The sequence below is a fragment of the Numenius arquata genome, chromosome 12, assembly GCF_964106895.1.
Source record: "Numenius arquata chromosome 12, bNumArq3.hap1.1, whole genome shotgun sequence".
NCBI classification, from domain to species: domain Eukaryota; kingdom Metazoa; phylum Chordata; class Aves; order Charadriiformes; family Scolopacidae; genus Numenius; species Numenius arquata.
Window position 1 is genome coordinate 30717014 of NC_133587.1, and position 136145 is coordinate 30853158.

The 136145-nt window shown below is 39.9% G+C and overlaps 2 protein-coding genes across 13 annotated transcripts in view; both read right to left on the reverse strand.

Moving 5' to 3' along the window:
- The window catches only part of PARD3 (par-3 family cell polarity regulator), a 458715-nt gene extending 434963 nt beyond the window's left edge, over window positions 1–23752 (reverse strand). For all 10 annotated transcript variants that reach the window (XM_074156981.1, XM_074156982.1, XM_074156980.1 and 7 more), the window contains exon 1: window positions 23568–23752. In XM_074156981.1, coding sequence (XP_074013082.1) covers window positions 23568–23687 — 120 coding nt within the window. In that variant the 5' untranslated portion in view covers window positions 23688–23752. The remainder of the gene's footprint in view (window positions 1–23567) is intronic.
- A 46328-nt stretch (window positions 23753–70080) lies between these two features.
- On the reverse strand, window positions 70081–121666 carry CUL2 (cullin 2). 3 transcript variants are annotated; one of them, XM_074157736.1, is made up of 22 exons: window positions 121336–121463; window positions 118162–118300; window positions 111808–111910; window positions 109743–109837; window positions 105342–105447; window positions 100504–100586; window positions 97957–98043; window positions 94115–94211; window positions 93912–94022; window positions 92519–92681; window positions 91226–91350; window positions 89578–89685; window positions 87299–87358; window positions 86777–86905; window positions 86586–86672; window positions 85940–86092; window positions 85479–85556; window positions 82385–82451; window positions 81022–81224; window positions 78445–78546; window positions 77598–77714; window positions 70081–72424 (listed from the first exon to the last, which is right to left on the reverse strand). In XM_074157736.1, the coding sequence occupies exons 2-22, from the start codon at window positions 118278–118280 to the stop codon at window positions 72293–72295; spliced, it is 2325 nt and encodes a 774-aa protein (XP_074013837.1). In that variant the 5' UTR covers window positions 118281–118300; window positions 121336–121463; the 3' UTR covers window positions 70081–72292. The 3 variants fall into 3 exon arrangements, with proteins under 3 accessions (XP_074013837.1, XP_074013839.1, XP_074013838.1); XM_074157738.1 differs by lacking the exons at window positions 97957–98043; window positions 121336–121463 and adding an exon at window positions 121548–121666; XM_074157737.1 differs by lacking the exon at window positions 97957–98043.
- Between the last annotated feature and the right edge of the window lie 14479 nt (window positions 121667–136145).

Below are 136145 nucleotides of genomic sequence, written 5' to 3' on the forward strand. Positions count from 1 at the left end.
GTAAGTATTAAACTCAAAATTTTAGAATTTACCTGGTGTGAACTTTCACGCTAGCAAGGCCTGACCAGGCAAGTTTTGTGCATGGGCAAGGCGCTTCGTTTTTAGCCCAAATACCCAGTGTGCCACCCAGACTGCTCCACAGGTCACTGAAGATGGCAAAGCATCTTTCACCCTTCACCAGTGTTTCGCCATACCAATGGGTTCTCTGGCACTCGACCACTACCTACATCCAAATTTACTGTTTCACTGCAATTGCCATTCCTAGTACTTTGTATTTGTTCACAGTACCCAGAGGAAAAACACTGTAAATTCAGATTTGTCACCTTTACTTTGGCACTTTTATTCAATGGATCCACAGAAACAAGATCTCACAGCTACAAAACATCCTTTTTAAGGACACAAACAGCTCCAAGTTCAAAAACCCATGCTGTCAGCATCACATAAGCAGCTCCTCTGGCTTCACAATGACACCACCATACATGAGATTCAGTAATTCATGTATATATTCACTGATTATAGTAACAGTACCTGCCACTATAAACCACTATAAACATCAGTGTTCCAGAACAGAGTAGAATTACAAAGCCAAATGGAAATTGAGGAAGAAAGGTAAAGATCACAGGGACTGTTTGCGCTGAGGAGCAGAATTGCTTTAAAATACCGGCTGTGTTCCCAAGTGCCCAGTGCCCGCCAGCATACACGCTTCATCTGCTAACTCAAACACACACTTAGATCCCATGGAGAAAAACACTGGGGAAGACCCACACTGCGAAAAATAATAATAATCATCATCATCATCCAGTGATACACAGGGGGGGATTACAAAGGATTATGGTGAGCACCATCGCAGAACCAAAGAGAAAGCTCCCTGATAGACATACCAGTACCCAGTCTTGAGAAAGGAGGTGGAGTTTGTGGGGGGTTCCTTTACTGGGGGAAAAAAAAAAAAAAAAAAAAAACCAAATAGGTTGCAGCAGGGTTTTTCATTGCTCACATAAATGAAGACATGCCTTGCAAAGCAACAAACAGAAATGTATTTTCATCTTCCAGACTCTGTAGCTTCAACACAATACAGCTCTGGCAGTTGAAATTTTGTTTCAGTTGTAAACTGCAGGCTTGGAAAGGGCTAGGTTCACAGCCCTGAAACAATTCTCAGTATTTTGCTGAGCAATGGCAACCAATAAACATAACAATATGGATTACAAAAATCTCAGCTCAAGAATAACACTAGCAGTGGTACAAAACTCCCAACGCCTGTCCATCCTGAACTGGAAACTTCAGGACTGCAAATGAGGATTTCACCTCCCAGTACTTTTGAATTTAACGTAAGGTGACGACTTGACTGTGTGTGAGAGCATATATGCCCAGTCATAACAGATATAATGAAAGATTTCCTTCTTAAACTCTTATAAAGAACTGTAAAAAGTTTTACTACCAAATTTACGAAGCTGTTAGTTTCAACTTTACTCCCAAACAGTGCAAGTAACAGCCTGCAACTTTACAGACCTGCTTTTCTATGCAACGGGTTATCTGTAGATGAGGGTTACCTGACACTGGCTACATCCATAAGGGTATACAGAATACAACAACTGTATTTTTTAAATTACATTATATAAATTGCAAAACAATACAGTTTGTTTCCCCCATCACACTATATAACAACTCCCTACTTGCAAGAGCAACTGTTTTCTTCTTATGCCTTTTAATTAGAGTTACAAAATGTTTACATTAGAAGGAACAATTGCCCTGATTTCTTTTCAAACAGCTTCTAGATCTGCTTCAACATGCCTACGGATCTGATTGACACCATTTTTCACTACACAGTAGCAGTTATACAACCCTCGTACTTCTCTTGCACTTTTTCCAGGGCTCTCAATATGTATTTATCACGTCACATGTAAGAGTAAGGCATGTGTAAAACCTATTCGCCTCTATCCCATCACCACTTAGCTGTCTGGTTTCAAAGTTGTGGAAAGAGCAGGGATGCAGATCTCAAAACACACTTCAGTTCAGTCCATTATTTGGTTGAAATAAGAAATTTCAAATTATTTCCTCTACTATCTGTAACAAAGACATTGTCAAGTTTTATCCATCTTGGAAGCAGCAACAAAAAAAAAAAAATCAGATGGTAGATATGAGCTGGTTATTATGCTTCCTTTTTAAGCCTGAACTAATACCTGTTGGTTTATCCAAGCTTATTTGGAAAAATGTATGTGTGATTTTTCTAGACATTTTGATTCACAAATGGTTGACCTTAAAAGAAGAAACACATCAAATTATTGATGAAATATGAGTAAATGTCTCAGGTGGGAGGAGCTGGGGAGTCCTCATCCCTTCTCCCAAGAACAGATGGAAAGAAGCGTTTCTCAACATGGTTCAGCTCCATGGAGTTGAGTACTCCCCGGAGCACAGAGAAGTCCGTACTTCAGCAACAAGTTGAGAAATACAATCTCATACAGTCGTCGTCCAGACCTCACACCATCCTGCAAGGCACAAACACTTTTATACAAAGTAAAGAGTAAGTGCAACCTGCCTATGGCCACACAATGAGCTGGCAACAGAGATCTTGGGGGAGCTTGGGTTTTTTCCATGCATATGCTTAACTTTTACACATAGCAAGCAGCCACTTGGCAAGATCACACGCTGGTGTAAAAGGGGACCTGTGACAAGAGGACACACGTAATGGATGGGATCCACTGGAGCAACCCGGACAGTCTGCACTGGAAGTGTGTGCGCCTAAGTAACTGCGGCCATGCTGCAGCCAGCTCCCAAACTCTAAAAGCTGAGCTATTTCACACGGCTACTTCAGGACAAGGTGAATCCCATCTTAAAATGATGTATTTCTCTGCACCACCTCTAAACAGAGACTGCAGTGCCCAGACCAGCTGTAGACACCAATCTGGCAGACAAACAGTTAGGCTACCTGAACTCTGCTCTACACATCAAACTCAGCTGGGGTGAGGGAGGTGAAGATAACCTACCTCAGCATGAGGATATCGATTTGTTAACATCAAGAAAAAAAGGGCTGCAATTAGAGCTTTGTGCAGAGTCCCTGTGTACAGCAACTGCATTTAATATAAGAAACTGCTACAGAAGTATCTTAAGCTACCCAAGAGAAGCTGACAGTTGCACAGACCAACCCAGGTAACTCTTTCTTCCAAACTCTTCCACACTGGGTTTTAATTCTCAGTATGGAATATAAAATACAAGGGTAAGGATTTTGGCACTGGCAGCGTGTGCATCTAATGATGTGCAACAGCTCTCACACACTCTGACTTTAGACTTAATAGTGGCAAACACTCTCAGTGGTTAAAACCTGACAAGTACGAGCCTTTTCAATGAAAAAAATCAGTATCTTTATTCTCCCTGTTGGAGGCAATGTGACCTTTTTTCTTCCTTCTCAGGGATACCTTGGTACACACTCCCACCTCAGTGTGAGCGTGTAAGTTCAACCTGCTCTCTCAACACACGCCTGCAGCTTCAACACAGCCCTGTTGTGCCCAGAGTCCACACACACACACACACACACACTTACTCCCTCACCCGAACAGAGCTGGCTGCCTGACTCAGTTATTGTGCTAGCTGATTCCCTATTTAATTTATCGTTGGCTTCCGATTGCAGAGATACACCTTTAACCAGCAGGGCATTTACCCTCCGCAATGATGCTGGGTTTGGTTTCTTTCACAATGATTCACATTTTGTATTACGTAAGTTCAGAGCACTCAGCTCTGAACATCATTTCATTAAACAAAAGGAGATACTAGCATCACAAGATAGTAAAGTTTTGGGGTTTTATATTATTAAGATTATTAAAAATACTGATGGGGGAGAATATTAATTCTGTGAAATAGCAATAGCAGGAGGAGTCTGGATGTTCTCTAACAAGATTGAGTCCAGGAAACACAAGATGTCCCATGTTGCAATGAACATTTTGCTTGGTTTTCAGAACCACATTTACAGCTGCAAATGGACAAATTTTAACCTAAATCATATGGGAGGGGAGAGAGGGAGATATACCCAGTAAAGAGCATGAAATATGCCAGTACCTGATTACAATCAAATATCTCAAAGCCTGTTCCATTACAATTACTAGCATTTCTGTGCAGCAAATGAATGAGGGCAACTTGTGTCTCTGAGGTGGCTTCCAGGCAATGAGAGAGCATGTGTTTCTAGAGACTGTCACTACTGAAGGACAGCTGTCAATACACAAGGCTATGGGAACGCAAATCCCAAGAACTCACTGCTCATGATCCTCAAATCTAAAATAAAAAACTGATAAATGTGCTAAAGTAACCATTGCATTGACACTTCAGCGTGTGGAGTTACGAGACCTGTGATTTCTTAGATCTCTCATCCCGAACTCGGGGCCAGCTGGCTCCATTCCCTGTCCCACTTGCGCAAGAGCCGTGTATTGCTAAAGCAGCAAGTGTTGCACATTTGTGAGCGCCTGGAGACACCAATGCTTGTGAATGCTAAAAAAGCTTCATCCCTTGTGTGAAAGCTGATTGGCAAACTCCACAAAACCGTGCTCAGATTTTCTGGTTTTTCTTTTGCCCTTGCAAGCAGCTATGTGAAACTCTGGCTCCATTCACCAGTGAACGGGCTTCCCTCAAAGAGAAAGGGTTTTAACATTTGTGGGCACAAAGCTACAAAGGCAGAGATGCTGCAGAAAACATCTGAATTGCTCATGAGCATGAACAGCAATTCAGCAGAACTGCAGAAAATAAAATTTAGAAGAAAATTTACTGGTTTACATCGCTGTAGATTTCTTTCTCTAGAAAGGAGAGAGGCGTCCTGCGGATCCTTACGCTCACGAGATTACTCAGCAGCTGGAGCAGCCCTCTCACTAGGAGCATGTCAGTTGGACCAGCAGGAAGGCTGAAATCCCAACCCTCACCCAGGAGGGGAGGCAGGCCATCTACAGCAGCTGATGCCAGTAGCACCAACTCACCCCAAAACCAAACTTCACGCTCAACCCAACCTGGTACAGTGCAGCAGCCAGATTTCTGAATAACCGAGCATTTCCATGCACCACCACTCCTCCACTCTGACGAGACATGGCACTCCTCTGGAAGCTCTCCATCACAGGAAAGCATTCATGCATGTTTCAGTGGGCCATTCCAAACACATTCTAGAAACTTCGGGGATTTTTGAGAACAAAACCCAAATTGGTCCTGGATAAGACAGCAAGAAAACTCTACTTCAGTAGGGCCTTTGTTTACGTGTGCAAGTGCAAGAGTGGCCATGCCACTAAAAAATAAATTAATAGAAGCCCATAAAAGGTCAGCCCTTAAACAACAATTAAGCGGAGTCACTGTAGTCACTCCTCAAAACATCAGTAACCTGACCCTCAGAACCGTTTACTTTACTCCTTAATTATGGACCCTGTTCCTGTAACTGAAATCCAATGAAATTCAACCCTGTGATTATCCAGAGCCCAAATAAAGATAGTGAGACTGTATCTGAAGAGAAGCCACTGCAAGATCAAGTGTAGTCTCTTACCGCATTACCTTTTTTCTCTTCAGTTTTCCATATTGATGATACTTGGTTTAAACTATTTACCCAGAAGCGGAAAGCTGAATATAGTCACAGAACCTGCAAGTATCCACAGGCACAGAAGAATTTGATTCATGGGGACCTCCAGTGCCACCAGGAAAGTTCAAATAGAATGTGTTCCTGAAAGCCAAATACCCACCATGCTGGTTTCAACAAACGACCAAATACAAGGCTGAAAACAGACTGGGAATACTCTGCACATTCTCAATAACAAGAAAATCGCTCACCAGGGCATTTACCTAGAAATGCATTGGCTTCAACTTCAGTAGAGGTCCTTCAAACCACAGCAGAGCCATCCCTAGGGAACTTTGGACAAGCTATCAGGGGTGCCTGTCACTCACTCAGGCACATCACTCCACAGAGACTCCAGGAAGGGTAATGACACAGGGTCAGGTTAACAAAGCATAAGGTCCCCTCTGACCTTGGATGTCACAACCACACATGTAGCACCTCCCTCCACAGGTATTACTGCAGAGTGACCCAAGCAAGTGACATCAGTGACATTCACCACCTCCAAAGAGCAGGCTTACAGACACGGACAGTCCACACAACAGCTTAGTATAAATACATCCTTCTGTCTCTCCTGCTCACCCCCATTGCCTGCTGCCTCTGCACACCAGTAATCCCCAGCGATCCAGACATACCCAAAGCACCAGCCCTGCTCAGAGCTGGGAACCGCACAGGGTCACCTTTGGGATCAAGGCCACCTCTGCTCATGGCGGGGAGTTGCACGGCACAGATTTCAAGACATGACGTGAATCCAGCTGCAGGGCTGCCTGAAGAAATTGCAAGTCATACAATGCTAAATAAGAGTTTAGTTCCAGAATTTGACAGCTTGACTGGCAGATGCCTCTGCCCAGACACAATTCTTCTAATTTCAGGGTGTTTCTACCAAGCTTCTAACCAAATGTGACCCTGATCACATAACACGCTACAACAAAGCAATCATTCTCCTGTAGGGGACTGGTCCCATATATGCTCATCCCGAGACTCAAAAGTGGTTTTGTTTTCTCTTTCAGATGCCCTACCTTTCAGATTCAATATGTAAATATCAAATTCCAGACACGTAGCAGACTAATTTCTCAATTCAAAATCTCATACAGCACAAACTGTAGGATGTTTGCAAAGTTTTTATTCTTGGCAGATGAGTTATGAATTGGCTTTTTAAAACAGAAAAGCAGATAAGGTATTTCAATGGTTGACAGAGCTGGGATGACTCCTATTTATGTTTTTGTATGCAGTCCAGCTGAATGTTAAGAACCAAGCCCGTGCTCTGTACAAGTGTAATAAAAAGGAGGTGCTGTAAAAAAATAGATTGAACAGTTTGCCCTGGACTGATAAAGCAGCAAGCAAATAACACAATTGTACGGAAGTGTGCTTGGTTTGTGAAAGCAGGCAGTCCACCCTTGTTAGCTCTACAGCTACAATCAATTCCAGGGGGAGAGAGGAGGGAGAGGAAGAAAAATGTGGCATTTCCATTTCCATCTGGAAACACAGGATTCAAAACAAGGAGTGTCCTTCAGTGTTTCTGATCCTCAGGATATGCTGCTTTCTCTTATGAAAGAAGTTCAGTCGACTCAGATCGCAGTCATGTTTGAGCAACCTGTAAATCAGTGAACATACCTGATTTTATAGGCTCTGGACTTCAGTGAAGAGTATATAGTTGTATAATACAGACAATTATCTACTTACATTTTTAACTAAATCATTTTCCCTCCCTCACACTGATTGTTTGTCGGTTTTTTCCTAACATTGATTTCAATATTCGGCTTGCTTGGCAATAAACTCATCCAATGCATTTTCTGTCTGTTGTTGCTGAAATGCTGACTGTGCATCCTCTTAACGTTAGTAAAAGTGTTTACATGAAAAAAAGTTCACTAGCTGTTAAAAAACAGACACATGAGTTTACAGTTACTTAACGGTGTACAAATTCAATATAAATATATCATGGGATAGAACAGACACAGAAATATCCTTTTTAAATCATTATCAGAACAATGTCCATTTGGAAACATATCCCACTTGCAAACTACAGGGCAGAGAAAAGAAGCAGCATTTGAACTGGCAAAGTGCTACCACCACGTATTCACTCATCTCCATCCATTGCAGTTCAATTTCTTTCAATAAAACTCAACTTTTTGTTAAAACTCATGACTCTAGCATTTGCACTGACATTCCCATGATGGTACTGCTGGTAGCTGAAAAATCCGTCCGGCTGCAATCTCCTCACACGGCTAGTTCAGGCGTATGAGAACAGCACAGCACGTAAGAGCATGACGAAGCCTGGGCAGAAAGCACGCTGCTGTAATCATTCCCGCACACCAGCCACCCCTTCTGTTTTGTTATTGCATGCCTTAAGGAAGAGCTCATGTAATCAGGATGCAGGATTAACAGGGCAACACAGAATTCCTTGATTACTATTCTGGTATAGGGAATAGCCTGAGTTTAAGACAGCAAAAAAGAAGGCCAAAGACAATCTAAAAGACAGCCAGAGACAGCCTAAAAAAAATAAAATATATATGTATGGCAGAGTAAAGGAAGAGAAGTTTATACACCATCTATAAGCACTTGCAGACCATCTCCTCCTTTCCTCTAAAGCAGGACACAGTAGATGAAGCAACGACCACAAGGGAAGTACTACTTTCTCTATGATTTCTTTCCATAGCATCACTGTGTAACTCAGTAATGCACAAGGACCAGGAAACCTTCTAAACCAGAGCCTTTGATGTGCATATAGTGCATACAAGGGAAAGGGACATTGTTGTGCAACAATCAATTTCAAGAATCGGAAACTGCACCAGAAAAAATAGCTAGGAACTAGTAGAACAGAACTAGTTTTGATGAAAAAGCCAGGAACAGCAATGCCATTGAACAGGTCAGAAATAGTTCTGTTTCCAGAGGCAGCAAAGGAAACAAAGCATCATCGCTGTTAACTCCAGGATGGTTAAATCTAAATACAAGCAGCTTTTATTTTCTCAGGCGCTTTCTAATGAAGGGAGATGTCCAGAGTAAGAGGGATATGCCACAACAAGGAAGAAACACAAAATAACACATGTAAATCATTGTAACTAGATTTCGTTGAAATCTCTCAGGCTACCCAGTTGCAAGAAATTAGTCGGCATTGTATGTCCTCATGCCTAATAACAGCGTGCTTGTCAAAGCCGTACAGAGTTCCTTGAAAATACAAAATCTAACGGCAAAAGATGAACAATGGTTATAATGTCATCTAAAATTATTTAGTAAATGCTTCCATTTGCATAGTCCACCAGCTGCATTTTTGCAAAATGCTGGAGATAACATGACGACTGACAGCTGTTAACAGAACCTGAAGGTTTCAACAAAAGCGGTGATAATAATCTGCAGTTGTGCTGTAGGATGTTTTTTAAAACACAAAAGAATAAATCACCGCTTACTAAACTCAAACCAGTCATTTAAAAAGCTGGTTAGGGGTGGAATTATAATTTGAAATATCCCAATTTTCAGGGCTTGTTATTATTATTATTTAATATGTACTATAGCAAGCACTCCCCTGTTTGCTCTTTCCAGCCCTACTGCAGCTCTGCATGTTTTCTTATCCCTAATATAGAGATCCCGAATATGACATTATAATCAACGAAAGCTTACATCTACAAGGGGAAAACATGCTTTCTTCAACACTGCATGCAGAAGGGATTAAAAAGTTTTGGTAGATTGAGTTCCTTTTAAATCAGCATCAGGAGCACAGTAGTCTACAAGCAAAGTTGAGACCAAGGCAATTAACCCCATCAATCTAAAATGAATGTGTATGCATGCAGACAACTCTTTCTTACCAGCATCAGCTGAACACAATTAGAGCACTTACTGACTACCTCACATTTTTTTGCCCATAACCATCTTACTTACAACACTTCTATATTAGAAGAAAATTACAGCACTTTAATGGGGGGAGGGGACACAGATTTAAATTCCACTAGCATGGATCAATATTCTCCCTTCTCTAAATTTTTCACATTTGAGCCAAATACATCACTGATAGATCTCCTTCGGGCTTCAGTGTATCACTTAGCTTAAAAAAACCCAACACTAGTATAGCTATCTAAAGTGATTTATGAATAAAGTCAAACATCAGCATTTCCTTGCCTTCATTCTGTTATAAACATTTAAACAAGTATGCAATATTGGAATTAACATCCTTACTGCCAAGTACAGATTACTGTATAAAAGTTTCAACCACAGTATGAGTAAATTGCAAAAAATTACATAGGAAACAGAAATTATTAAGCACTTTAACATGATGGAGTCCACACTTTTCTAAGAGGAAGAGACTTTCTTTTCAACAGCCCATTACCACAAAATATTCCCTCTTCAGCTTGGCGAAGCGTGGCATGTCTTTTCATACAGAGGCTGAGCTACAGGAGAGCAGAAGGATTAAATACAGTGATATTTTACCACATCCTTACTAGAGGGGAAAGATAGTCTTGCGGTTAAGGAGTCAGCAGGTCGGCACTTTATTTCCAGCTCGTTGCCGAACTGCCTGTGTGGTCCTGGACCATGCAGCGACCTCCTGTGCCTCCCTTCTCCACGGGCTAATTATGTACTTGCCAAACTCACGCTATGACGTTTGTTTGTGGATTTGGTTTTTTAAGGGAGAGGGTGGTGAAGCAGAGAGGGAAATTACCAAATTAAGAGGAGAAGGCACTGGAGAGCCACCTCCTTGCTCCTAGTTGAGCTGTTGAGCTCCTAGCTCAACTCCCAGCTCCAGCAGCTCCTAGCTGTTATAACTGATGGGTGCATCACAGCTTTGCTGCGGCACAGACAACCGGTACAACAAAGTACTTTTCTCTTTCCTAAGGTAACGCAAAGATGCAGAGAAAAACCACAGAAGAACTTCATGCAGTACCCACTTGCTGCAATTAACATCATGCTGTTGTGAAACGCAGTTAACGAGGTCCTCGCAGAGAATGAGCCACAGAACAACGCTGCTCCCAGGTGAGCGCTCCCGTCCTCCATCATCTGTATTTCGAATAAACCTACAGGGCTTCCCAATTAATGCAGGGCTGCATTGGGAAAGCAGGGATTAAAAGGAGCCCACTCCTACTCTGTGCCCCATCTCACACCTGAAAAAGCAGGGCATTGACGAATACATTTCCCTTCTCAAATCACAGCATCAGTGAAGCAAAACTAACTAGATATTTCCTGCATCTTCACCACAGGATTCAGCCAACGGTTCCAAAAGGAACCGAAAGACACTGCAACCATTTTCTTAAATCCTAACCACAGCATTTCTAGTCTCCCCTGTTCATTTCTACATATAACTCTTCCCAAGCCTCAGGTTCCTGTGCACTTGGAGATTTGTTAAAACGGAGTAAGGAATAGTTGCCGTGAAAAAAAACTCTCTCTCATTAATTTTACAACATATTACTGAAGTCACATTAAACTTCTCTGAAGACACTCTGATTTCTGAATAACAGATGCATTAGTGAATCTTTTAACTGTGCAGGGACACAAAACATTGGGTCTTTACTAACAACTTGTACAATCTGTATGTATAATCTTACCTCCACGTTAAAAATAAAGGCAATTTCAAGTAGGTCATCCTATCATGAAAGCAAGCGGTAAAAAACATTAATCTACTAGAGAAGAGTATGCCGTGGCAGCCCAACCACGCTGCAGATCGGAGCCACCGCTCACCTTGCGGTAACAGAGCTGGTGCCTGTACGGCACACGGCAAGTACAGCTCGGCAGCAGCAAGCCTGGATACAGCTCTGGAAATTCAAGTCCAGTGACCAGGGCAACAGTGGAAGTAAAGACACAAAGAGAAAAAGTCTCCATGCTTTTGAACATTTGAATTTCAAGTGGATTTTATTAGCCTGAGTTCCAAAGGCTTCCCAAACAGACCGGTCCTACGCCTAGACCTAGTACACAGCTACAAACATTACTTGAAGCACTTGCTAAATAGTATCATCATCATTAAAGTGGCCAAAGAAGTAATAAAACACAGATCTAGTTTTAATTAGAAGAGTTCTCCTCTACTGAGCATAATATGCATTAAAATCCATGCTTTAAAAAAGAAATTGAAGTGGTAAATTTTATTAGTTCCACTTTTTCCTTCTGCATATTTAGTTTACATTTATTTCAAAATGACTCCGATATTTTGTTTCTCCCTTCTCCATTTAACAACGTTCCCAAGCCAGCAGAGCCGATCGAAGCTAAAAGCCTTGTCCTGCTGCTGGCGTATCACCAACAGATGTTGGGAGCACTTAATTGCAAGCTGCAACCTGCTCTCTGACAGAGGCTGGGAGCAGGTGTGATGATGCAGAACAAACTATATCTAAGGATGCAAGAGGTGTTGGGGGCGGGGGGGGGGGAAGACCCCACAACTTTGCTTTTATGTATCACGTTGGATTTGGAGGCCTGCTTACTCAGAAGGAGTGAAAGGGGAGCTACAGCATTAAAATAGATAAATCTTGGCACCTTCGAGCCCAGTGTTTGATTTTGCAGCTCCCCATGCACTGCAAAGTAGGCAGATGAGCAGCAGCGGGCTGACTCCCCGGGCTGTTGATGCCAAGATGCAATTGCAAAAAACAGACCCTCCTATTTATTGCACCTAGGCACAGTTTACAAATCCGAAGCCATGTGGTCTTCACCAAAGCCTGTCTTTGCGAGTAGTGCTCGGGTAAAAGGCAGGCTGCAAAGGGCTGCCTATTATAAACTGATTTCAGATCTCTGCTCCCTGTCTCAGCTTGTCACTTACACCCCAGAATAACACAAAACACAAAGTGAATTACTACACTCCGCACTGGAGTTCAGAATGGAACAACACACTTTTTTGAAAAAGCAACAGGAAAATTCTGGATTAATAACAGCATCCTTGTAAAACATTAATTAATTACAGAAAAACTTATTTTTTTCATTTCAGTATCGCACACAACTTCAATCTCCAAAAGTGATCAAGAAAAAATGTGTACTCGTTGTGTCTTAAAATAGGATTGCTATTCACAATGTCTTTGGCATCCACCAACCTTTGGAAACAAAGCCCTTCAGAAGGCACCAGAACACTGGCACACTGAATCAGAAGCAACTTGTGAAGGCAGCTAGAGTTAGAGCAGTCTTTGCACACTACCTCATCACAGACATAATACATGGTCTAATAAGGGGAAACACAGACAGCCATAAAACAGGACATATATTTTACAGAATTAGCTATTGCTATTTACAGATTCAAAATAGTCTAACAACTTTCACATAAAACAAAGGAAAAAAAATCCCCTTTTTTATTTTGTTCTGCTATGAGTCCAAGCAAGTACTGAATTAGGAAATGGAAGTAATTTAGGATGAAACAGACCATTTCCTAAAGGTTGGGCTCAAGTACAGTAGATGGCTACGGGAAATATTGAACAACATTTTTTTTTAAGTCAGAAGAGTAGCAACCATGCGTAAGCAATTACACAGCCACCTTGATAGCATTTTTAGAAAGGGGATTCCCACAGGGGTCTATCCGATCGCCCCATACGGCCCACAGGAAGACACCAGACCACCGCCCAAACCTCTCCTTAGCCACTTAGCTCAGCACTGCTCCCAGCAGTCACTGGCCACCAGTAAAATAACACCACAAAAAGTAGACAGTCCCAGTCTGAAACATACGATCTCAAAAAATATTTCAAAAGTAGATTTATGACACAGTTCTCTTCATCAGCTTGTTTAGACTCCTCCAAATCCTAAAAGGTAAACAGCAGTACATCCAAGCTAATTACTTCATATTCAAATATCAAAAGAATATTTAACTAGGCACAAATTAGCTTTTCGTAAAGCTAGCTCCCCTTCGCTGCTGCTTTCATTCCCCAGCTAGGGAATTCCACCAGCAAAGGAAACTTCATACCTCCACAGAGACAAGGTGAGGACCAGGAGCCTTTTCAGCTAAATATTTTATAAACCCTAAAAGATACAATCCGGGATGCTCATTATCTGTGGCTTAGCTCAAAGCCCCCCTGCTAAATGGTAACAATAGCTATTTTGTAACACCACCAAAGCAACAAAAGGGTCATCAGGAATTTACTTCAAACAACTACACTAATAAGGGAGAGATTTATAAAACACTGATTACAATAACATCTCAGGCATATTAACATCTGGTTTTAGTTTACCAAAGCATTATGTTCTTGAGTTCGAGTGCTGTGCACTGGGTGAGACTACTCCATTGCCTAATATAACCACAAGTTAAATACACTCTTTTACATACAGAGCATAACATTTTCTTTTTAGACCAGGTTAGCTAAGTCTAGAAAATATAGGGTTTCTCTTTAAACAAACGGTAGCACTTAAACATACAAACATTTTGCATACACACGGTTATAGACATTTAAAACCACATTCACTGGCTGTTTCACAACACAGAGCCCAGGCTAACAGACAATTTCAAATTTAAAAGCTTTTACTTCACTCAGTCCAGTTTTTCTTGCAATTTCTTAGTTCAGACTTCAAATTTTCCATAATTATTACAGACCACATTTATCTGTGCTATTTTTCATTTGAATAAAAACTGGAAAAAGCAATAAAAGCTGCTGTTGAAGAAACTCAGGGAGGGCAGAAAATATCAAACCTATCTTCTCAAATTAGTATTCTTAATGACAGAAAAAAATGTTCAATATAGGATTTGGAAATGATGCTCTTAACTTGCACCATGCCCAGAAGACAGGACTCTGACTGAAGTGAGGACAGTGGAGGAGTCTCTTGTGTTGAAGTCTTCCAGCAGCCTGGTACTGCCAAAAGACAGAGCCAAATTCAAGGGGGGGGGGGGGGGGGGGTGGGTGTGTAAAATCCTTTCCCTCCTCATCTTCACAGACTGAACGCAGCACCAAAGCCAGAGGCTCAATCACCAGAAATGGCTGGCCACCGCAGCCCAGCTGCCTAAACTCTTCTCCTGGTACTTGGTAGCTGGCGGCTCTCCCAGTGCTCGCAGCTGTGGGCAAGCCGTCTTCACAGGAAGGCAGAGGGGAAAAACTGACAGCACAAACAAATGCACACTTAAAAAAATGCAAATAAAGTTTGGTACAACAGGTTCTTGGAGAGATCAAATTAAATCAAGCCTTGTTATTCCACTTAGCGGTTTATTAAAGAAGCTAAAGGTTCTGAAGCTTCCAATTCATTCTTTTTCTTTTTTTTTTTTAAACTGTCATTTAAGTTGTTATAGCAACAAAACTTTCAAGCTACTTGGTCTTAGAGACACTCCAGCATCCCTAGAAGTATTTCTTTCCACATTTCATGAAATTCTGCTCCTGCTCCTTCCTGTTCAGAAGGACTTCGAGAACTTGGAACAAAGTCATTCTTCTCATTATATGCACAAAGAGGTGTATCTCTGCAAGTTTCTCACAAGTAGGATATTGCTTCTGACATTTAATAGGGAAGAAAAAAACATTATGTGGCCTTTGCCTAGGGGGAAGATAGAGTAACTCAACAACTTTGAAAGCACATGCAAAAAAGATGGGGTAAGGTGAAACTACTTTTTCATTTAGTAAGTGCTGCTACATTTCTTCAAACAAACGAAAACACCTAAGTGGGTGCGCACACAAATATACAGGCACTCCCAAAAGCTCTATCTCCATTTAAAACACTTCATACCCACATCACTTTTTTTTTTTTTTTATCCTATTAGTAATACAACATGAACACCAGAAACATTTTAAATTGCCATTCTGAGTCTGTAAAGACATGCATACCTGGAACAAAAATCCTATAAATGCGGCCACCTAAGAAGAAAACTGCTAACGATGTACCAGCTCGCTCCTCCTGCAAAGGATTCAAAATCTCGCTGCATCAGCAGCAGGCTGAGCGTGAGAGAATGTGGAAAGTATGTCCAAAAATGTGACATCACTTTTCCAAAATAGTGTCTATTTTCCCTACCAAATCAGAGATTCACTACTTTCATTAAGTTTATTGCTCAAAAAGGGAAGCTTCCTATAATAAATTCCATGGGTTTCTTTTTAAAAGAAAGCCTTTTAGGTGACATCTGTTGTACTACTGAGGTCAACTTTTGATCCTCTTCCTAAATTGACCACTTACCTCCAGGGCACCAAGTTAACCAGTTTCTTCCCATCTTCAGCTCTTTACATTTGTCAGTACTTAATTTACTCCGTTACTGTCTTGCTTCCATGCAAACTCCTGTTTCACTCTCATGTTAAAGAAAAGGCACCAGCAGTTACATCCATTTATCATTACCCCAAATGCATTTCCTTTCACCAGTCTCCAAGGACATCCCATACTTTTTTCCTCCCCTACGGAAAGTCACCCTTCTCTCCACAGTCATTTCCCTTCTGCCAGACCTCTCTCCATTCCCATGAAAGTCCTGACAAGCTGGAGACACTGAGCCAGAGCTCAGTGCCCAGCAGGACCACAGCAGCATCCCAGGGCCCAGCTCCATGGGATGCTCATCCCTACTCCTGGGCAGCAAGAGTCGCACCCCCTCGCACAGAAAAACACTTGGCCTTTATTGCTCTTCCTCTCCACCAGAGACCCCGGCCCTGAGATGCAGTGTGTGGGATGCAGCCCAAGAGCTTTTAGTAGGGGATACATTTCTCCTTTTGTTTGGTACTAAATAGGTTATTAATATGTACCACTTTACAATAAGAAACTGAAGTAGGAAATAACTTAGTCATGTACCTGCTACTAAAAAAGAGCAACAGCAAATACTGCAACAAGATAGTTATTAAAATTATTTCTGATTTAACAAATATCAGGAATCAATTTGAGAAGAGATCTAAGGCCACCAGTAGGAAAAAGTCTGACACTGCTAAAGTATTGTAACAAGTAAAATTCATGTGATTATCTCAAAAACAAAAAGGCCCTAATGTTCACTGTTACTTTAAAATTATTTTTTTGCCAATTTAGAATTTGACTTATTTCCCTTTCGCTGTCAATATTAGTCAACTTTGACAAGTATTAAGTACATCTGTGCTGCTGTGTTCTTTTTTCTTTCTCATTTTTTTTAAACAGCACCACCGGATTATGTAACTTAGCTCAAAGGCAGTTTGGTTTTTGGTGGGTTTTTATCTATCTTCCAGTACCAGACTTGCTGAGCATTACAGTAAAATGACCTCAAAGAAACAAAGAAAATATATAATGTATATCAAAAAGGAAGGGGGGAGAAAAAAAAAAGCACAGATGCCCTAAAGTATCTTGCAGAATTTTTTAATACTTTTTCCTCCACTTTTTATTTTCTTACTGCTCACAAAATATTTCTGAGTGAGAACATCTGTGCTATACTCTGGATTGATGTTAGAAGAATTCCACTTTATTTTCAATATACATAAGCATTGGTTCAGCATTGTTGCATGTTTTATCCATTCAATTTATATTTGGATGAAAAGGTTTGTTTTCCTTTGAAGAACCAGGAAATTGTTTTAAAGCTACATGAACCGTATTCTGTATAACTAACATCACCAGCGTTTCTCCCCCATTTACTCCATCTTATTTTACCAGATTAAATGTGCCTCAACCAAAAGATGTCATAGTCTGGTACAACTGAGAAAGTGTTACTTCCAGTGGTGTTTTTATAACAGAACTAAAGCATCTGTGACCGTTATAACCAAAGTTTAAGCGTAAAAAGCTATGAGAATCAGATGGCTTTCCACTGGTGGAAGGCTATCGCCCAGGAGAAAAGAGGCTGGCAACTCCCTAAACCCCAAATTGCCTCCAGGACCTGTTCTCCAGGAGCACCTTCACGGGCTCCTCCACAATCGTCCCCTCAGAGCTACAGGAATTGCTCACAGCAGCCAGGCACTGCGCTTGCTCAAAGAGAAATCACTCTCAAGCCACTCTTCCACAGACACACACTTCACTTCGATCGTCATTAAGTAATGCTGAAATACTGAGTAACCACATAATGCCACGCTGAAAGCAATGATGTACCCCATCCAGCTAAAGATAGGGACTGTGCGCATCGGCCAACCACAGCAGTACCACACATACCCTTCACTGAAAACACCTTCAAAGCTGAAGGACTTGAATGCTGTTCACTTCTTATGTCCCCCTTAATAAGCATTACAGAATTCAGTCTTCCTATGTATTAGCCTTGGATAATTTGAAAAGCATTTACCCTTCTTGATGAGATAACAAGGATACAGCCCCAGCGTGGCTCTCAGGCCTCCTGAAGAGAAGCCTCATGCTTCGTACCACGGATGGCTGAACACAGGCAAGACCTGGAGGCGAGAGGCTGCAGCAAAGCTTTTGCAGGTCCCCACCTCCCAAGCCACAGGTCCCCTCGGGCACAGTGCTGGTCAACAGCAAAGCCCCCACGCAGAAGACCTCTGCGGCCACTGCCACGCTCGATCCAAAGGTTCATTCCCACCTTCACCCTGCAACTTCTCCTGCAATGTGCGAGTCACCTGTACTCAGAGGCGAGCAACGACAGGAAAACACTCATTTGGCTGAAAACACAGAGGGAGATGGCGACAAGTGGTTAAAAGGAAGTTTTCTGTAATGAGCAGAGGGAATTAATTTGCTATATGCAAGATGTAGCCTTGTGTTTCCACCATCAACTCCCAAACCTGCAGCATCACACAACAGCTTTCTAAACATGAAGCGACTGTGACCCATTTCAGTACTTTCCTTCCTTAAATTAGCAGCTCCCCACTGCTGTTGGTGGCTTTCACTGAGCCGCAGCAGGGTGACATGGCCAGGCAGCTGGGTTTCAGTGCCGCTGCTGGGAGCTCAGCATCAGCAAAGAGGTCAAGAGCCGACTTGAAAAAAGTACCAGCAGCCCCGGGGAATCTGGGCTCCCCTGGCTGAGCTCGGTGAATCACTGAAATACTACCAGCCACTACTCAACACAGAACCCAGAGACTTCATCCTGGTGGTATCAGCTAGAACTAAACTGACAGTCAACTGAGCAGCAGGGGTGACAGGGATTTGGGGGTTTCTGGTTCCATTTTGGGGTGGAAAAGGTTCATGCACATTCTGAAAACAGTCTACAAGACTTCTTTTCACTGAAAACAGGCTCAAGAATTATGCAGATACCAAAATGAAATCTAATCCTAAAAAAAAAAAAAAATTAGATCATCTTTATGCTAAATTTAGGCACTATTGCCCATGAGCGTTTTTATTACAATTCCGTGGGGTCTCTGCATGGGCACTGTGGAGGAGCCAGCTAAGCCTGTGCCCAAAACCCAGCCACCAGGCTCAAGTGGGGACTGTGCCCAGACCAATACAAAACCCAAGTAAAATGGGCAGATTTTCATACCAACCCACTCCTGTGTATTAGGACCTATAAATGATGCCCCAGTGACACTCATGAGCAACTGTGAAATTGTTTGCTCTGCAGAATATAGAAAGCATCAAAGACGCCGTTGTGTACCTGGAAGACAACCTACTGTCTGGGAGCTGACTTTTAAGCAAATAATCTGGAAAATCCCAATTAGCTGGCACTGGGGGAACAAAAAACAAAAAACAAACAAACAAAAAAAAAGCTGCACACATTTACTGAGACTACAACCTTCCCCTCTCACGCTTCCCTGCCGATGAATGTCAGACCTACCAAAGTGTTGAAGCTTTAAGTTCTGGGTGGCCTGAGCTTCCTATGCACAAATTAAGTGAGAATATGGTCATTTGACACCTGTTACATTTGCTTACACAGCCAACTTCCCCCCTAGTTCTGCTCTCTTATCAGCAACCACCTTCAAACGCTATCAAAGAGCTGATTACAATTTCTTTTCACAAATATTAAGGTACAGCAGTTTTTAAATTAACAATTCAGGCATTGTTCCATATAACATCCCAACCCCCAAACACTTCATCTCCCACAGCATTTGGTGAGAGGAGGGGAAAAGTGTCTGAAGAGAGTCCTAAAATCTTTTTGATTCAGTGGGAAAACTGTTAATTTACTTATTTTAACTAGAAAAACCAGGGTTATATACAAGGTCAATGAACATCACTACAAGCTCGTGATACACAGGACATCAGACTAACTATCATAAAAAGCTGAACAATTCCTGTGGGGATTGAACATGACACTGAACAACTCCTGTAAATCTACTAATTCCTATTTCGTATTCTTCTTCACCATTCTTGTTTAGATGTAATGTATTTAGTATTACACAGTAATGCTAAAAATTGAAAAAAAAAATATACCTACCCATTACCTATGCATGTTTATTTATATTTGCATGAAAAAGAAGATAAAAGCTGAAATGCTCACAATATCTAAAAAAACCCAAAGCACACAAAGACTATGGTGATAGTCAAAAGTCACCAAAAAAAGTCAGAAAAGTCTCTGCCTACAACTAGATCAAACCAAAGCTACAGGATGTACAGTTATTTCTTTTTGATAAGGGGTTACTTGATACCTCATTTTTATAATATTTTTCCACATTTTAAAACCATTTGCTAAATAAGTTTCATCTCAGCTGCCTGTCTGTCTGCTCCCTTTGGCAAGCCACCATCTCTTACCAGTAACATTAAGCTGGTCAGGTGTGGCTGACTTCCCCTCCTCTTACCTTCTCACCAGCATTTTTCTATCATTAAATTAATTGCTAGGAAGCCATGAGCAGAACTACATCAACACAAAACCTGCAAAGCCCCTGACAAGCAGAGTTTAGAAAACACACCATTTCTCAGGCCGGTTGCCCCCTGCCCAAACTGTGCTCGTTTCACTCCGAATGGTGCCAGAGGCTGCGCTGGTTCAGCCGCCCAGACAGAGCACCATCAGTGTAACACCAGGCAAATGATGTTTCAATAAGCAGGATCAATTTTTCCCTGCTCCAGTTGCCCTGGACAAGGTGGACTTTTCAAACCTCTCATATCATTCGCTTGTCCGTTCACCACAAACACAGCCTGCAGAAAAAAACAGACTGCATTTCAGACCCAAAGCTTCTTTTGGAATAAAAGCAAAGGAACAGGAAGATTTCCTTTACACGCTACACAGACCAACCTTCAAGCACAGGCTGTCACAGTAATCGCTTATTCCACACTTAAAGATTTAGTACTGACAGCAGCGTTAATCCATAATGAATGTTTTCCAAATCCAAATCCAAAATGAATTTATGAATCCTAATCAAAGACAATTGCATCCAGAACTAACTGCCATAACTAGGGGTGTTATCCATAGCCTTTTTAACTCTTAAAATTTTACAGAGCAGAGAACCTTATTATTATCTGGATTATTTTCCATATGCATTTTTTTCATCCTCACCACATCTAATCAACTTAAATAACACCAAGTCAGAAAAATTCAAGCTGAGGTCCAAAATTTGCAGTTACTCGCTCCTGGCACCCCTCCGGCACGATGCCAGGCTGCCCCACCACGACTGCAGGGGTACAGCAGAAGCGCTGCCCGTGCAGATCGCTCATTGCTAATCACCACCTGGAAACCGTGACAAAGCGGGAGGGAATCTGAGAAGGGCTGGCAGCTCAGCGCTCAGCAGCTTCGAGCAGTTCTCCTGAAGGAACCGCTGCATACAGCAGACACATGCATTTTTGCAGGATGAGAAATGCTGTTTTTCCTGTAAGTATGAAAACCATAAACTTAAATCAAATATTTTGAATAAGCTTCCACCAGATACACTTTTTTCCACAACAGCACAGTGGTGGTGAAGTAGATTTCGGCGTCAGCTTGATAGCAGCTGCCAGGGCGTATGTTCGTATGTGCACATATACTTTAATCCTCTCAGTTTAGGAATCACTTTGTCCCCTCTCTTGTCTCTTTCTGAAGTGACAATTTGCTGATTTGCTATGCTAGCATAGAAAAAAAAAACGCCTAACTGCTATAAAAAGACAGTCATCTATGAAATTCTGCCATTGAAACCATAAAATTGCTATGTTACTCTCCAACAAGCACAGCAAACAACACTATACATTTACTTAGAGACACTGAGGATCCACCTCCTTACTACATAAACATTGCCACGATGTTCAGCAAATTTAAGCTCAAAGGTTTGACAGGGACTGTACAGAACACTCAGAGAAAGTCTGTGGACTCTGCCACTGTGTTTTCAACCACAGTATTTCCATATAATAGAAGCAATCTCAGTAATTACAGCTACCTCAAATCCATACCAGTGGCATACAGCATAACCACCATATAAGTACTAATAAATAAAACCACTGTGTCATTTTAAACCAAAGATTGGGATCTTTGGGGACCAGGAGCCTGTCAAAGCCTGGCTGCACCTCTGCAAACTGTCTTTTTAGTAAGTTTGAAGAAAAGTTACCTTTTGAATTTTTCATGTTTCCACAGGTGGGCCACTTCTTCCCTGAACAAACCCACACCACTTGCAACCACCCAACCTTCTCCTGGCGACTGGCATGCGTTTCTCCCGTGCTCACTACTGCAATCACTTCCAGGCTTAACATTATACTGCACAACATTAATTGCTACCCCTTAATGCAATTTTAACAGTCGGAAACCAGGACGCAGCCCAGTGCCACCCGAGTTACTCAGGGCCACAGTTTTGGAACACAACACATCAAAATAATTAATTTTATCAAGGTTGTAACACTGACGAACAAATTCTGCAAACACTTCTCACCTGAATGGCTAGATGAGGCACTCAGTGCCCCCCCCCAAGGGACGCTGGTTTACCTTAAACAGAAAGGCACTTTTCGCCACTGTCTCCTACATGCAGGTAAATTACCATATCCATTATATAAACATAAACATATAAATAACAGCTGGCAGGTAGCCAGGGCCATATCCTAGTGAATCCTTCTACTCTTTTTCCAGACAGAATGACAACTGTGTTACAAGAGGAATACTAAAAATACAGAGAGAATGTGTTTGTTCTCTGCAAAACCATGTCCTTCAGCAATCAAGTGGGAAGGTAATGGAAACCTCAAGTTACTTTTCCTCCTTGCAGAACTGGAACTCTGAGAAAACTGATCTTAAAAATCTTCCTGGGAATCACTTCAAACCAATCAATATGATGTTCACACTATTGCTTCCACCGCAGGTTTCAGAGAGCCCGGGAGTCAGCATTTGCCAAAACAAAACTTCCAGGTTCAGAAGTGGAAAGTGTGTCACAAGGGGCCGAGGGAAAAAAAGCGCACTGGGCTGCTGGGATGGATCAGGGAGAGCGAAGGGGAAGAGCGCTGCTCAAGTTCTCAGCCAACGACGGTCACACTGTCCCAGGGAACCAGACGATTAAAAAGAAGTTTGCGGCAACAAGAAGAAAGTACAGGGCGGAGGGGGGTACAAAAAGAAAGAGGGAAGGAAAAAAACAAAGCCCAACAAGTCGCCTATGGAGGGAAAGCCAAGTGTGCAACCGCCCGCACACCCACAGCCAGGGATTTCAACATGGGGCCGCGGGAGCCCGGGCGGCACCGGGGATCAGCCCCGCCGCGGGCCGGGCCGTCGCTCCCGGCGCCCCGCGGATGCCTCACGCCCAGGCGGAGCCTCCCCCCGCACCCCCGGCAGCGGGGCAGGCGCGGAGGCTGCGCGGGCGGGCGGGAGCGCCGCTGCGGGGCCCCCCGCACCCGGCTCCGGCGCTGGGGGGGCGGTCCGCGGGGCGCCGACGGACGCCCCTTCGGCGGGCTCCCCCCGCTCCCTCCCGCCGCCGGGCCTGGAGGGCCGGGAAGCCTGGGGCTGGATTTCCAGCCCTCCGCGGCGACTCCCGCCCGGCCCGCGGCGACTCGGCCCCGCCGCCCGCCCGCCCCGGGGCAGAGCCGGCACCGCCGGCCCCCGCGCCCCTTTCCCGGCCGGGCTCGGGCGCCCCCCCTCCCCGGCACCCCCCGGGGGCCGCCACCTCGCCGCCAGGCACCGGCGAACAAAGGGCCGAGGCCCGCCAGGCGCCCGCGGCCGCGGGGAGCCGCGCTGGCCGCCGCGGAGCGGCCACCCCCCGCCCCGGCCCACCGCCCCCCCCCCCCCCCCCCGGGCTCCCCTCGGCGGCGCCGGCCACACGCTCCCCGGAGGGCTCCGCCACCGCCGGCCGCCCCCGGCCCCACTCCCGCCGCCCCGGCGGAGCAGCCCGGACTTTTCCCCCTCGCTTCCCTCCCCGCTCCGGGAAGCGCCATATTGATCGCGGGCGCCGCTCCCCGCGCCCCTCACCTTGGCGATCGCCTTCTTGTACCGGGTCACGGCTTGCTGGATCAGGCTGAAAACTTTCATGTTCCCGTCCCCGCAGGGCACGACCACCCGCGTCCTCCCGAAGCACACGGTGACTTTCATCCTGGGCGGCCGGGGGGGCTCCCGCGTCCCTCCGGCCCCGTGCAGCCTTCCTCCTCCTCCTCCTCCTCCTCTCCGCCCTCCGCCACGGCCGCCCCCCCGGCGGGGCGCGGCGCTCAGCCCCCGGCCGCCGCCGGGCTGCCGCTGCGGGCGCCCTGCTTCCGCGGCCGGCCCGGGGAAGGGAGGGGAGGGCAGGGGAAGGGGAGGGCAGGGAGGGCCGGTGCTGCCTTCCCGGGGGAGCGCGGCCGAGCGGCGAGCCGGGGGCCGCTCACATGCCGCGGCGCTGCCCGCTGCCTGCGGCCACCTGCTCGGCGCCTGCCCCGGCGCGCAGCGGCGGCGGGCGGGGCGGCGGCGCTGCCTCCCCGCTCCGGAGGCTTGGGGCGGTGCAGCGGGGCGGGGGCAGCCGGCCGGCTCCGCGGGGCGCCGGGCAGCGCGGACGGGGCGGGAGGCGGGGGGGAGCCGGGGGTCCCCGCCGGAGGGCGGGCCAAGCGGACGGGGCTCGGCGGACGAGGACGGCACGACCCGCCCGGCAGTCCGGGGGTGGCCCGGACCGAACCCTCCCGGTGGGGGCCCGGACTGAGGCCCCGGGGGTTGCGGCGGCCTCCGCCTCGCTCTGCCCTGCTGGGGCCCCCTGGCCGCGGCCCCGGCGTCGAACCGGCACAAGGAGCCCCGCGAAACCCCGGGTCCCCGGTTGGTGGACTCCGGGGGTGAACGGGCAGCGCCTGCTGCCCTGCTCTTCCTCACATGCCTGAGTACGGGGAAAGCAAGGCATTGAACCGGGGGAACGGGCGCTGTTGGAAACAGCAGCTTTCTCCCGGTGTTCGGTGAGAGCAACCGCAGGCGCCCAAAATCATATGGTCTTCACGGTCCTTTGGGGTCCTGTTAACGCAAAAGAACCAACAGAGAGCGAAAACGGGGGCATCACCAGTGTAACATCGGCACCAGCGGAACTGCTGAGCAATCTCTGACTCAACGCCGTCAGAAGTCAAAGGATTTTACAGATACCACTCACGTTTTTTCATGGGTTTCACTGGGGACAATGGAGTTTGCACAGTTCAGTGAACGTTCAGTGTGGCCTGACAACATATTTCTTTTGGGTAGAAATGGTGAAACGATTCAAATTAACTGCAGAGTGAAGGCAGTTTGGAGGACAGGAAGGCAAGGGGGAAAAAGCAGCTTGCTTTTTTTCTTTTTCTGAGCTTATACACAGTACTGGAGACATGAAGTTCAAGTAAGCTTTGTAGCACATGACATCAACTCTTGTTCCCATAGTAATAGTATTAGTAACTTTAAGAACTTCAAACCTGGTAAAAACGGCAAATCTATCTGCAGTTCAGTAGGTACACAATTAAGAAGCAGAATTAATTATATTCTTAAACCATCAAAGGTGAAATTATTGCCCAGTTAAGTCAAGGGTAACGTGAGAATGGCATCCTGAACCCTTTGCATTCTAGTTAGCAGTTTCCGGTGAAGAAAATGGAGGAGGCAGTTTATATTAGTTTGGTCACGTGAGTATCTGATCCAATTTCACCAAAATCCATAGAACTTTTTCTACTAATTGCAGTTTTGGGAAGCTTTGGGACACTCACAAACTCAAACAGCCCATCCATTGACCTACAGATAATTCTAAGCTTAGATGAAAATTTCATTGTCGTTACCCACCTGAGTTATCTGAACTAATAATATAGATGAGGATCTGAATTCTAGATGAGAAACAGTACGTCTGCCTGTTAAGGCAGGAAAGAAGCACACTTACCATGTTATAATGTTTTATCATAACCCCAGTGTTCAGTCATGTGGAGTAAAGGCAGATTGCAGGAGTTCAGAAAGGCGGAAACGAAGTAAAACTGGAGTAAACAGTTTACAGCTCATAACTGAGACAACTGAGTGCATTCCATGTTTTTATGGCCATAGCTCATCAAATTTATCATTGGAAAATGTTGAAAATTTCCATTACTCTGCTGTTTCTGTACTTTCTAGGTGATCATAAGAGCTGCTAGGAACATATTGAGAGGATGAAAGAGGCATAAATCCTTGGTTTAATAGACATCACCTGAGAAACTTGCAGAAACAGCTGTAAAAATGTGAAGTCAATAGAGCCTCTTCTAAGACTGTCTGTAACAAGCCATTTTACGGTGGCACAGACTTTGTAATGTTCAACATTATACTTCAGTTGTCATTTGCATTTATCTGCTGAAACATAATGTTGCATATCAGGAACTTTACCACATTGCTATAAAACTTATTATTAGATACAGTTGCTGGTCGACGGTAATTATTTCACTGTTCAGACACTGCTACAGGTTTTTCATGTTTTTCTGAGATTTAGTTCCTGCTCTTACTGTCTTTAGCAAGTTTCTTGGCAGTCTTCCCAGCTGTTCTAGCAGTCTCCTGGAAAAAAACCCATCAAACAGTTTAGAAAGAAATATTGATAGTTTTTCTATTAAATATGTAAAACGGAAAACTTCAGTAGTGAAGTACAAAGAAAACAAGTTTATCCTGGGATCTGATTTAAGGCCAAAACTTAAAGACTCACGCATGAATAGCGATAGTACTAATAGGAACAAGGACCCCTGAGATTTGAGTTTCTTTCCCGCAAGTTACACACACACAAGTTATACATACGTTATTCTGAAAACATTTGGAATACAATTGACCAGGTATAGTGTTTGTTGATGTCTTAGAAGGAAACATGAGCTTTAACAAACAAAAGTAACAAGGCTGTGAGATTGTCCAAGGTCTAATTATGTAAGATAAATGAAGTATAAAACTTTATTATAAGAGATTATGAGAAAAGGATTATACTAATCGGGAGAAAAATTGGCAAGAGTTGCTAGTTTACAAAAATTACAACTACTTTCCATGTACTTAATGAGAGGACACCATGTTGCAATATGGGTGGCATATGTATAGTCCTGGATGTTGAGCTTTCCTGGGCTAATACACCGTAGACAATTCATTTATTAACCAATACATTGTTTGAAGATTTCCATGAAGAGGCACTTGGCTGCCTGGGAGGAAGAAGGAGGAGATGGAGCATGGGATGGAGAGAATCAGAATTCGCAATTACTAATGACTGATATTACTAATGATTAATATTCAAGTTCTGTTCAAAACGGCCACCAGGTTGAAATCCCCTGCGTAGACACCGCAAACATGCAAGGAGCGAGAATCTTGCAGCTCAATGCGGATTACCAAAAGTCAGCTTTATCTGAATGTTAAAACTATTCAGGCAATGGAACATTGCTGGTTTCCAGAGCTGTTTCACAGTTTATCCTGCATTTATATTCCATATCAAAGAATTTTTCTGGAATAATTCTGTATGTGGTCAGGAGTGTTTTAACGTGTAGTCTGTTCATGGCATACAGGTGCCTCCTGGTCTGACAAGAGAACACTGACTCGATGTACAGTATGTTTGAAGTTCACAAAGTTTAAATACAGAAGTTTCCTTAAGCAAGGTAGAGTTCATTCAGAACTGTGGAAAGACCAATGTCAAACTCAAGAGTAATAGTATTCCTCAAAGAATTAAAGTTTTTTTAAAAAGTTATCAAAACCGTAACGAAGTCAAAGTAAAAAAAAAAAATGGGGTAGCTAAGTTATATGAAACAGACAAAAAAAATTAAACTCTGGTACCTGATATGAGTTCAAAGTGCCATTTGTAAAAATTACTTAGGAAACATACCAAATACTACCAGGTTTTGATGATTTAAGATACCTACCTGCTCTAACTCTCCTCCTGCTCAATTATTAGGTAAAGCCCTAGTTTGTCTTTCATACCTTCAAAAATCTGACTTTTAAAGTTCTGAATCATTCACATTTTACCCTGAATCTCTAATCTTATTAAATTAAACATGCTTTGTTAAATTGAAAAGACTCTTCAAGATCTTTCTGTGGCTAACTTTTAGGAATGGGTTGACTTCGCCGCCATTATATTTTGTGATTTTCTCCTACATATTGATGGTACTTCCACAAAGGAGCAAGGCGATGGTTCCTAACGTCTTGTTTTATGAATGAGACAATCATTAAAGCTTATTAAGTAATTGTGGCTAGCTCTGGCCTGGAAAAAAAAATGAGGCTGAATAAAAAACTATTTTCTATAACTTCTGAAAGAGGCTGGGATTTGGGGAATGGAAAGTCCTCAAATCATTAAAAAGTAATTACAGAATCACTCAGGTGTTAATGCCAGGCTTAGGAGACAGATGCACAGAGTTTGAGAAGACAAGAAGAACTTTCTTTGTAGTAAAATACATGGAAGAAATTGTAGCAAAGAAGAATCCACATTTCTGAGGAAAAGCCACAGGACTGTTGACCTTTCCAGGGGCTCCAACCTGTGCCTCAAGGAATTTCAGGTACCAAAAAGGTGATTAGGGTCAAAGAATGAATATAGGTGAATATACTACTTTTTTGTCTGTATCTATACTGGTCTTATGCTATTTTTTAAAAGAATTATGTTAAAGGATTTTTAATATGATTCTTTGGTGGTTTTCAGCCATCATCAAACTGTTTAAAGGGGAGTGCTTTCTCTAAGATATATCAAGTAATGGCTTCATTGTGCTGAGAATTGGGACAGTCTGAGCTGGAATATCAAGGCACTTTTTGTGTGGGCAGTTGGAGATAATCTACAGGAAAGGAAGCAGAACCGTTAGAGGTCTAAAAAGCGAAAAAAAAATTACCTATATGGAAGGAGTGAAGACACTTAGGGTGTCCAGAGCACAGAAGGTGACACTTCCAGGAGATACCTGAACAGTCTTCATGTATGCTAAGAGTGCTACAGACCTATGCCCAGAGCTATGAATTGCTGTAAGGAAAACATGCACGCTTTACCCAGCTCTCATACCATAAACTGTGTTTATGCTACGGGCTGAATAGAATTATATTCACATAATGACATAGGTAAAAGTTCTGAATGGCTCATCATTGCAAAGCATGTGTCTAAGTCAGATGTGGGGGTTGGCTGTTCTTTATTCGCCTGTAGGGCTGTGGGGAGTTTGCAGCTCTGTGCCCGCAGTGACCGAGAGCCACCATGGGGATTGTGCCAGGAGGAGAATGAGCTGCCACCCTCTCCCATGCCCTTCCACTGAAGCTGCTCTGCAGACTCCAGCCACGCTAGCGTGAGCAATACCTTTGCTTTGGGGATGTGAACCCAGTTATTCCCAAAGTCTACAACCAGTTATAGCTTCAGCAAGCCGACAATGTTTTTCCAGAGGACAGTAAGAGGAGGAAGGGGCATAGCGAATGTCAGCAGCTGAGACCAGAAAATCCCAGTGAAATTTCACAGGACAAAGAAAAAACACTTTTACAGATTTGAAATTTTATCCCTGACCAATTTCATAGGACAACTCCAGACAGTCAGTCATCAGAGCTTCATAACAACAACTACCAAATTAAAAAATAATCACTGTATTTTTCAGGATGGAAAATACTAGAGAAACTAAGCAGAGGGACCATTGCTGGCTCTCCCTATAATATTAAACACAAACACATAAACATATCATTAGCAAAATTAAGCTTTTAGCAACTTTTCACTTACCAGCAATTATCATTAAAAACTGTAAAAACAAAGCTGTTAAAAACAGTAGAACTTGAGGGATTTATGACCACCACAAAAAATCAAGGTAAATGTGGTTAATTTACAGAAGACTGAACTACAAGGTACTTGTAGAATAGATGATTTTAAGACCCTAGGATGTTACTTTTGGTTTTGTCTTAAGGCTTTTAAAAACTTGGTGTTTTCCTAAAAATATCAGAAGTTACCTATCTTTTCAGTCTTCATCTACAAAAGCTATGTGGAGACATTTTGTCTCTGCTGAGAATTTATTGGATGTTTTCATTCTCCTTTCCTTATTTCTGATTGTCCAGAAGTTTGCTCTTTGCTTTTCTTCCAGCTTTTCAGTTATTGATGAAGTTCCTGGCACAGATTTCCAAACTCTGAAACACAGAATAGAGGATTCCAGCAACTAAAAAGGCTTGTGGAGTCTTTTCACTGACTTCTGTGGGCTTTGGATCAGGCCCTTAGGGCTCTATCTACCCTACTCAAATAATGAATAAACAATATCAACACAGAGCTACAGTACTGGGCTCTGTTTGTCAAGTACTTGCCAGAGCTGGAACTAATTCAGATACTGTCAGAGGAACCCGTTTGCTGAAGAGAAGCTATGCCAAATTATTTGCCACAATCAGGTTTTATCTATTGATGAGCATTTCTGAAAAAATACCTTCCTGTGACATGAAGAGGAACGCCCACAGGGTAAGTTAGTCAAAAGGCCTATCAAAACATGATAGTACATATATTCCACAATACAAGTCATTCATGTGGTTTATAAACATATTAAGACTATACTTCTCAGCTGGTGTTCCTCTTCAGGGATCCCTGTTTAATTTCTCACTCTAGTCTCATCCTTGTTGGACTGAAAGGGAATGGGATAGTGGCACGGCTTTCACTAACAAGCTACTTGATGACTGCAGGAAAATACTGATAAGGCATGAAGGGAAATATATCCTTTCCTCACCTCCTCCCTGTGCCGATGGTAACAGGGAGGACTGCATGGGGTAAGGATATTGCAGCAGAGACTTTCTAATTTGCACAGGAATTTAGAGGGATATAAATATAGACATGCACTTGGAACACGTTCATCCTGGTTACACATGGAGTTAAATGCACTCCTGCTACTCACGCTGAAAACACTCGCTATCTATCACTCCTGTGTAAATATTTGCTCCCGAGCAAAGTCCTGCAGCACCTGCAGAATGCCTTTTCCAGTGCACAGGCCCGCAGACAAGTGTCAAAGCGTGAAGGACTGTCAGGGAATGAATTAACACGATTCCTTGTAGGGAGTGTAACCAGGATGCACACGGATGCACACGTCACTGTTGCTGCAAAACTACTCTCTGACAACTTCCAAAAAATTCCAGGTACACACTATGGCCAAACTTGAGTACTTCTGAGCATCTGCAGCTCCCTTTAAAGGGAAATGGGGCAAAAGCAAACAGCTGAATTTTGGACACTGCTTTTAAGATCATTCCTGGCTTTCTTAAACAAGATGAAATAAGAGAAAAAGAATCTGAGAGAGCAGACACATGATCTGTTTCACTCTTTGCTTTCTCCCATGTTCCTTTCATGAACCTCAAAATCTCCTTTCTTCTCCTCTTTCTCTACTTTATTCTCTTTTCCATACCCAATCCCACTTCTCCTTTCATCTCACATCCTTTTACTGCCTTCCCTTCCTCTTGTCGTCCTTAAAAGTATTTGCAGCTGCTGAAATCAGTAAAAAGACTCAAATGAAATAGGAGAATCCCCATGAGCTAAAATACATGACAGATTGTCACATAGTGCCATTAATCTATTTTATTCAAGATTGCAGAGATGATGACAGTAAATGAGTAAGTTTTCCAAAATTCAGTGCAGTTTTTTACACCATAAGGATGTTTTAATTCTTCACAAAAGAAACCAAACAGCTTAAATTGGTCTGCAAAGATTTAAAATCTGTAATCAAAACCAAATTGTCTTCTCCAATACAAAGCTAACTAGCCTTGGGACAGGTAGGATGCCAAGTCCATCGCGCTGTAACAGGCAAGAAGAGCTGATATCAGTGGCAACAAAATCACTTTGTAAGATCACCTTTTGGTTTTCAATCTGTTGTTGGCTGTGCTAGCGCATGGACTGCAGCACGCTGCAGGAGCGGCTCTGGGGAGAGCAGCAGCAGAGCAGCTTGAGAGCCGCTGCTCAATGCCAAAAGAAGTCTTCACTCAGGTCTCATCTTGTTTCACTGAGCAAAGAGACATCCTCTGCATGGGCCCTTCAGCAGCTGACGTTCCAGGACTCAAGGGAACACTTAGCAACGTATTTAAAAAGCAGGATTTCTCACACATAAAAATTACAGAATGGTCTTCTTCAGGACCATACCTGAGCGTGCTGCCTTCGGCAGGGGATGTGTGTTTAGGTTTGAGAGCAGAATTTAGAGCAGATTAACTCACGCATCCAAACCAAAACAGATAGATCAGACGGACAAGATTAGCTCTCCCAATCTTCCTGCTGCCGGGGATTACAAACTCAGGAGCCTTCCAATTTGCCAGAAGTTCACACTGCGGCTCCACACTAATCCAGCTGACAATGCAGTTACATCCATCATGACATCTGTTCTAGGATTTCAATTTATCTTGGGTTTAATAGCTCTTCCCTCATACAGAGGTAAATGTGCATTTGATATGCCTCAGTAATGTTTTTTATGGTTTATTTTCTCTTTTGGAAAAAAAAAAACCAAACACAACAAAACATCTTACTAATAAGTTATTCAGAACTTAAATTGTATCAAGTTGATGAGTTCAAGTGCAGTGAATCACTTGCACAGGATATTGTTTAACAAAGACAGACAGTGGAAAGAAAACACGGAATATTGGTATACATGTGCATTATAGCAAAGTAAGCTATCATCGCTTTCAAGGAATGAAAAATTGGCTGTCTTTCCGACACCACAGAAATTATAAATGCACAACCTCACCTGAAATCCAGGGAAGCCGACAAAGACTTTAATTAAAGATAGGCTGTTGCGAGAGTTCAGTAATTAAAATCTACCAGGGTTAAACAACTATTTTCTATAAGAGAAAACAATTTCTTCTTAGCCTGTTAAACTGATAACATAGTAGATAGAGGTGATTCATTTGACACATGGTTTTGCAAATGTGTTTTCTTCCTTGAGAGATTTATCAATACACTGCTGAAGTTTTTTGATTTTTTTCTTCTTACAGAATCCAATACCTACTCCAGCTCACAGCTTGAAATGAGACTGCCCTGAATGCTGCTTCCTCTGTGCTTTTTCCACCTGAAATAGATTTTAAAATCTAAAACTGCTGAGCAGAGATGTGGATGGAGTCCATGCTCTTACTGTTGCAAAGTGCAGCTGGGATGGACACCGGTACCTTAAAGTTGGAGAGAAACGGTTTACCCTGCCCGGGGGGGGTTGTCTCCACCACGCTCCTGGAGGTTGCTTGACCTCATGTCACAAACGGCCAGATGACACACTCTGAATCACTGCAGTTTGGATCTCAGCATCCGAAGGGAACCTGAAATGGCCAACATACTTTAAAACGCTGGCCGATAAACTGTAGCTGCTCAAGAGCTGCTTTTCCTGTTGCTGAGTTGTCCTTGCCCGCGGTGGGACAGGCGGCGGTCACCGGTTACAGCTTCGGGCTGCCTGTTTCGTGAGTCACCCGCCTATTTGTGAGGGCTGTCTGCTTTTGTCTTCTGAGGTTAATAGCCTTGATATTTAGCCCTGCTCGTTTCAACGGTACAGGGATCCTTTACGCAGACAGGCTGGAACTTTTCACAGAGCTTTGAACTGCATGGATCAGGTAAAAGAGAAGGTGTTAGCAATGCTTAAGCGTCATCTATCCAATTCTATCTATTGGCATTTTCTGAAACACTAAATGCTCACCATGTACCAGCTGTAGATCTCAGCCTGGTTTAGATCTAGTGGGAATTTTTACCGTATTTTGTTAGTGTGTTCTTGACCTCTACCGTCACCTGTTCTCTGAGGTTTGCTTTATTTTTTGCTGAGTGAATAACTGCAGGCAAACCCTCTGGACAATTTCTTATCACTTCTTTTCTATTATCAATGTTCTGTAAGTGGCTTAAGCTTTTTTACAGTGTACTCATTCAAGAGAGGAACTATCTCTGCATGTTTTCACACAGAGATCCTTACCTGTGCTTGGAGCATCTAGCAGGTATCAAAAAATTGAAAAAAGTTTATGATACAGATTTACTGTATAATTTGATATTTGTTAAACAACAAAAAAACCCCCAATGCTTATCTCTGTCACGTAAGCTTTAAAAGCCACAGCAAACTGGTTAGCTTGAATGCCATTTTATATGTGCATGGGCAAAACGGCAAGGGTAAGATAGCCAATATGACTGCTCATACATTATGCGATTTATGTCAGTACTTAACTTCCTAATACTTGCTTTTATTTATATGCCTGCCACAAGGTCCACTGCTCGGCCATTATCATATCGGCAGCCTAGTAAATAAACAGCATCACCAGAAAGCTGTGTGCAGGCAGTGATTTTTTCTGAGAAATTTCAGTTTGATCTCATCCTCTCCATCTTCGTTCAGGCTTTTCTACTGATGCACCTAGCTAAGGGGTATTTTTCAGCCAAGAAACATCTAATATGTGTAGATCTCTCCCTTCTTCTGTACTTCCAGGCGCTCTGTTTTGCACGGAGTAATTATCTGAACTTGTTCTTCTCTTGTGGTGACTGCAAATTTGGGTTCCTGCAGTTCATCATAAATATATTTTATATATTCTGCCCATCTTTACGGAACAGCTTCATATTCATAGCATTTTCTTGTATTCTTAATTATTATACAATGAATATACTTTCTGGCCTTTTTAATGTCTCAAGCTTTTAAGATACGATGACTTTTTCTGACTTTTCTAGTTACATGTTTCTCTGTTTCATCAGATCTTAACTTCACCTACTTTTGACTTTTTTTGAGATTTTCTGAATTGCTTATGTAATATTGATATTCCTTTCTTTTTCTATTTTTGCATTTCCTCTTTGCATATACTGATTCATGATATCTTCAATAATTCACAGCTGCTTACTAAAAAAAACCTTTTCATCCCTAATGCAAACACAAACACATGCCCAACCGAGGGATGTGAGAGCTGTGAACATAAAGTCCTTGAAGGAGCTTCTTTTCACTAACGTTTCCTCTCTGTCTTCCCATCCCTACCACGATTTCTCTTTCTGTTCATCTTCTTTAACACAGCCTTTTCCTCCTTTGGCAGTTTTCTCCTCTCAAAATGTTTCTTGCAACTAATCAAGCTGGGAAATAACCATCCCCACAGCAAGCCACAGTCCCCCTTAGTCCCAGATTTCTTCAGGTTAAAGGAAAGGTAAAGCTCCCCTTTAATCATGGTGCCCACAGAAGGGACATGAAACCAAATATCCAAGCGCATGGGCTGAGCGAGGGCTTTCCCTGAGGCTGCACAGGTGGGAGCAGGCAGGATTTGACCCTCATCTCTGTGAATACTGAAGAATAAACTCAGCTGCGGTTGTCAGCATTATCAGGAGACTTTTCTCACAGGTGCTAGTGGAACTAATTGTAAAGCACCATCTTAGTGCATGGGAGGCTGGAGGTAATTTTAGTGATGGTGAAAGGTGCCAGACTTATCAGACATGGAAGATGTTGCTCTAGATTTCGCTTGTGCGGTGCTGTATACCTATGCTAACTCACTGTAAAACACCATTGCTGGTTTGACTGGGGAGTTTTGGTTTAACAATTGTTAGTGCACTTGTTTTGCAGCACTAATGACTAGGCAAAGGTTTCTCTTCACAGAACAGGTACTGTATAGGTAGAAGGATTAAGAGCATCATTTTGCTGGTGTCTGCCTGTTCTGCTGTGGAGTCAGCACTTCCATGTATGCAAAATGATTCAATATATCTGCGGTACCGCAACTGAGCAATTTAACAAGCTTTCTTATGCATCAAACCAGGGAAACCATTAATTTCTTATTGGAGTGCACTACACAAACACACTCAGCTCTGAACAGTCCTGTGCTGTACTTCCTTGGAGACAAATATACGTTTTTTAGTATTTATGGACCTGGAAATGCTTAGGAAAAAATGCATATTGTGTTATCTTACATGAGAGTTATTTAAAACCCTATTTATTTCTTGGCTTGCCCCACAGTATTTTAACAATTGTAGTAAAATTCTAAAACAAATATATAAAATGCAGTATATTTTGATTTCATTGAACTCTGTGGACTTTATTTAAGGGCAGAAGGAGACTACACTGTTATTGTGCTCTGTAGCTTCCACTGGTCAAAACAACACCCAGCCATTGGCTCTATTTGGGACCATCAGTCACAGATTTTATTATTGAAATATAAGACATTTCAGAGATACTGGTTTCATCAGTCATAGCAGACAATGTTTTCAGTATGCCCAAGACAAAGCCTCAGTCCAACACCCTTGACATATAAGAGATTTTGTACAACAGGTCCAGCTGAGCTCTGGTGTCTACACTGGAACAGGATGGATCCATTGTGAGCCTGATCTGCCTCCACACTGCAGGAAGGTTTGGCTCCCCGTCACCAAGTCACGACGCTCAGGCTCATATTAATATTTGAATATCTGCTCTGAGGATTACACCGCCTACCAAGAAGTAACTAACAGATCCAGGCAGTCCTGCCCTCCCCGGGGGCAGACGTTCCGCTGGACTCCTGCTCTTTGTTCCAGACCTGCCTAATCCCGTCCACGCTTCCAATTTCCACCAGCACAAACTTTCTCAACACTCATTTTATAGAAGCTTTTCTCTGTTTTATTCTCACCTGATGATGAAAGAGACCTGGTAAAGCACAGGTCTCCTTGAGAAAATACCACAGAACACCTCCCTGCCCAAAATCCCAATCCATTATCTCAAGTATCTCCTTTTCTCCTGCAATCCAGAGAACAACTGTGATCCCTGAGGCTGATAGGGCCAGTTTTCTTCTTCCTCTTGACGTTTGTCTCTCTGGCCAAAACTCTTCTGCCAAAAGCAATGTGGACACAAATTTTGGACTCCTCTCATCTCCCCTGCCTGCCTGCTCCCACCTCTCCCTGGCACTGCAATGATTTCCCATCTGACCGTGTTAACATCTGAAATCAAGTGGGCTGAATACGAAGAGGAGCTACTTTGTGACCAGTAGCTTCCATTATGTATGTCACCATCCAAATCAGAGACCTGTGTAAAAGGATTAGTTTCCTTAATCTGGGAGAGCAAGCAATAGAAGACCATAAAAATGTATGGCCCTGAGAAAAAACATCATAAATAGGCTTGAGTGAGCCTGAAATAGGATTTAGATCTGAGAAACTGCTGCTGCTTAAGATCTACCCTATACTAATGGAAAACAAGGCTTTGGTTATAAATAAACAGGAGTGTGCCACAGACACACCTGATTTCATCACCAGTTTCTCATCAGACCATGGAATAACTCACAGCACTGAACTTGACTGTTCATGTCAACCAGAAGAGTCCAGCAAGTTTAAAATGTCGATAACCGTGCAAATAGTAAATATCCTAAGCAGTAGCCTGGACTCAGGCAGCTTTCAGGTTAGTTTAAAAGATGAGTAACTACTTCACTCAGCCTGTTTTTGGATCCAAGTGGAGCTGGCAGAAGAGAAAAAAACCCCTCAGCTCTGGAAGCCAAGGGCAAAGAAACAATGCGGGAAACAAAATGAAAGTTCCCTTGCGAATGGCAAGTTTCAGCTTGCTTCTAACTGCAGTAATAAGAAAGCAAAGTGATTCACTCTGGCAAAGTTTTCCAGCTTGAGGAGCTTGAAATCATACGACCGCCCACCACAACCGCTGCCTGCGAGTGAGCTCAGAGCCGGGGCCAGGGGCAGCGGAGAGCATCGAGGCGACGCGGGGAAGGTGGAAATGGAAAGTTCATTTTCAGCAAAGTAGAGATAAATGGCAGCCTGCTGGGGAGGAGGGAAGAGAGGCAGTTGCAATGGTACTGCAGTCTGGTAAAAAAAAATATAAAATTGAGTAATGATGGTTTGTTCTGTGGAAGAAAAACTGTTCTGCTCTTTCACAGCAGCTGGGAGGTGGATGTTCGTGCACGCCACATAGCACTGCACCTTGGAGGAATTGTCAGGTCACTGTATAAAGTCTTTGTTTTGTGAACTGCTGAGAGAAGGTATATTTTAGAGAGGCCAACAAGGGTTGAGTGACTTACCTGTGGCAGGTTAGTCACAGACTGAAAAAAAAACCAAACCCCAAGCAATATTGATTTGCTGCCTGGGTGGTTAATATTTATCTAGGTGTTCGAACTGGATATCAGATTGCAGCATATAAAAAGTTGGCCAATCGTAGCAAGATTTTTCAGCTAAACTGTTAACATTTTTCAAGTACAGACATGCTGATACAACTAAAAGGGAAGATACAAAGTAGCAGGTCTTATTATTGTCACTTAAATAAAACCTCCAAGACAGTTAATTATGTGTGTGTACTTTTAACTTTGTCAAAAATGTATGTAATAGGCAATAACTTTAATTTTCACAACCTATATTTAGGTGGGCACACTAAACTTTTTTTTTTATTATTAGTACTATTATTCCCAAATCGCTTATCACCAAAATTGTGCTTTGTCCCCAGGCATTTTCCTTATTTCTTTCTATTCTGTAATTCAATGACCACAAAATTACATAAGCTTAACTACAGAAAGATTAATTTTAGGTTGTAACTGTTTCATCTTGCTTGGGCGTTCCTCTTTGTGGACCATCTGCGCTTGATAGTGTGATACCCACAGTTCATTTACCTTTCTTAAGGGTAACTTATGTTTTGTGGTTTCAACTCTTTTCAGTACGTAGACCCCTAAAAAGGTATCAATAGGTCTTTTGACCCTTCCATAAAAATTTGAAGCCTATTGACAAGAAGCAGCTTTTTTTATTTTTTTTTTTGCTTACTACTTCTTAGCGGTAGCACCTCAGAGGTCCACAGACCACAAACTTAGAGCTCCTGAAACCCTCCGTAACTTGCCCAGACTTACTGCACCTGTTCTGCAAATGAGCCTGACTTTAACCTTTCTTGTACTAATGAACAACACTAAAGCTGTGGGCAATGTATGAGCTGCATATATACACTGCATGGGACCCATGTGAGACGCACAGACTATGTGAAATAGGACCTAACACCAAGGGTATATAGGCTTATGCATAATGGAGGTATGAAGAAATACCAAGGTCTATGGCTGCATCCAAAACTCAGATTTCTAGCTCCTTCTTTCCTGTAAAATATAGGAAGAACTGCCCATGTTTGGGCCTAATAGTTCGGTGAGAACCATTTTACAGCCTGGGTGTGTGAAACTTGACTGCAGCATGGTAGGACAAGCTCATGGAAGTGAGTCCTCCTTCTTCTGCAGCCTGCCTAACCCTCCAGCCCTGAGCAAGGGTTTTCCCCAAGGGTTGCTCACGCCCAAGGAAGAGGGAGCTCAGAGGGAGCCGCACCCACAGATATTGGGTGAGCAGCCTCATTTTAAAAAAAAAAAAAGGTTTGAAAAACTCATATTTTGAAAGATCCTGGTCACTGGCATGGAAGATTTTCTCCTCTGATGACATTCCTTTCTGATTTGTTTTTATAAGTTTAGGCAGCTCTCTGCCAGTACAGCTGCTGCCAGAGTCCTGCTAGAGGATCCATAATTTCTTAATAGCCTCCATCAATGAGCTGTCGTGTTAACAAAACAGAAAATGAGAAAATGTAGTTGTAGAGCAGGCAGATGTAACCTGAGGCTAAGGAGGCAGCCGCTTGTAGCACCTTCTCTAATGTGGCCCCAGAGGAAACCTGGAACCGGGACCCAGGAGCAGGTGGGATGTGACCCTCCCTTCTGAAACCACTGAGTTTCTGTCCACCTACTTAGACATCTAAAGCCTCAGCAAAGCTTCAGCTGTGCACCGAGGCCAGCCAACACAGAAAAACAAACCCAGGAGATTTCACGTGTCCCATTCACTTCTGAAGAGGGGGCCCAACAGTAACACATTGACGAGCCAAGCCATCGGCTATTCAAGATGATGAAGAGCAGTGACATTTCCACATGTTCAGAGCTCTCAACAAACATAGCTAATTTAGTCTTGCATCATCACTGCAGTTAAATACAAGTAGGTATTCATATCCCCTTTTGACAGAGGAGGCAGCTGAAGTCCAGGGGGTATTTAGGGCCATGGACTGAGTCGCTGGCGGAGCCAGAGCTGTATTTTAATTGCAAGATCCAAGATCAGTGCCTTTTTATTTAAGTTATTAGATTGAAAAATGCCTCAGTGTGAATTAAAGGGCAGATAGAGACTATTCTTCCATTATGAGTAAGAACAGGATAACCTTCTCTCCAATGTGACACCAACCATCGAAGTCTTGTGACTAATTTGCAGTACACAGAATATGTCTCGTTTGGGGGGAATATTCAGGTAGGAAAAATGAGAAGAGGTGATAGGGAGGCCCTGGGTCTCATGGGCATGGCTGGCACAAGAGACAGGGAGGGTTCATAAGGTGCCCTGCTCTCCTCCCAGTCCTTACCTTGGCTGCCTCCTGCTCTGCAGACATTAGTGCCGATGGCTCAAGGTCTGCAGCCCTGCTGCACTGGGAGCCATCCAAACTCTACAGAAACAGCTCCTACCCCATAAGCGTTACAAGAAGACACAACAGGTGGATGAAAGAGAGAACTGCAGAAATAAGTTATCGGTGAAATCAGCCTCTCTCAGGCCTGTTTTTAAACTTAAAAAGGAAAACAAAAAGTTCCAAATATAATATGCACACACAATTTCATTCAAATTTATTAAATTTATGTCATAATTAGGATTCAGAATAATCTAATGTACATATAATTATCTACGGACAAAGAAGTAGGCGTGTGCATGGGCTTCTGAAGGCAATGACTTCGTAAAGCAAGTGTTGCCTAAACTAACCTGCCTCAACATGTAATAATAACGCTTTTTCCAAAGCATAACAGTGGGCCAGTTTGCTGGGCGTAGCAAAACCAGAGACTGCAAGTCAGAGATTGGAAAGGTGGCATGAGTCTCACCTTTCTATCCCTCTAATCTCGAGGTTATTTTCTGAATTGCCTTTTCCCTTTGGCTCTGGGAGTTTCTCGCAGCGCTATAAACCCAAAAGGTGCTCGGGAGCAGCATCCAGGGAGGGCACCTGCCCTGAATGGTTCAGAGTCGCTCTGCTCCCTCTCCCCTGCTGGGTCAGGAGCAGCAGGCAGCCAAGCATCAACAGCACCCGAGAGCCAAATTCCTATAGGACATCCTTCCTAGAGATGAACTTTCCAGAACCAAATAAATCAGCTTTGTGGAAAAATAAATCAGCTATACTGTATTAGAGGAAATGGTTTAATGTATGGGTTGAGTGATATCACTGCAGATAAATTCTGCCCTCATTATTTTTTGCCTAGGGAAATAAACAGTACACGGGAAATTCTGAAAAAGTGGTCATCGCGCTTACTAGCAAGCCATAATATAAGTTCACATTTTTACTTTAACAAAGTAATATAAATTTATGGGACTACCATAAATAAATATTACAGATAAATGTACATGCTGATGGCTACTTGTGTTTCCATATTTAGAACTCGTATCTAAACTGAGCATATTTCTCATCAGCTGAATTTCATCAATGGCTGTGATCTGGTATGTTTTCTTTGTTGAAAACCTGCAAATGTTATTAGTTCTAAACTGGCTAATTCAAAAGTAACTCAGGGTGCAATTCTGCTCCCAGCAGCCCTATCTCAAAATCCCTATTGCAGTCAGAATACTTGGTTACCGGATTAATATCAGGAACCTGCAAGCAGAATGTGGCCCAGGCTACAAGATAACAACAAATAATACCAACTAGATTCAAATGCAATAAACAATAAAATAATATTTGATGGTCAAAAATCACCTTTGGCTACCCAGTTTTGTTCATTTTTGTGTTGCATACATCCTTGCTGTTAATGTTTAAACAGCACGTTTGTGCTGGATGCTCATCCTCCAATCTATCCTTTTTGTTCATTCCTCATTTTTAAGCTCCTAAGCAATTTGGAAATATACTGCTGTAACAAGCAAGACTAAGCAAATACATATGTATAAGAACATAAAACCAGCCATACTGTGTCAAGAACCAATATCCGTCTAGCTCACTATCGTAACTCCAGAACTAGTAGCAGATGTTTTTGGGAAAGACTGCAGAAGAGAGAGTATTTTTAGTGTGAATCTCCTCATAGTATTTCTTCCCAGCTTCCAGCACCACATTAAATATTTATCTGACTGATGTGATATTACATATTTCCATGTTTCCAGATCTCCCAGTACGAGAGGATAAAAAGGACCTTCTAGTCCAGAGTAAAACCTTCAGGCTGTTCTGAATTAGCCTGTCCATTGTCGTCCTCACCACCAAACTCTGCATTGTTGGACTCATTTTCTTTAGTCCATCAAAGCAACCTGGTTAAGAGTCTGAATTAGTGTTCATAAAACACTGGGAAAACGATAGAAAAAAGATCCTCAGGACATAGTCACAGTTACTGTGTTATTTATACGTGCAAACCTCACAGCTAACACCGCACATAGACATCTCATACGGAGTATCAGCCCGGTGACCTTCTGCTCCAGGGCCCAGGAGGTGAAATCCTTGCCTGTTTTTTTTATTCAGTCCTTTGACAAAGTTTGTGTTTATGTCTCGGAGCACTAAAGTGCAGCCTGTGAAGATAAGGCTGTCTCTCATTCAAGAAAATACTGTCAATCTCATCGAGGAAAACAAATACAGGAATTGGGCCAGTTTATAACCATGTGTTTGCTTGTGATGGCCCATTTCTAGGAACACACTGGCTCACTGCAGATCACAGTAATTAAAAGAGCAACAGTAAAGTGGGATTACAATGCAAACTTTCCAAGCCCCTTGGTTTTCTTTGCAGGAGCAATGCTGCCAGCTAACACCCAGCAGCAAGAGGTGGGCAGGAGAAGGGACGACAGCCTGGCTGCCACCAGATGCTGTGACAAACGTTTGGCGTTACCAGAACAACTGCCTCAGAGCAGGGCTCAGCTCCTGGGGCGGTGGGGACACCTCGTGCACCCTCCTTCACCACTGCAGCTCTGGCTGCCATCTGGCTGCTCACCTCCTCTTCCTCCTCCCAGCCATTATCTCTCATGGAGCCCGAGTGCCTCTGGCTCTGGCTGCTGTCATTGCCCCCCTGATTTTATCTGAAAGCCTTGGTGGCAGGTGATGCAGCCGCGTGCTGTTGCCTGCCCTCCCAGAGCCACTCTTACCCTTTGTGCCACCTCCCCTGGAGAGGTTTCCCCCAGGATCCCACGATGTCCCCGCCAAGTCCCCTCAGCAGGGTGGGGTTGAGGGACGTCTCCGGTTCCTCTGCAGGGCTGAGGGAGCCCAGAGATAATCCTGGTGGGGCCGGAGCTGATCCCGGCCTCTGCCCATCTGCTTTCCTTAGCCATTTCAGAGGAGGATGACTCTAGAAAGAAGCTGAAGGGCTTAAAATCTAGTGAACCTAACAAATATATTTCAAAGACTGTATATTCTGCTAAGTCTACTTGGTTTTCTTGTTATCTTTTTGTTTGTATTTTTGTCATGTTATTCCTTCCTATTACTCTGTGAAAAAGTCTGACATGAATGAGCTCTTTAAACCTTGGAGATTTACTACAACCTTTACCTTTTCGATATCACCTGGCTGTTTTGGAACATAAAATATGAATTTTGCTGTGACTGGGTATGACTATGAAGAACTGCCTTTCTATTCCATGAAAAAAGATACTGAAATTACCTCCTGACTAGAGAAATGAAAGCACAAAATGAAGCAGCTCCTGCCTCCTGAGATGACTCTGTTTAAACTTTTATAACATTGTGCACACATTATAAAACCCCTGATAGAATCCTGTCTAACATAAATGAGTTGTTGTATATAGAAGTTTTAAAATCAGATTGAAACTAAATCTCTTCTGCACCTAATGGCAAGTCCTACCTCTCTGTGGGGATTTGTTTCTAAAGGAGGGTGGCATGTGAACACTGTTCTTGGTACAGATGGTTGGGTGGTTTTGTGAGCCAGCTGAGTTTTCTTTCTTTCTGTTTCTCAGGTACCATTCACTTTTCTGCTGCCCATTTTCCATGTCAGCAAATGGCTTTCTTAAAAAGGGTTTCTCCTTTGCAGATTTTAATATGAGGAAAAGATTTCTATCATACCTTTAATATCACATCTCACCTTGAGTCCTTCTAAAAGATAATTTTTCTTCCTGTCTTATGCAGTAAGACTTAATTTCTCCTCTGTTGCTATTAATTGTCAGCCTTACTGCACCGTTTGCTGTAAATCATACTCTGATGAATTTCAAGAAACACAAAAATCATAGAACCGTCTAGGTTGGAAGGAACCGTTAAGATCATTGAGTCCAACCATAAACCTAACACTGCCAAGTTACCACCAAACCATGTCCCTCAGCACCACGTCTACACATCTTTTAAATATCTCCAGGGATGGCGATTCCACCACTTCCCTGGGCAGCCTGTTCCAATGTTTGACAAGCCTTTTGGTGAAGAAATTTTTCCTAATATCCAACCTAAACCTCCCCTGGTGCAACTTGAAGCCATTTCGTCTCATCCTATCACTTGTTACTTGGGAGAAGAGACCGACCCCCACCTCGCTACAACCTCTTTTCAAGTAGTTGTAGAGAGCGATAAGGCCTCCCCTCAGCCTCCTTTTCTCCAGGCTGAACAACCGCAGCTCCCTCAGCCTCTCCTCATAAGACTTGTTCTCCAAACGAGTCTGGTTTCTTTTATGAACAAACTAGTCAAAATGAGAAAAACTGTTGCCTCGAGCAGATGTTGCACTGGGTGGAAATTTAACGATGTAGGTGGTGATGAGGAAGGCTGTCGGAGAGACATGAGGGTTATAGCTGGAGATGTTTATGGGAAAAGCAAAAAAGGCAGCAGAAAAGCTGCCTGAAACAAGATAAATGCTCTTAACTTAGCACAGAAAGAAGGCAACAGGAGTCTGTATTGACCAGGGCGGTGGGAGGAGGAGTACCAAGGCTGTGAGAAGGAAACACGTCCTGTTGTTTCATTCTTAGTGTCTTCCAGAGAACATAATTTTAGATATGATTTTCATAAATAAAATACAGTATTTCAAATATATATAGCTTGTATTACTTTCATTTCCAATAAAAGGGAAAACTGAGAACCCAAATGTTGACTATGCACTGAATTGGCTGCTAAATTAATTAGGCAGAAACCTCCCTCCCCCACTGGGAAATAAAAAACAATATTCCATATAGCCATAAAAGCATCACCAATAAATACAATCTGGAACAAAATTCTTGATTAATTCACATAAGTTTAGACAGGTATGCAGCCAGACTGTGAGCACAGCAACGTTAGTGTAAACCTGGAGAACTCCACAGAAGGTGACAGATTACTCAGTTTCACATATATAACTTAGTAGTTAATGATCTATGGAGAAAAAAAGCCCTAAACCCAACAAGCAGCAGCACAGAGAAATTAATCCCGTAGGCCCATCTTCCAGATGAGCAACCCTTGGGTAAAAGCCACCCTTCAAAAACTTGCATTATTCTCGGAATGCTGCACTATGCCTGTTCCGTGCCCGGCTCCTGCAGCTGCCTGACCCTGCCTCCTGTCCATCCTCGTCTGCTGGTGAAATCCTGCCCCCCTTACACATCACCTCCAGATGACATATTTACATTTATCCTGTAAGAAAATAGTGACACGGGCAAACATTTCTGCTTCTAAGATTTGATCTTTTCTCTCAGCACAATTGAGCAATAATTTGTAGTCTTACAGTTTAAGCTTTTCTTTCTTTCCATTAACTTGAGCTTATTTCAATTCCAATTTGTACTGTCTACATTTCTAATATCTCTTTTTTGTGATGTTTGTTTACTGTGAAGAATAATTAAGTCTTTTTTATGGTGTATAAACCATATTAGATATAACTGGTAGCTATATAGTGATAAATTTGTAAACAGCAAGTTGAGTAACTTCACAAGTAGGGAATGTATTTTGTCTTTCCAAATTATTTGTAAATGAGTCTGCTTGAAAATTCCCAAAAGACACTAAAATGTGTAATTAGAAATTATATGTTTTATGTGCACTGCTTTAGGTTTTTTCCCTCAAAGTTTTTTCACCAAAACTTGCAGATTAGGACGAAAGTGCTGCACCGCAGACGTATGGATTAATTACCCAGAGGTAAAAATCACAGAGTCCGCTCCCAGGACATGGTTACTGGAATCAAAGGAATCATAGATACAGTAATTTTTTATTTTTATTTTTTTTAACATACCCGTGTACCCTCATAGTTCTGTAAGGATGAAAGACTTGGTATGAAAGACAAGATTTTCAAACGCAGTTGGCAGCTAAGAGGCTCTTACTGGGACTTACAAAAAAGCCTGAGTAGGTATGTCCAGAAAGCACATTTTCCTGAAATAAAATAATTAAATGCAAAGTAATTATTGTGCTGCATAAGCACTCCCCATGCCCTGCCTTCACTGCAAAGAACTCACGCTTTCCTATCACGGTATCACTCCTGTTATAAAATACTGATGCAGATCCAAGGTGACCGGTTCCGCGTGACCCCGGCCAGGCTAAGTGTCTCTGTCGGGTTCTGCGCTGAGACAGACATCTCAGTATGAAGACACACCTTCTCTGAAAGACACAGCTGAAGGGAGGGCGGAGGTAGCTCTGGTGTTCTGCTGATAAACCAGCCCCGTGTCACCATTACACACAAGAATACTCAGTACTGATCCCTAAATATCTCAGCATAATCCTTTTTATTAATCCTGGTGAACAATGCACTGTTTGGTTAAAATAAACACGCAAAACCTGTTACAATTTGACATTAAGACAGTTCTCTATGAGTGCAGGTGGATACAAATATTTTCCTAAAGAAAGTGTTGCAGACACGTATGGACTCTATGAAACAAACCTGTCTGAAACTTGCTTTTCACTGCCACTCCCTTGCCAATAAATTTTACAGGGACCTAGGCAAGCACCAGCTGCTCCCTTCATCCGTGTTACGGGTATTCTCTCCAGTGGTGAATAAGCACCATCCTCTTCTTGCATTCCAGAAATAGACCCCGTGGAACGATGCTGGTGAACGTGCCAGCAGCAGGAAAATTGCTTTCAAGGCTTTGGCAGCTCGAGTCCGACTGCTGCTGCTGCTCTGACAGGCCGGCTGCACAAGACCTCCCTCAAAGTTTAAAAAAAACAACGAAGAACTTTTAAATGCCCGTGTAGGTCTACGTGAGACGCTAAAGCAAACTTGCCAATTGGTTTGTGACATGGTATTTGTGTCCTGATCGTTAAATAAAGAGTTTTTCTAGTTTGCCATTAAAATAAAAAAAGTAGACATTTTTTTATCTATCGAAAGAGCTTTCCTGCCTTTAGTGACTGCGCTGCCATAAGCTGTGTCAAAAAGACCTGGTGAAGCAAGGACAGCCACACGACGTGTCCATCTTGAGACAGGTGCTGCCACCGCCTCCTCCAGGCTCCCCGTCCCTGCTCGCCGGCTCCAGCCAGCGTGTCACAGTGAATTCAGTCAACCACAGACAGGTGAAGTGGAGCATGACGGTTCACCGAGATGGATGAGCAGATCAATTATTTAGTGTTTCTGTCCTGGAAGACTTCACTCGGCCTAAAATACCCCTTTGCATTGGCAGGGAGTACAACTCAAATCTCTGTAAGGTTTGACTGGGTGCGCACTACGTGCCCACGTCCTTAGGAATCAGCAACTCAGAGGAAAGAAAATGTCAATAATGTGGTACAATATGAAAGTACTGATTTTAAATACATATGTATATATTATTAAATACAGGATAAAAAAAGAGTACAGCGTCCAAGTTGCTAGTCAACTAGTGGGAAGCCTAATCCATAATTATTTTTAAGTATTAACATCTTGTGCTACTATTAATGAGACTATTAACTGTCAATGTTATTAAGGTTAACATCTTGTTTCCACAGCACTAAAAGACAATTCTGACTCTTAAGATACTTGTAGCGTGTCTCTGAATTCTTTAAGTTTTGCATTTTATTTTGCTTAACAATTAAAACAGATTCATTTTTTAATATGGTCCACTCTCGTAAAGCCTGTTTCATCATCTGACCTCAGCAGCAGAAACAGCGGTAGTATCTGAGCTGCAAGCTTCAACTCAAACAAAACATTTTTGCTAAAGTTTCACAAGCAAATGTCAAGGAAACATTCTTCCTATGCAGTCAGTGAAATTCATCCCCAGTATAAACCCATTGTTGTTATTGGCAAAACATATGGAAGGAAGCACAGATTACCATGGCTAACTTACAAGAACCAAACCAAGAAAACAGCATCGCACCCAACAATGCAGAATCAGACTTTCTCCCCCAAACAACTGTAATTCTGTCTTATACATACTTCTTCTAACTTGCTATTTTCTGGAAGTTGAAAACTAGAGTTTCATTGCCGCTCTTGTAGCATGCTTCAAAAAAGCAAAAGGATTGAATCCAGGTGGGTAGTTTGCTTTAATATGCTTTTCATAACAATAGACATATTTCTTACTGCTATACAATGGTTTGACCATTTACTCGAGCAGCTCTGGCTTTCTTTTGTGATGCAAGACATATTTTTACTAGCAATATGCACCCTGGATTAATACATTTTACTTAATGATATTTAAAAACTCCTGTGAAAGAATACACATGCCACATTTATTTAATACAGTGACTTTCTGTGCACTATGATTATTACTGCAAATTGTTTCTCTTGGTCCTGGTCTCGCCCAGGTTGAGATGAGCGGGTCCCGCTCTGCGGAAGGGATCCTGGCCCTGAGGCATTCTCGGTGCAGAGACGTGGCAGCGCAGGGTAGGACAGGTCAGCCAGGGACGGGCTGTGATTTTTAATGGAGTTACGAATGCGAACAGGGTTAGAGCTTTGTAAATAAGTGCCGGGAGACAACATTTTAGAAAAACAAAAGTGTCTCCATAAAAGCGAGAGAACCATAAAGGCAGAAAATTTTGTAGATAGGGCAAGAGCTGGGGACGACATAAAGCTCCAGGGAGGATAAGGAGGAATTAGACAGAGCTCCCACCATTAGACACAATGGCTCAAACCCACCGCAACAACTTTCCTTTCTGCAGTGAACAAAGTTTTTTCCTTCTAATCCTTCAGGCTCCTAGTCAGATGTGGTGACAGCTGCTCATGCTATGACGCAGGGTTAAAAGAATTTTAAATATGACTTTTTTTTTAAATCTGAAAAAAGCCTCCATTCTTGAAGTAGCTTTCTTTTCTGGCCACCTTAAACGGTTGGTTGCTGCACAGTTTGCACAGCTGTGAAGGTCTCAATTTTAGAGACGTTTCAGATAGCTACTGAGTCCAAGAGAGTAGAAATGGAGGAAGTAATGAATCTTGAAGAAAACAAATGATGATAAGCTTTGGTTTCTACTTTGAATGTATTCTTACACTGGCACTTTGGCTCAAATATCATTAAAGCTACAAGGTAAAAATGCTACCTTCATGTCAGAGCATGAGAAATGTAAGAAATAATTAGGCTTATTCTCTAGCAAACACATTAACAAGACACTTCTGTTTGCCACATATTGCCTCAAACTGGCAGCCACATGGAAAAGAATTACAGCCTATTAGGGAAGAAAGTCATCCTTGACAAGTCTTTCTCTAGAAGTCACTCTCACAGCTTTCAAGCAAACCTTCAGTCTTTCAAACTTTCCAAAAAGAAAAAATGAAGTGGAGCACTGAATACAGACAGATCTTCCCAGAATCAGAAATGCAAAAGCAACCAACCTGCCCCCAGAAGGTCTACAAGAAATGTTCTTAATTCCCCAACCATTCCCCAAACATCTAGACATCCAGTATGCAATGCACATCACGCAGCATACCAGAGGTCCTTCTAGAGTCTATGTGGGAGAAACCTGCCAACCACTATGTACTAGAATGAACCCCAATAATTCTAAATAAAAAAAGTGCAGTTGTCATTTAACGTTGCAAAACAATAATTCCCTCTCACATCTCAATCCCAATCCTCAAGAAAGATTTACAAAATATTTGGTATTAAATATTATTATACAATTTAGTATTAAATAATATAGAATAAATAGAGACATTGGTTTTATGCTCATTACAATTCTCTTTATGTCTCACCTCCTGCTGAATTCTCCCTGTTCTGCAAATGCTTTCTGTCTGTCTCAATCTGTCACCTCTGCTCCTACTGAAAGCTCTCTGCTAACATCACTTCTCCCACAAATGGGCTAATTAATTAACGTAATTACAGCTTACTTTTTTTGTTGTTTGGTTACTGCAAAATGACCTGCAGAACTTCACTTGTTTTACAGTACAGTCCCAATCTGAGGGAACAGGGATGAATTCAGGGATGGGGTGAGGAATGAGTAGCTCTAGAAGGGTGAAACAATCCGAGTTCAGTTTTGCTGCTGGGACAAATGTATCAGCAGCCTGGGAGTAATGGTTTCCAGCGACACCTGCATCTTGCTGAAATGCTTGCTCACATTTTACATCAGTTGGTCTAATAACATATATTACCTGCCCTTACAAACCTACCTTCTTTTACAAGCTTAACTATCCGAGCTACAACACAGTTGCTATAAAAAATAAAAGAGCAGAGAAGTACATCTCATGGGCACCAGAAAATAAATCACAGGCTCCATCAGGGGAGGGTAAGGGGGAGAGGGAACAGGACACCATCTCAGCAGCTGCCTACTGATACTCTACTCCTACCTTGCTCAGGGACACAAGCTGATGTATGTTTTGAAATGTTTGACAACCCCTCCCCCCCAACTCAATTACGTAGTGGAAGTCATACAGGAGACCTTAATGGTTAGATAGTGTATACTATATTATGCTGAGATACACAAAAGATAGCCATGAAACTTAGCCAACCTATTGAGATGACCCAGTCCCTTCCCAGAAGTGCCAGCAGCATTGAAGATGAGCTCTACTAACAGAAGCTTTCATGCTTCATCTTCTGCCCATGTTTCTGCTGCTGTGCCGTGTCACGAAGGCCAAATCGAACCCAAATTTATCTGAATGCTGCTCATCTCTACTGTACCTGTAGTGCTCCTTTTCAAACTCTTTGTGGTCATCTTAAGCTTTCTGCCAACCACTTATGCTTTGGTGCTTTGGCCTGTGACACACACTGAAGAAATATATTTTATACAACAAGCAATGAAAAAAGACATCGCGTAGGGGTTTCTTTTCTTTGACAACCACCACCTCTCTTGAAATGGAAAGCTAAAGATACTCTCCAGAGCACCACCAGCAAAGGCCACACTGTGCGCGGGGTGACAGCTGGAATTCCTGTAGCAGTTCTATTTTGAAAACGTGTCTGACAGAAACGCCTCCGCTGTTGCCAGCACAGGCGGCTGCTGCCTAGGTTAGACACAAAACCCGAGAAAATGCATAATAACGCTTCAGAAAGGCAGAACTTCAAAAAACACTTTCTTTCGATGATTTTCTGCTCCCAAGCACTGACAACAGATGTGATTTTATTTGACCTGCTTCACTTAGATTTGTTGTTATGAAATATTTCTGTTAGGGTACGATCATCAGAATCAGGTCCCTACTGTGCAATGGGCCCTAAAAATACATGCAACACACCGTCCCTGCTGCACAAAGCTGATTCTTGAAGATAAAACAGATTTGAGAAGAGTGACTGAGTATTTAAACCAAATAAGCATTACTCTCTTTCCTCATATAAATCACAAATAGCAATTTCTTTCATTTGTCCTACATTGCTGTTACTCGTTGTTTCTATAGAAAGAGGCATATTTTGGGGAGAGGATTCTCTTCTTGCTGATGAACTGGGGGAGGGATCTTTGTGTATAGAGGCAAATATGAAACAAATGTGTGTGTATGTATACACATGCACACATCGCTATTATCTGAATTTAAAAAAAGGCAAGTGGGTGGAAAATGAAAGTATCACTGATAAAACGGAGGTTATGGGTTAAGACAGGACAAGATAACAGAGCGGAGCAGGCCTCTGAAGGTCATTCAAGGTGAACAGAATAAGCTTAAACTTTGTATGCTGAGATGAGAGACAGACATCAGGAAGGAACGTGCCCAAAGCGACAGGCAAGGAAACACGTTGTAGAAACTGTGCACCTTGAGGACTGAGCAAGGGCTCCATCAAGTCGATGGAGGCTTGAAGGTAAAGGTCAACGGCAGAGTCCTCGCTGGGCTCATAATCCCCAGCGCTGAAAACATTCACCCAGTTTCCCACATCCCTATTCCTTGCTGCTGCCTCTTGCTTTGTATTGGCTCTGGTGCTTGTTAGACCCCACCATCAGAATACTCAACCCACTAAAAAGGCAGAAAACTAATCTAGCAACAAGAAGCGGAGAGCTTTCTGCCAGGCTGAACCCAGGGGCTCGCAGCTGGCAGAATGGGACAAGGGAGGAGAAGGAAATAGGGTGGGAACAGGCAGGAGCAAAACTTTCCCATTTTGGTGCTGAACAGATAAAAGACCAGCTCAGCAGTCACTTGTTATGCAATCTCGAGGGGAGGAAGGCTACAGGAATTAAGACAGGATGTGCAGATAAGGATTTTGGTAGTTTGTGCATGAAGAAGAGGAGGAAACTTGTAAATACTCATAAAATTAATTAGTGCGTGATTGGCGTACACCTTCTAGAGGGACAGAAGACTTAAAGATCACTCCTAGGCTGTAGACTCCTGTAACAAAGTTGACAGTGGCGATACCATCAGCAGCAGCCCAGTTTTGCCTCTCAAGCTTCAGTAGTAGTAAGAGATTGGGAAAAGAAGCCAGAGGGACCACTTGGGGTAGCTGATAAAAAGACGATTAGTGAAAACCAGGGAAAAGAAATACCATCGCGAGGCAGTCAGGAACTGGTCCTTCTGACTCCTTTTACATTGAATGTAACTTCAGCCCCTCAGTTGGAAACCAGAGGAGGACTGGGTCATGAAACCAGGGCAGACAAGATTCCAAGAGTACGCCCATGGGTTGCAGTGTAAAAACATGGCTGTGGATGCTTTTTTAAAAAATACGAACCTTGTATATATTGAGCAAAGGTATTCCTATGTCTGTAGATAATTTGGAGCAAGGGAGGGATACACCTGGATATTTGTTTACTACTTATCCCGAAACCTAAAAACACTAGTGTATACCAAAATTATCTATTTCACAGTTGATCATTCAGAGCAGATTGTGAAGAAGTTGAAGGCCATAAACCAGCCACAGCCTGCAGCATCACCTTTCTGGCATTTTGCCTGGTTTTGCCAGATAACACTAAGTACGCAATACTGCACAGCTATTGGATTTAAACAGAAGCTGCCAGCTACCAAGAGTAGCTTCGAGCTGTGGACTGTCCCCACAGCAGTCCAGGTTCCAAAAAATGACAGTTTCCCTTAAGCTATACCCTGCAGACAGCAATTCGTACACCACAGCTCTTGGTTACCCATGTACGGCAGTGCAGCAGACTTGGGAAAAAAAAAAAAGACAATTTAGAGACAATATGGTACAAGTTAGGTGAAAATAAATGATCTGGCCGACAACTGCGCTTACCTCCAAATTATCACAAATCTTTAAATTTGAAGACTTTCATTAATCTTTTGCAGGGTATCAAGATCATCAGATGAGTTGAACTGCAAGCTTCAGGGTCTCTGCTGAGGAATTCCAGATTATCTCACGCAGCACGACGGCAGTGGGAGCGGGTGAATTAAAGCACCCTCTGCTTTCCATTTGCACTTGATATAAGATCATTTTATGACTTCTGAGGCTGCACGCTGATGCATAAGCAGAATGACATAAGCAGAGAGAATTCACATACTACATATTTTTGAGTGATCACTAAACGTGTACTCCCTAACTGCAGACGGGTTTTATGGTTTGTTTGTTTGTCTGACTATATCAAAGAGGTCTGATCTCCCACATGAGGGCTGCCCTACTACGCCTTATCTACTGTAAGCTTTTCTAGTTTGTTTACCGTAGTGCTTTCGGGGGTTGTTTTTGTGTTGTGTTGTTTTTCAAACACAGAGAACATCTTGGTTTGCCTTTGAATTCAGCTCATTTTCCCTTGTACAAAGTCAGACAACACTCACCACCCTTCCCAAAGAATGAGATGTCAGACTCCGCTAAGCAGAACTGGCTCAGAAGGGTCAGACCCAGCTGCTGCCCGGTGCCAAACTCGTGTTGGTGAAGGATGTGTGCTTTGTGAGTCAGTGAGCAGGACGCACTTCAGACAGAAACGCTCTTGACTGCAAGATATTGATCAGAAAAGCCCAATGTCCCCGGACCAGACTGCGTCACCAGCCTAGAGAAATACCCGGTATCTCAGAGATAATCCTACTGAGACTTTAGGGGCCTGCTTAAGCAGGTTTGTGAGTTTTTTTAGGAATGCTCAGTTCATGTATTTTTTTTTTTTATTATTATTTGGACTGAGCTTGAACCTCTCAGCCTGTTGGCCTGTGCAGCAAAAGGAGAAAATCAGGCACAAAATTAGTGGGTGGGTAGTGAAGAAGAAATAAAGTGAGGGTTCAGTGGACCGAGCAATCTTATTTCTTGGACTTGAATCCCTTTTTGTTATGTCAACTTGTCTGATATAATTGTATGAAGAATACAAAGTCTGTGAGAAAGTAAGAGCTCTGCAGGATACAGGCAGGTCTCACAAGGTGACCGTGGCATCTGTTAAATCTCTGGGTACCAAGTCCATGCTCCTCCCCACGTACCTCAAAGAGGAGAAAAGAGTATGAAGTGGGGTGTATAGTAGATGTGACATCTGTGGCAGGTCCCATTGATTGTTACTTCAAAATCAGGAAAAATAGCAGTCCAAAAGTTATGAAGATTAATAGAAACTTTCTAGCACATTGAGTCAAACTGCTGCTGCTGGAGGATCAGTTTAGAAAAAAAGGTTAATTTTTCCACTCTTCAAAAATTTGGGTTCATTCAAAACCAATCCTTTCAGTAATACATTCAGCTGACTTGAAAAATATGCCTCGTGTCTATTTTTGACCGAAAAAGACAAGTCAGATCTTCTCAAAAGCTAATTTCAGGAATCTATAGATAATTGGCTCAGTACTCACACACTAAATACCGTGCAAGAGCAAATAACACAAATGGGAGCTTTACACATGCAGATTTGGAGCTACAACCTGCATAAACTTCTCACCCCTCCTGACCTGAGGGCTCTATATTCCTGCTGGGAGGACACTGGAGAAGCAGCAGCAGGACTGGAAGCAGCTCCTGGTTCTCCACAGCAGGGTCCTCTCGGGGCAGGCTGGTACTCCTGCCACACAGGCCAGTGCAGCGTGGCAGGGGCTGGCCTCGATTCTCGCCTTGGCTTTCTGCTGTCACGCTGAAGGCATTCTACTCTGAAGATTAATCAGTTCACTCTACACATTCACTGCTAATTTGGGGATCTACTTCTCACCAGGCAGAAATTGTTCTCCAACAGGAAAGAAAGAAATAAACACTTGCTGTCCAGGACAGCAGCTTGGCTTTGCAGATGTATTTGCTGCTCCTTCCCTGACTTTCAGACTGAGTAATATAACATTACCTGTGGGAGTAAGCATAGAAAAGTGATAGCAGGTAATAACATAACAGAGTTTAGCACATACACCCTTCTGAACTCTTACACGGGGGTAATTTCTCAAGGTATTTGTTATCACTGACATTACCTGCTGCCGAGGACATAGGCTCATGGCAGTCTTCAAAGATAACTTCTAACTCATAACAAGTAATGTTTGGGTTAGCTTTATGTGGTTTATTTCTTTCTGATTTGGATCGTACTTATGCTCCCTAAGCATTTATACAGCCCCCCTTGCTGCTAAAAGCAACGCGTTACCATTGCAATGCTATGAGCTCCATCATTCCCATTAAACAGGTATTTAAAATCCCTAAAGGCTTCACTGAGCAAAGCCCTCTGCACATGCATGTGCACGGGAAAGACGGTGCCTTTTTTAAGGTGCCATTTTCAAATGCCTGTCCAATCTACATTCTGTAAAGGCGACAGAAGAGAAGAGAAAACGTAGCTGCACCATCACAAAAAAAAAGACAAACGCTGAGATTGCATGACACGGTTCTCTTGTCACGGGATTCCTGCTGCATTGAGTGCTTATTGACTCACTAAATAGATATTCACTATGTAGTCCCAAGCCTTACTGACAGTGCACTACCCAGCCTTTGCAGCAGGTGCAATATTAGCCATTTATTTATGCAAATTTTAATGAAAATTTTACTACAGCATCTCAGTGCTTTTCTTCTCTATAACCCTGAATTGAGCTGATACCATTATCCTATTTCACAGTAAGCACATGAAGCAGAGGAAGATGAAGGCCAAAACTGCTGAGAGTATGCTAATTTTTAGATTCCCGAGCAGAGATTCTGAGCATCTCACTTGTCAGTGAATTTTGCACTTTTTAGAGCATTTGCATGTCTAAAATATACATCCCAGGGACTGCAGTGCTTTCTGTGAGCACCCAACATCCCTGTGACGTGGGTTTAAATCTGAACATTCAAAAACAGTTTGTTTTTGAGGGAGTTGCCGAGGCTTATGCAATTGTAGTTGCATAATTACAACTACACAGCATATTCAGGAATATTAAAACCAGATCTTCCAACTCAGCTCTTCCCGCAGTGGAAGCAGACTAATGATACTGATTGGATAGACTCTTCCTTCAGCCTGGGCAGCGTGCTTTAGCCGTGCTAGCAGCCCTCACTTGCCATGAGCCTACAGCCATCTCTACGCTCCATCATGTTGCTTTCCTCATCGGAGACAACAACAGGAGTCCCAATAGGCAGGACAGAAAGCTGGAGGCTGTCGATGCCCACGTTGCTTTTGGCAGACACACAGCTGGTCAGTTGGGCATCAGGGTCGCTCTCACCTGCCTCACTGTTATTAATCCAGGTTGACATAAAAGGGAGAGAGAAGCAAAGTTGCTCTCTTTAGAGCAGATAAAAGTAAAATGCACTGTACCAGGGAACTTCCCTTTGGATGGGGAATAGAAAAGTAAGCAGTGCCTCTAGGTACCAACTTTCCTAATTAGATCCTATACCCATGGCAGATTTGCATCAGCCTCTGTATCTAGAGCTCCTGATCATAAAAGCAAAGAACCTTCATTTACTTTCAATCCTGAGCTATCTGTGCTTCTTCATGATTAATGGCAACTCACACGTCACCTGAGGGTTAAAAAAACCAAACAAAACCCTCAGAAAATTGAGGAACATTAAACGTACATTTTCAAGTATTTTCCTATTGTCTTAAATTAACAACTAAAAATAAAATATTTCTTGAATTTATTATACCCATTGTCATTCTTTGCACTTTCCACAATGAAGGTCTTGCATGTTCTGTGCCATTAATTCAAGGCATGATAGTGCATGTCAGTGCACTCTTGGAGTTGCTGCTCATCAGCTTTTAGGACAAACTCATAATTATAAATACCAAAAGTCTTCCGAGATCATTTTAAATAATTTAAAAAGAAACAGAAACAGCTTTGTAGCTTATTTTGGAAAGCAGGATGAAAGTCTGACCTCAGCAAGTTAAATTTACTGTTGCGTCTTCTAAAGCAGAAAAACAGATCTCCCAGAAGTGCTTTGGCATGAATAAAGGGTTTTTTTCATTAGTTTTGTTCCCGTGAGATGAATATCTCATTTTAAAAATAAATATGAGTAAAGCCAACAAAACAAATCATTATTATAACATGACAGGAAAAGAAAACATGGTTCTATCCTATGAGGAACATGCAAGGTTGTTCTGGAAAAAAAGCTACCAACTTAAAGAAGATTAAATGGTTTTCTGGAGGTGAAAGAACTCTTCAGAGTGGTTGCAAAAGTCAGCACTACGGTGCCTCTAACCCAGTATCTTCTCTTCTTAAGCATTAGCCCAGATCAGAGTATAAGAACAGTGCAAGAACATGTTGTACTTCTGCCAATATTCTCCCTGTCTCCAGCCATTTCCAGGGACTTCTTGGGTTGGATGTGGCCTCTTTGGTATTAGTAGCCCTTAACAGATTTCCATGAACGTGTCCAGCCTCCTCTTGAGGCACAAACACTTTTGGCAGTCACAACGGCCTTTAGGCAAAGTCTAAAGACTCAATTACCCATTCTATGAAACTCCATGTTATTATTTATTGCTTTTAGTCTGTCCCTTGCTAGCTTCATTTGATGTCCAATTGTTCTTGTACAAAAGATGCAATGAATGTAATCCCTACTTGTCATTTCCACGCCATGCATGCCTGTGACCTTTATCATGCTCTCCTCTGCTCCCACCTCTTCCCTAATTTCTGTCTGCAAAACTCCTTCCTACTCCTGAGCCTGGGCAGGTACGATATGGTGGCCCCCCAGCACAGCAAAGCTTGGTCAGGCAGATTGTCCAAGCGTGGCTACTCCGAGCCTGGCACAGCGGGTGTCACTTTTTTAACAACCAGCTCTTTAAAGGATAAGAGTTTATCAGTTCTGCCTCGTCCTAATTGCATTATTCCATTAGCTCAAAGAACAGAGCTTTATCTTGCGGTAACGGAGGCACCACTAGCCTGAGCTGCATGAAGGATTACTGACTTTAGCCCTAGGAGGAAGAGGTTCCATCTGTCAGCTCAGCGTTCTCTTCCTACACGTCCAACCTCCCTGACCAAAGTCAGATGCAATAAGTACCCTCTTTGTACAGCATCCTGAGTGGATTCATTTCCCACAGTGGCTCCCGGGTCTTGTTCAAGCCCTGAACATTCCTGAATTCAGGAAAGAGAAATTGTAAGGTCTTTTCCTACCACGTTTTGGGCCCAGCTTTGGTTCTCCCTCATGGCATTCCTTACGGCCAAGCTCCTAGCACAGGACTCACCTACATAAGAGTAACCTCATCATTCAAAATTGCTCTCACAGTTGGCAGAGCTCCAGGCAATAGAGTCAGCAGCATCTCTGGAGCATTTCTCTGACAGGAGCCAGAATAGCTCAGAGGAAACCACAAAGGACCAACTTTTTGCTATTGACTACACAGGAACAGAAGATGAGTAGCTCAGGTGTAAACATTTCACACTGTAGACTTCTAAAGTTAGACATCCCATAACATCAAAAAAGGATTATATATGCTGCTAAAATAGTGGGAATTTTATCCAGATAAAAGGAAATACTAATTCAACAAATACAAATGTTAACAATTTCTGTACATGAAGTTTCGAAGTTTGTTATTAAATGAAAAACTGCTTATGATTATAAACTGCCTGCTCAGTAAGACAAAACCTAAAGCATTAAAGGAGAAGGCCCTTGCTTTCAGCAGAGATTTAGAAAATAATTGAGTGCCATAAAACAACTGCAACTATTCTGCAGCTTGTTTAGAGAGACAGAAACAAGTGTTAATTTTATTTAAAACAAATAATCTAATTTCTTTTTTATCTTGTTGTATTTAATTTCTGTAAATTTCTGTAAACAAAGCTCCTTGGAGCTCTATGGATGTTCTCCCCCAACATCTCAGTCAAAAGAAATCATAAATAGTGGAGGTCTTCTAGTTCACTGAACTCTACACTTGCCAAAAGCTTCTCCAAGTTGTATTTTTTACTGTTTGTTACATTCTATTTTAAGTACCCCAAAATGTTGGGATGCTGTTGGGTAGTTTGTTAGAAACCACAGTAAGGAAGGTTTTCCTCACATTCAGCTACAAGTTCCTTCAGGCTCACCCAGCCATCCCCTACTTCCAGCCGAGGCTGCACTGCTGGGAGGAAATCCTACCGGCAGCTACACCAGGGAGGGAGCTTCAGCTCACCTCAACGTCATCTTACCAGTAGCTCCAGGAACAGGATGGGTTCAGGTACCACCGTGGAGTCTTCATATGCAGCAAGAACTAACATACTTGTTTTCTGGGTTCTTTTTTGCGTGCTGGCAGCCAATACTAGAGGCCAAGCCTGACTCATTGCCACTTCTCCAGGTGCTAGGGCAGCCACCACGGCTTCTTTCTGTAAATGGAAATATCCTGAGGACTAAAGACACTCAGGAGTTGCCACCAGCAAGTACCTGGCAGAGCAAAGCTGTTCATATTGCAGCATCCGGTACTTTTTTCTTATCACATCTTTGTGATTTGCCTAATAAATTCTTGGATTAAAGCCTGTAGGCCAAATTCTCTCATCTACTTAGTGTTTCCTTTTGGGGAAGAGAGCGCGATGAACCTGGCCTGGCAAATGTAATGGTGTTCAGTCTGCCATTCAGCTTCATTCTCTCCGCTTTCCCTTCAGCTCCTCTCACACAGGTTTTCATTTTCTCATGTAATTTTATGCATGTTTATTTCATTATGTCTTCTGAGTATAATCCCTGGCCTCAGCCCCGTGAACTAGATGCAATTTACCCATAATTAAAGTCATTCCTCACCTGTAAGGTTCCATACATGGCAGCGGAAAGGAAATTAACACTAATTGGAACAGCCTGAAATATAAACTGTGCTGTCCAACCACGTGTGCTCAGACAGCATCATATAACTCCATCAATCGAGTCTCCTACTGGGGGACCTACTGTTATTAATGTTATCACTTCTGCTGAAGAGGGATGCAGGTGTCATTGAATGGCTGCTCAAGAAAGAAGCCAGAAGGTGAGGTTGCTCTCCTTAAGATTTTTCATCTATTTCTAAAAGTTTGCATTAATGCATAGACTAGACTCTAGCGACGATGCACGTACCATTGTCTCTTGGTAGGGCTAAATGCACACAGGCAGAGACGGCCAGTGTGAGCAAACAAGGTGCACCAGACGGTATGATAATTCAGCGGAATCCAAAGCACAGACATGGGTACAATTGTAGACGGAAAAGTGTGTTTGGGTGGAAAGGCTGAGAAGTTCAGCGGACGAGGGTTGGGAAGAAGAAACAAGCATGAAGTTTCTTAGAAACGTGAAGGGAGAAAAGAGAGAACGCGTGACTAGAGAGGGGCAGTGCGAGGAGCCCCCAGGTAGCCAGGGCCAGCAGTGCTGTGGAAGGAGAAAGCAGCCAATGTGCTCATGGCCAGCTCATGGCCAGCTCATGCCCAGAGACCTACAAGGAGTCCTGAAATATTTGCTTTGTTACAGCTTCCAACTAACACCAAACAAGGCATCCAACTAGAACGGGCTGTTCTCCTGCCAGCTCCCTGTGTCACCCCAGCCTAAGACTTTGCTGGTTTCATGTGTGTGTGTTTTTGTTTTAATAATCATATAAGAGGATTTCAGATATTTTTTCCCCGGTGCTTTCACTCTATTTAGCATTGTCAAAATCTCCTCCACTCTGTAGTTTAGCTCTGCCTAGGGTTTGTATTTTGCACACTCTGACTGAATGAGGGCACTAATCCAACCGTGGAGGTTGCCCATGAAAATTTGTTCAAGACCTTTGCCACATGTTTTCAAAACAACAACAACAAAATAATAAATCTCTGCTTCTCAGAGATGGGGATTGACTTTATTAGGCCAAGGTTTATTCAAAATCAAAATATCATGCCATATCATCAAGCCAAGTTCAATAGTGACAAAAATTGTGATCCTGAAAGTTCATACAAAGAGGCATCTTCATTTTTTTGATTTTCTGATGTTCCGGAGAGGTGGTGTCTCACCTCTGTGCGTGCCCAGAACTGCCTCAGTCTCAGCAGGGCTGAACAGCTCAGCTCTGCAGCCTGAGCAGCCTCCAGAATCTGCTCAAGTCCCCTAAGGGTCTCGGTCTGAAAGGTGTTTTCAGAGCACAGAAGATTAGGAACCCTACAAAATGCACTGGTGGCAGACACTTCCTTTTAAAATACAGCCAAAGGAAGCCAGAAACCTTTTCACCTACTCCATTTACTTAATAGCCTGGTGGTTAGATCATACACCCAGAAAGGAGAAGACACAGGCTCAGTTCCCTACACTGAGCCTGAGGTAATTCAACGCAGCCCTTTAGGGGCACCAGGCTAAAAGTTCATCTGGGACTGAGCCCTCTCCACTCCTGCTACTGAAGCCACACTGCCGAGCACAAATGAACTCAGGGCCCCACCAGGCCAGATAGAAAGCACACTCTCATTTCTTGGCTACTTGGGGCAAGTCTTGGCTTCTGCTCCCAGATGTGTCTCCACATTTCTCCAGATCCGCAGCACTGCACACCACGGTGTGTACCCAAAATTCCTTAGTCCCACAGGAACTTAGTCCCAGCATGTTCCTGGGTTTTAGTGGTGGACTTGGAAGTGTTGAGTTTACAGTTGGACTTAATGATCTTAAAGAACTTTTCCACCATAAATGATTCTATGGTTTCTTCAAGGTCTGTTTCAAGTGGAGCAAAAGATCATCTGGTAGCCAAAGTGTGCATTCAGGCCTCCCTGCTTCTACATGAGTGACAATCCCACCAAGCCAGATCCCTTCTTGGTTCTCCTTTTCTCCATCTGAAAGGATGTTGTAGCAAGGTGGGGGTCAGTCTCTTCTCCTAAGTAACAAGACAAGAGGAAGGGCCTCAAGTTGCACCAGGGGAGGTTTGGGATGGATATTCGGAAAAGTTTCTTCACCGAAAGGGTTGTCAAAGGGAAAAGGGCAATCCACAGTCAAAACCTGAAACTAAGTGTTCTGACACAATAATTACTTTTACCTAAAAAACATAATGGATAATTAACTGGCCATAGGCAACTCCAGAACTTATCAGTAATATCTGAACTTTAGTCTAGTGGGACTACATTAATGAATGTTTGGAAGAAACATTTTTTTTTATTAAGTTTGAAAAACAAGCATCTTGACTAAATGGATTTTCTATTTTATTTAATTTCAAAAGTTGTAACTTATTTTCTACTTTAGATCTCAAGGATTAACATTTTATGAACATGGGTATTATCTGACAGCATTAAAATCATATTTCCTCCGCTTAGCAAAAACAAAACAAAAGTTTGCAAAATATATAGCTGATGTTCTACCTGAACTTTACACACAAAAGGCTCGCAATGCCACCAAAGACACCCACTGCCTAACCACACTCGATTCAATCCCTCCTTCATACAAGCAGGAATCCTGTAGCTAAGCTGGTTTTGTGCAGATATTGGTAAATATGCGTTACCATGCTGACTTTCAACATGCTGAAAGCTACTTCAGCTGGTGTGTGGGAAATGCAGACGAATATGAAAACAAGTATTCTGTAACACAAACGGTTAAAACCTCTGAGAGTTTTCTCACCACAAGGTTATCCTGTGTATTCCAACAAGATTACTAGATCCAGACATCTAAAAATTCTTTCTTAATATCTGCTTCTGTCACAATAATATGAATAAAACCCCAAACCCATAAAGGCATTAAAGAAAAAGCAAACAGCTTTCAGACAGGAACCTCAAAACAATAAGGAGGCATTAAGCAATGCAGCACTAGCCTCCTAAGGACAGGATTTATGATATCTCTTTTCTACTGTCACATCTTCCTCCCCCCATGATGATTAATTGTAGCCTGTTTGAAATGGTAAGGCAGGTATAGATTCCTTGGCTCCATTCCCGGTCTGTTCCTCTGCTTCGGGGCTTCTCCCATTCTCTCCCGCCCGCCCAGGACTCACATACAGCACTGCTAACCCATTTCAAGACGTTTGGAAATAAAGTTTGGTATCTGCACCTGGAAGTCTCATTGCTTTCCCTATTTCTAGCTTCTTCCCCAAATCAAGCTTAGATCCCACATTTCACGCACCTGAAGCATTCGCAACTGAGGAGCCCTTTGTTTTCAACAAGGCTTTAAAAACTCGCACCATCAGATACTCCACTCAAAATTCAAAGGAAGGAGGTTTGGGGTTGAGGAAGCAGCTGATGGGAACTCAAAGAGAGTATTAAGAGAATAGTAAATGACAGGGAGTCAAACGTGAAGTTTCTCATTTGATACCTGTACTTGTGCTTACAAACTGCCCTAACTGTAGGTTAGGGTTTCTCCCACCCTAGACAAAACTGGTGCACCACACATCAATCCACAGCAAGCACTTCTGTACTGCTAGCTCTGCATCTCTCTACTCCTCTATTTCATACACCCTTAAACCCCCAGACTCCATCTTTACCCACCTTTCTAGAGCCCTTCCACTGTAGCAGTGATTTGGCTGTGAACAGCTTCACACCCGCCTTGTTTCTCAGTCCTCCTCTCTCCCTCTTTCTCTTGGCAAGAGAATGATCAATACCCTTCAAAAGCTGAGTGCTCCCCAAGCCTCCTCTTCCTACAAGAACACCAGCATCTCCACCCAGAAGGATTCTAGTGGAAAAGCAAGGTACATTTTTCTGCAAAACGTAGAATCCTTGCCCAGCAAAGGCATTTGTTTGAGATGCAAAACATCTTCCCCTTTTTACCCTCCCACCCAAATTTGCTAAAAGGTTGCAGCTGTCACAGCAGAAACACATCCCAGCAGGGTCCTAACTTTCAGTCCCACCCCCAAAATCAGAAGAGCATGGCACCAGCTGGACCCTCTCTTCCCAAGCGTGCGTGCACAAGTTTCATTCTGTTTCTTTATGTCCTGTGTCCTCTAAGCTCTCCTGTTCTCGCTGGACCCCGCACATAGCTCGCCTTGCTAAAGCACCTGCTAAATACGGCTCCGCAGTGGAGAGTATTTCCTCTCCTAAAACATACTGTTAAGGAGAGACGGCTGCTGCGGGAAACTGGCCTTGGGACCCGCTGACTCCTGGCAGCCTCGCAGAAGCCAGTGTGAGAGGACCTGGCGAGGGCAGGAGGGAACGGCCAGCGCTGCCCAGTTCAGCGGCCGCAGCTACCTCTGCCGGCAGAAGGCTGCCGCGGAGCCTCCGCTCCAACAACAGGCTCATGCACCCCAAATACCTTCCTGCTAACAAAGGAGAGGCCAATACGCTTTCACTTCTTCGTATTTGTCTTCCCAATATCGGACCTTTTCAGAGGAATGTATTGTCGCAGTCATTAAGGCTGGAGAGTCCATAATGACAGCAGAGATTCTGCTGCAGCAACACCTTTTAAGGAAAGCACCCATGTTTCCACACAGCCGCAATTAAATCACGGGAGTAATGCTGCTGCAGAGCTGGCAGGGGAATCACATTGTACGAGTGGCTTCAGGGAAGATGAGAAACACCCACTGAAGGCAACAGCACATTCGATAGCTTTCTGCCACCTTCCCAAATCTTCCTAATCAGCCAATGATTCTGTTCAGTAAAGAAATTAACAATCCCATTGTGCGAAACCAAAACGGTGTGAGGATCTCTCCTTTCCATGCTGCAGCTTCTCCAACAAACAGCGATTTTAGAGCAGTTGTTATTGAACACAACTACTCACAAAATCTCCCGAGAGTCTCTGTAGCCTCCAGCAGAGGATGAACATGATGACATCCTGTCACAGATGCTTCCTGCTGAAGATGGCTTGAAAATGAGTTTGAATTTATGTTGTCCATACTCTGACTAGTATGTAGCTGAGCGAAGGTTTTCACAAGCATTTTACACGCATAAAAATGAACAAAATAACCCCCCAAATGTTATTTCAAAATATTACTCCCTAGCGCTAATTGATGGTTTGCAGTGCTCTGTAAGAGTGTTATCAAAACTTTAGTCTGCGTGGACAGGATTTAATGTGATTTTTAGTTTTATAATTGGTGTTAAAACCAGCCATGACCAACAGCGAACTCATGAAGAGAACCTGGTGTAAGTATTCCAGAGCTCTCGTGAGTATGACAGTTACAAAATCACATTCTGAGGAAAGGCAGGCCAAACTGCTTCTTACAGGAGCAGACATTGAGATAGAAACTTGTGACGTACCTTCATAAGCACAGATTTTAAAAAATAAGTTTTAAGGAACTATGTATATGGCACTTTTGTATGTGATCGCCACATACAAACCGTACTAGCCAGGTAACAAAGCCTAACAGGGCATGGGGCAAGAAAGAAGAGCTCGAGGCAGCGAGAAGGTGTGTACATGGCAAGAACAGCCCCTGCAAAGAGAAACAGCTTCCCTGTGCCGGGAGCTCAGCCAGCCAACCCCTGCCACAGGCGTGGACCAGCACCACGGGTGTTTCAGAGAGCGTGGAAGGAAATCGTGGAAGATGCAAAGCCTAGAGAGTCTGCATCAGTGGGAATTGTGACTTAAACACCCCACACAAAGCCCTCCAAAAATTTCCTGAAGATCTGCTTTTCCAAAGTCTGTATTTTATTTTACAAAAGGACTTATAAACCAGAAAAAAAAAAAAAAAAGGAAAAAGCAAATCTGAGCATAAAGCAGCTATTTTACCTGTCATATTTTCATCTTTGTCATTGCATATGACCCACATAACCTACAGTTTCCTGAGCCACCTCAGATAATACACTATTAAGAACTTTATTGCATGCTTCTTGGCATTTTTATAGGTAATTTATGATCTTTGTGCCTAGAAGTAAGTCCACGCAGCTGACCCCCTCCTTTGCCACCTGTAAACCCCCACGGCCATGCCATGCCAGCTCTCACAGTGTGGGAGCCTCCCACCCCTCACACCACCTCCTCCCCTGCGAGCGGGCGACGGCGCTGCCTTCCCCTGTGAAGGGGTTGGCAAAGCAAGGCTTGTCCAGACACGGAGCCCTTACGCTCAGCGGGAGCTGCACCAGGAAGGGCAGGAGCAGATATTCCAGCTCTGCCTGTCAGCAGGCAGATATTCCAGCTCTGCATTTCAAAGGCTGTGCCTGGGTGTGGGAAAGAATAAAGAGGGTCTGTCAGTCCCCATGCAAAACCCCACACTCTTTTGCCCCAACTGCCAAGCTGTCACCCAGGACCCAAATACTTGTCCCCACTTGCCCCTTTCCACTAAGTTAATACCAGCCTCACTCAGTGACACAAGCTCCATTTCTCTTCCATCCCATCTGTCAAACAATATAAATGTCTTTTAAAATACACATTTTTAAAAATTAAATGTCTAGTGCTCTGAAAGAGGGAGGGCATCCAAAACAGGCAAGGCTACTGCCTTGAGGAAACAGGGCTGAGGAACAGACAGTGTAATTTCTTGATTACTCAAAAATTGTAGAATCACAGAATTGTCTAGGTTGGAAGGCACTCTTCAGATCGAATCCAACCATCAGCCTAACACTGACAAAAAGCATCACTAAAGCAAGTCCCTAAAAAAAAAAAAAAAAAGGATGTCAGTTATTAATTTGTGGCATCTTCTCAATGGATAGAGGTTTCTTAAGGCTGGAGTCTACTTTCGTGCAGATGGAAGCTTTCCTTAGCCCAAAATGAAACTACTGTTGTTCTCAACAGGAGTGTTACATCTTCCCAAATTTCTTTCACCAGCTGCCAACGGGCACATCTCTGATTCACAGTCATGACTCAGATTTTAAGCAGCACATGCTTTGTGGGTGTATGTCTATTCCCTTCAATTTGTGGCTACAGCAAGGCTTAGATACACCATTACAGGTTCACTGAAACATGTGGCAGCAGAAACCCTCTCGGGGGAAGGGAGAGAGAATTTCACCTGGAATCACTGGGATGAGGCTACAGGTGAGATTCAGATGACTCACTGTCACAGCTGCAGATGGGAGCAGGGCAGAACATATGTGCACATACAAAATGGTAGTCCTGAAAGCCTAATTTTCAACTCCGAGTCCCCAGATGTGAGATGGACCCTAAACTTAAATGTTCACATACTCATTCGTTACCAGTAATCAGATTACTAGCTATCACTTAAATCTATTATGGGCATCAATAAACACAGAGGATGGAGTTTGCATACAGAATTCTGGCCACTTGGGCTTTCCTCCTGCCCTGAGAAGCAGCTCATCTTCAGCGTGCCACCCCACCGCCTGGAACCCACAGCCCCAGCTCCCACAGGAACAGCTTCATGACTAAGCTACAGATCCCTTGTCCCAATTAATGTTTTTTAGTCCCTTGAATATTGCAGTGAAAAGTACACAAAAAGCCTTGGGAAGCAAGTAAGAGTTTCATGAGTTTCAGATTATTCTTTTCTTAATCTCTTAAATTCAAGTTTTGATGACCATAAATTCTATTAAGCTGGTGGCTGGAAAGAAGAAAGGAAAATGGACACATGCATACAGTTTTTAAGAAAACAGCCCAAGCATGTCTTATGGAACCAAATTGAAACTGTTCAGCACAACTTGAAAAACTACCGGAGAAGTGTTACCCTTTTTATCATATATTCCTAGTAAGTTACAGATACAGAATCAACACTCAAAAACAGGCAACAGCAACCTGCTGAGTTTCAAAACTGTCCTCAAACCACTCCTCTCTAATAACTGTTGGCAACTGCAGCGCTACCCTGCACAGCTGCTGGAAAAAAAGTCTGACATACATCAGAACCACCAGCTTCCACCAAAAGGTGATAATGCCAGTGTTTACCATACAATGATTACGCTAAGAAAAAGGCCTCTTTCAGATGAAAACACACCTAAACAATCTCCTTACGTATCCACTGCTCCTGTAAACATTAACATATCAAACACTGGGTTGGATACGAGTCAGAATGAAAGAACTGATGCTTTGGCTATACAGACATTGGGAAATGTTTCGTCCATTCTACTTTACTTTCTGTAGTCCCAAAATACATGGTTTTCTGTTCCTGGCATGTAACACTACATCAGAGAAGATTAGGAGAGCTATATTTATACCAACACCAGTGTATGATTTTATTTATCTCAATGGAAGAGTGGACGGAAGGACACACAAAAGTAGTGTAGTCCTCCTTGGTATAAAATACTAGAGGAGATTTCTGGGTAGTCCAGAAGCTCTAGAAAGACTTCATATACAGCAAGTTCATCAGTGGCTCAAGTGTAAAGTCTTTACTTGATATGGTAATAGACTAGTAATGCACACACCCACTCCCTCCCCCAGCTGAGCAAGAGGGACTTACGAGATGTTAATGCAAGCTGTTCATTACTCCAGCCAAAGCAACCAACCAAGAGGGCATTTGAGTTCTGCTTAAATCACTGTAGGCAACCTTCAGTCGCAAGGGTCATAAGGAGGGCGTGGAAATGAATGGTGGAAGTAATTCCCTAAACTACTAGAACTGTTTTAGAAGCAAGTAAAGTACCTTTTGACTTGCTCTGTACTACTTCTCAGGCATAGGAGGAGTCCTTCACTTCTCAGCTACATATGAAGACTGGACTTACTGGGGCGATTAAGGGAGCTTTCAGGTCTTCCTGATGCATGCTCCTGGGAGGGTTGATGGGAGCAGCACCAACACGTGGCTATGTCAAATGCATTGCTGCTTTGAATACTTTGGCACACTTCTTCCTCAAATGTATGACAAGCAATACTAAACTGAACAGTAATCTTGTTAATTAACACAGGCATGTTTAAACTATTCAAAAATAAAGACCACAAAAATACAAGTCCAATACTTCCAAAAGGGAGGCCAACTGACCAGCCTTCCTCATCTTCCTCTTTCCTTTTGCTGGTTGTTATTTTCTTCCCTTATTGGTGCAATTACTAATTCCACAGAACAGAGAGACAATAAGAAATGCACATCCAAGCTACACACATCTGGTTACTTTTACTATCATATTTGTTCACCCTCCCTCTTTAAAACCACACACACACTTGTGTTTAGCAGTCTTGCATTGCCTTAAAATTGTTATACCCAAACAGTGTTTTGATCCTTCCTCTTCTTTTGCCTGGAAACTTGCAAAAACTCTTGTTATCAGGTAGGAAGTGCAGTACAACTTACCATAAGCAAGTAAGGTAACTTCATATTTGTAATAAGAGAAAACACTCAGTGGAGGAACAATTGTTTCTGGAGAATATGCTTTCATAGATCATAATACCTTAGATTAATTAACTCTAGGTATTTACTGTATTTGTAAAGCATGGACAGTCCTAACATATTTGCCCTAGGGTACAAATTATTTATTCTGCTCAAGAATCAATACTATGTTGTGAGATTTGCTTTTAAAATTAACTTTAAAGATAAGAAATGGTTTTCTAAGCATAGATGAAAGATATCAGCTTATAAAATGTATTTATCTATTGACCGGTTTCTGTAATCTGCTCCTTATTTGGAAAAGTGATGTGTTCATTGAAAAGTTTCTTAAAAAGTAATGATGGTCTCCGCTTTGAAACTGTTTTCTCATGTTGTAGTGATTTAAGTACCTTTCATAGCTCTAGCAGCCCTGTATGTACGAGCACACTGAAATACAGGTACACATTTTTCTTCCCTAGAGTAAGATAATCAATCTGAAGACAAATTAAAACATCATAGAAATACATTTTCAATTGGCATAAGAATTATCAATAACACTCAATACTAGAGGTAAAATGCATTTTGGTATTAGAAATCTATGAGATACATGAAATCATGTTTCCAAACTCAGCTGTATGGCTCCCAATAAACTATCAGGTCATACATGTTAACAGTGTTATAACAAATAAAAAAAATCTGTACAGTTATACCAGATCCTTCTATTGAACAATTAAAAGCACACGGCATTTTTCGATGTCTTCTCTTTTTATAATTTGCTCCCCTCACCCCCCTATTAATACCTTTTAGCACTTTGTATTGTGAAATGACACTTGTCAGTTGTATTGAGTTGCCAGGCTGTAGCGCTACACCACAAGCTGCACCGCTGTGTGCTAGCAATGACTTCAGTGACCTAACCCAGCTACAGAGGGCTCAATCTTTGCACTACTTTTTCCCCTTAGGGGGAAGGTGTGAGTTATAAAATAGAATTCAAAACGTTTCCCAGCTATAGCCGTGTTTCCCAAGAGGCACTGAAAAGACTGAGTTTGTGTATAATTATGAAAGACATTGTCTGGGGATGCCAACTGTGCTGAAATATATGAATGTTTTTAACTCACTAAACATGTCTCAACTCAGCAGCATGCTTATCTAAAAAACAAAATACTACTTTTGATGTTTTAGGTATGCAAAAATTCAGAGATAAGGTAATGCTAAAACCTTACACGTTTGGGCTAGAACAGCAAAGTTTTTGCTTTGTCTATGAAGCATTCTGAAAATCAATTTGTTAAGGCTTTTTCAAACTCAGTCTTAAAATTTTGCTACTGCAATCTATATTTAAATAAAGCTTTTATTAACCCTTTTATGAAGAAACAAGCTTAAAAATCTCTTGACTCATACACAAGTTACAAGATAAACCACATTTCTTTCCAGAAGCTTTGGCGTCACTGTTAGTTTGTTTTCTGGAGAAAGGATCTGATGATTCAATGTTCAGGCAATATTTTTTCTGTTGTCACATAAAATATTCCTCTATTCTATTTTTTGTCATAAGTAGTAATGAATTACTTTTTATAAAGCACAGAAATGTTTCATACTGAAACAGATTAAAAGTCACTCCAGTCAAAAATCTATGCTAATGTGTCTCCTGTTTACTACACTTAGTGACACTATAAGCACCTGTGCTGTCTCCCAACACACAACACAACTCTGAGCTACCACTTTAGACAACAACCTACTGCACCACATTACAATCAGTTAAAAAAAAAATAAATCACTTCTTTAAGACATAAATCCATTAAAAAAACCCCTAGATCTTAGTGTAATGGGATAAAATACCACGAATATAGAAGTGTTTAGTGCCCTTCATTCTTTACTGCCCTTTATTCACCCTCAGCAAAATCCACACAAGGAAAACATTACCATTTCTTGATGCATTTCCTAGTAAACTATAGAAAGTTTACTGTACCCTCCAGATGACATATGAATGCGATGCCACTTAAGAAATAAGAGACAGCAACAATCGGGAGAGAAACCTTTCATACAGTGAAGAACTAGAGAAACAAAAAAGAAGCAAAAAGCTCCCCTCAAAGGGTTTTTTCCTTGAAAATTAATTCTTGATCTGTGGACTTTGAGTAGGTGATGAAATATCATGCAATCTAAAAAAATATTGCAAATAATACGTATCTATGTATATATATTTTTTATATGCACACAAATAAAATTTGGCAAAAATAGAACATTTAAAGCTAACTTAATATTTATCCTGTCAATGGTAATTGCAGGCATAGTCATAAGGAAGCTCTTTTCTGCAGCAGGCATTCAGTGTGTTCACACTTTTAATGCTCTTAAACTCCAATTATTTCCAGTGGTAGAGTTAGTGTCTTTTAAAATTATACTTTGCTTATGTGAGAGTGAACAGTCACCATGCCACCCCTGATAAACAACTCAGGACATGAAATAGCCCATGGATTTCTTGTTCCACCCAAACAGCTAAAAATCTAGTTGAGGCAAAGGAAAACAAAATATGATAAATACAACCATGTGAGTTAAGAGGGAAAACAAGAAAAAAACCAGTATGGGCTTATGTGGAAACAAATACAGGTACCTATCCATGTAGTGTTCCTACCCAATGCATTAGGGAAACAACATTTTTCAATTACCAGTCTGCTATATTCCTTCCCATTAATAGGGTGTTTTCACAAGCCACTGAATTGTATCTTTGATGTTCGTGATAACCATTCCTAACTCTTTGTGAACTACGCTACTTAAATCCCCTCAAATGTCTGTTTATTTTCTCTTGTAACGTATTGCTACAGTGTGAGATTACCAGACACAGAGTAGGCCTTCAGGCACTAAGAATGTAAGCTAGCCTAATCTCAAGAAAACAAGATGTGCACTTAACCATAAATATTTTTTTATAATCACATCAAACATAACATACCTGGAATTGTTTTATATAAATTTGTTCTTACGTCAGATCTACTTCTGAGGTTATCCAAAACCCAAACAAATTATTTTTACTCTTCTAGGTCTGAATAATATTTACAGACATTAATGCTATATCCATTTCTGCAATCATTCAAGACACGTTATATAACTTTATTTTTTTTATTTGACAAGCAGCAGTATCATGTTCGTCATTTTTTTTTTTTACATTTTAATGTAGATACAATTATTAGGTTATCTGTCATATTACAATATTTAGGTTTTCTTTTTACTTTGTCTTAAGATACATTAAAAAACATCAACTGCAAACGTGAAAGGGGAGAAAAAAAAAAAAGCATGGTACCCAACCAATTTTCCACATTTCAGCAATACTTCACTCATTCTTTTAGTAAAGTTTTAAGAAATGTCATAATGACATGAGCTTGAAATATCTATAGGCATTTTCATTGACGCTCATGACATGGCACTGGTGATGTTGTAAACAGCAGAAAAACAGGGGCTGCCAAGTGACCAATTATGGAGGCACAGGCCTGCCTCTTCCCACAGGAACACACCAAACAGTGACAGCAATGATCTCCTTACAATCATACCTGCAGGGTAGCGACATCATGCTACATAACTGTACTCGTCTGCAGAGGCTTGGCTTCGCTCTATGTACTGTTTGTCTATCAGAACTTCAATACACTTCTTAATCATGCTGATACTTGGGTTAAACCTAGCTCTTGATTGGCTAATTACCTGCAAAAGAAAGATACATTTTTTTGTATTATTGTTATTTACAACAGTTATAAATACTAACAAAATATTTGCTAAGGGCTTTAAGGCAAATTCAGTATATTTTTCTTTTAAAAACAGTATTAAATAAACCTGGGATAGTTCATTTATAACAATCGACAAATCATCTCCATACATTATTGTCAGGACACTTAAACTGACTGCTCAGCTCACTGCTTAGTTTGCCTGCATGTTAACCAGATCTTTTCAGTTCTCTTGCTTGCTTAATTTGTCACAATACAAATGAAGATAAATATTCAGGTTAAAAATTAATCTAATATTAACACATTTCTTCACTTTATTATTGTCACAGTTTAAGCAAAGTGAAAATTTTGTAAAACACCACATGCCTTTCCATGATGGCTCTGCCAACTGACTTCTCGTCCTAGATAAGGTCCCTTTTACTTCTGTTTATGTACTTTCATTGTTCTGGAATATTTTGTTTATGGACTCCCAAATTTTTCTTGAATTACATCAGTCTTATTTGAAAATTAAATGTATGAAGAATGTGTTAATCTTAGTTTTCATAATACATTATACCATTCTGAATGGTTAAATTTCACTTGATCGTATTTTTCAAAACTATCTCTAAAGTTGAACACATTTTTCTTCGTATGCATCACCACTTTTGTTATCATAAAAGGATAGAGAAGACATTTTCATTTAATAAAGATTTGTGAAACCTGAAACATGAAGACATGTTTAGAAGGCATGGAAACAGGTACATAGCAAATTACCAAAAAATATGACTATAAAGACCTTATTCATTCTTGAATAGCACAGTTTAAATACATTAAAAATACAACTTATCCTCAGAGGTTCTAGTGACAATCAAATTTATAAGAAAAAAACAACACTTCTTTTTCAGGAAATTTGCCGAAAAGCCCTAGCTGACATTTTTCATCACAAAAGACACAGCCAAAGCAGTAACCATTTTGTAAAGTTACACTACTTTATTGGTGTTGTGATGAGATGCAAGCTGGATGTGTTGCGCTCTAAGTTCCAGGCCATGCGGTGCTCTGCACCTGGTCCTGGAAGGCTCAGCTGCCTGGAAGCTGTAAATGCAGCCCTCCTACCGCTGACGACCTTTCCTACATAATTGGAGACAATCGGGATGAACCTCTTTCTTCAGTCACTGAAGACAGCCCTGCAATTTGACAAGCTCCATCTGGCTACGCTGGAACTTTGCAATACATACAGTAAAAAATTATTTATTGTAAAAACAAATCTATATATGCATTGTGGAAGGAACTGCAGCTGTAGGTAAAACTTTAGGTGTCTCCTAATAGTTCTCAGTTTTGCTCATTCTCTTCTAGAAAAGAGGTGGAAATGGTGTGTAATAACAGAATATATGGATCTATTAACTTGGAAAATTTTTCACATTTTACTCTTGTAGCCAACCTGCAGCAAAGAAAATTACTTTCTCCTCTCCACTTCCTAGCAATGGTGAGGCAAACAAAAGATCTTACTACTGAAGTGTCACAATAATGTTTTGCCCATAGTTTCTCATTAATTCTGTGAAGAAAGTGATTTTTATTTCAGCTGGATTTCCTGTTTTCTTTACAACTTTTCGTGGCTGGCCTTGTCCTGGCCCTAGAGCTTGCTGGAGCCCTCTGCGAGCCAACAGAACTCACCAGGTAGAACTCACCCAGCAAAGCAAACAAAAAGCTCAAAAGAGCGCGTTTTGTTGGGCTGGCAGCCAAGGGTCTGGTATGTTCCACAGCAGTACAAATGAGAAGGAACTTGGTGCTAACAAGCTAATAGATCTGCTCAGATTTCACCTAACTTCAGCCCTATGCTCAAACTGATTGTCATCATCCTACTTAATATATTTACTTAGGACAGAGAGAACAAAAGACAGAATTCTGTATTGGTAGGGGTGTTTTGGTTTCGTTTTTATAAAAAATAATAAAATAAGAAGGATGGCTAGAAATACCTGATGGTCAGAATAAAAAAAATTTTCTGGGAATGACTGCATCGACCTTTCCCCTCCACTACTTCCACTGACCTTATTCATTTTAAGGGAAAAGCTACCTTGTCCTGGAAGTGACTGCAGCATGGAGCTATCAGGGCATATTGAACACAATGAACAATTCGGCAAAGCCCGCAGGCTGACATATATAGGTCTAGCAAAGGGCCTTGAGTATTTTCCTGGACGCCTCACCCTAAATGAAATATGGGGTGCTGTAGTCCAGCTGCTAGAATCAGAGCTAGTTACACTAAGGCTGGGAGTCTTTCAATCATATCTCTAACAACAGTATAATTCTGCCCTTATATATCAGAAAAAAAATATGAACGAGGTAAGAAAATATTAACCATTCATAGCAAACAGATTTCCTTTCAAAAGATTCATTCTTACTCCTCAAGAAGTCAGGCTAGAAATTTTAAGTGAATACATTATTTTTAAGTATATAAGCATCATGATAAAAGTAACAAGAACTATGTATATGCATCACCATAATTAGTAACAATATCAGAAATGACTATTTTAAGAAATAAGAAGGCTCTTGACAGTAAATCAAGTCTTACTACAAGGTTAGCTGGGAAAAAAAAAAAGGAAGTTGGACAGCCAAGAAGTTAGTTATGAATACTCTAAAAGTTTAATAGAAGTGATGGTTATTCATTTTTTAATAAAGGTCAGTCTAGTGAGAAAGCTGAGCATCTTCAACTCAGAAGCTCCTGGCAGTTTGGCCTTATTCATACAACATGAAACAAAACAAGTTACTGCGCTCAATGCAGCCATAATTAGGTAAAATTTCCACTTAACATGAGATTTTCATATTTGTATTTAAGCATTAAGTATTTAAAAACCTGTCTCCCCACAATTTGCTCTAAAACCTGAAGTGCATAAGGGTACATCTATATCACAGACTGTAGAGAAGACACCTAACATTTTAAAGAATTAATCTCAAGTGTCAGCGAAAATTTAGCTGCGGCAGCACGGAGATTGGCACAAATTAATTCAGAGTGAAAAAAGAAGGAAAAATTAACCCTAATGGATTTTTGTACTGCTTAACCTTATCGCTTGAGGTTTCACAATTGCTCAATTAAGGCTACATGAGGTCCCCACACTATACTGCCGCACAGATATCAATTATTTATAAGCCTAGCCTTCAGTTTTAAATGCTCTAATCCACCTAGGATATAAGTTGTATTCAAAACTGGGAACTAAAGACTAAATGATAAAGCATATGATTTTCAAAAGCGTCATAAATTTAGTTAAAAGCTACGGTGAAAAACCAATACAGGTAGATGTGGCTGGTGATAAATGGAGCACCAACTTTACTGTCTACTTAGTTTCTAACCGAGTAACAGTCAAAATATCTACCTTTCTTGCAAAACGTGAAAAAGTTCCTGATGTTAATAGACTGTACTATTCTGCAAGAGTACTGCAATAGCAAAGTGCAGCAGAGGCATGTCAGTTAGTGCCTCTAGAGTTAAATAAGGGAAGAAGCAACTAGAAAGGATTTTTTGTTTCCAAAACATAAAAATTTGTAATCTATTCCACCCTTATAAACTGGCTTCAAGCAAAGTACACTTTGAAAACTTTTTCTAAGAATTTGAAAGTAGGGAGAAAAAAGTATTTTCAAAGATGAAACAGGGCTTGCCTATCATTTTCTAGTTTAAACTGTAAATTGTTACAGGATTTCATCATAATTGATCTCGTCAATGCTTATAAATATCTGAAGGGAGGGTGTCTAGAGGATGGGGCCAGACTCTTTTCAGTGGTGCTCAGTGGCAGGACAAGGGGCAACAGGCACAAACCGGAACACAGGAAATTCCATCTCAACATGAGGAAAAACTTCTTTCCTTTGAGTGTGCCGGAGCACTGGAACAGGCTGTCCAGAGAGGCTGTGGAGTCTCCTTCTCTGGAGATATTCAAAACCCGCCTGGTTGCGTTGCTGTCCAGCCTGCTCCAGGTAACTCTGCTTTGGCAGGGGGCTTGGAGGAGATGATCTCCAGAAGTCCTTTCCAAACCCGACCATTCTGTGATTCTGTGATAATTGCATGGATGATTTAAGTAACAAGAAACCTTGATGACCTTTAGGGTCCCTTCCAACTCTAACCATTCTATGATTCTATGATTTTGAGAAGTAATCAGAACCTATGCTGCCTCATCTTTTAGATATTCAAATATGCTTTCAGAGTATGTGTGTACAAGCACTATTTCAACATCCAAAGCCTTTAATGTCTCACATAGCAAGTTCTGGGTTTACAAGCTCTCTGTAGCTGCTTATATTTTTGGGGAAATAAAAATTAAATGGTGGGTGTGGTAGACTGCTTCCTCCATCACCACAAGATAGAAAACATAAAGCAGATCTCAAAATGACTGAACGCCTCTCCACATCCATGCTCAAAATGGTCCAACAAAGCAGGAATTGTTATTCCTTCTCCTACCAGTCCACTCTGAGGCTATTCAGCAAGGCTCAGGAGACACAAGAATGAATTCGTCTGAAGAATTAATGTCTTGGAAGGGTAAGAAAACTAAAACTGGGAACTGGTTGTTAGGAGTAAAGGTTGGGTTGGAATAAGAAATACTATTAGGCAGGCAACTAGCACAGATGAGAAAGTGGGAGAAGAAATGAAAGAAATACCACTTCCTTCCCAGCCAGTCTGTGACAGTTCACAGATCATTAATCTAGAATCTGAAAAAAATCTAGAAAACTGTACCACTTAACAGAAAAAGGAGATTACGAAGTACATGTCTACATACCGAGACAGCTTTTAAAATTTAAGCCATGAATTAGAATAAAATCCAACTTTATGATTAGAGCCTGAACTGGCTAGGTGCTTCTGTGGAAATTCTATACCTAGAATACCCATACTCAGGTTTTCAGTTGAACCTATAGCTCTGGCAATGATTCTTATAGGATATGACTGCTATCGGCATAGAGCCGGCCAACAGGAAAGAGCAAGCACAGCAGCACTTAATGCTTTAGTGCTGAGACGCATTTACAAGATTGAGGGATCCCAGCTAGTGCTCCAGTACTGCTGTTCAAAGTAGACTCCAATGAAATTCTCACTACTTTCACTGAAGTATTAGTTTTGATATAGGAGAGTTTTGTGGCCAGGTATTTTACCCAACTATCGTGAAGATTTTAATCAAATCATGCTTAAGAGGAGGACTTTATCTTACCTCCTGAATAAGAGCATTATGTCGCAACACTTTACGTGCTTTCATGATACGGACTATAGCAGCTTGAAGATACATTTTTCTGTCTTCATCTACAGCACTTCTGGTCTGCTCCATCTCCTGCAACGTAGGAAGAACAGTAATGCTAAAAGTATTGTAAGGTTAATAAACACTTCACAAAAGTATCTTTAATCTATACTTTTTACTGTATTAAAATTAGTCCATTAATACAACTATCTAGGTGAAGTTCAATTCCAGGCAAAGTACACCTGTAAATCAAGAATACCAGGTTTCATGAAAGTCAGCAGAAAGGTATGAGAGAGACATCCAAATCAGTGACCTTGCTAGGGAGAAAGGCGGGCATATTTTACTACAATATATTGGGTTTAGGCACATGTATCTCTTCTACAAAATCCTACATCTTAGGAGATACAGAGGGAACACATTATCAACACTGGTGTTAATTTCAGTTGGCAAAGGACACAAAATCATAGCAAAACAGGATTGGTTCTGCTGTTCCTGGAATAGGTTGCTTTTATTGAAACACCACCAATAAAAAACTCTCATTAGATAAAACAAGCTAAATGTCAATCCCATTTGGTACAAGAGGAATAGCTCTTCTTTATATTTTTCTTCTTACTCTCTATTCCATCTCCTCCTGCCTATATTTTAAGTACAAAAAAATTCTTTGCAGTGCTTAAGCTTTAAATGTAAACAATTTCTTTACGGTGATGTAAATCTTACACAGGGACTCTCATATCTGCTTACACCAAACCAATACAATAAATTTGATTTTAGAAAAATAAAGCTTCCTAAGCTGTTCAGGCTAGAAACACCAAAGAATACTTACCTGTGGTGTGTCTTTCTGCATTGATGTAGTAATTTTAAATTTTGTTCGTTTACTGCTGAAGTTCATATTTAATGAAAACGTAGACTCTGCCTCTACATCTTCCTGCAACAAAGAATCATTTTTAAAAATCAGAAATGGAACTAGAAAATAACAACAATTTACTTTGAAAAAGCAGTTGGAGGCTTGCACACATAAAAACAATTTCAGCAGATTTGTAGTTGGAAATTCTAAAATGCCACTTGAACCAGGTCAATTTTTTAAGCTAACCTAGAAACCAAGTCTTTTAGAAAATTTTAGAAAACGCTATAAAGAACCCTGACATACATGAATATTGTTAACAAGTCAATATGATTAAAGCAATTTCTGTTCTAATACTTCAACAGCTTATCTTAGTTGCAAACACTCTCCATTCAAACTCATTTTCTCCCTGCTAAGAAAGTAGGATTTGAATTTATTTATGGCTGAATCTTCAGAGAGCGCACTGTTGCTTTCACAACTATTATTAATGTCACCTTCCAGAACTTAAGTAAAAACATATAAGCATTTTGATATGTTATAGCAGAAACAGTTGACAAACTGCAACTTCTCAGTTCCATATCTATCTGTTACTAATTTTTTTCTGTCGGAATCTCTCTTCTTTTCCACATGTAAAAGTCCATTTCTTCCAATAAATAGTAACTTCCCTGCAGTCCAGACACTTTTACATTCAACTAACCGGATGACCTGACTAATCTTTGCAGTTTCCAGGCAAGAGTTTGTACAAGTATTACCAGTTTCCAGCAGAATAAAGTTACTGGGCTTCTTAGACTTTGGAACTTTGCCAAACCATGGTTGCCTCAAGTGCAAATACTTCAGTAAACACAGTCAATACTCTAAATATACTAAATACTCAAAATAATATTAATTCTAATTTTATATTCTGCACCAAATATTCATTGTTGTAATATTTTATAGTACCCAGGCATAGTATAGAAAATTTAACATGAAAGAGCAAAGATCAACAGCTTTAAAAAATACAACCTTTACCGAAAGTTTCTGTTTCTCTTTCCTCTCTCAAAAAAGAACAAATAAACAAAAGCAAACTACAGCATTTAATACACTGTACTTTTCTGTGTGACTGAGATACAGGTAAAGAAAAATTAGTGTATCTAATCTCACTGCTTAAGCCACTAAAGTTCACTGTCTTATTGAATAAGTAAGCTGATAGACTGTCTACAGATCTGCTTTCACATTGCTGGATGGAGTGCAAAGCAAACAGAATTAGCAGAGATGTTTGAATACAATAGCCTGGAAGTTAAAGAACCAGAAAATGCAGTGATAAACATTAAAAGGTAAGAGGGTTGAAAAGCTATATTGTTCACTTTTCAATGACATATGCTTAAAGAAACTGGGCAAACCTTATACAACAGAAAAATAGATGTAAATCCTTGAAATAATGGGCAACTTTCTAAGATTACGAAAAAAATAAATCCTTGAAATAATGGGCAACTTTCTAAGATTACGAAAAATCTCACTGTTTTCTGTAATAGATGTCAGTGTTATATTTCACCCATGGTTTAACAGACATCTTCTCAGCCACTGTTCCAACCTGAGCTCATTTCTAGATATTGGAAGCATGTCCTATGCTTCAGCCAAGCATCAGATCTTCCTTGTGATCTCACTTTCAATTTTCTAATATATTCCTGTTTGTTTCGGTTTTTTTTAAAAGCAGCTATCAGAGGAGCTTTGGATTTCTTCTCGTAAGTGAAGTGAACAGCTTATCTCAGATTCTTCTGCCTGATAATGTCTAAATAAGGGGCTTTCTGGGCTAGCTGGCAGCACACGCTTGCAGTCCATATGGTGCGCTCAAGCACTTCTGTAGTGTTTCTCACGTAACAGACATGGTGCCCTTTGCTGTATGGGAAAACAGGAACTGGTTTCACATCGGTTGTACAGAAGTACGAGACAGAGTCAGACACAGAATCTGTATCAACCACTGCCCTAACCACAAACAAAGCTCAGATATTACTGGAATTTCATGAAACTCATCAAATGATAGTTTGGCAAACTGCAGCAAAAATCCTCTCACATAAGCCCTCCTTGCTCCCTTTCCTCTTCCTTCCTCCTCCTGTAATCTGTCAGCAAGGAAGAACGTAGTTGTTGTTACTTTCAGTCTCTTAATCCCGTAATTTTTTATTTTTTTTTAGGATCTCTATAAGAATCTCTGGTTTACTACTCAGGCTCCTTCCTGTAATTCAGTACAACTTTGACAGTAGTGTATTTAAAAGTCATCCCCTCCAACAGCAGTGAGTCTGAAGCCATATGGATGGAATGCAACAGGAACAATAAACAGTCCTAGCATCATCACCTTTTCAACATACCATGCTGTTATAGGCATAGAGAGCCTATATGACACAAATAGTCTACTTCCTCCTGTCTCTTTGCTTATAAATACAGTTTTATAGTTGTTCACAAGGGTCAATAATAGTTTAGAAAATTAAAACACACACTATGGATCCTTTTATATTAAAAATACTCAACAAATACTAGAAACGCAAGCCTGAAATCGTGAAAGTTTTTTATATCATTACTGCATACCTTGTCTGAGTCATGGTTGATCATTTTGACATCAAGTAAGGATTTGATGGTTTTTGTCAGTTCCTTCTCATTCATTTGTGTACTATCCTGAAGCTCCTTGTAACTGACAGTTTCACTGTTGTTGAAGGCAAGCAACACTGCCATTTGGTATGTTGTCACCATGGCTACGTAAGGTTTGCACAAATAATTCATTTTTACTTCACCTGTAATGATACAAGTAGCATTTTATAAACTAATGGAATGTGCTGAAAAGTCATCTGAAGTTATCTACTAGAGGCCCGTGTACATTGCCATACATTCAATTCACACGGAAGTACGCATTTAACACTGAAAACCCGTGTTGTGAATGTACATATACAGAATGTGGTCTGCCACAAAAACCCCTCTGATTATCTATGAACACTAGAACAATAGTGTTTTCAAGAAAAAAGGAAACCTATAGTGTTGAATTTGAGTAATGCAATATATAATTGCATTTATTGAATTGAATTTGAGTAATGCAATTTATAGTAATAAAAGGAAATTCCAAATAGCCTCAATGCATTGCAATGCATAAACTTCAATTAGCAATAGCTTACACAGAATCACAAAATAGTGATTACAGGAAAGTTGTTTCGAGGAATGATTTAAAAACAAAATAAAAGGCTTGTCCATTGACATTTTTTTGCAATATTCTTATACTCTTTACAGCCCACTGAAATTAAAAAAAAAAAAAAAAGAAAGAAGAAAGAAAAGCACTGAAGAAATCTGGCTGAAAGCAGATTTAGATTTTCTGTGAGGCGAGTATGAATTAATGGCAACCTTCTATTATCAGAACTAAATTTTCGTTACATTACATTGTATGCTAGTCTGGTTTTCACCTCCACGTAATATGTTGTGGAGTTCAGTCGTTAAAGCCTGATACTGAAAGCACTTGAAATAAAATGCAATTGACTGATACTTATTAAACTAAGTTATAATTTCATATATCTCTTAGGTATTTTTTACACATCTGAGTATTTTACTCAGTATAATATGCATTCTTGAAATTATTTAGTATTCAGCTAAGAGACATCTGATAGTATAGAAACAATTTCAGGGCTATTCTTATTAAGTCAGCAGCTCTGCAGTGCCATTTTGTATTTAAGTATGTATAATTCTAGTTTTACTTGGAGTTAATAAATCACAGAAAATATATGCAAGCTTACAAAACATAATTTTTGGAAATACTAAGCAGCAAATATTAAATTACTTTATAATGCAAAATAAGTCGCTTGACTTCATATGCAGCATAATGTTCCAACTCCAAAGTCTGTTGCCATTTGAAAAGGACTTTTAACAAATAACTGTCAGAGACTAAGTTTAGGAAAGCACTTATTTTTACCTGTACAGAGATAATGTAACCAAGTAAGCTTCCTTCCACTAAAATGTTGACTGTAAAATAATTCAAACTGCAAAACAAAATGAACTATGATTAGTCACACATATAACTACTTACAATAGTTTATTATCACACTACTACCCAGTGAAGAAATACTGGTTTTATGTTCACCAGATTGGATGCTAACACTGCAGATCAATCATTTTCCCTTAGGAGATGGGTGATGACTGAACATCAGTCATTTACTGAACTACTTGAACATATTAATATTAGCATAGCACTTGATGATTACATTAAAAAGATTGTTGACACATTCATACTCTCAAAGCATAAAATACCCAGTGTTCCAAAGTATCAACTCTACTGAATTTAAAAGAATTTCTAGGAGGTTTTAACTATCAATGTTGTTAGGTTTTATTAATCTGTTCCTTCCAATTGCATATACAGGTGTATACGTGTACAAGTGTACAAAACAAGTGTATTTTTATTTTTTCCACTTTGGTGAAATCATTCTGTATTCCGTGGCTTTGACATCCTATTTAAAAATCAATTCAGAAAGTCCATTTTACTGTTTTGGGGGGTTTTGGGGGTTTTTTGTTTTTTTTTTGTTTTTTTAAAACAGCATCCTGCAAAAACCATAAACTTTCAGTTAACAGGAATTTCCCACAGTCAGCTCTACATTCACTTTCATGAAAAATCTCATCTTACATTCCTGAACATATTTTTAGGGGGAACTCCAAAAGAGCAACCTTGAAAGTCAGCACAGTTTTTGCCACCTTCCAATTTGGGTTTCAGGCTAGACACAACTACATGGTTTGCAAACATCTCAGAATCAAGAAGTGACTACAGATCCTCGAATTTCTGCTGAAACCTTCCAAAACCTATTTTCACAAAGCAGCACACACTTATGATTCCTAGGACATAACATTTCACTGTGCTGACATCCAAAAATTGAAGCATTCCCTCAAAACCAGTGTTTTAAAAATCTTATATGCAAAACTAGCATTAACAGTAACGCTAACTTCTTCCTCCTTTTTTTGATTTTTACATTAATTCCTTGATATTATGAGAAGTGCTATGTCAATTATTCTGGAAAGCATTTTCCCTGATATTTAAATTATAAAAAGACATAAAAATATAAAGTAGAACAGGAATATGAAAAAAAATACCTCTAAACAAAACAAAAAGAGAGCCTTAAAAACAACTTAAAAATTCCTCTCCTCTTTAAGAAACAAAGGTTTTGGGTTTGGGGAAGTGAAAGTTAGCTATGCAGTTTGAAACTTGGCACTAAAGTGCCTAAGTCTGGCTACTGTAAATGAGACCCACTTTCCAGAAGACTCTAGGAATGCAATTCTTAGAAGATTCTTTCAAATCTGTATTTATACACATTTAAATGTTATTTTCACCAACAAAAAATAAGAGAAGGAAGGGCATAAATGACCCATGGACTGTGATAAGAAAAATCAAATTTACAGAGAAGCAGTAAAGTCATCTTATTCTCATATTATATATAATCCATCAACCCTGCCATTCCTGGACACTAGCAAGCAATAGAGAGAGACCAAGAATTGAAAGGAAGCACTGGATTTTGAAGAACAATTAAAGATATTCCAGAATGTTTAAAAAAAAAACAACCTTTTGAGGACATGGCTTCCAGCCTACTTATTCTGTGGAATAAACCAATGCAGAAAAGTTACTCTGACAGGAAGGAAAAGAATAATTTCTCCAAAGACTGAAGTAGAAATTTATGGCAAGGCTTGCAAAAATCAAGACTTCATTTTAACATATGTAATAAGAGACTGATCATTTTGATTGTAAGAAGAAATATAAAAATGGGGATTTTTAGTAGCACCTTAGTAGACACAGCATTCTCTTGGGTGTCCTCTGAAAATAACTGAAATATGGTTGAAAATCCAACAGAAAAAAAACCCTGACCTTAATCCTACATATTAGCCCGATAGTCAAGAGGAAGAAATCAGACTGCATATATTGGCAAGTGCCTGCAAACCTCAGTTTTAGTATTTAAGCTGCTGCGTTTTTTTTTTTAAATAAAAAAATTCAGAAATTTTGCTCTCATACTTCCTGTTTGAAAGAAACAAGAAAGTGTGGCTTGCAGACTAATCCTAATTTAATGTCTAACTACTTTCTGTTAATGAGAAAAAGGTAAACAGACTCAAAGAACCTTTCCTCAAAATGGGATCAAACTTCCCTAAATCCCACGTAACCAACACTGTGTACTCATCAATTTGGCTTACTCTGATTTGGTCTGGCAACTCTGATTAACATCAAAGGAAAATACAAAAAGGGGGACCTTTTGACCTCTTCAAGAATCAGGTGTTTCTCCACCCACAAGCTTACATAGTACAAAAAACAGTATTTGTATAACATTCAAACAAATGTATTATTATAGGAAGTTCCAACAGTCTCGGAGCCTTCTAAAAAGCTGCTAAAAAGTTTGCCCAGTTACAGAGATATGCTCATACTTTGGAGTGCAACTGCAAATGTTTTTTTCTTTCAACACAAACATTGTACAGATAACATTTAGAACACAATAATATAATCAAGAGTTATAAAATATGCCACCTCTACAAAGCAGACATAATCAAATAAAAAGAGATTATTTGGCCAAAGTAAAACCATTACTACTTTTAAAATCCATAAAATTAGCTTTAAAGAAGTTTGCACGAAGCTTGATTTTCAATCGCTCCTACGAAATATATCTGCATTTTAAACTGCTATTAAACCTCCTCAGATTTAATATTAGAAACAAAATCTTTTTATCTAAATGTTAGGAATTGGTTTTAAAGCTAACAGTCAACCAAGTTCATTTGATTGTATTTACTGGTATCTCCCTCATCAATCACAAAGTGTAGAAGAGAGATGTGAAAAATAAAGAAAAGCTATGCAAATATATACATAAATTCAGTATGTCATTTGGGTGACCCTTCCAAATTTCATAGGGGAACTGGGAACAGGATAGCCTTGATTTACAAACAAAATGAAGCAGCTCAGGTTTTTCTCTGTTAGTGTGATATTCTTTTATTTGGAGTTATTCTACATTTTCCACATGTTTACAAGAAGCCTCCTACTAACCTACCATCTGTACACTTTTTTCCAGTTCCTGAGGAATTGCAAATGTAGAAGAAGGAGCCTGAGTTAGAGGCCATGCACCAGCCTAAAGGTATCAAGAAAAATGAAAGCATTAGCATTTTCATATAACATATACATTAAGAAAAAAATAACACTATTAAACAGATCTATGGAGTATATAATGCTTTAAGACATTCAATTTACAACAGAAGTTTTACTGTTCATTATGCATGCCCCACACAGGTATTAATTCAAGACAAGAACACAAAGCATTTTACTTTGCTATTGTTTAGTGTGCTAGTGAGTTAATTTTAAAAAGAAGCACTAGGAAAATAAATTATTCCACAATGATCACAAGATGTCAGGGAAGTTATGAGAAGTATTCATAATTAGAAAAATTCTTCACTTGTTATCAAAACATAAAAATTAAGTACAAATAACTCAATAGTAATAAACATACATTAGTACCTGTAGAACATATATCTGAAAACTAATTCCCAAATCTATAATCGTGTCCTGGTTTTTGATAAAGTTGTTGAATTTATTGTTGAGATCAGCACTAACGCTCATGTCTGTGTACATTCGATGGAGCTTGCTGGTAAATTCATAACCACAGGCTTGCTGTGAAGAAATATTGTAACAGGTTTCACAGTGAAAATAGTACTTATTATATAAATTATGCACATTTACTACAAAAATATGAAAATCTAGTCAGCAGAAGTGTTATATTTAAAAAGAACACTAGTTACAACAGGAAACAAACAGAAAATTATCAGATTTATCTTAGTTTCACTTTCTATACATTGATTTATATGAACAATGTTATTTTATAAAATTGAAAGAGAGTAGTTTATGGAAGTCCTTGGTACTTTTAGAATTTAAATATGAATTGTTTGAACACACTTAATAAAACTACCTAAAACCTCATAAATATCTCAACTGCTTAGGTGATATTTGGCCATATATCTTTCACAGACTACCAAGAAATTAGTTTCTCCTTTCAGCTACTGGAAACAGGATCTACTGTTTGAAGTTATCTCTGGCACCCTCTGCTGCTCCCGCTCAACATTACATACTCCTATGTTTATTCTGGACTAGAAGAATATTACATTACCTTTAGTTTATTAATCATGGCTTCTTCAGAATCCATAGACATAGACAAACCATGAATTAATCTTTTTGCCAACATTCTGGCGTAGAACTGCGTAAGAACAATCAGATATGAGCATTTTTAAAAGCATAACCATGTTCTTCAAGTATACTTTAAATGTAACATTTTAACATCTATTGAATATCAAAAGTTACCTTTTGGAATACATCTTTGTCATCAATGTATTTGAAAACAGTAATGAAGCTTGTAAGTTTGTCTTCCACTTCATTTTCTGTCATTCCTTTTGCTGATTTCTTCAACAAGTTGTCACAGTACTTGGCCAGCTCAAGTTAAAAAAAAGAAAAAACAAACCCAAACCTACTTGTCAAGCTTGAGAACAAACGTACGCCAAGGTATTCCAAACTTCTACACAAAAGTTAAAGCATGAAATAAGTCACAGTCTACAGTCTCAGGTTATATTACAAGGGCTGTATTCATTGGTAGACAACACATACTACCATCCACAGAAAAAACAAATTCTGTATCAGAAATTACAACTGCACCAATTTTGCACACCCACAAAACATGTGCAGGTTAAGTTATAAATAAGTACTGAAATATACACCTGAGGCAGACTCAGTGTGAGAAGGGGATATTCATGTGATGGACCCTATGCCAATGCATTGGACAGTTATAAAAACGTATTATTACTTTCTACAATAATACATATCACTTACCAACTCAGGTGCTTTGCAGATCGACTTGGGCTCCCTATAGTTAACTACTGACGTCAAAGCCTACACAGGAACGTAGAGCAAAGAGAAAAAATGTAAATGACTTAAAAATTTTTCTTTATGAAATTTGAAGAAATCAAAAAATGTGCAAAGACCATCCGAGACCCTGTAAAACTGAACTACATCAAAGGGATCAAAAAAAGAAACAATGAATAAAAAGGTTTGAATTACTGCTCTATGAGAATTTGCACACTGAATATTTTTAAGTTGAGATTTAAGTAAAAGTGAAAGAGTAGAGAAACAGAAGTTAATTGCAGAAAGCAGGAGAACAAATTAAGTTCTCATTAGAAACTTAAATGTAAAAGTATGAAGATCTTGGTGTACAGCAATATGCATGGTCCAAAAGTATGGGGGGGAAAAACTGAGAAACAATTGCAGATGAAACAGATTTGAGCAGCAGCACATCAACAACAGCTTATATCAACAGCATGTATCTTGAGCTGAAAAACGTACGTGGTGTGCTCACAACAGTAAGAAAAGAAAGATCTTTTGTTTGTTGGATTTTTTGATAGACTAAAGAGGAGAAAAATTATTGTTCAAAGTGGAGATGTAAAGCACTGCCGTACAAAAAATATGGTAGCTGAAGAAAACCTGAATATGATGAAAAAGAAAAGGAAAGAGATAATGGCAGTTTTGAACTGGCAACTGTAAACAAAGATATCAGAATCATCAAGATTAGTTTCTAAACTATCACATTTAAATTAACATTTTAAACTAATACTGAATCAAAAATATTGCATTACTATAGTTCCTCGGAATTATAGTTCCTTCTACAGATGGAAAACATTATTATTGTTAGTATTCTAAAGAAGAACTGACAAACAACTCTTTTGTACAATGCCTCGACATTCCAATATTTGATATAGATCCCTAGAATCCCTGTGAGAAAGGAATGCATGACTTGAAATATGAAACTCTTTGAAGCTTAGAGCACTCTTTTGCAATAATACTGGAGAAAACAATAGCAGTTTTGATAGCCAACATGAAAAACAGACAGCAGATTAACATTTTAAATATCTATTGTAATAAAGATCACTGAAGCGAAGTATGTATTGACATATTTAAGGAAAAAGCACATTGCCTATGTGCCAGCAAATGTAGTTGGCAAGCTCATATTACTCCACCTCCTGGTATGTGGTGTTAATTGCAACTGAGATAGAAATGTATTAGGGTACTGAAATAAGCATTTGTTTTAAAATACTAAATAATTATTTTCTCACTATCACAAATACAGATGGGTAACTACTATTGATATTATTACTGGTTTCTTCATTACTACGTCTTTCCAGATTAACCTTGGCTGAAAATTATCAAAGCTTAGGCTATGACCCTAACTACCAACTGCAATTACTGTAAACACCACATAAGAGCAAGGAAATTTATGCATGCATTCTGTAACAGAAAACTATAGATAGGAAATAGTAATTGCATTCTCTAGGAAAAAAGATACAACGATATATGGGAAAGAGTGGGAAATTAACAAATGGATTAGATAAACCACACTTCCTTATTGAGGAGGAGCCACTCAATCCCTGCATGTTTTGCAGAATTTAAGAATAATAACAACATAACAATAATAGTAATAATAACAACATTATCTATAATTTTTATTATTATCGTTGTTATTATTAAAATTTATAACAATTAGAACTGTTATCTTAAATACCTTCATGGCTAAGAGCAGTAAGCCTCTTTCCCTAAACAGGCTTACTTCACTTTGAGTGCAGTTCTCTCCTGGAAAGCATGAGCTATTGGGACAGTGATTGAAGCAATGCAAGTTTCCAGGTATTCTTTGTAGTCAACTTGAAAAATCTAAACAAAGCTTCTGTGTAAGTAATACTATCACATTCAGAGTTTAAACATTGTGGCAGCAGGCAAATTCAAGTTTAAATGCATGTAAGAGTTAGCAAACTTCACAAACACCACAATTTGTCTATTTATTATCTGCACTTAAATTTACATTAAATAGGCCAGCTCCATTTTTGTGTTTTGAATCATGACTAAAAGAAAGGTCTTTCTTTCAGAAAACATTTGTTTCATTCGTACATATCTTTTCCCATAACACTGTATTTTCTTTTATTCCATTGCATTTATAAACTAGAAAAACTGCATAAGAACTCTGTCTTTTAACATGTGTTGATGACCTGAAGAAATTTGGTAAGGCTGAAACAGGGTCCCACTTTTTTTTTTTCCAATGCTTTTTTCACTTAAGTAAAAGTTACCTTGTCAAGGGCACTCATAAAGTGTTGATCACCATTCAAAACAGTGTTGATGAGTTGAACAAATTTACTATGTACTTCCAAAACTGACTCCACAAACTGAGTTGGCATCTAAAAAATGTAGACAGAACAGAACGAAGTTAAGAAAAATAGTATTATCTACACACAAACCTATCTACATTAGTTGTACATTTTTTCCTGATTATTCTTTGTGATAAGCATTAAAATCATAGTGATTAAGTCTTTGAGAGGATTGATTCTGCATTGCTATACTGCTCTCATGCTGTGTAATCTTTTCCATCATACCCTAAAATCCTTTACTAGTCCTTTCAAAAATAATTAACGCTAACACACAACTACAGCAATCAAGCCAAAAAGTCGCTGAAAAATAAACTCCTGCTTCTCCTATACACTGACTTCACAGACAGAAAATCCAGATGAACCCTTTGAATTTTCTTATGTAGGACAGTTACTGATCTAATTTAATGTGCCACATTTCAGCATAACATTTTGTACAGAAATGACTAATATGAATTAGAGAAGTCCCTACGCAGACAAGCTGGCAGGCAGCAAGGCAAGAGTGTGCAATGCACTGGCTGTATCGCCTGACTCCCCAGGGGCATTCTCAGGTCACACATTAAAAATATTTTGATGACAAAGCACTTAATCCATACAGTGGAGCAAGTATTTCACATTTTGAGTTTATCTACATAAGGCTGTGAATTTTCATCACCGTCATGGCTCTGCATTTATTTCCCCATGTAGACACTGTTAGTTTGAAAGAATAAGCTCAAACGTACAAACAATGTGAAAGCAAACTATGCTACTGAAGACTTCAGTCCGTTTTCAGTACGTACACAGGAGTTATGGAAGAGTAAGAACTCCTGTGCAGTCAATAAAAGAGTGAATTTACAACAGTTCCTATCTATGTATTATTATAGACAGAAACACCCGATGGCTAAAGTCACCATCCTGAAGCGAGCACAGAGCTAGACAGCAAGATGTATACATGTACAAATATACTGCCAAACAAAAGCTTGCTTGTTTGTTTCTGAGCAGCAATGCTAGAGGAACAAAAAACGGAATTGAGTAATTTAAATACATATGAACTGAAAAAAGTTTAAACACACTTTAGTGAAATAATTAAGCTACAGTATTTTCAGAAATTACATGAAAATATGAGACTACAAAGCTATTAGTGAAAAACACCACACTGAGATCAGGACAGAACACTGTCAAGTCTTTACAAATAACATATAATTAAACTAAATGGAATCATTGGTTCCTAATGTACCAGAACAGCAAATGCCACTGACTTAGAGAAATTCAGGAAAAAAAATGCATACATGGAACAAATGGACCTACTTGCCGTGACAGCACTAAACAAACAACGAGAAATATCTAGCTGTAGTTGTTTCTGGCTAGATCACAACAATCAACTCTCAGGATAGATATCTGTTGCACAGCTAAGCGTGCTGATTAGAAGCTACAATTTATCCATAATGCTCCAAACCAATTTCATATAGACAAAATTAAAAAAAAAAAAAACAACCCAAAAAAACCAAAACAAAATAGACTAAAAAGAAAAGGGTAAACATTTCATCAGGAATGTTAATCAAATAGGTAACTTCAGCTGCCTGAGGAAACTCACATTTTCCTGAGAAAGATTGCTGGTTGCTCTAAGGCCCTCATCATGGATATGGTTTTGTAGTTCCTGAATCATATGAGGTAAACCACTTGACACAGCACGAAGTAGAGTATACATATTTGCCATGTCTGTAACAGAGATATATTTTTATAGAATATGCTTAGAAACACTAAAAATCAACACTTAATATAGTATCATAATTTCACACCAAACTTTTCAAAGACTGAAACAAGACCAACTGTTTGGAAAAAAAAAAATTAACATGTACTGGATCACTGACAAAAGAAAAAAAGGAGAGTAGGGCTAATACTAGCATTTACTGAGTACTGCCGTTGTGACTACCTCACTCTTCCAATACTGCTTATTTAGGAGAGACCCCAAGAGGACAGGTGGGCAAGTATGGAAAAGTATTGTGCCAGCTTATTTTAATCCTTGGCCTCCCTAAATCTCCCTTAGTAGCAGCTGACTAAAATCAGTTTAGATACCTTCTTGACTTTTTGTTATCCTCCAGTGGTGGCTTGAAATTTTTTTCACGTTAGAAAAGTTGTAAATAAGCAACTGCTATTTTTATGATTTTTTTTTTTCCTCCAAAAAAATGGATCCAAACTCTGATCAAATTTCCAAAACTCTCTGGAAACTGAACAGTATTATTAGATACAATTTGAGTTTGACTGTGAAAAATAATTTGTTTCACATAACAGATACCATCTTCCATGCAAGAATAAGCACTCTTTCAAGGATAGGAGGCATGTAGTCATCAGGAAGCTTAATTTTTTTAGTCAGGCAGGGAATATAACTATAAGAGCATCTGCTTTGTAAAAATTATTTGGGAACAGAGGTCACAAATAATTCAGGACGATAAAAAGTGGCTATGAAAAGAAGCCAAAATATTTTGTACTCCTGACCTGTCAAATGATGATGAAGAAATCTGTAAAGACAGAGCCATTGGTTTACAAATGAAAACACAAGCATAAAATATGATCAATTCTACAGGACACAGGACTTCAGTGTGTTTTTAAGCCGACTAAGACAAGGAAAGAGAAAGAGTACTGGCTGAAAGAAGAGTTGTTAACAGTAAAAAGAAGGGTTTGACTATATCTTTGGAAGGATGAAAATGAATTACAGAGTAAAGAAAAATGTCATTCAGTGTTTAATTGGGCTTTCGAGATAAGTAACATATACATTAGTTGAAGACGCTTAGGCGCATAGAAGGTCACTAAATAGAGACAGTAAACTGCAGTGCTAAATTAATAAAACAAAAACCACTGCACACTTTTTGTGACCATTGAGACTTACCACTTCTTTTCTCTTGTCTGATAATATTGTGACATTCTGCATGTAGAAACTGCAAGTGATCTGCTACCATTCTCTGTTGGCATTCATGAATCACTTTGCCATATGAGCTGGGATGCAAGTACTTCCGACATCGCATTTCTTCATCTTTTAATCTACCTAAAACCTACAGACAAGTTTTAAAACTGAGAGCTGATGAAATACTAGCAACCAATACAGAACCATGAATATACAACCGTATAAGTATGTAGAATGGCAGACAGGAGTCAATAATGAAGTTAAAGAACTTGTTTGGGATTCTGAAAAATTAACTTTGCTCTTTTGAATCAGGCTGTTGCTGAATTAGTCTTCTACTCTGAGTACTGACTAGGCTCAGTCACTACTAAATGTGTAATAGCACTCAATAGTTCTCTTCTCAAAATTTCTTCTTCCCCTCAACTGTGTGACCAGTCTTCCTCAATTTCTCCTACCACACTTCTTATTCCTTCTGAAAAAGTTTTACCACAATAACTAATTATATGACTATAAGCATCACTTCACTAGTCCAAACCCATCTGCTTGTACATAAACAGCTGCTCAAAAGGTATAGGTGTACAACTGAGCCATTAATAAAAATTCTCTATAACTTCAATGAAGGAAATAGTATTATCATTAAAAAAGTAATATGAATACTGACATAAAAGCACTTATATCCAGTAAATGTGAGGGGAGCCCAGGGAAAGTACTGCAGCTGCAGACTGCTAATGACAGACAAAATGAATCTGCATTTCTTCGGGTTTAATTGAAGTCTTAGCCTGTCCCTGAATTTCACCTCAGGTGCGCAACCATTAGCTTATGCTCCTTACAGTTAACAGTAACCTCACAGCCTTCTCCTCAACTCTTCTATCTTGTTAGTGTGGACAGTAGAGCACCCAGGACTGACTCCTTGCATTCATCTTTGCTTTCTCAAGCAAGGTATAAGAATTGCAAGTAATTTAACCACAACCTGACTTCATACACAACAAAGAAAAACAAAGTAACACACCTCAGCAACATTGCTAAAACTCTCATCTTATGCTACTATAAACAGAGGCAAAATAAGGAATTGAAGAAGCAACCCAGTATGTGTTTCAGTTTTTGGTTTGTTTTTTTTGTTTTGTTTTTTTTTTTTTTTTTTTTTTTTACTTTTCATATGTTTGATATATTTATTATGAAATATTTTGCAGCTGACCGCCCACTCACAGACAAGGTTTGTAGTTTATATTCAGATAACAATGCCACCAAAACCGCATAGTTTAAACTGCATGAAAGCATACAACAAAGAACAGCTGTGGGAACTGTACAGGAAACCATGTATCATCAGTAAATTGATAATATCAGATTTTACTTCTTGCACATGTACAGAAGAATCTCTTACCTTCTCCATGTATTGTGAGCAATTAGACTCTTGCAATAAATTTGAAGCTTCTTGTTTATAATACTCCCCTGTTTCATTCAGAAAAGGACACTCAAAAATTTCCTGATAAAACTAAAAGAGAGAATTTTTTTTTAAAGGATAAATAATACAAATGCTAGATTAACATTCAAAATTAAAAACATAGATCAGAAATGTTTATCTACCTTTAGGGGGAATTTTTTCTTATACTGTTCAACATGAACAAAGGAGTTAATAACCCCATGGATTACTTTCTGGTTTGGGTCTTCTCCACAGCGATCACTGAAACAGGCAAAGCAAACATTCATGAGAATGTAGGTCTCTAGTGTAACTCATCTGATAGTTGAATGAAATAATATTGGATGGAAACATTTTTCAGTAAATTCCTCTGCTTAGATTAATCTTCTTCAATTTTGTCAATCTTAAAATAAAAATGCACTCTTCTTTCTCTCCTATACATTTAAATTGTTGAGACAGCAATTAATACACTATTCAAAAGCATTTGCAGGTCATGAAATTTCCAAGTGTTTGCTAAGGATAGAAGTATTCCAAATTACGTATTCTAAGCAAGTACTCTAAAAGTTACAGTAAGTTCCATCTCACATCTGTAGGCTTTATCAAATAGACTACCTTCACACACCTGCCCCTGCCAAAAAAAAATAAATATATATATCATTTTTGCCAACATCACACCAAGAGGCATGCTATTTTCTTTTCTGAATAACTACTATTCAACATGCAGATGTCAAGTGGAACAAATAACATACTAGGCGCATCATCACAATTTTTAATCATACATTTGAAAGGAAAATCTCATGTTTTCCAGTCAAGTTCTTAGCTTCAAAAGAGCGAGTTCAAGTGAAGAAAATGTTATCTTTAGTCCCATTCAGTTGAAAACAAAAGCAATTAAAACAAGTGTTTTGCATGCTAAAGACATTAGTGTTCACTCCTTTGCAAAGATTGGAAATAACAGACCCACACTCAGAGCAGCAGACTTCGTTAAAACACAAACTGTTCTAAAAAAGACCATCTTTCACATACAATTTACAAAGAAGTAAAAACTATTCCTGTACTCCTAAGGCGTTAAAGAGGACTAAAATATGACTTATAGAAGTATATTTACACTTAGGCATCAGCAGTTGTAATTTCAAAGGATTTCCTTTCTGAAATACTTATATACACACATATACATATATATAGAGTAAGAACTTTAACTTTAATCAGACTGCACTGAAAAGACAAAATTAGTTCTCTGATAGAAACTATTTATGTTGGTATAGGAGAGTAATTTACATGAGCAATATTAAAAAAAAATTAAAAGGGAAAAAAGAAAAGTAAAGCCAGCAAAAATATTTTAAACCCAAACATTACCATATACCCGTCTATGCTGGGGTGGAATGGGGGAGAAATAATTTTGCTAATTTCATTAATTTTGGTTTGGAACTGATAAACTCCAGAGGATGCCCATGAGCTAGGGAGGCTTACTGGGACAGCCACAGCAGCTGTGGTATGACATACACTGGACCACATTCATATATTCACAACACTTTTGATTATGTGTATACCTTTTAAATACTTTTTAATATGTGTCCTACGATCTGAAAATTTAAGCTCATGATGGGTGGAAAGAACTAGCCATCTAAGAGATTATGAGCAGTCACTGTATGGTTTGTGCAGCTTGGTCACCCGCTACAAATGAGCTGACCTAATGGGTGACTGCTCCAGCAGGGATGGTCTGATTTTTTTCTCCCTGGGGGACAGGAAGGTTACCTCTGGTTCTGGTAGCTGAACCAATGGAATAAATCCGAGTTTGGGTACATGTAATCACACCCCGCATTCTTGCCAACATCCCTCTGCTGGGTCTGGTTATACAGTGGCAGCGGCAGCACCATGTCACAAAGGGAAGAAGATTTACACAAGACCAGGGCCTGGACCCAGCTCCATTCCAGAGTGGCCTAGGACCATGGTAAGCTGCAGGATACGCGCAGCTTGTGAACACAGCACCATGTCACAGTGTGCAGGAAACTACGTTACTAAAAGTTAAGCATATTAGGAAAGTAGGGCTCTGTCAAGAGACTGCTTGATTCACAGGCCACTTCACAGACCTTAAGCCCACGCAGATGCAGGAGGAGAGGGGGCAGCAAAGGTCAGGCCCAGGAGATTCAAAGATCAATGTATCATTAGGAAAAAGCTGTAAAAGTACAGGAGGCAAATGCTCCATGGAAAACCTGCAAGGGAGGAGACAGGCTTTTGAAGCAGAGGCCAGAGAGCATGAAGACGAAAAAGAACGCAACGGAACCAGCCTTGCCTGCCTTTTGGTAGCTGGTAGTATGCAACAAAGAAAGAATTTAAATTGACTTCTGAATATGGAGGCAGTGAGCATGCAGTTGCCAATCAAATGGCAAGTTTGGAACAACTGCCAGGATCATGTAAGCATTTTTTAATTTTTTTTTTTTTAAACAGATGTCCACACTCCCCATTTCCTACCCCCACCCCCCCCCCACCCCTATGCAGAATTTTTACTAGCTTAACATAGGTTTCCTCAATGGGTGAGTATTCATAGAATGGTTTGGGTTGGAAGGGACCTTAAAGATCACCAAGTTCCAATCCCCCTGCCCTGGGCAGGGACACCTCCCACTAGACCAGGTTGCTCAAAGTCCCATCCAAGCTGGCCTTGAACACCTCCAGGGACGGGGCATCCACAGCTTCTCTAAGCAACCTGTTCTAGTGCCTCACCACCCTCACAGTAAAGAATTTCTTCCTTATATCTAAACGTATCCTCTTCCAGTTTCAAGCTATTACCCCTTGTCCTACCGCTACACACCCTTGTAAAAAGTCCCTCTCCAGCTTTCTGGGAGGCCTCCTTTAGGTACTAGGAGGCTACCATAAGGTCTCCCCAAAGCCTTCTCTTCTCCAGGCTGAACAACTCTCTCAGCCTGTCTTCACAGGAGAGGTACTATGAATTTTCTGGCAACTTTGCTGTAAATGTATTGACAGAACTGTGTTATGAACTTCATCATGAACCTATGTGAAAAGCAACACTATCTCCACAATAAATAGCATATCACAAAACTATCATTCTTTCCGCTTTGGCAGCATCTTCAGCTTTTTGTTTACACCAATGGCACTATGCTCCCAAGAATTTGTAACACAAATGGTTAGTTTCCACAAAATTTGACAGAAGTTTCAGAAGTTACATAAGTTTAAAGGATGATTTTCATGAAAGCTCTAGTAGTAAGCATATCTGCCAAACTAAGAGAGTGCGGTGACCCCATGAAGGTGGAAGCTTATTAAGTGCGTATTTTCGTTCCTGGCAGCAGTCAGCAAGCAATACGGATGCATACAACTACAAAGCAGCTGCTGCACAGTTTGAAGCAGGGATACCACAGGACATCTTGGGAGGGTAGAAGGGAATGGTGATGTTTCGTGGGCAGCCTGGACAAAAGTTAAAGCACTAGGAACACAAGTTTCAGTAACTCTGCTGCTGCTGAGTTTATTTTTTCAAAAGAAATAGAGAAAACTACAAAACCCAAGCTGAAGGACATTGTGCTGTTTTATATTAACTCCATCTTGTTCCTATCTTAAGACTAAAGCTAACAGTGGAAGTTTAACACGTACCATACAGTGTACTACTGTAGCCCCATCGAATGTATTTAAAGTTTACGTAACAATAATAAATACGGTACTCATTAAAAGAAGATTCCATCATTCAAAAGAAGTGCTCTGCTGTGTCAGACCAATGGTCTATTAAGAACAATTAACTACAGAATTCACAGTGAATTAGAAGAGCTTCTTTCAAAAGCTTTTTAGAAGTTACTAACTTCCAATGGCTTTCCTTTCAAATAAAAGGTATAAATAATGTATCAGCTTAGACAGGAATAGGTTCAGTTAGTTAGAAAGTGTTAGTTATCTTTAGTAGAGAAGCCTCTCCTGGTTAGTCTGTACTAATCACACTGTCATTTGAGATAGCACCTGAATAATTTCCAAATTATTTCTGTTTAAGAATTTCATAGATGAATTTTCTCACAATTTGAGATCTTGTCGGCTTCCTGTTGTGTTGGAACAAAAATGCGTAAGTTGATACTCAGCTTGCCTTGTAGGAGGAGTGCTTGGGCTAGAGGGAGGGGGAAGAAAGTGTGTTATATTCAGAACTCTATATTAAGAGGAGTGTAGTCAGACAAGACAGGCTTAAGTGATTTAACAATTAACTGCTGTTCAAGGGGGCTAATCCTGCTCCCTTTTGCTCAGTCACAGGCCTCTGTATCTCTCTTGCATTGCTTTGGCACTCATCTAATTCTTTGACTCATCAAGACATCCCGGAGAAATATTAGCCAAGATGGTTTTCTGTCATATTAGAGGTTGAGTCGGTTCACTAAGGGATTAGATGAGCAACAAATTCAGCACAAGAAAGGTAGTAGAGCACCGCCTGCTCCTTCTTGGCATCAGCAAACTCTTAGACCAGTTTAGCCATCTTGTTGAGCTGAACCACAAGTCACTACTTGGACTTCTTTATTTTTGATGTGCCAAAAAACTTTACTGTTAATTTTAATGTTTTGCACAAGTTTATAGCTTCTAAAAAGTAGATGTGCTCAAGATTTTAGTCAGAAGGCTTTGTGAAATTCCAGTTAAATACATTGATAAAATGAAAAATTTGTGCCTCTGCTCCCTCTACCTTTTCCAGTACAGTAATTAACATAATTTTATATGCAACTGGTTCCCTACAATGTTGGTTATCAACTCCGCATATCGTTGTACACTATGCAAAATCTTCTGGCTTTAAGTTCAACTGTCCCATCTATTTAAATTTTAATTATTTTGTAAAACATTTTAATAAATTGAACTATGCCCACACTTTAGTACTACACTTAAGAAGGCATCTAAATGAGAGGTTTCTGAATATACATATAAGTATTAGTAATTTTATTAAATTTTTTAGGTAATAAACTTCCCATGCATATTCTTGCCCCTGTGATAGATGTTACTTACTAATATCCACTTCTTCAAAGACACTGTTTAACTCCTGAATTGCTGAACTCAAAACTAAAAGACATTTAACAGCCACTTGCAGCAAATTCTTTAAAATTGCCTTTTCCAAACTGTATTGACCACTGGAATCATAGCAAAGAACAGCAACAAGCCTGTAGTTACGTGCAAAGGCTATCCTCAGAATACCCATAGCCAGCCTGACATCTAATGATACCAGGAAGAACAGCTATAATAAGTTCTCTTCTACAGTTCATTACATGATAGGCAGATCACAAAGTGGTTAGAACAAACTTAATCTGAATTATTAGATGTATACTTTGAGAAACAGAGTTGAATTAACTTCTTTGAAATCACAAAACAAAAAACCTTAACAATGGAGGGGAAAAAAATACAGATCCAACCATTAAAGACAATGACTCAAGCTTTATTTAAAACTTTCCAAATGGCAAATGGTTTAATAACAAATAATGTCAACTTGTTACAGTCTCAAGATCTAACGCCCCATGGAGCCAGCAACAGTCTTGATCTAAATACCCTTGTGAGGTCTGAGTCAGCCTCAAGGCATATACATACCATTACTTTTAAGAGGCATCAGATATCTATTGAAAAAGGTTTTAACACAAATTTCCACTCCCACCCGCCAGACAGATTGACTAAAACAAGTCTTCGGTGTCACTGTGCTTAATGTGACAAACGGAATCTTCTTCACCATAAATTAGGCAACCTTCATTTAGTAAAAATAAACTGTTATAGTAAACATATGGATAAAGCAATATTAGCATTGGTTACAAAGAAGCATGGTTCAATAACTGAAAGCAAATAAAGACTTCCTGGCTTCAGAAATACAACCTGAGAGGGACATCACATCAGTTACTTACTCATCAGAAACACAATTCAGGAAGGAAAAATGAAATTATAACATTATAATCAGTTTTTAAATGCCTTATAAATACAGTTTTTTTCTGATCAACTGCATGTCCAAGGAACCTCAGTCAGCCAAATTACCTCACTCTCAGTTTACCTACACTAGCCCGGTCATGCGAGTCAGGCATGCAATCACTTTTAAAAAAACCCCGTCATTACACAACTCCAGAGGTACCCTAAACAGCAGTAAAAGTGTAGAAACTGAGGGAACTTACAACTACACCCAAGGTCTATAGTATATTTCAAAATTTCTGTTTATTCATAAATAAAAAGATCCTTTAGGAGTTAAACAGTATAAAGGTTTAAAATCAAAACTTAAAAAGTCCCAACCCCTGTAACTACCAGGGCCTGTGTCTAAAAGTAACAAAGGTATTCAGAAATAAATAAATTCACTCAGAGTGAAAAAAAAAAAATTATTTCCATTTCATTCAAGTAAAGCACCAAGAATGTTAAGTGAAGTCACTCAACAACAGAAACACAGAATTTTAGTCTTCCTGGCATGCAAACCACAAATACATAGCTACAATGGGAAAAGCTGATAGAACATCATCACCAGGTAAGAAGCTACCTCATGAAAGAATTTGGTCAAAGTCCCCAGACTTTTCAAAGTATAAAGTGCAATAGCCCCACATTGTGTAAAAGCAAAAAATAATCAAGCACTCACTTTTTTATTTCTCGGAGGAGCATCCGAATAAGGATGGCCTGCAGTGGCTCAATCATTAATTTTCTCCACATATCAAGAGCTAGCTGTCAGGACACAACACAAGTTTACATCAATAAAGAATAACAAAAAAAACCCCAAAACAAGTCCAAAGATGATGCAATTCCCCATTCAGTATTTTAAGAATGAAATTGTCAGATACCCTCTTCTTTCTCCTTTTTAAATTCTTTTGTTCCCCTCCCCCTCCCCCATTTGTCAACATACTAATGTATTATTTAACCATTTTTCTTCTAGAACATCTGACTGCATTTGGATGAAGACCACACAGATCTGTACACTAGCAGTGTCACACACAGAATTTCTAGAAAGGCAATGTCTGAATGCATGTTTCCCAGTCTGTTTGCTTCTTACACATCTAATAGGACTGATTTATTCCTTGGTTCCACTCTCTCAAGAATTCTCAAATGCACATAAGGACCCTAAGGCAAGTGGGTTATGAGGGCAAGTTTTGAGTGTACGTATAAACAAAACATCCACACAGTAACAGGCAGGTAACAAGCCTTTCTGCCTGAAGTGTTTGAATGTGTACAGACACCAGTATTTCTAAAAATGATAGCAAAATAAACTTCAGCTGACAAAAGGGAACGTCTCTTGACCAATTTGTCAGAGATCAGAGTCAAGGATACAGAACCCTTGGATCCAACACACAGAGCATCTCCAAACTAAGATGCATACAGCTTAAGTCACTGGCAAGCTAATATTTGGCAAATAAAATTAAAATAGTGTCACCTTATTCCTAATATATCATTAGAGGGATTGGTCAAACGGACTCAAATATCTCAAACTCTTGTGGATTAAGTAACTTCTCCCCAAACATACCATTTTTAAAAACACAACTGCAATCATTCAAGGAGTTTTTACACATAAGTCAATATCAGATTTAAAGCCCAAAGGGGATCATGTGATCCCTCATATGGGGGGAACACCCACCCACATTTGAGATGTCTAAAGACACCTACCAGAGAGTAGCAGACTGGGAAAAAATGAGATGTCCAAAATCAATGAGGACAGAGGGAATATTGCTCCTAAGAAAACTTTGACACAACTCACAAGTCCTTAGCTGTAAAAATTAAAATATTGGTCAGGTATGTCTTAACTGAACGTATGCATCTGGCTACCGACTGGGTATCCGATCTGACCCACTTTGTGGAATAAATCTTCCTTTTAAAGAGCAGACAAATGAACTTGCTCTGTCACACCTATCCAGCACCCATGCTGTTGTTCAGGGTACAGAAGTCTGGGAGATAATGCTGACCCAACTGCATCAATAGCAGGTTCAAAAGAAGAGGTAAAGGTTTGCTTGTAAATCGAAAGACAGATAATGTTTTGAAATCAAAGTTGTCTCAGGAGTGATTTTCACTGTCTTGCCTTCTGGAGAGTAGTAGAACAGTTAGAGGAAACCAGTTTCCCTAAGACATCAGGAACTCATCCAGCCAAGAATGCTGAAAGAAGCTAGTTCTGGAGGAAAAAAAAGAAAAAAAAGGACTGACATTTTGTGACCATGAGGTGAAGGAGATGACCTCGGGTGACTCTATTCTGCAATGTGATCTCTGAAATGCAGTCTCACATGTGATCTAACAATTCGAAACAGCTTCAAGTTGCCTGTTGAATTTTCTTGTCAAGTAAACTACAGACAGGTCAATCCAGCAGTTTGATCTATTAGTTCAAGAGACTTTTTTCTCCTTGCAGAGATGGACTGATCTCACTTCTCCAGGTAGATTGAAAATACAGAATATGGCAGTTTCCTCCATTTTCTAGAATCTGTTGCCCCATGATTGGGGAAAAAAAACCCAGAAGGCACATCTTAACTACCTTCTAGCTCAGGGCTCCCATAGAGTCACTGAAAACTGAGAAGTCAAATTGGTGACAGAAGCTCACCTCAGAAAAGCAGTATCCTTCACCATGCATTCATAATATAAGGCCAGAAAAAAAAAAAAAAAAAAAAATCTCTTGCAAGCACTGGCAGATTACTTTCATCAACCGATCTCATCCTGTATTTTTCCTAGTACAACAATTACTGAATGTCTGGAACACTTATCAAGATGATAAACCTTTTGAAGCCCTGCCCATACACATCACATACGCACGTCCGGTCTCTACTGTTAGACACCACAGAGGAACTAAGCAAGCAGGTACTCGTTTAAGATTACTGAAAAGCTCCCAAAGTTTCATTAGCACACAGGAATGATGCTGAGACAGAAACTTCAGTAGAGAGTACAGTTCTGCTTCTACAAATACTGGGCATTATTTCTGTAACTTCATGCTGAGACTGAAAAGAACTATATATAAAATAAGCACATTTGCTCTTGAGTAAATAAAGGACAGATCATCTCAGTCATCTAAAAATGGATAATTCCTTCCATTCTAAAGTGATGAACAACTGAAATAAAGACTTTTGTCAAAGCCCCTAGTGCAATCCAAAGAATAAAAGATAGAATCCTAAATTGGAATCGTAACGAAAGAGAAAATGCTTTCAAAACAGAGACTTGATAAACTTGGTGAGTGCCTTATAGGTCAAGAAATGTGAACAACTTTTCTTTCTGGGACAATGAATTCACCAAAAACAGTGCTGCAATTTAATGCATTAAACTACTTAAGTGTAGGACTCAAGTCTCCACTCCTTTTCAGAACAAAAGAGTAACTGCCATAAACTTAATCCTACACCAGTAATTAACAGAGATTAACTTTACTGCCTCAAGATCCAAAATTTACCTTCTGATACTACAGATTACAAAGACAGTATTTGGAAGGAGTCTTGGGGAGTGAGGTAATGAAAAACTCATTAGTAGAGTTCTAGACGCCATCATCCAAACATCTTCAACAAAAACCAAAGGCTGCCAGCTGTAGTTTAAGAATATTGACCCTGCCCATAACCTGCCCAAATGATGAGGTAGGGATGTACCATCCTATGAATAACTGCTGGGAAGCTTGAAGAAAAGTATGCGTCATTGTCCTTTCACCTTGCATACGATTCCATAAACATGAGGAAAACAGAATACTCAAAAAAAGCTGAATTATCAGGTCAGCTGTTTGTTCTTCTTTAGTAAACATATCATAGGGCAGAAAGCTATGGACAAAAGTTGCCACTAACATCCTTTGGGTGATACCTCAGAATGAAGTAGCACACAAACAGGGGGAGAATTCATTAATACATCAGCATCACCCAGGCCCAAGAACAAGCCCAGCCCCAAAGCAGCTGAACCAACAGTCATTAACACAAAGCAAGGACCACCTCGAAAACAGTGGTAACAGACTCGGCTAAATCTCAGTCTGAGGAAATGAGGACTAACATTTATGCCATTTTGAAGATACCACAAACAGTATAGCAATATGCACTTCCAAGCTCTCGTAAGCCTTTACAAATGCCACTGAATAGCAAGCCTTGGAGACAACACAGGTAGGCAAGAGAAGAATTTCCTTTCCCTAATTGCCTTGACTTAAAGTACATCACGTTTCTGGTGTTTTTTTCAGCCCATCCCCGACCTGCCAGAGGATTAGCGATTTCAGCTGGCAGTACTGTCTTCATCAGCTGGGTAGCTAGGTCAGAAGCACAGAAGGTGCTTCTTCGTGCATCACAATCTCTCCTTACTCTTCATTAAGGACAGAAGAGATCTCCTACTTAAAACAATGAAATCAACAAGCTAGAACAGTAATCACTGACAGGTCAAGCTGTTATTAATTATAAAAAATAAAAAGTGTTTTCTCTGGCTTTCCAAACTGGAAGAGAAGTGTTCCCTTCCCCTTTAGAGAAAAAGGCAAATGTAGAGAGGAAAGGAGAAAAACAATACACCACTACAGATCATGACAGAATAAAATGACTTCTCCAGCTACCAGTGTGTATACATACAGACACAAAGCAAACAGATACACAGACAAGCATTCAAAAGAAAAGTTTCTACTCAACTATATTCAGGATTGTAGTTTTGTTCTGATTCAGGCTGAAAAGGTGTTTTCAAAATCTTCTTAAAGACATACTGAAACACTTTGTTGGAAGAAATTTTTTTTTTTTTTACTGTAAAATTGTCTTTCCATTTTACTTTCTTATGTGTCATGGTAAGAGTAGCCATGAAGTAACAGAAACAACGTATACTTCACTTCTACATAGCTGAAGTGCACAGGGTGCTATTTCAGAATGTAGTCCTACTGATTACAATTTTTTTCATTTTAAGGGTACTTAAAAGTTACTCTCAACCTCTCCAACTTAACTTAGTAACTGTGTCAACACCCGGCTGCTTGCACCAAATTTTTTTATCTTTTAAAGATAAGCCCTCCCTACATGATACTTTTGAGTGCAGAATGTCTACTTTTCTTTCAAAATCTCTATCCGAGTTGCTACAACAGAAGTACAAAACAGCTTGCATTAGAAAATAAGATGTACAGGCTAATCTCAGAAAAGCTGTTATACTTTGTGACATCAAGAAATAGAAGCCTAAAAGTAGTATTTCAAGGGTTTCCAAAACCAAAAATACTGCTTCTTCAAAATATTTTCTAGCTAGTAGTGTCATTTAATAAAATAAAGCTTTTTTGCAGTTATCTATTACCATATTTTAAACTCAAGTTCTCCAATAGTTTTCATATTTGCCATTTTTTACCCCTCTAGATCACTGTATTTTTCTACATCAGAATCATAATCTCATTTTACAAAGGGTGCTTACATCTTCTACCATATTTAACTACTCAGATTCTGTGACACGGAAAAGTCCACATGTAAAAGGACAAAGCTAAACTTCAGGCGCTTCTGAACATAGTTTATATCCACTCACACTTTCAGAGATACCTACCTCTCCTATCTCCATCAATGGTTCATTCATATCCACTCCTCCATAACCATACTGAAGATCAGCTTCAGTCAATTTGTTCTTCTTAATAAACTGTGTGTTGAGGTACCTATAGAAATAAAAATACTCTAATCAAAACAGGCAAAAGTGTTGGGTTTTTTTTAATAAATTTGGAATTGTGGAATGTCTTCCACATCACAAAACACACCATCTTTTAACCAATGCCATTGCTATCTGTAGGAAATTCTTAAAATATAAGTTTCTTCCATTTAAAAGACCTTACACATATTAAAACAGTACAGTGTTCATAACTGAGATATCAAACAGTAGCCAGATTTATCACTGTCAGAATTTTCTTGGTGTGTGATATACTTGTTTAAATATCCAACCTTTCAACATACAGTCATATTACTCATACATACATATGCAAAATAACTGCTAAATTCTAAGCAGTTGACTAGTATTAGAGTGATAATTTATTTTTAATGATAGAAAACCATTCCTGAGTATCAGATATTTTTAATTAAAATGTATGTTCTTCTACCTGTACTGTTTATTATTTTGCATTTCTCAGACTAAAACACAAAATAGCTTCAATTTTCACAGGGACAATTTTGTCAGTTATGTTCCCTTACTCAGGTCATGACAACTAGCAAACAGCTGTACTACAAATTTTAAGGGTAAGAGAAGAATTTGCAGAAATTATTTTAATTAACAGTTATAAAGAATAAATGTTATAAATATTCTTATTTTCATATTTAGTATTTACTGTTGTATACATACTTTTTATAAAGAATATAAATGGTTTCTGCACAAGACCTGACAAAACATCTTTCTAAATTCTCAGTATTCCCTTAAAAGAAATACAGTAACATTTTTAAACTGAACCTTTCTCAGCTATTTCCCGGATAACTGGGAAAACTATTTCTAATATCTTTCCTTAACTACACTTATAATATTTGTTACATTAGTGCTTAAATGAGGTAACTAATTTTTTAATTTTTTTAAATTCCGATCCAGATAGCAGTTTGAGACACCCAGTTTCTGACACTGAAGACAGCCAGATTACTGAAACACTTGAAGAGATTCAGGCTTCAGAGGCTGCACCAGCTTCGTGATGTCTGAACACTTTGGGCAGGAAGGCAAGCAACAAGCAAAGAAGAAAAGGAGAAACACACTATGGAAACCTGTGAACTTGAAAGAATTTAGGACACCACAGAGTCCAAAGGAGGAAGACTTGTGATACTGCAGTGGTGACAAACAGCAGCCTAACCTACTTTCAGACTCCAGAGTAAAAGTGAAAGAGTAAAGTAGAGGCAAGTCTGCGTAGAGGCCCAACAATTCATATAAAACTTGTGTGGACATCCAGAATAGTTGGAACACAAGCCTTAAGCAGGGATGCTCCTTGATGATACTTCCCACCCTCCCCACGTGAACAAAGCCAGCAGCTGCCATTCTGCTTTTTCCTGTTAAGCTTGCTAAGAAGGAAAGCCCTACAGTCTCCTCATGCACACCTTCTCTCTTCCATCAGTACATGGCTTCTCAACAAATCCAGATTGGGCATCTGAACCATCTTAAGACCAATGTAGCAACAAGAAAATAAATCAAGTTTAACCTAGATCAGGTACCTCTGCAAAAACCTACCCAATTCAAGCAAAAAGGGGTGGCAAGAAGCAGGCAGGCAGAACCGCTCATGGCAAGAGCTTCCACACACTTTGCCTCAAAACCAAAACTCCATTTGCCCACATTTCCTTTCCCCCTCCCCTACTTCTACCATCAACTTCCAGAACCAAGCACAAGCAAACAACTGCAAATGATGTGCAAACAGCATAAACTCAAATCAACTTCTCCACTGAAGTCATAAATAACTTTTCACCTTGAATAACTACTTCAAATACTTCATCTGTATTTCTCACTTTCAGAAGACAATCCATAAGGTTCATCTGTAACTTAATGCAGAGATAACGATTGGCCATAAATTGATAATACCAGAAATCACCCACAGACTCTTGTTACTATTGAGATAAACTTTCAGTTGAAAATTTTGAATACCGGATCACACAGCTCAGGCCCTATTACTTGAGAGTGCACTTGTGCAGGCTTATTGTTTACTGTCTGATGAGGAAAATGGCAAACAAGATGAGAAAATTGAGTTTTGTTTCCTTTTGTGGTATTAGCAAAGCAATATACCTTTTGGTACCTAAACCTGAAAACACACCCACCAAGCCTCCACTCCAGGAAGAGGTTAAAAAGTTCAGAATTTAGAATTGTGTTACAAGATTCATTCAAAACAAATACCTACCTTACAGCAGAATACTGAAAGACAGTGTTCCATCTAAATTAACAATATCAGGAAAATTTTTTATACATATATATTTTTGTGGACATTTTTTTTCAGATATAAAGGACTTGGTAATTCAGAAAATAAAAGGATACGTTGGTTTACAAGGAATTTAGCAAAAAAAAAAAAACCACACCCACAAAACTTCCAAAAACTAATTTAACAATTAGAACGGTAGCTTGGGACAGGTTACCTTGTAATTTTCACATATTTGGTACTTTTAGATCAACCAAGGACAATAATCTAAACACAGATTACTATTCTAGACCAGTGACCACATTCCCAAAGTTACGTTTCCAATCTCAGTAGCCCACAGCGTCCTTGTGGGGACAGACTTTGCAAAGATTTGTCAGAAGGATCAGATGTGTATTTTTTTCCTTTTAATGTTTTATTTGTTTTTGGTAGTTTGGATTACACATTGCTGGATAAGAAACAAATACTAGTGTTGGCAGAATAGACATTGTGAAATTTAGCTTGAATGTAATAAACCTAAGAGTGTACCTGTCTCGAGTCAGTTGCTGGTTATTTTCTTATGTTCTCCACAATAAAGGCAAAAAAATTTACCTCCTTTAATTCTTTGTCTGTCCATGACATGACAGCATAAAACAACACGTGGTTATATATGTATTTCTACAAGTACCAAACTTTTTTAAACAAAAAGGGTAAACACCCTCTATTCCAATTTTTTCCTCCTCTGAAAGATCTCCAAAGATAAGAAAAAACTTTTGAGTAACCACTCTTCCCCTCCTTCTACACAGAGTCATACTGCTATTCTGATCCCCAAAACAGCACTCGAGTCTAGCAGAACCCAACAACAAAAAAAGAAATCATTTGACTGTATTGCCAGTCACATGGTTGGTCTCGTGTTTTATATAGTGTTCAAAAGTATAGTGTTTACATTTTAGTAGTATTTCAAATATTACCTATTAGGGTAGAAGGATTAAGAGCAGAGATATGAGCCTATTTAAATTTTAGAGGAATCGATTTAAAAATAATATTATGGTTACTAGCTGTAAAGACTAGTCAGTTTTCACTGGTGGAAGAATTACACAAATTAGATCCTGGGATACAACAGAGTGAACTAAATTATGGTACTTTTTTGAGAACAGGCATGCAAGTAGGAAAAGAACTCCAACAGCTTTATAAAAACCAGGACACCTTCTTATGGTCTTCGGAAGTACTTTCACCCAAAACATTCTCTCAAAAAACAAAAAAGTGATGTAACACATAATGAAATGTTTCTAATGCACAAAAGTCATTGTGACTCTACTAATCAAGCACTAATTTATTTCTTGCTTTCATGTGAGGTTCTTTTAGTTTGCGCTACAATGTACATTTTATTATTGAAGTCATACTCTTTAGGGACTTTCAAAAGATAGTATATGACAAAACTCAGAATTCCAACACAAAGAAAGAAGATATAACTTTGAGGTTAAATTATTTCCAACAGAATACCTAAAAAGTACATTTTCTGAACCAAACACCATATGCAAAGCAGGAAGAAGAGTTAGAATGGGCAGAGCTGGCATGAAATAACTTCAGAGTTTAAGAACTTGGCTTCACTGATATATGAATACCACTCTACTGAGCTTATATATATTTACAGGTTGGTTCGTGTGCATAACAACTGTCAGGGAAAAAAAATGCCCCAGCTCATTTATTATTATTAAAAAAAAACAAAAAACCAAATCAGTTTCACACTGCTGGAGAAGTATTTTAATTTGTTGGTTTATGATCAGAAGCACTCAAGCACTCAGAAAAACTGTTACACAAAGCAGAATCAGTGAGATTCATACACATTAAACAGACGTAGACTATATTAGTAATGAAAGAACAGTAAGAATCATCTTAGCTAATTACTCCAGCGGTAAGGAGCAGTGCACAGAAAAACCTGTTGGAGCATTATTCCTTTTTTGTCATGTTCTGCTACCGTAAATATATTCTCTCCAAAATTGACCTGGGCCATATTCAGCTATTGCTCTCTTCAAGCAACATTCTTAGACTTAGGCGGCAGATCACTGTAAAAATTTCAAAAGCGTAAAAACTAATTGGCACAAGCTTACCTGTATAAACAGTCCATATAGTCTGCCCCTTTGCTATACTCTTCCCAGTATCTGTGATACATAACCAGTACTTGTTCTTCAGCTTCCAGAACTCTCTGTGAAGGAAGATAACACACACACCCCCCGCTAAAATTAGTATGAAAATAACACACATATATAGAAAGTTATAACAGGATTATAATTTTTTAATAAAAATCACAGATTCAAAATTAAGACTACCTCTAGAACTTGAACTGGTGTAAAAACAACATTGTTCTTTTTAAATGCAAAAAAACCCCCCCAACTTCAGGTGTTGTGGCTGGCTTACCAAAACTGTAGTATGAAGATTTGTTACTTTTCTGGTCATTGCAACAATCTCTGTAACATTATTTTCTATTTGTCTTAACAGAAGCACTTGCTTGAATAAGCATGGTTCATATTCTCACATCATACTGGTGGGATAATTCACATAACTATTCCCTCACTGACACAAATCAATTTTAAATTCATGCAGCCACACGCACAGTGAAGGAGTTGCCTAACTATAACTGCTTAAAATCAGTATGCCTTACTGGTTACACAAGCCCTTGTACTTACTAAGAATCCTGGAATAAAATAAGCTTAACGAAGTGCAGATATGTGCAAACTTAAACATGTCTTAAATTCTGTAAATCTAGGTCCAAATCTTTTGGAAATTAGGAGAATTATTTAAGAAGTTGCTGATGTACTGAACTTCTCAAAATACATTCATACTTCAAAGGAATAAGTTCAACAATTTAAACAAATTAATATGATTCATGAAGGGGGATGAGATCCTAGGAATTCAAGCATAATTCTCTCTACAGTACGTAATTTTAAACTCTGGCTCAAGCAGCAAAGAAGTCTAAGCAGAAATAATGTAAAAGAGGAAAGCTAGTAGACAGAACAGAATTGAGAGTGCCTTCTTCTGCAGTACGAATTTTATGAAGTTTTCCAACATTATTTCAAAGACAAATGGTGAATAGCCAATTTAAAAAACACATTTATGCTTTCCACTACTTCCTAGAGCTTCTACTATGCTGGCACCTGCCTGATGATCCTAAGTGAGCTCATTCAGCTCACTAAATAAATGAGGAAGAACTTTTATGGCTGAGTTATCTGCCAGTTTAGTGAACTGATTTAGTCTACCAAAGCGTTAGACGTATCCTCTCTGCAACCCGTGGAACTACCCATTAAGGCACCCAGTCTATCGTGTCAAATACACAGGTATAGCTAAGCTCAGAAAATAGCATCAAGCCATTTAGCAGTACTATCCAGAACTTGCAATTGTTCATTCCCTATACAGACACCAAAGACAGGTAGGCATCTTATTTAAATCTACTTCTCTTTTTACTGAAATACAAGGAGACACTGTTCATCCAACCTATATATTCAAAATGATGAATCATGATTCTGTTGAAATTAGCTGTCTAAGATGATGAGAGAAAAGTTAATTCACAGCTATATAGGTATACAAGTATTGTTATTTTTCATAACACTTAATTTGTCATTACTTCCTCCCCTCCCAAGCATTTTCGTTACTTTATTTCCCACATATTTCAGAAGTTTTCTTTAGTAGAGCATATACAATCAGTTTCCAAGACAACAGAGTAGATACTTTGTAACATAAGGCTAATGACCAACACTAGCACATTTGAAAAATGAAGACATTTCTGTAACTTGTTTGATTATAAGCATTCAACAGAAAAGAAAGAACTTACTTTTCAAGCCAATTAATATTTTCTAAACCTATATATATATAACCTATATATATTTGTATAAACCTTTATATAAAACTATAATTTTATAGTTGTTTGCTTAACAAGAAAGCTCTTTCTTTTGTGTTACATATAGACAGATATCTATATATCCATCTACATTGTCTTGTGTGATACATGTTACATGTATCAGATATATAGACATATGTTCTGTCTCTGGAACTCTGTCATCTGTGATTTAGTCTCATAAAATCTGCATACTTTCATACATATAAAACAAACAAACCTCCCCCAGAGTCAAAAAAAGGACAAACAATACCTACATGTACATCAGAAATTGTATAGGTTACCTTGTGCAAATGGCGCACATGATTTTCCAAAAAAATTTTAGTCTCAGTATAAAGTCTCTCACCAAGAGGTTCAGGATAGGCCACACACAAAGCATAAATGTCTCTGGGCTCAGAGTTAAGGTTTGTACCTGCTTACAGTATGAAACTTATCAATAAATTTAAGATTTACAGAACCTGTTTTTCTTCCATATGCACACTTTAGATTATTTTTTTTTTTATAGCTGAGCACAAAAGATAAAATGGATCATTTTCTGAAGTTAGTATAAGTCCTGATTTGTGAAGAGTCTAAGTTTCCAGCATCAATAATAAATTTTAAGTAGTGGAAGGTGAGGGCATGTTAGAGCTAAGATCCTGGAACTTCTGGCAGCCCCATGCTGACACAGCATCTACCGCTTATTTGCCATCTATGACTAACATGATTATTTCAAAGTGAAAAAGCAGCTTTCATCCAAAATGCTTCCTCTGTATCTGCAGCCAATATTAAACGATGAGTCTCTTTTTGGGTAACGGAAAGAAGCACTAATTAGGTTAATAATGTGATCAGCCAAGTATGGAGCACAGTAAACATGAAGTGAAGCTGACTTCAAGATTTCCTCCTCCAAGTCCAAAACAGTTTACTGTCCCTGCATATTCCTTCCAACTCCACAGATAAAACAATTTTGTGGGACACTGGAAATCAAGTCATCACAATGGTGGTGTGGATGCAAAAACTTTATTTTTAACCATTATTATCATTTCTGTAATCGTGTTTAGATCACAGCCACACTAAACAGTTATACTTGCTCATTAAATGGGCAGCAGCAAACATTTAAAACCCTTAAGGCGGTTTTGTCCCTGAAGCACCCTACAGAGCTACTCCTTTCATTTGTAAGGTTTATATCAAGTTTTTAAAAAGATACTTGATACTTTGTCAGGAAAAGAATGTATGATTAAAAACTTTGCTTTCAGAGAAGTCAAGCATGGATTAAGTTAAGCTTCAGGTGAACAACTGTGGGAAATAAACTAGTTCTGCAAAGATTATTTAAAACATCATGCTTACCTACTAAGTCTAGGCACTTTATAAAACCAGCCATGCTAGAAATAATGATTTAGGATAGATTACTTTTTAAGGTAAGCTCTTTAATTAAGGGAAGATAGACGATCTGCTTTCCTGTAGTCTAACTTACGCACATGCCTGTGTAAAAGGACATAGAAGACATAAGGACAGTTGACAAGTCACCTGCTTAGTCTACAGAACAGTGCTGAACTTTCACCACACAGTTCTTCCCAAAAAGCATGTTTCATTTTTTATATTGATGCTACTCAGAAGAGATACTGATGTAGGACAACTAAACAGAAAAAAGCCTTTATTAGGCAACTGGAACCTAGGAGAGCCTAATCAGAGTCTAATCTCGAGTACAGTTATTTCATCCATACAGATCATTTTTACCAGAACTCTCCTCAAAATGGCAAGAGCATTAAATGGAAACCCTAACAAACAAAACAGGCAATATTCACTGCTTTGTAACAGTAGCTAGCATTACATTACACCAACTTACAAAATTATGAACAAAAAAATACCAAACCAAATTATTAAATTAGTAGTGAAGAATGCAAAGTTCTCTTTCTACAAATAGATTGTAATGAACAAATGGGGCTTTTGGAGTTTTTTGTTTGTTTATTTTTTGTTTGCAGGGGTGGTGGGGGTGTTTGTTTTGGGGTTGTTTTTTGTTTGGTTTTGTTGTTGTTGTTTGGTTCTGGTTTTGTTTTTACATATCCCTCCCCAACAAATTTTGTCAGTCTAAGGATGGTCCATAGTTGAATGCATCCTCAATATCATTCAGATCACAAGCATCTTCACTATGCAAATAAGATATTTCTGAGAAAGTAAACTCCAGAATGAGAAATCTTTGTAAGCTACTCACAAGAACAAGGAACATAACTATTTTTATCTCTTTAGATCCACAACTAGACTACCTAGAATCACAGAAACTATAACGGATCTCTCCTACAAGAAAAACTTCTAAGTCAGAGGAAATACACAGTCTTCACAACAGCACAAGAAAATTATAATGGCAGCTTATCTGACAAGCAGCAAATATCTCTGAATTACCTAGCATCTGTGCCCTAAGCTTCAGTTAGGAGTCCAGATGACATGACTGTTGTAAACAAGTTTCTTAGTTGTAATAAACTTATTTAAGAATGAAAACAGTATCTGTGCTCCTTCATGAAAATGCACATCTTCCGAACACACCTTTCCTTATTCTAGAAAACAGTCAAATTTTCTTGCAAATGAAGAAAGCTTAATCTAGTCTTCTTTTTTGACATATGACACTCAGTTTGCATACCTGCTGAAATTAAACTAACAGCTTAATCACAGTACTTCCACAGGCACCTCACATGTTTTCCTATATCAACCAAATGATAAAAATCAACACCAAATTCTACTTGCTTGATACCAAGTTTCTCATATTTCTACAAAAAAGAGCTGCCATGAGTCTCAAAAATACATTACAGGGCAGCTTTGCTACAGAAACTTCACATCCTTCCTCAATTTGTACAGGTTTATTCATCTAACTATATCTTGCAGTCCACAATCCAAACTGAAGTGGAGCATTCAAAGTGGTGTGAGTCTCTTAAAAAAAAAAAAAAAAAAAAGACACAAACCAAGAACAAAACCCCCAAACAAACAAACAAACAAACCCTTTCAGGGGAGATGAATCATTAATCATCACTGGTATTTTACTCCATAAACTTCAAGCACATTTTTACTGTGCTGCTCTCCCTTAGAAGATCAGGAAGAAGCCTTTACTATTCAATAATTTATCTTTAATGGTGAAAGCCATCTGTCCTTCCAGTTCCGCGGGGTAAGAAAGTTCAAAGGAAGTTCAAACTGCTGCTTATGGGCCTTCACTCTGTGTTGAGAACAAGAACATCAAAAGCCTTGTGCAATTTAAGTGCTCCAGTAGTTGCCATTTGAGGGGCATTACCTAGCAATGGGAAAAAGATGCAATTCCAAACTAAGAGGAAAAAAAAATACCATCAATAAGAAAATACTGTATCCAAGATCATAAACGCTCACAAATATTGTCCTCAGGGTTAAAAAAAGCATCTAGTTAAGGCCATATATTAACAGAAGGTTTGGAATAGATTTTCTCCAGAAGACCGAAGTAGAGCTTTTGGAAAATCTCTGTGATCGTCAGTCTTCCTCTACAGCAGAATCAAAATTCATAGAGTAGTTGAAGACTCACAGTCATAAGAATCACCATCATATGAACTTTATTTACTCTTCCTTCCCTTTGGGTTGGTTCTTATACTAAAGATACATGTTTGCAAGTTTCTGGTTCATCATAGGATTCTTGTAAAATAGGGGATTAGAGGAGGGAGAACAAACATGCAGAAAAATGGAAAAAAAAAAAGCAGGTGGCCATGTTGCGTACTTTTAAAATAATTCTGTTTGCAGTACGGCTACTTCCTCCCTGGGTACTGCTCACTCTATTTACTTGGCTGGTGGAAAACCCAAGATAACAATCCTGATGTTCTACCCATTCAAAAAAATTCTACTGGTAAAAGGTAGTTATCAAAGTACAGAGGAACTACCACTCTCTAATTAAGCTTGATCAGCCTCTTAAAGAGCACTCCCTGGCCTACTGAAGAGTTAGAAGCAAAGTCTTGAAAGTTATATAAAGCATTCACAATAACTAAATTATTGTAAATAATATATCAAAAAGAGAGACGGAACTGTCACTCATTTACCAGACAATGAAACAACTCCAGAAACATTTCTTTCTGCAAAGAACCTTAAAGGAAATCTGAAGGTCAAAGGTGGCTCGAGACGACTCACAGTTTAAAATAAAATGACATATGGTCTTTCAAGTGATCTTTTCCAGAAGATTTTTCTTACATGGTTGTGGTTCCAAACTCATTGCCATTCTAGCATTTCAAGTTTGAGGTATAAGTTATATTTAAAGACAAGCTATGTTTAACAATAAAATTACCATCAGAGTTATAAAGAAAACAGTATATTCAAGACAAACAAGCTCTGGAGAAGTAGTGAGGCAAAAATTAGTTCTAGAAGTAGAATATGCATAGTACACGTCTCTCTCACCTAAAATACTATTAGTCTGCATACACCATGTGATTGCAGCTGCCTCAAGCAGCACAAGAGAAAGCAAATACTTCTTAGAATACACTGCTGCAGACTGAAGTCATGATTCTTTGCTCTGTCTTATCCTTTGTTTCCATATCGTTTCTACTAATCAAATAATTTGTCACCTTTTATTGTGCTTATTAACCAGCAAGAAAAAGAGTTAATATGACATTTCCTTTAAAAATCCTGTAGATGTTTAGAAACAGATTACTGCAATTGAATTGAACAGAGAATGAAAAGCTAACGAAGAACATGTATTTTTTAAACGCCACATCCTCCTAAAATATATCATTAAATTAGTTTTCTTTATGCATTTAAAACTTGAGAAAAACCTTACACACCAGCTGTATAGAACTACCAGTTTCACCAAGTTGTTGACTACTCAGCGAGTGGTTTCTGTTAAAACATAGAGTTTGGTTAAAGGTAGCAGAAATAGTAGACAATCAACATTTAAGCTGGAAGTTACAAGTCACAAGCTCCTCAGGCCATTCAGCCATACAAAATAAGCCAAAAGGCTCTTGCCTGTGCCAAATTAGGGACTAATAGTGCCACTTTCCAAGAAACGTAACTAAGAGATGATAGAAAGTACAGGTCTTAAGAATTACATGCCAAGTGATTCCTCCAAGGCTGCTTCCTGAGTCTGCTATTCATAAGTGTTCTCTTTCTGATGTTCAATCAACTGGAGTAAATCCCAAAAAAGGATCAAGAGCAGACTTGTGTACAAGGTCTCCACAAAGAGAGTTCTAAGTGAAACAGTGTGACAAGAAGAATCAATCCAACTTCTCATTCAATTATTATTTTACATTTAAATCTATTTTAGGTGCCTTTGTTTAAATGTTTAGAGCTTTAAGCTACAGAAGTTTATCACTTGTTGAAGACTGAAATATACAATTCTCAAAAGCTGCTTAGAAAGAATGACTATCGCACAATTTGTCAGCACGTAAGTGCACAACTAATTAATTCAAAACGTCTGTAAATTCTGGAGTCACTTGAACTTGACTCCAAGAAAAGTTAAAGAATCCCAGAAATTAATTACAAAGTTTTAAAATGAAAGAGCTCCTTAAAGATTACTGCACCATAGAAAAAGGTTCCACAAGGACTATGAGTAAGTATTTTTCTTTTATGTATTTATACACATGCACACATTCAAAACAATGGTACATGAGCAAGCAATTCTGAGAAATTGTAACACATTCAGAAAGAGACTTTAGAGTCTAGCTCCTGCACAGAGAATAAGTTTATGTTGCTAAAACGTCTACGTATAAGAATCTTATTGGGAGCTTCTTTTTCCACTCAGAAAAATTAACAAATCAATAAATAAGTCTAGGCAATTCTTCTCCCCTATAATTAAACCAAACTCAGTCAAACTGCTGCAGAACAGCTGCAAAGCCTCCTAAAATTCTCCCAATTATTCACCACACTGTAACGGCTAATGAATGCATAGACACAGGGCACAGGGTTAGAATAGCTACATTTCTTTTAAAAGAAGTTCACTGAAACTTAAATCTTGCAAAAAATTACAAGTCCATTTTACATGTAAAAAGCAAACCTTTTGCTACAACAATATATACAACAGCTGTGACTTGAACAGCAAGACCATAGATCACAGCTAGAAAGAGTAATTATTTTGAAACATAGCTTAACTGTCAGGAATAGAGAAGCAATAACAATGGAGGGAAAGGAAGAAAGCTTTTTTTATAAACCCTTGCTATAGAAACATCTAATATGGTAATCATCAGTACACTTAGAAGTGCAAAGAAGAGGGAGACATCTCTAAACAGAACAACCTCACCACCCCCCAGGCCTCCAAATTTAGAGATACGCATTCTCTGTCTTAGGTGCTTCCCCTGCGACACACACACTTAAGCATACAGCAAACTGTAGAAGCAGTTGATATAAGCAAACTTAATATCAGAACAGGGGAAATTCAATACACATATTTCTGTGAGCAGCTATATCATAAGCTAAGTATTAGAGCTACTAAAAGTGATTAAAACTCAGTCTGGCTTACTTTTTATTACTATGGTGATTTTCACATAGAATACTTCCCAAATATGCAGAATTCCCCAGAAATCCCCATTCCTTTCAATGTACCCACTGACCCACAGGCTTAGTAACAGATACAACCTTACAACAAGTTTCTGATTGAGCCCACTGAAATTGTCACATAATGCAGGCCTACTCCGTGCTAAACACATTAAGTCAGACTTTTACTTAAAGGATACGAGAAGCGATCATTCCACGTTGCTCTTTCAACATAATCCAACATAACAACAGCTTTAATTGTTGTTAGAAGTTTGTTCCATGTTTCATCAAAGTCAACTACTCGTGGTTTCAAGGACATTGTGGGGCTTTAGTGTTAATCTGTAGAAGAATTAAACATGTCAGAAAACATTGCACAATCATTTAGAAAAAAAAAATACATTTTCTTTGAATTTTTCAATTTAAACTTTGTAAACGTTGCACCACCATGATACAGCAATGCGAAGAACACCCACCCTCACAAATCAAGCTTACAAGTCCTTATTTTTAACATTTTGGAAGGGAACATTAATGTCACATGAATAGCCTATAACATAACACCAATTAATCTAACAACATCGTGCATCATGAAGTTCATCACCTTACCAAGTTGTCCATTTAACAGTGCTATATGAAGAAAAAAAACTTTCCTGTAAATCTTTGTGCGCTAGCTTTTATGGAAAGGCTGTTTCAGCTGTATCTGAGAGAATTTTGAGCAGGAACACACTGAACATATTACCAGGGTATTTGAAATTACTACTATCAGTTTGTAGCCTATGTTCACCTCAAGCTTCCATGAGACATTTTTGGTGCTATACTTAAAAAGCCACAAAACCAGAAAGCTTTGATCAGGATGACAAAGACAAAACACATCTAAACACAGGGCATTATGCAGAGTTTGTGCAGCTTATTGCATTATGCAGCAGGACAAATAGTGAATTCTTTCAAATAAGACATGGCTTGAAAATACAGAAGGTGTGTTAGTAATTTCATATAAAAAAATACTGGAAGACATTTATTGAATGAAAAATATTAAATTACTGAAATAAAACTGGGAAAACAGTAAGGTAATTTAAAAAAAAAAAAAGCAGTTCTGAGAGACACAACTGTGAAGGCCTCTTCTTTGTTTCTGTTTTTCTCTGTCCTATGCACCTAATCTAGAAAGGACCTGATGTGTGATATTCCATGCACAAAGCAAGTCTAGTTCTTACTCAGAAACATGACATTGTAAGACTAAAACAAAAAGTGGAAAGAATACTCCTATTTTCATTTAAAATAGACTGACAAGTAACTCTTGTCTCCCCAAATTTTCTAGGTCAGAATAGAAAAAAGAAACTAGTGATAGACTTTTAGCACAAGAGGCACACCTCTATAAAAAAAATAATCAAATGCCATGTTAAAAAAAAAACAACAAATAACCACATTTAGCAACCAGATTTACTACCTTAACCACTAGTGCCTCTTAATTTTTCTCAGGCAGATTAGTTCTCTTAAATTGCAGGGTATACAGCTTCTCAGTTTGAGAAAAAAACAAACAAACAAACAAACAAAAAAAACACAAACCCCAAAACCAAAAAACAACCAGATGCAACTTTTACACTGCATGCATGCAAAATGCCACCCTGACTAACTAACCAAGCTGCTTAACTGCTAATTCAGGAACCGCAGAGGGTTGTTCTCCCCTACCTGCAACACAACAGCTTCCGTTTAAAATGTAACCAATGTATTACCCAACCCACATTTGCTTTGACTTCATAAAGAAACTGAGTAGCAACTAAGTAGTATCGAGGAAGTGGTATTATCCTAGGTTTTAGTTTAAGAATTAAAAGCTTGCTAAACTGTGCATAAATACTTTCAGTTCAGAACAAATATTTAAGTTGCTATATTTGCAACATGGCTATTACCACTTTTGGAAATAAAAAAATCTTCAATGTCAGTAGCAGCTTACTACATAGAAAATCAGTGAGAACTGACAAAAGAAACAGATATCCATCAAAGAAAGTAAGTTGAAAAACACGAAGTGATGGATGTTTCAGAGAAACATGAACCGCAGCAGAAGTAAACAGCAGTAGAACTCACTTTCAGGAAAACAAACAAACAAACAAAAAACCCAACAAAAACCAAACCAACCAGTAGTCTTCTAAAAGCTCTAATATTATTCTTCTTCTAGAAAACACAAGAGTATTTTCAGCTGACCCCAAGAAAAAAAATAACCACGGTCCACAAGCATTTTAGCAACGCTAACAAGTTCTTTTGGTAATGAAGTCATACTTGGTGTTACATTATACGGCTGCTCTCTCTGAAGCACACTTCTTATCTCCAAGGTAAAAGAACCATTCCCTTCACAGATAAGCAAAACTGAGGGGAGAAAGAAAAGGTGAAGAAAATGTCCTCCCCACAAAACCTCACACAGAATCAGTAACATTGTGTTTAGTACCCCCAAAACCCAATAGAATGTAAAGCGCTATGTATCTACATCCTCACAAAGGTATTCCAGGGTTAAATAGTTTAAGACAGAGCTGACTATTATTTGGCATTCTCTTACAGCTTTCATGCCAATATGAATTTAGACTCATTTTGTAGACACGTTAACAAATGCAGTATAACTTTCTCTGTAAGACACTGGGGTTTTGGGGGTTTGCTGTGCTTCAGTGTCTGCTGTGCACAAGCTCACCAGCTTAGAGTATTAAACATCTCATACTGATGCATATAACCTCCATCATAAAAACTATAGTGCAGTAGAATATCTACTCTAGGGTTTATACTACTCAGGGGGTGGGAAACCATACCTCTTTGACAGCCTTAAGGTAAGCACATACTGTTGAAACCTATTTACACAGAGAATAACGAAAGAATATTGCTTCCATCACCTCATTGTTTAAAACACACCGCTGTCACACTGAAAACGTTTGCTCGCGCAAATAAACCTGCGGTTTCGGCCAGCGTCAAAACATTCCCCAAGTTTCCAACCTATTTAACCATCCCAAGAAATAACACGACAAGCTAGTAGGTGGGTGAACAGCCAAGGGCAGGACTACCCGCCTCAACCGCGTACACAGCCTTGCCTGCCACCGTACCCCGCCTTCCCTCCCCCCGCAAAAACAAGAGCGAAACCCGGCGGAGGCGAGGCGAAGAAATGACCGGCCCCGCCGGAGAACCCGCACCGCACCCTCCCCGCGGGCAAGGGCAGGACGCGGGGCAGCACCCGGGGCCGGGCCGGGTGCGTGTGGGGGCGCTGAGGCCCTGCCTCCCGCCCGGGCCCGGGCGGGAGGCAGGGCCTCAGCGCCCCCACACGCACCCGGCCCGGCCACCCACAGGACGGGGACCGCCGGACACCCTCCCCTCAGCCCAGCGGCTCTCCCGGTGAGGGCGGTTACCTGGCGGCAAGGAGGCCCGAGTCAGCGACGCCCACCCGCTGGCCTCCTTCGCTCCCTGCCCTGCGGCCGCGGTCCCTGCCCCGCTCCCCTTCTCACAGCGCTGCCATTACCCGAGCCGCTCGCGCCCCGCCCCTCAGCCCGGCGCCGCCACTACCGGGGACGGGGCGCGGCGGCCGCTACCGCCGCCGCCACCACCCTCCCTCACCGTTTACCTCACCGCGTCGCTTGCCTCACCCCGCCACCCCCACGGTCGCCCCGCCGGCGACAGGATGGGCGGTGGCCCACAGGTCCCGGCGCACCGTCACTTTTCCGACACCGCCTCCCCCCCCCCGCCACCCTGAGGAGAACCTCTTGGTACAGCCCACTCTACGGCAAGCGCGGGGGGCCTTAATTCCGCGCAGCGCGTCGGCGCGGGGGCCTCACGGCGCATGCGCCATTGGGCCTTCCGCGCACGCGTTGCACCTCTATTGACGACCGTTCCCTCGTCCGCGCCTGCGCGGCGCCCTCCGGCTTGAGGCGGGGCCCCCCGGGACTCCATTTCGGGCCGGGCGGGAGCGGGCAGCCCCTCTGGCCTCCTCCCTGGGTGTGTCGGTGCCGAGGGGTTGGTGTGAGGAGATTCCCGTGTCGCCAGAAGATGGAGGTGTCCAGTTCTGAGGGAATAGGCGGCCCCTGGCTCCCAGGGAGGACTCCCGGCCGCGGATAAACCACTGCCGGCACCTGCTGGGGTGAAAGAGGCCTCGGCCTTGGCTGCCCGCCCGCGGCTGCTGCTTCCGCAGGGCACCCACCCCGGCCTTGCCGTCTCCTTGGTGGAAAACGGCAACAAAAAGTTTTGAACTCAAAATAACTAAGTAAACCCATTGTGGAGACAAAGCAGTTTAAAGTCTTTGCGTGCTCCAAGCATGCGTATTTCCCGTGTGGGAGATGGCCTCTGTCTGCTGGGGCAGGCACCCCTGGGACTCGCACAGAGTCAGGGCTAAACAGCTACAGAGCGCCCACAGCTCCCGCTCTTCTACCACCTTACTCACAGTAACCTAAGTGCTTCCTTCCATTTTGCAGGGAAATGTGGGCCTGCTTCCTGAGGCTTGTCCCAGAGGCGAAAACAGCTCATGTTTTAAAGCCGTCACCAGTTTTCATGGGAGAAAGGCTATGGGACTGACAGACAAGGGCGAAGGGTTCAGAAGTACATCAGAAGACGTGTAAAACCGTGAAAAGTTAGGTTCAAAAATACAACTTTTTCATGGATTTACCATGGCTCCGCAAGCTGTGTGGCAGAGGGATAGCTATTGTAATTCCCAAGAACAGGAGAAAGACATCTGATTCCCGAAGCCTGTTTCTCCTCGCCCCTTCCAGATGAACTGTGGGTTAATTTAACGTGCAACGCTACAGAAACTTGCACTTGAATTGTCTTGTGGCAGTTTCTTGCATCTTCCCTCTGGGAATCTGTTTTTCATCTTCTAATGCTCCTGAACCCATCCGTTCTTACATATTGGAACAACTTAAAAGTATTTTCTTCTTAGTAACTCTATCCCTTCTGTGAGTAAAGATTGCTCTTAAGAGCTCCTTTAACAGACAATTACTAGGTTACAAAGAAATAAGTAGTATCTGCTTAGGCTGTTATATAATCTGGTTACTATTTTTCCCTTAGGTGCATGTGTACCATTATATCACACAAAATACTTTTAAGTATATGTTTTTTATTTTTTTTGTAAAAGGTATCTGTGTTCATCTTAAAAATAGCTCACTATAAATAGCTAATTCAGGTTGTTTTCTCTTAGGAAGTTCAGGTATGTGAGGGATAGAAGGACAATAAGAAAATTAACTGTCCCTCAGAAAAAATACCAAATTCAGTGTAGTAATTACTAATATAATTGCTCCATCAGTCACAGTATAAAACATTTATAATTCTAATATCTTTTTTTTCTGTTATTTGGAGTATGTTTCCTGCCAGAAGAAATCTGTTTGGTTTCAACCCACATGTTTGTTTGTGTATTAAATTATAGAAATGCCACACAGCTCTTCTTATTATGCAAGAGAGTTTTCATACCTGTATCCTCCATTACATGCTATTCAAGTACTCCTGTTTTTTTTTCCTTTCCGGCTGAAAATAGCAACATTGGAAATACACAGCTGGTACAGTGAAGTTGTGTTCTGAAAAGTGTCTGAAGATTCTTTTACAATTCTCCTCGTAACTTCCAGAACAAACTTCTTTGGGCTGGATGAGAGCCAGAGATGTATTTCTTTATGTGCACGTATAAAAACACTAACTTCAAATTCTTAAATATCTTTTTTTCCTTGATTGTGGAAAAATATTGCTTAGGCTGCTTTTTTATTAGAAGTCAAGTCCAGTTCCTCAGTTCTGCAGAAGCAAGCTTAAATATGTCTTGAGTAAAGAGGCACTTTGTTTGAAAACAGAAAATCAAGTTCTAAAGACATAATAAAAGTGCTCTGTAATCTACATTGAATAAGAGATTGTGAGAGTGCATATTTCTGTATCTTTGTAAAACTGCATGTAGGTATCAGGTTTACCTAATTATGGTACTCCAAATTATCTTAATTCTATGGATATTAAAAAAGTATCACATCTAATTGACTTAATTTTTTAAAAAATATGACTATTTTAGACTCTCAAGTAATTAAGTAATAATCAGGCAATTCCATCAGCAGGTAGTCCAGCCCATCAACTGTTACTGTTCACGGGATCAAAGGTCTGAAGTAAAACCTCTGAAAATCACATAGTGTGGCTATCAAGTCCTCAGCACCAACAGTTCTTTTCTGCAGATGTGTTGTGTCACACTGGTGAGTATAGATACAGCCAAAGAGCATGAAAATACAAAAATGTTTATGATGTGACAAACACCCAGACTGTTTTCTGGAGATCTCCTTTCTGCCCATTCACTGCAGAGGTTATTTATTACACTTGCCTTCAAGTAGTGAGCAATATTATGGTGACTTTTATTTTGTTTTAAGATGAAGTTAAGGAGATTCTAAAAGAGGCTAATTCTGCATCTACAAAGTAGATTTCTAGAGCTAAGCCAGTCATTTTAAATCCCTCTTTTATGTTGAATCAGGCAAGTCATTTACCTCATTTTAGACTTCTACGTTATGATGGAACAAATAGCATCCTGGGCTCTGTTATAGATAAAGGAAACCTAGTGAGACCGGTTCAGATAAACTGCACCTTAAGTGTTTATTTTGAAACATATATAGTATCAACCTTCAATGTCACTACAAACTGCTGCTGGGAATATATTTCTTAATATTGGCCAGACTTTAGGACTCTCTAGTACCTGCTGCTAAAAATAGCTGATCCAACTTTGCTCCTGTCAAAGTGGAATAGAATCTTACGTTTCATCTTTTAAAATTTAAATTTCGCATTTAAAACGTATTGGGGACAGGTTTTCTAGAAGTGCTCAGTGACACAGAAAAATTCTCCAGGGCGAATGGAATGTCAAGGATACACAGGCTTCTACAGCATTTCACTGAAAAATTAAAAACATGGTAATGTGAAAGGTGTTACATAAAACCTACGCATGTTAAGGAGGTTCTCCAAAAATGTCTCTGCATCAATATTTATGTTTTATTAAAGCTAAAAAGAGGATCCATTTAGAGTATACACTCTAAGGATCTACAGAGTAATAGTTTTCTGGAAAACAGGCATTTATTTCAGAAAGCTCTGCATTGCTCAAATCGCTCATATCAAAATAATTCCTTTTTATGTTGTCAATGGCCCCTGCCCATTTAATTTCCAGTGTTTACAATTTTTTTTCACTAAGCCTTAATAATTTTCTCTGGTTTTAATTAGTTTTATTAACTCTTTCTAGAAATTTTAAACACTATTTCTGCTTTCTCTACTTTCAATGTAAAAAACCCGGGTTTTTTCTAGTTTTCTGGTTTAGTTCTATTTGCTGGGTGGGGTGGGGGGGAGTGGTTTGTTTGTAACTTTCAGCTTTTGATGGCTTGTTTTTTTCTGCAAGTGTTACATTGTATCTGTGACACACTCCTTTTTGTGGGGCTGAAAGCTCCTTTCTAGTGGTAGCATTAGCAACAAGCTGGTGAAATTAAACCCTTAGGAGCTGAGATATATGCTGGTACAATTAAATTATGCTATTTAATCATGCTATGAGAATGTATTAATTGTACAAGATCATATTAGATATCACAAGTTAGATGGTAGTTAATGAAAAGCATCCTTATCTGTTCTCTACCCAAACTTTACACAGCACATATTTTCCAAACTTCTGTTATACAAGGAAGAATTGCCCTGAGTTAACTGTTGGAAACTGGAAACATAGATATGGGAAGGAAGGTATATTCAAATCTAATAGTTTTGGGTATTCAGCATGAGAGAATCATGTGCTGATTTTCTGAGATGATGAATACTCACTATTTCCACAGACTTTAAATTAGGTACCAAATCCTTACCTCTTCTGCAAACTCTGTTCTGGAAGACTACAGTTGGGGAACCACGATTAGGGAAACACAATTAGGAGGAAGAACATAAACATTCATTTTTGCTTTTTATGTAAGGTATTTAAAAATTGTTCTCAGATTTAAATGTATCTAGGAAGTAACAATTTCAAAGTCCCAAAACTTTGTAAAATCTGGATACTCTTTTCACCAAGTTTCTTTGTCAAGGCTGGCCAGAGAGTTACCACCTGAAAGTACCCCCCGGGGCACTGCAGGAGTCTGAGAGAGCATGCTGAGCTCTACTGCCTGTGCTGCTAAACTCATCCCGGCACCCCCAGAGGGCTCCCTGCACATCCACAAGAGCACAGAGGTTCCCCTGGAGTCCATTAAGAAATAATTTTAATGTATCCACTCAGAACAAAACTAAAATTTGTGTGTATGCACCAGTGCTTTACATGGGTGGATATATGATTTATGCATCAGTGAGTTTAATTCAGTGTTAACTCTGCAGTGGCACTGCTGCTTCTGTCTGAAGCTCAGATGTTGCTAGGATGAATTAAGCCTGCTGGGGAGACAAGCCCAAGAACACCAGCTAAGAATGTTGCCATTTGACAAAGCTTTATCAATTAATGGAGTGTTCGGCAACCTGAGCCATGTCTTGCCGCATTTCTTGATGACAGCAAATGTCCAAACTCACTTTAAATCCAGTTTAACCTGGGCTCAGTGTTATCTTTTGGCAGCTGTAGCCAGTGGAGTCACAGACGGGTGACACAGAGGGAAATTCTGACAGTTTTCACAGGATGGTCCTATGGAGAAGTCAACTTCTTCTCCTCAGTAAATTCCTATCAATTCTTTATCAATTCTCAATTACAGTAGTGACACACACAGGTTAATTTGTAGTATATACATATGCCACCTTAAAACTTTGCCACACCACGTACACAAATTTAACATTTCTATGATTACATCTGCTATCAAGTCTGTTCATCATTCTAACCAGTTATTTCTGAAATGCCACTGTTGTTTATATCCATTTGTTTTCTCTTATCTGATACTTCTGTTTTCCTGTCTGTTTGTATTAACATGTTTTCTTTTCTCTTATAGAATAAATCCCTTTTGGCAGGAGCTGTTTATTTTGTTTATGTTTATGTTCCATCTAACGCTGTATTATTCTGGTCCAACATTAGGAATCCCACAGGCCTCTGATAATACAAACACTATATGAAATACACCACTATGTGACCTACTGCTTTATTTAAAAGCTCTTTTAGGGACCACAATCTGAACTGACAACAAACAGTCCACATTCCTCACCACCACCATCGCACTTGCAGATGCCTTCCATGTTTCTGTCTGCTCTTATTGCCTCTGATTTCAAATAGCCCTTTCCATGTAGAAAAAGAGAATGTTTGCTAAATTCTGAGCAAGTTACCCATCTCTCCTTTCCTTGCAGCCACACTGTTTAGTTTGTGCACAAGATTTATGCTGGATTATTTGTGTTATATTCATGTTACACTAAATTTTCACTAAATGTGTTAGTCTGCATTATTGGTGCAGATAATAATATTAAAATAACTTTAAAAATTTTTCTTAAAATAAGATAACTGAAAGCAAGAATGACCCTTTATTTCATTACAGCTATTTTTAGTCTAGACTTTTATTGTGGCTGTTTGTCTTCCATGTGGTGACATACAAAATATGAGTATAAATTGAGAGTACCTTTGTGATTATAAAAATCCACAGCAATAAAGTATTATTCTTTTGGATTTCATTTTTTAAGTTTTTGAAGAATGTTAAATGTGTGACTATTTTATCTGTTTGAACCCCTTTAATTCTTGGTGAGAAATGGAAGCTCACTGCAACCATGTCCACTAGATGGCAGTGCCGAATATATACAAAAAATAGCAGTTTAACAGTTTAAACGTGCACAACCTACACTAAGACTAACAAAATCTACATCTTTTTGTTCATGAAATAGGCAAATAAACAGGACCTGAGCTCCCCCAAAGAACATTTATTAGTTAGCCATCAACTGCTTTTTTCAATTCCCAGATTTGTTCTGTCCTTCCCCAGGACCTGAGATTGCTTGGAAAAAAATCACAAATGTAATTTTTTCCTTGATTATTAAAAAATGGGACCAACTTATTTTGATGTCATTGTAGCTAAGAAGTTAAATTATTTGTATGTATGAGCAACCCTAGATAATTTTCCATCCCTATATTTTTTGAGAAATATTGCTAAAAAAAAAACCTGTTCTGTCATATTATTGACAAGTAAAATTGCATATTTAGAACTTGTATTTAAAGTTGTAAAACTTTAATAACGCAGTAACCCCGAATCTATTGATTCTACTTAGAGGACTTTTTAGATATGAAATAGCTTTGTATGTAAGGTACCAAATAGTAGAAGCTTTCGGAGCTTTCATTTGTTCCACTACAAGATTGTATATCCTTCCATCAAATGCAGACAGCTCAGGCATTTGCTTGTTACGGGCTGGGTGGAAGTAGATATAATAATTTACTAACAAACAAGTAATCTGGCATTTAAGAGGTTTCAGTGTTCCTATTTATCACATTGTTAATCTAAGCAAACTTGGAAAAAGAAAAAAAGAGCTTATAATGAAGCTCTTCCGTAACTTTTTTTTCTGGCTTGCTGAAAATGGAGGAGTCCTGGCTGGGTTGTTACCTGGCTGGGTTTGAGCTCATTGTTGGGATTTTGCTGTCACGGTTTTAATTTGAATATAAAACTACCCCTGAAGCTTACTACAGTAAATGAGCTACTGTTTGTAGTTTTCATGCTTTATCTTACATGTATAAAATCCCAAAGATATGAAGTGCGGTAATAGAGTTGAGCACACAGAACTGGTAAGACATTATACATCATCTCTGTCGGCTGCGTTAGGAAAATGGAAGAGCCACGTGAGGGCAGTGTGTGCAATGGAAGGAAAGTCAGCAAGTTCCAGAGAAAGTTATTTTCCCTCTGCCCACTTGTGATTAAGAAATACATTTGTTTACACTATCAGCAGCAAGCCAAACAAAACATTAAAAGTAGGCCAGTATAATTCAAAACTCCTCTCCCCCTTTAATTTGGAAATCGTGTAATTGCCTTCAGATCATGATTCAACCCCCCTTCTTAGCAGTATGACTACTTTTTATAAAAAATGCATAGATCATGTGCACCATAGCAAAATCCTATTTAAAATCGTATTAAAATAATCCTCACAAGGAGATGCCTGTAACACAATGAAAAAGTATTGTTCAACAAACATTGCGAGAGGAAGAAGTCTGCTTCTTTTTGTTTGCTAGGCACAATCTTTTGGAGAAAATCGTCATGTGAATCTTGAGCGGTTTTACCACTAGACTAAAAATGTAAACCCCAGCACACTACTCTTTGACATCCATGGCGAGGGGTATGTATAAAAACACACAGATGGAAGAACTCAGTGACTGCACAACCCTTAGTGATGATGAATCTTGGACAATAAAACTTAGCTTTGAGAAAAGGTTGAATTTGCAGAGCTGTTTTTTCCAGGAAAAAAAAAAAGGGGGGGGGGGGGGGGGAAGAGCAAGTAATATCTGTCTTTACTAATATATGATAAATAGGAAACATCTTGTGCCCATTCCTAAAGCATCATTTTCCAAATTAAACTAGATATCATTCCACTGACAGTTTCCTTGGGTTTAGGTGGGGCTTTTTTTGAGAAATGATTTTATAAATATATATATTTGTCTTTCAAATAGTTCAGTAAAATATATTTTTCATACTTAATAGGGACTGAAACTTGTGTAATGTGCAAAAGTGGCAGACAAATAGAATGAGAAAAAACAGCTCATAAATAAGCCAGCTGGCAAAATAGCATCATCAAGGAGATAGATTAGTTGAGCTAGCATTTGATAAAAGAGATTGCCTCTTCAAGAAAAATATCTTGTTTTAGCTATTTGTGTATCACTGGTAGATTAAGAACTACCAACTCTTGACATGAAAGTACAAAAGCTCTGTCACATAAACTACACTGTGAATAGCCTGATGATCTCCTGTTATGCTGAATACTATCCCATTTAATTATTTTTCACTTGTATCTCTTCCTTCTCTTTATAGCTCCCAGACACCTCTACTTTGTGTCTAGTGAGCTCCATTTATTCTGCTCCTTTAGATTTCCATTTTTTATTCTTCATTCTTGCTCTTCACTGTCATTTACAACCATTGGTGTCGCTCACCTTTGTGTGAGGTAGTTTCTGTACATCTGTATCAGTGCCTGCCTCATTATTGCATCTGCTTACCTTGCTTCACAGGACAAATCTTTTGCAAAGCATGATCATACAACAGCAGTCTGTGGTATACACATTTATGTGACACAGTATATTCACACTAAGCTACCTGAGCCCTTTTAAACCTTTCAGGAAGCTTTTCATACTGGCAAACTCTGTCTTCTGTGTACTGTGTACTTCTTTTAACACAGACATCAGTGACATCAGTGAATATTCATGTTATAAGTATAAAATAATGATTTATACAAATCTTGTACTTTTCACCAAAGAAGTCCAAAAATCTCTACAAACAGCATAAATTGTAAACGGTTAAGAATACTGTGAAGTAGATATTATGTTCATGTGTCCTGGTTTGAGCGACACAGGATTAATTTCTTTCAGTAATTTTCCTTTTCAGTAAGTTCTCTTCTAATGCTAGGGAAAACTGCATTTTAAGAAGCCTCTAGTGTCAAAATTTGTGAAAATGTTTACTTTATAGCCAGCTATGGTATGTGGGTTTCAAGGTCTCAGTGTTTTTGAGCCTTGCCAGGTGTGGGGACGAGGAGAAGCCAGACCCACGCACTTAACCCAAGCTGGCCAACAGAATTATTTCATACCATGAACGTCACATTCAATATAAGTTAGAAAGTTTGCTGAGGAGTTCTCTGCTCCCTTGATGGCTGTGATCCTGATAACTTCTTGCCCTGGTGCCAGACCCCTGAGGCCTTCCTCCTGAAGCTGTAGCACCTGCAGTGTCCAACATCACCTCTCCACTGCTGGGAGTGCACAGCTTCCTGTTGATGGAATTGGCTGAGTATAATCCTTGTATATTTTGTATTGGTATCGGGATCAATATTGGTTCTTTAGTATAATTAATGTTAATTATTTAGTATTATTCTACTAAATCTGTTTATATTTCAACCCTCAGGTTTCCTTGGTTTTCCCTGATTCCCCTTCCCGGGTGGGGAGGGGTCATCGGGTGATAGAATAATTGTACAAACAACAATAAATTGTTGTGGGTTCTTCAAACCATAACATCATGTTATAAGGTAATTATTATTTAGGGAAAGCTCATTATTCAGCAGACGAAATGAGAAAATTTCATGGAACAGATGTCAATTGCCATTCCTTTTTCATTCATATACCTTGAACTCACCAGTCAATTCTTTAAACTTTTCAGCCACCTCACACTGTTACGTGGTCAGAATATTATTTTTCCACTATAATAATTTCTCTCATGAAATGAGTGACAAATGACTACACAGCAATTCATAGAATGTCAAGAGTTTTGCCAAACTATGGGTTTCCCCATTTTTTAATTCGTTCTGGCTCCAGTGTGTGGTGAGACAACAGTGCTGGAGACATGACCTATGAATTGTAGATGGGAAAACACACACTGTGAATTGCATCAATTCTCCTTCTCATAAAGCTTTTCTTATGAACTTATGAATATTTAATATTCCCTTCAACAATAATAACCTCCAAGCCTTCCAAATAAAGAAATCCTGACACAAGGCAGTGTTGAGCTAGCTAAGGTACTGCAAAGCCTCACAGCTGTTAGGCCAGACTTCTCACTAATCCATACCTGGGACTCCTCAAGGCTACTCCTTCCTGAGCTTCTGGCTTCTGCGACCCACAGAAGTCAAGCTGGTACCTTAGCATAGCACCAATGTAGGCAGCAGCAATTTTCAGAGGTTCCAGTGATGGGCAGTACCAAAAAATAAGAATAAAAGGATCAGTAATTTGTTCTTATACTACTCATACAGTCACTCAGTCTTATTTCACCTTAATGTAGTTTAGGAAAGGAAACATAACTAAATACTTATAATCCCACAGATGTGTAACATTTTTTAAAACCTATATACATTGGGGAAAAAACCCCAACAATTTACAAAGCTTTTACCATTTACAGTATCGGTAACATTTGCCTTTTTTAAGGGTGTGCCATTTCTGTTTCTATTTGTAAGCCAATTGAAATACATATTTTTCTTGCATTGCTAGCAGTTTACCAAAAAAGAATAGGTTAAAAAAAAAGATTAGTCTCATATTTTATATTCATTACAGTATTTTATACTCATTTCAGTGTACTTGCCTAATCTGTTCTCTGTTTCAGATGAATCAGAATTCTGTTACAGCATGAGGGCATTGGTTACTTCTGACTTTCATCACACTTACAAAATAAGTAAGTTGTGAAAACAGTGGCTGTGTGTAGACTGCACTTTCCTGTGACCACTCTACAAGTTCTGCACTTGTCCTCCTGTTCCTCTAGAGGCAATGAAAGAGTAGAGGTAGGGTTATTTAATGACCAGCTAAAACTTTTGTGGTCTGCAAAGAGATCCGTGGTGCAATTATTTTAGGGTAATTCAGTTTCTACTAGCTTCATATACCCAATAAGGAATTAAGACATACAACAATAATTATAAACATGCAATCTTCAAGGAGACAAAGATGTAGGCATCAAATATTAGATTGCATAAGTGAAGCAAAACAGAACACTTAGAAAAGTCTAACAGTGAGCTTCATTAAGAGTTAGGTGAGAATATATTTACTGGACATTTAGCTAAGCATCCAGTGGGAATTATTTCTGTCATAATAAACTACCTATAAGTTATAATTTTCTTTATTTAAATAACAGGGTATTTCAGACATAATTTGAATAAAGTTTTTTCTTTCGTGTTTCTTTAACCTAAAAGTTATATTTCATCACATTTAGGGAGTGTAGGCATGGAATGGGCTGAAAAGAGAGATACGTAACACACAAAACGGCTCTAGGATGAAAAAAGAATCACAGAACAAACATTTAAACATCAGTCAAGATGGCAATATTGGGATTATTTCTACAATGCATAATCAAAGCAAAATTATTAAATATTTGGGGTTTTTTAAATAAAATGCCAGTCTGTTTTTCTGTCAGTCTAACTTATATTATCTTCAAATGTCTGAATCCTAATTAAAAAGAAATCTACAATATAAGTAGCATATCCCCTTTTCTGTCTTTACTTATGCCATAACAATCTATGAACTTTTTTACAAGAAAACTACATAGATGTTTCATAAGATTATAACTGAAATGCACCAAGTTCTTTTAAACCTATTCCTTAAAAAAATCTATTTAAAAGATAGCTGTGAAGACCCAATATGTAAAACCAGTTGTCTGAAGATTACATTGGTGGCATTTATATTGACGTAATAAGCATCAGTGAAACATTTATGTTCTCTGCAAAGAGCATCGCCTTTCTTTTAGTGTCAGTGCCAGCTGAAGTTGCTCCAACTCCCTGCTCATATATTACCCCTCTCACACACTCAGTTGTGGTAGCACTTCTCTCTATCATGGGGCAGTGGACCTGACTTAAGAATTGATCCAGGTTGAAAGAAACTTTCTTTCTTGATAAATTGTTTCTAACTCTAATTACTCCCCGGACTGGGTTCTGGGTTGCCCAAGCAGTCCCATCAATGTCACTGAGGGGGTGGGAATGAGATGGGACTGCTTAAACTCGGGTTGATCTTTCAGTTACACTTTCAACTTCTCTTTACAGAACTTCTGACTTTGCCGCCAAAAACCAATGAAAAAGTAACCACTACTGAATCATTTATACTTCCTTGACACTGCAGGACACAGTATCAGGCTGGACATTTCAGGTTAGAGAGGAAAGACGACCCAGGCAGTCATTCTGAGGGCAGTGAAGTGCCTGCATTTCAAATATATGTTCAGTACCATCCTATGTAAATTAGGACAATCATAAAGAATCCTGACCTGTGCAGTCTCCTTATGGATTGCTTTTGATCTTAGCATTTGAAATTAAATGTGTTCATATCAGGGATTGATACCAATTGAATTAGAATCATTTTAGAATTATTTCAGTCAAAATACCCTTTTGTAGCAAAGGTCATTTTGGCCTCAGCTAACAAAGATAGTGCCCCAACCCTGCCACATTAAGAGCACAATGCTTCCTCTTCACTGCCCTCCTCTTCCAGTCCACCAGGCCTGTGGCTGGGCTAAACCCCAGCAGAACGTGGCCAACTCCAGTAAACTGTGTCAAGACCTGAAGCTGGCTAGTTGTCTTTGTATCACCAAGGACTAAATCCATCTGGCAGTTCACTCACTGCTCTGATACGCTTCATTAAATTATCAGAGAGAAGAGTAATAAAGTCTTAGTTAAAAATTTCAGTGCTGTTTATGACTTGCTTGAAAACTAATAGAAAATAACTGCTTTTCCAAATTCACACTGTAAGAGTTCCATGGAAATTCTCAGCTTGTTTATAAATAACTCATTCCAGTGGTTTCCGTTATTTAACGCACTCATACAAAATTGCTTCCTGTTTGTAATCAGACTTCTACCTTCAAAAATATTTTTGAGGTTCTACTAGTATCACAACAGCTACTTTTGGTTTTTTGAGTATACTAAACAAAGATGGATTTTTTTCCAAAGGCTTCAGCAGAGTTATTCTCAGTAGTTTTATACTTGCTTGCTCGTTTGATTATCTCATTATTCTATCAAATATTTTCTAATTCAGCAGAGGTTTTCTGGTAAAGCACATATTTTGCTGAACTGCCATAACAATTTTGTACCTAACGGCTTAGCTGTCAAACCAGAAGGTTATTATTAATCATGGGAAAAGAAACTCCTATTTAAAACCCTGAAAAGACACATAAAATATATGCAAGAAACAAAAGGAGGGAAACAGAACTCAAAACAGGAAGGGGGTGTTGTTCAACATTTCAACAAAGGAAATGTAGGATGAAAACTGAAAACTTGCATAAGCAATACGGACATTAAAAATTTTGTATTGTTTGTACTAGATTATGATTTTGATGGCTGTGTTAAATAATTTCCGTCAGGCAAATTAGCAAACTTAAATGCTTAAAGGCAAAAACCTTTGCAAATAAATATAATTCCTCTTTCATGAAGTCAAAGATAAGAGTTATTTGGCTTTTTTAAACACAGGAAATCAATATCTAAGTTCTCTTCACCCCATGAATAGGACTAAGTATTTGACCTGTACATATTACCAACCCTGACACACACATCCTCCAATTCTTCAATCACAATGAGTCACGTGAAATTAACTTAGGTTTTTCATTCTTATTTAGCACACTACCGAATAGTTTCTCACAGAAAAAAACCCCAAATAAACCAAAACCAACCCAAAAAAACCAAACATAAAAATGGGTAAATACATTACATAACTTCAGAATGTAAGTGGAGTGATGTATAGATAGGCAAATTAAAATATACCATAGTATAACCCCTTCTGACAGTACTTCGTAAAATACTGGACAGCAGGAAGACATACGGTGTTAAAACACCACTAGTAACAGACTTCAGGGCCCAAGCATTTCTGACATTTTAGTATTATCAAAACTGAGAATGTGAACCTTATACTTCCTGGAACAAGAAACGCTCAAACGTAGAGCGCAAACCAGAGATGACTCATGCCGTCTGAGCGCGCCCCGCGGCAGCGAGCGGGGAAACACGCACGTCATCCCAGCTCCTTTTCTCTTGGCAATTTCTGATTTATTTAGCCCAATGAATGCAAAACACGATGTCAGACTTCAAAAAGAAAACAAACCCCATCATATTAGGAATAACTGATGTAAGGCATGTGCTTTCAGTGAGTAGAAGAATTTAAAACCGAGCTGGGGGCTGTGCTCGGCGGGGCGGGGCGGCCCTGCCGCTGGCTGTCCCGCCGGCCGCTCCCCCGGCAAGTTTCCTTGTACCTCGCTACTCCGGCACCGCCGGGGGGACGACAGCCGGTTCCCCCTTCCTGAGGGCGACCGGGGGCCAGCGCCCGCCTCGCCTGGACCGGGCTGTGCGCGGAGGCCTCTCCGCCGCGGGCCAGCGCGGCACAGCCCACCTCCCTTATCGCCGGTGCGGGGAGCGGCCGGCACCGCACCCCTGCTATCGCACCCCTGGAGTGTAAACCGCGTCCGGGGAGCGGGGCCGTCTTCCCGCCCGCCGCTAAGGACACCCTGGGCCAAGCCGCCATTGCCCGGCGCCGCCGGCTGGCAGCCGGCTCCGCACTGCCTCTGCCCGCTGAACACACCCCCCACGGCCTGAGGGGAGGCCCCCTCCCCCGCACCAGGCGGCTCGACCCGCCCCCCAGCCAATGAGAGGCGCTGCCGGCAGCCCCGAGGCGGCGGTTGGCCAGCGAGCC

What these genes read in the sequence shown, in the direction of transcription:
- CUL2 (XM_074157736.1), bottom strand. Translation starts at nt 118,280, where the DNA reads ATGTCCTTGAAACCACGAGTAGTTGACTTTGATGAAACATGGAACAAA. An exon ending in AGAAAAAATTCCCCCTAAAG is followed by an intron (nt 94,023 to 94,114) that starts GTAGATAAACAT and finishes TCTCTCTTTTAG; the next exon opens with TTTTATCAGGAAATTTTTGA. An exon ending in ATAATGCTCTTATTCAGGAG is followed by an intron (nt 72,425 to 77,597) that starts GTAAGATAAAGT and finishes TTTCTTTTGCAG; the next exon opens with GTAATTAGCCAATCAAGAGC.